The sequence below is a fragment of the Ooceraea biroi genome, chromosome 1, assembly GCF_003672135.1.
Source record: "Ooceraea biroi isolate clonal line C1 chromosome 1, Obir_v5.4, whole genome shotgun sequence".
Classification (NCBI taxonomy): Eukaryota; Metazoa; Arthropoda; class Insecta; order Hymenoptera; family Formicidae; genus Ooceraea; species Ooceraea biroi.
Window position 1 is genome coordinate 19,685,730 of NC_039506.1, and position 144,179 is coordinate 19,829,908.

At 46.2% G+C, this 144,179-nt stretch overlaps 3 protein-coding genes across 11 annotated transcripts; all 3 read left to right on the plus strand.

Annotated features, from left to right (window-relative positions):
- The first annotated feature begins 18,921 nt into the window (after nt 1-18,921).
- Nucleotides 18,922-25,837, plus strand: LOC105277970. Its single transcript, XM_026974112.1, has 3 exons — nt 18,922-23,522; nt 24,012-24,293; nt 25,019-25,837. The coding sequence occupies exons 1-3, from the start codon at nt 22,886-22,888 to the stop codon at nt 25,456-25,458; spliced, it is 1,359 nt and encodes a 452-aa protein (XP_026829913.1). The 5' UTR covers nt 18,922-22,885; the 3' UTR covers nt 25,459-25,837.
- A 3,712-nt stretch (nt 25,838-29,549) lies between these two features.
- On the plus strand, nt 29,550-37,954 carry LOC105277971 (fatty acyl-CoA reductase 1). The gene is made up of 4 exons (XM_011336732.3): nt 29,550-29,811; nt 31,590-32,066; nt 34,639-34,866; nt 36,870-37,954. Exons 1-4 carry the CDS (start codon nt 29,627-29,629, stop codon nt 37,192-37,194), a joined length of 1,215 nt encoding a protein of 404 aa, XP_011335034.1. The 5' UTR covers nt 29,550-29,626; the 3' UTR covers nt 37,195-37,954.
- A 30,435-nt stretch (nt 37,955-68,389) lies between these two features.
- LOC105277972 (zwei Ig domain protein zig-8) lies at nt 68,390-119,191 on the plus strand. 9 transcript variants are annotated; one of them, XM_026974083.1, is made up of 8 exons: nt 68,450-68,528; nt 68,626-68,780; nt 70,000-70,368; nt 94,591-94,757; nt 98,269-98,479; nt 113,798-113,925; nt 115,716-115,884; nt 116,382-119,191. In XM_026974083.1, the coding sequence occupies exons 3-8, from the start codon at nt 70,245-70,247 to the stop codon at nt 116,471-116,473; spliced, it is 891 nt and encodes a 296-aa protein (XP_026829884.1). In that variant the 5' UTR covers nt 68,450-68,528; nt 68,626-68,780; nt 70,000-70,244; the 3' UTR covers nt 116,474-119,191. The 9 variants fall into 9 exon arrangements, with proteins under 9 accessions (XP_019886787.1, XP_011335035.1, XP_026829893.1 ...); XM_020031228.2 differs by lacking the exon at nt 68,626-68,780 and having other exon boundaries at nt 68,390-68,528; nt 70,102-70,368; XM_011336733.2 differs by having other exon boundaries at nt 68,399-68,780; nt 69,970-70,368.
- Nucleotides 119,192-144,179: the final 24,988 nt, after the last annotated feature.

The following is a 144,179-nucleotide window of genomic DNA, read 5'->3' on the forward strand; positions in this document are numbered from 1 at the left end:
AGAAAAGATACGAGAGTCGAGATATCACATAGGCATAAATTATACCGTGAGATATCGACAACGTTCGTTCAGCTCCTTCATACGTAAATGCAATATACTGCTGTCAGTTTTGCGTGATTCCAGCAATCGGTCTCCTTCCGTTACAATATGCAAATTGACAGTTTCTAGAGTAAGAAACTATTATGGAATATTCCCGAGTTGCTAGCAGAAATATTTACAGAGGAAAGATGCGAGAATATCGAAGAGCGCGGATAAGACTCGCTGGAGAACTTTCAGTCTGGATTATCGATGACACTAACGAACTATCTATCTATTCTATCACGATTCTATCACGCGTGGGAGTATCACGCGGATGCTTCGACGAATGAAACATGATTTTCTTGTTGGAGTAACGAAGCGTCGATTTGTGATAATCTAACTTTATCGTCTTGATCGGAGACACACACGGTGTAGAGAGAGAGAGAGAGAGAGAGAGAGAGAGAGAGAGAGAGAGAGTGTTCATGCGTAACCACTTCCGTCGCAGCGTGATCGATAGGGCAGCGCGCGCGTTCGCATGGCCTGCGATTTCTTGTCACGAATTTCCCGACAGAAAGCTGCGAGAGGTAGTTTTAAGAGCTAACTTATGGTGAAAGTTTGCGACCATAGCGAAAGTATACTTCACCACGTCGGTCTATCTGTCGTTGCCACGACAGTAGTGTTTCCACGATCGATTCTATCTGCATTACTGACAGCTGCGACTAGCCTGATGGCATATAAAGCATCGGTACACGTGAAAATACACGTATGAAAAGTAATCTGATAAATAAAATCGCGATTCGAGCTCGCGAGGAACATTTTTCCTCGCAGCTCTCGTAGCAAAAGCACTCCTCGAATGTGATACACGAATATTTTTATTCGCGGCTCTGTAAATTCTTGTTTGCACGCGCAGGCTAACATAAATTACATGGCTTTAAGCAAACGTGAAATTAAAGCGCCGAATGGAAGTTAATGATGTAATGTGTAAATACGTAATGTTCAAAGGGTCGATTCATGTAGTTGATGACGATACAAGAGGCTTATCGTGCGGCTATTACATTTATGCATTTGCACAGATTTGCGCCGATAATTACGATTTGTAATTGCTTTAAAGCCACCCCGGCGTGACACTAGGTCAAATAGATTAAAGCGCGTTCGGCGATTAACAGGGTCCGGCTATGAGTAACGTTGCGATCCGTAACGCTATTGTACATTCCGCTATTTAATTACGTTTATGGTGCTCTTTTTGACATATTTACTAAGTGCAAAAATTATTTTGTCATAATCACTGCTACTTTCGCTGGCCGTACGGCTATTATTAGATTTAGGACTGCGGATTAAGAATTGCCGATACGGACGCGTGTACTTTCAGGCGAATCGTCTCGTATGCACTGTTCGATCCTCAATATCCTTAATAATCCTCGATAATCGTTGAGGCTGACTCCCCAAGTCGATAATTCTCGCTACCAATTTACCTTTTTAACAAAGCAATCTCTGATAATGTTGAAGAATTTCTTCGAGTTTTTTCATCGATGTAAGTTTCACGTAAAGCAATGAACTTGGCATCGATATCGCCAACGTCGGCTGATATCGGTAATAGTTTATAGTCAGAGAATAAATTAACTTTCCGGTGCCGCCGCGCGCGCGTTGCAAAACATCGTGGCGTTTGAAGTACGATAAATTTAATTATCGCAGCATATATTTTTCGCAATCGCGTTTGCTATCGTGTAAAATCAATGGTTAAGCGGCCGTTGACCAAAGGTCGGGTCATATACAGGATTTAATTAAGTATTCGCATAACAGTTATTATTACGTAATTGAATCAGCGTCTGCTGTGATCGGCAAATAAAATCGAAGCAATCGAGGGAATTTTGATCACGATAGTGGTCGTATACCGCTTCTCGCGTCCAATAAGGTTTCGCCGATGGCGTGAATCGTTTCTCTACAAAATTGATATTAGTTATCAAATTGCGCAACGGAATTATCCGACTATTTTTTTATTTTGATTTTTTGCGAATTGGCAGCTATTTATTTTATGAACGTGAGAGCACCGTTATTTTTACGGTTGCAATATCGGTAACACGTGGAATTTATAGAACGTTTACGCTTCGTATTACAGTGAAATGTAGAGCAATGAAAAGATTGCCTATTTTATTTGTAATACTGTTGTTATTTGTCAACAGCAATAATATAACGATATAACAAGAACGTTTTACATTATTGCTTGTTTCCACGTGTATGATTTTGTCAAAGCGAGAGTTTACACTCGTGAGTAATACCAAAGGCAATGCGTTAAAATTTTCTTTCCACCACAAAAATCTCTTTCCGATATACACATTTGCGTGAAGTTTAATGCATATTATATTTCTCACGAAGAGAAATATTCCCGCGTTATAACGATAGTTACATCATTAATGATTCCGCGTACCACCGTGTTGGTCTCGGTATAATTTTGCTCGATTTACTCAAGCACTGGAATTCCAGTGGTTTTTAATTAATTTCTCCACACATTCGCGCGACGCGATGTTGAAAAAATTCGCAATTGCATTTTCAACGCTAGCTTTTGACGTAGCGATATTAACGACGACGTTTTAACGATCCGTTCTGCTGCTTCGTTCGCCGAGATGCGCCCGTAGACGTAGATGCTATCTGAGAGTCGATGTCCAAGACGATTAATTTCACGATGGAGGCCGGAGGCTTTTCAGATGATCTGCGAGCGAACGTTCACGACCTGTCAAATTTCATATGGCATTTTGCCATACAGACGAGTCGCATAATCAGATAAATCAGCTGGTACGTGATTCGCGTAGAGATTCGCTTGATTACGTGAAATGGCCAAATATCCAATATGCATTTTCCGACGATGTATCGTTCGTGCGGGTTAGTCCGGTTACCGGGCTCGCACTATTTCATCACAGATAATTAATGGTGACTTCGGGCTAATAGCGGAGTAACACGATCGCGTAGCGAGGTTACAACGCTGGCCGTACGGCTATTATTAGATTTAGGACTGCGGATTAAGAATTGCCGATACGGACGCGTGTACTTTCAGGCGAATCGTCTCGTACGCACTGTTCGATCCTCAATATCCTTAATAATCCTCGATAATCGTTGAGGCTGACTCCCCAAGTCGATAATTCTCACTACCAATTTACCTTTTTAACAAAGCAATCTCTGATAATGTTGAAGAATTTCTTCGAGTTTTCTCATCGATGCAAGTTTCACGTAAAGCAATGCAATTTATTTGCTTCGACTTTTGACGGGGCTCGTCGGTAGCACCTTGCGTTTCGCGTTTTACGAGGAACAAAGACGATGCGAACAATAAAGTTGCGTTACTACTCCAATGATGACGACGCACCATTGTTAATCAGCTGTTACTTGTATTCATAATTCGGAACTGTCGCAAAAAGCGAACTTCCTCTCGTGATCTTAATTGGAAGTGAATTACGCCTGCAGGTTACGGGAGAGTTGAAAACCAGATACCGTTTTATATGTTAAGTGCTTGAGACGCGCTGCATCCCGGGATATGCATCTTCGGGATAAGCTTCTTTCCGTGTACCGCGGAACATAACCCGGGGACATTGTAGCATGGAGCGCGCCGGAAATGGTCGAGCGTAGCGCGCAGCACGACCTTTTTTTCTCTTCCCTTCGCTCGTAAGACATTCTCGAAGCTGACGCCGCCGTAATCCCGGCAATTTCTCAAAATACACCCGATTCGCCCCTTCTCTCCCGTCCACTCTCTTCAAGCCTGCTCCAGCATCCTCCAGCACGATGCAGTCTCGCGCAAAAGAAACGCCCTTCTTTCGCCGTGCGGAATATTAAGCTACATCGCGGAATCCCACCTCGCGCCAACACGAACAAATGATCCTTTTACGCGCGTTTCATTCCTCCGAGGGCAATCACGGATACTTCTCCCTGTTACGTATCATTTCATCCTTATGAGAGAGACGGCGCTTCGTTTCAGAACAAATGACGCGAATTTTTTTCGAGACTCTGTGTATCTATGTGTGTATGAGAAATCGCACGCTTTCTCTTGATCGCACGATACGTTTAACGAATTTACGGCAATTTCTTGTAAACGATATTGTACTGAAATTTTGAATTCACACGTGATACCACGGAATCTCTAAAAAAAAGAGACAGCCATATTTCAACGGCGAACTAAGTGAGGTGAAAGATCTCCTTGGGCGAATTTCGAAACGCACTATACACGGCGCAAAGTTAGCGGGTGATTCGCAACCGTAACCGTATCTCGAACTTTCGCATTTCCGTCTGATTTATGCGCGAAATTACTCCTTCGGTGGTCGCCCCGTTTCCTCCGACTTGTAGCTACGTCAGGACGACCACCGATCGCGTGAATAACTCCGGTTCACCCGAACGTGAAATTAATTTTAATTGTTCGTTAATTAGTTCTTAGCGGAACTATGCGCTGCATTCGGAAGCTACCTGCGCCGCGATTCCGTCTCCTCGTCGGCAAACCGAAACATTAATTTACCGTTCGCTGCCTTTACGTACACGCCACGCGTAATGGTATTAGGAGTCTGCGAATCTGCGTGACTGACAGAAGCAAGGCGATGCACGTGACGACTTCCTCGTTGCGCGATCATGTAATACAATAATAGTGGAAGAGAGATGATTATTGCACTTACTCACGTGCACCATGTAGGATCCGTACATTGCTATATCTTGCCATATACACAATATTGAAAACAGGAGGGTGGAAAATGGACTGATAAGTTTGAACGTGAAATATTATAACTGCTTTCGATTCCCTTAATACGCACTTTAATATAGAAAAAACACAAATCGAATAAAGAATACGATTCAATAGATAGATTGATCGTAACCTCGCACGAGATCCGTATGTGAACGTTTGGTGACAAAATACCTGCCTCTCACCTTCAAGGAGTCTTAAGTCTGAAATCTAAATCAGGAGACATTAGTGCAATTGGTCATTGTCCAGATTGGCCGCTTAACTTTGAGCGATTCTCCAGTTAAACTCTCGCGATGTAATAGTCTGGGAGCACAATTCAGAACGTCGAAAGTTGACACGCGTGTGTCGTCGTAGTCGATTATATCATTTACTGCGTTCTCCAACGTGTCGCAAGCTCCATGCACAAGTTTGCTGACGCAATTTAGGTCAATCTCTCTCAACAGAAGCGTGGCGAGTCAAAGGGTGGCGTTGATTCGAGGTCGAAATCAAATTCCGCTCTGGCCGGACTCGCATACGCGCGCGATGGCTAGTTTTATTGCTCGATCCATTATGCGGACAATCTCGCTGCTGTCACATTAAATTTTAATGATAGATATCGGTCGGCCGATCTAGGGTCGACTTTCTTTCTTGATTAAAAATGCTGACGTGAAATTAGTTTCAGAATTATAAACGATTTAAATTAAAAGGGTCCTCGCAAATTAAGTATTCGGAGGGAGAAAGTAGATAACGTGATTCCCGGCGGGCTCGACTTTACATCAAAATCCGTGAGTGATTGTTCGCATTAATGACGTGACCGTTCGCAAACCGTGTCGTAGGTATGATTACGTTATCGGAGCAAATGTTTGATGCCACTGATTAATTTTGTTGATCGCCAACTAGTGATCACGACGCACGTTTGCGATTGGCGATGGAATATGTGCGGTGTAAGCAGGAACAGCGTCTTAATCAGACTATTGTTGATCGCGTGTGGCTTGACTTGCGGTTTATCTCCGAACTGCGTTGAATCATAATAAAAATTGCATTAAATCCAGGTTGCTGCATCACCGAGATTTACGTAAAGCGTAAAAACTAAAAAGCTAAATAATGCAAAATGAAAAATCCATTCTATAGACTACTATAAATTTATTTTATTTTCTTATTTTTCATAAAAATGTGAAAAACTGCATAATAGAAATATCCCAACTTTAAAGCCGCTTTTCTTGCGTTCGTCGTGCGCTGCTTGTCGCAAGCTCCGCGACATCGGATTGAAGATCGAGCCGAGAAGTAGAGAGAAAAATAAAAACATTCTTCGCAGTATGTGTAATCAGAGTTTAATAACAATCCCAAGTGAAAGCAGAAGAAACGGAGAAATAATTTACGCTCTCCCGAGACAAGCAGTGTCGCGGTTTTCGTTATATGGGTCGTCGGGACATGATCCTCGGCGTTCGATTGTCGGTTGCTACTACGGCAGCTATTTGCGTATAACGGTGCAACGGTACAACGGTATAACGGTATCGACCGTATCGAGCAGTGCAAGCAATGATCCTCGACCTCGTCTCTCCTTTCGCGTTCTTCCCCGCATCCGCATCCTGCATTTCCCCATTCGTTCCTATCCCCCCTGGCTGTCGGTTTTCGCACACCGTTAACATTCGATTCGCCACTACCGGGAATTAAATATTCATGAGCGCTCTACACGGCGGTGCTGCGCGGAACGCTAACATCGTCCTCGAAACCCTCAAGAGATTTCGAAAGTTTTATTGCTCTGGCCCTGCCAACCCCGCGAAACACTCTCGGGCGTTGCGCCACGAACGCAGCCCGGAGACGAATGCAGCCGAGTCGCTATTGGACTTTCGGTGCTTTCGTCGAGGAACTTTCGCGTTTTATTATGTATTCGGTGGCGCATTAGTGCTCGCCCCTGCTCGAGAAAGACTGAGTCGTGTAATTATCGACAAACCTCTTGCGCTTTCCGTCGTTTTAAGTATCTCGGTCTTTCGCACGAACGAGGCTTGTCGTTTCGCATCGGAGGAAATTCGTACAGAAATTGGCAATTTTTTCTCGCAAGAGAGAAAGAGATGCTAACGACAGATGTACGGATTTACCACAGCGAAGGCTACTGATGTAATATTCTACACGAGAAGATTCTCAGCCTCTTATGACGTGGCACGTTACGCGCGCGTGTTCCGTCGGAAATTTCTTTTCGGAATTTCTTCCAAGAAAATTTCGAAGCGCAATGCCGGCGGAATCAGCTCGTGTGCAAGACGCGTGGGACTTTCGAGAACTCGTACCTGTCATAGTCTCTGACTTTTTTATCGCGCTGCACTTTCCATAGCGCGTTTACTCCTTCGCGGTTTCCGTTTTTTCTCTCCGTACCGTCATAATTCCATCGGCGGCGTAACGAGTTGCTTCATCTCCGCTCTAGAAATACAATTTTGTATTTATGCAGCGCGGCGCGGTCTCTTCCCCTTCCCAGGCACCTTACGAGAACTTTCAACGAGTTTTTCCTGCACACAACTTCGCGCACAATACCTCGCAATCTAATTAAAATCGTTTCTCAGTGTGACGTATTAAATGGCATGGCTGCGTGCACGTTCAGTCTCAATATTCCTCTTCTTTCTCCGATACTTGGCGAAGCGAACATCGATAGGTAAATAGCGATCCAAAGGAAATATATATTCGTAGCGGTTTAGAGATGCCGCGCCAATTAAATCCCGCTCGATAAATTTATTACTGAACCAGGGAAGGCGTTTAGCGTTTTTGCATTCGCGATCGCATGCCGACTGATTTCCATATCTCCCCTCGACCCGATGGATGGGCTTTCATACTGCAATCTCAATACGTAATGCGCATCGAATGACGGATCATTCGTTTCGCGGATCAAGCCATCACCTTTCGTTTTAACGTATAGGCGGTGGAACGCCATCGGAGAATTATCGGTCGTTCAAAACTGAAATAAAACCTGGATCGTTTCGATCCGGGGTGACGCGCGCGCAACGCGCCGTCACCCCGGCGATCATAACGATCGGAAGTTGCCGCGGCCGTTCGTCGTTCGAACGCGAAATTATTTCGCAATCAGCGCCCGACCTGGATTAATTTCAGCCGGCGCGGATCGTCGAAACGCAGGTTGAATAAAAAAAAGAAAAGAGAAAGAAAAAAAGAGAAGGTGGCAAGGCGCGAGCGGGCTACAAAGTGCGGAAACGCGGAGACGCGTAGCCAGCATCGTGATGTATGTGTTTTAATTCCGCGGCTACGCCGTCCTTTATTTATTGGCTTTCGTTGCAGGATATTGCGACAGACTTCGTCACACCGCACGTCCCACCTTGCCCAACTCGTGCGTTCTTTTTCCCCCTTTTTTTATCGTTTCTTCTGGTTGTCTCACTCTCGCAGCGGTGCATTTGTTTTCTCTTTCTCTGCCGCTTCTCTCGGTATCTTTCTCCCTCGATGCGTCCACGAACTTGCTCGCGCGAAATTTGTCGCGCGTCCAATAAATTCGAGCGATATGCGCGCCGGGTTAACCGGGTGAACGCGATTGCTCGCTTGTGGCGAACATTTCCGCGACGCTCTCGCTTTTTCGTTCAACGAACTAGAGAAGGTATCAGGGCCCAGGACCGTGGACAGATTTGCAAACGAGCTGTTCTCGCGCGTTACGAATGCGCTGGACAACGCGCGGATGTATAAACGGGGTGGTACCGACCGCGTTCGGAATCGGCCCGTTTGTGGTCTCGAGATTTATGAAACGCACCGTGCCCGCCAATTTGTACCAATTTCGTACAAATCCTCGCCAGAAACGGATGATTGTATAATCATTAATAATTATGCAATTATACAGTTGTATAGCAGTTGCAGGATAGTTATAATTATGTCATTGCCGAATAATTATATAATTGCAAATTGATGGATATTAATTAGTATTAATATGGTATTCTTATGATACGCGATAAGATACAAAGTCTCTCCCATACTTAAATGAAGAAGAGAAGAGTAGTGAGTCGACAAAGAAAAATCGATATCTGAACGCTTAAACGCTGCAACTTAGTGTATAATATTGGAATTAACGTTTTCTGCTTACGCAACTGACGGGCGCATAACTCGTTTACGAGCTAGCCGTAACTCATTTTGGAAGAGTTTGCTTTGAGTTTGATTCAAACCTCACCGCTCATTGGCCAACAACGACCCTCGCGAAATACCGAAGTAATTAACGAGTATCTCGCGAGAAAATGTGGGTCATAATGGAGAGGCGGTGAGTTTGTACACCGTAATATTCGAATTATCAAACGTACCGCGAAACTTGCCCGAATGCTGTGGGCGGAAGAGACACGCGAAACGAGAGAGACGGAAAAGTTTGTTGTAGAAAGAAAGTATCTCTCGTTATGTCACTGTCGTGCTTCTAATCACCGGGCTTTTCATTCCGTCCTTCGTCTGTTCCGGAATAATTACACGTCCGCGAACGAAACGCGTCATGTAACGCTCGTGGCTCAAATTTTCGCGAGAACCTCGTCTCCGGTAAACGAGAATTGATCTGCGACGAGTGAAGAAAAGAGATCATCCTCTTAAGTGAAATTAGAACTTTAATTACAATTTCATGCAAATTTAATCAAGTCATGCTACGAGGCCGCTACCGACAATGACGCATCCTCAGCATCTGTCTGTCATCAGAAAGGGCGCGAAACAATTCGAGGGATGTATCCGCGAACTTGAATCAACTTCACACACTAATGCATGATCTAATTAAAGTTTTCGCGTGCTTGACGCCGCCGAGAGCAGTAATGACCGGCATGTTTATGCGACCATGGCTGCCATAAAAGTTTTAACGTTATGGATTAGCATAATAATATTCGTGCAGTATCGCGAGGGACGAGCGAGCCGAGGGGTAGCGCGCAATAATTCGCTTAACCACTTATATTTAAGTGCCCTCCGATGCATAATCCAATGAATTCTATTAGCTCGGAACGCGGGGTTACGAGAAATAGGGGTAGATATCACAGAAGAAAGATGAACTGCCACTGCCGCGGTATTTCACGCATTCGAAAAGCAGAATGAGGGACGTTGATGAGCACGTTGCAGTTTCGTTTGGTAACAATTAGGTTGGCGTCCCTTACTTTATTAGTCCTCGAGGTAATTATTGCGAACATGATTCGTTCACGAATTTATCACGTGTAAACTACATGCGCGACATGTCGAACGCGGGAATGACGTTTCCATGGATGAAAATCGCGAAACAACAGTGTGGAACAACAGTGCATCGCGCGGCCGAATCCTGCATTATTAACGTTTGGAAATATTGCGCAATCATTGTTTAATAAAGTCTAACGCGCCGAGTGGTAATCTCCGTCACGAACCCACTCGATCGTGCATAATTTAGTTCCCATCGAGCGTCAGAATAACATAGCGAATATAGGATGCGCATATATTTGTGTAAATGCACGCATATCACAAAATATCGGTGCCGTGGGACACGCGTGTAGCAAAACACCGTCCGGATCATAATCAAAACGGCCAATAATTAAATTCGGATCATTCTGAGCGTAAGAGACCACGGGGAAAATATGCCGATGACCGGACCACGTTGATGGAAATAAGTAAATCAACTGGGTTTAAAATATGGAATATTTGATCGCGTCCATTCCCCATCCCGTTCGATATTGACGGCGGTCTTTCGATTTAATAGTTCCGTAATGTAATTCCATTATGATTTTCCACACTCCCGATTGCATCAGAATTTCATTTCATGCCCTGCCCCCTCTTCGGTTACTAGTTCGCTGCCGATTCGAGTTTATGCAGCAACGATGGCTTGTGATTGCTTAACAAGGTTGTCATGAAATAGGAAGAGAGAAAAATAAAGAAACGCAAACTTTTTTTCCTCTAAACTTTAATATTAAGAATACAGAAATAGCAATACGGTACAAACTTAATATTCGAATCCTTCCGGAATTTTTCAAGCAAACAAAGGAAACGGATCAAAATCTCGTGATTCCATGTACGACACGCAACGGAGAGGTAAATCACGTCGCGCGCGAATGTCAGCTTTCGGGATACTCTCGTTACCATTCTTGCACGATAGGAATTTGCATCCCCGTGCGGATGCGAGGAGCCGCTAATTCCGTCAGTCTGATCCGCGAGATACGTGTACGTTACCCGGTGGCGGCGGTCGAAACCGCTTCTAAGGCGGCTTCGAGACTGCGAGCTTCGGTGGCGGACTGCAGCAACGATCACACGTATACACACACAGCATGTAGACGCGACATATACGCATCCACACACGCACGTTGACCGCATAAATCACGCTCATACACGAGATGAAGCTCCGCCGCTACGACTGACCGCCCCGTTTTCTGATTTACGATCCCGAACTTCGTCCCCGGCCTCTTATCTCGAGCGGATATTTTCGGGCAGGAAAAAGCGCCGCGCCTGTATAACTCTAAAACGCGATAGGATCGGAGAAAAATCTGCGGTGATCAATGCTCTAATAGCAATCCGTCGTCCGGGTAAGGGATTTCATCGGCGCGGGAGATCAGGTAATAACTACGTCAATTTATGTCTTCATGCGGTTTTTTCCCATGGGTTCTCTCGCGTATCAGGCACGGGATTCGTTTATTTACGAGCTGCACTATATCGCTTATTCTTATCGAGGGAACAAGGGAGCAGCGGGGGAGGTGACAAATCGTAACGCCGGGATAACAATGTCCTATCTAACGTTTCCAGTAAGTATCGAGATGCTGATGACAAATTCGCAAAAAGACAGGATCATCGTCCTGCATCGAGGAAAAAAATATGAAAAAGTCGAGATTAGTTGGCGATTATTTTCTGGATGTTGAATAAAATTGTGTGCTTCTCAATTATCGACGCAAATATATGTTTCCTATAGTGATATATTGCTCGATATTCTTACGGGTATTCGCTTAATTGATACTTTCGTTTTAAACAGATATTACGTCAGCGTGCCTCGCCTAAGTTGACGTTATGACAAAGTAATACGACGACATTACGGCTTGCGAGAACTATGCACGATATGAAAGATCACGTCTGTTTGATGTCATAGGCATTGTATCGAGCTAATGCACGCGAGCTACGATATACGCGTCACACCGATGAATAACAAGATTAATGAAAATCTTAATCACAGGAACTTTGGAGTCGGGAGGTACAACGGCGTTCATGCGCGCAAGTCTTTATTAAATACAGCCGCGTAACGGTATCGCCGTGAGCTCGGAAATTCAACTGAGGTTGAAAGGGGCAACAACAAGAACAACATGTCTTTTATAATAAATTTATTATGTCTCTTATTATTACACGCAAGGATCCCTGCGATTACTTCTAATGGAAATACATTTTGTGACTGATCGCTCTATCTTTATGCTGCAACTGCGTCACTCGATCGATCACCTCATGATCTCCGTTTAATAGTAGACACGCCGAAACTGTCTGCGAGAATATCTGACTGGCTGCTGGCACCATAAGACGCACACTCGTCGCGGATAACAAGACTAATGAAAATCTTAATCACCACGAGATGTGGAATCCGACCGGGTATGCAAAACGATCGCACCCTCGCGGAGTCTTCTCCGCTACCTCGATCTGCCACACGCGCTTCCTCCCTTCTGGAGATCTCGGTCTTGGTCCCGGTAATCATTATCTCGGAGATCACGCGATTATGCCGTTTCCACGCGCGTACGGAACGTTTTCCAGCGGCGACGACGACGGAGTGCCTCGCTCCAATTTGATCCTGCCGTCGGTTCCCTTTTCCTCTCCTCGAGAAGACTCCAAGGAAATGTAACGTGCACACCAGGTCCCCTCGTCTCCTTCTGACTACCTCTACATCGTAATACTCTGGACAGGGGCGGAATCGTGCACGCCTGTCAGCCCGGTTACCGCGAATAATAGATGCGACGGTAACTCACGTTAATGAAGCGTGCCATTTACATCTCCTCCGTCTGCGTCGTCCCGCCTTCTCGCCGCGTGCTCGACCTACTCCTTGGATAACACCTCGGCTAGCAAACCCCTCAACCCGCGCCAACCCCAAGTCAACTCCTGCACTTTTCCCTCGTCCGCCCGTCTGTGCCATCAGCCGTTCAGCCGTGAGAGAAAGGGAGTGTCTTTAGTGCCTTCCGTGTTCAATTTCATCAGCTAGCTTCGTGCAAGCTACTTCCCTTCCTTCGTCGACGACGGAAGAGACGATTGTTAGCCGAGGCTAACCAGCGAATTCGATCGGAGTGTTGAGGAAAGCCTATTCAGGACGATCGGCTCCGCTTCGGTTACACCCACTCGTGATGCTCGATGCGGAGAACGCCGAGGCCGCGTGTGCGGACGCTGACAGGGTTTGACGAGTGGGAGGTCGTGTGCACTCGAAGGGATCACAGAGACACCCAATGATCCTTGAATGCTGGCCCGCAAGTTCGGGGACCGGGTGTTCATCGACTGATTGATAGCACGCTGGTAGATACCAGCGGCGATGTTCGCGCTCGGAAACGAGGAACGAGAAGAGGAAACGTTCCTAGACGGGATTTGTCAATCGATCGTTTGCAGATCCTCATGTTAAGGATAACGTTAAGAGTTCTTAACTCTACAACGCGTTTAGAAAAATCTTGATTACAGAAAACGAGGTTGTCCTGGATAAATATATGCATAATTTATTAAGCGTGTTTGGACGGAGAAATTTCGAGCGCTTCAAGTAATCTCATCTTACAAATCTTGTAACGTCACGTTGATTCTTTTTTTATCGTCAAACCCAGCGTTGATTTTTCCTAGGGGATCAGTGACGTCGTGGAGAATTCTGTGTTAACACGTGAAACACCGCCTGGAGATGTACCTTTGGTAACGGCCTTTGGAAAACCGACAGCAAGGAATGGGAGGGTGCGTGGAATGGCGGGACGACCTCTTTAGCTCCCAAAAAGCTCCGAAAAGAATGGGTGGAAAGGCCAGGACGCAGCCCTCCTCCGTTCCTTTACCTCGGCCACGTCGGCGAAGCGAGGAAACTTGCAGACTCGTTGGATACTAATGGCGTCTCGGGCGTCGAAGTTTGATTCGAAGAAGGCAGTCCCTGGGGCGAGGGACACGACGCGACTGTGAAAATCTTTCGGACTGATAGCCGCGGAGAACTTCGACTTCGGATCAGCGCGGAACGCTCATAGCCTCACGTATAACCGGGGCAGCCTCAACTTTTCGCGATTTATTTCGTTGCGATTGATGCTCCCGCTTGGAAAAGAAAAAGAAAAAAAAAGATGAAGTAAAACGCACGGCATCGGAATTATTGGTGGTAGACTCACGTCGCAATTCTCGATCAACAGGAAAGAGCTTCCTTCGTTCGACCGCCGTGAATTCGACCGGTCCACCGCACTCGCCGTCATTCAGGAATTTCAAGAACTCGAATCCGGCGGAGCTGAAGAGAAAATATCTCGTCGCACCTCAAACAGTGTGAAGTGTTAACTTGATTTCATATTGTATATTTTTGCTTTCGTATATGAATATTGTCTATATTTCGTTATATTATTATATTTTTATCCTGTATGCAACTACTCTCACCTAAATTTGGTTAAAATTATGATAGTAGAGAATAAATCATGATACAATGCACAACACATGCCATGTTTCAATCTCCTTTAGATACAAGACGACGTTCTTAGGCAAGCATGAAGATTCCATCTTGCTGCGTTTAATCTGAGCAATTAATAGACGCACTCAGCGCTCGGATATACTTGTGCGCCTGTGAATGTATAGGAGCAGCTTAGCGCGAAATTGTTCGTCTCATTTACCCGACGCATAACAAATGGAAGTTGAAGCGGAATCTCTTCAGTGGCCCTCCCGACGAACGACTTGGTAGATAGCGTGGCGAACGCGTGCGGGACCCTATATCTATACTTTGATTCTCCCAACTATTCGCAGAAACCAGCCGTCAGCGTGTCAGAGCCGCTGCCGGGGAATACTAATCAAGTTTCCCGAGCGTCTGTAATAAGGGAGAAATTAATTCCAACTCCAATTAATATCCGCGAAATACTCGTATGCCTAACAATTTCAGGATCCTCCCCCGATACGATACCGGTGTGTCTGTTGTTTCGGCGACAATGATATTGTATCGGCCTCGCCTGTTCTCATCTTTCGTCTTGCGTCTCGTGATCGTGCTTATCAAGTGACCCGATTATCAAATCCTCATTGAATATCCGAGAAAAATGAATTGTTATGTTACGTGAGCTCATCGATGCAGAATTAGTCCGTGCGTTTCATTATCGGCGACGGCATTTTGATCGAGTGATTAACACGCGCACAGTTTCTCCGCGAAACGAATTGCTCGAAACGTCACGAGCTAACGATCAACGTCGGCAAATCCACCGGTGGAAACAGCGAACAATTGCTAACGTTACCGTGAGCAATCGAACACACATACGTGTTTTGTTTAATTACTACGATAGCCGAGGTAATAACGGGAACAGATAATAGGAAGAAAAGAGGAAACACCGCATTCATTCTCTTCCTTTAATTAGCACGATATGATAATGAGACTAATATTTATTACCGGGCGATTTAACGAGATTATTAGATTGGCGACTAACACGATTGGAATTTACATAAACGACATTACATTGTGACGTCCGCATAATTATTCATGCACCGTGCAACGTTATGTCATTGAAGAATTGATAAAACTCAGACACGTTGATTTCATGCAAATTGCGATAACGAGCGCGTTTCTCACTCCGCGCGCTCACTAAGCGACACAAGACGGCGATAATTTATAAATCCCCGAGTTTTCATAGGCACACATTAATTACGATACGCCGCAGTCCCCGTATTAATACCATTACGGTTAGCAGTGGGGGAGCAATGTCCAATAATTAAGTCGCCGATTCTATTTGCCGGCCGCATTATCAACAATTCATTCGGTTTCTCATAGTCATAACTCATCCCACGGTGTCTTTAATCGAGTACGCGCGGCATCCGTCTAGATCGGAATCGATTCGTACGCGATAATTTTGCTCGAATCGTGCAAATTGCAAAGAACGATGCCACCACGCGGATTATTAAACGCGGACTTCAACAAATAGACGCTTATGAATTTAATCGCGTAACGTTGGAAATAACGTTTTCGTCGAGCGTAAAAGATGCAGCATATCGCAGCTGTTTCGAGATCAGGGGACTGTACAGCGTTAGTTAAGTGAACACTGTGATACTCGTGGATCGCAGCATGCGGTCTCTAAACATGATCAGGCTAGCGAATACATTTGTCCGGTTGATTGGCAGGTTGTAATTGCGGCCGGGACCGATGAACGCATACCCGTTTGCTGTCGTGAATCGTGTGTCGTCGCAATTATTGCACTTAAAAGTGAGCGGTTCGCGGGTCCAGTAACCCGGCTAATAAAGCTTCACGCAGTGGTCAGAGCTTAATCTTTTTTGCGTTCACCGAACTCGCCAACGTGCCCGGCATTAAGAGCTCGTCGCGTACCGCGCATATCGCGCCCATGCGAAAACTTCGTTACGTAATCGCAATGTCAAACGCGTAAATCTGTGTGATCTTCTTTCAAACGAATATCGCGTTGCCATTGGACCGCCATTGCGCCGCGCTATTAAAAATTTCTATGGGTAATTGGAGACGGTGGTAGCGTGGTGTATCATTATCGCATGTCTTCTATTGTATCATGGGGAGTTTTCACGGAAAATATACAAATACGGTTATATAAATATAAATGCGTAAAAGCGAAAGATTATTATACATATAAATATTTGAAATAAATGCAAGAAAAACCGAGTAGAATATTCAGTTTAATGTACACTTTTGTACGCTAAAATCCTGCGAAATCCTTCTTAATGATGTGCGCAATAATTCTGCATGATACCCGCAGCATGATATTATAACATGTATAAATCACTAATTATGCTCCAGGAAAAATCGTGGTTTCTATGGTTCCATCGCATTCGCAGTGCATCTCCATTTAATGTTAGATATTCACGAACCGTCCTTCGTTGGCGAGAAACGCCGTCGGCCGTCCCATGTATACGCCGTACAGTCTGGCTTTCCTCTTTGAAACCCGGAGGCGCCATTCGCAAAACGAAGGGAGAGTCCGGGCAGTCCCTTTTCCGCACCTTTCCGTGTGTCTCCCGTGGCCGGCTCATTTATCAAACCGGCTTCCATTAATATCCGACAAAATAGCGCAGTGCGACATCCTCCGACATCCCATAGAAGTCATGCACCTCCATACGAGGTGAGAATAAAGAATTCTGCATGCCTAGAGGCGCGTATGAGCGCGCGATGTACACCTCGATATTTGCCACGTGCTATAATATCAGGAGATTTGGCCGGCCTTGGACAGCCCGTTTTCATCGGTCGCGTTTTATCGGGCTGATGCGATTAGTCTCGCACGATATGGCGCATTCGCGGCATTTCGACATACTTGGAGACATTCTCTGATATTCTTTGAAAATGTCGCGCTACTTTAATACGTGCGAGCGCAAAAATATCTTACTTAATCTTGTCATATAACATTACGCTCCCCGCGCAATAAACGAGAAATTTTAATTTAAAACGAGCGCATCTGAGAAAGCTTTTCATCCGCCACTGGAAATGTAATAATTGAATAAAATGCGCGTCGATGATAAACGATTGATAAAAGGATTGCGATAATTACCTCGCCTGCGGGTTGTTCAGCGGCTCATGTGTATGGATTTCGTTAACAGTTCTCAATGTTTATAGCCTATGGCTGCATATCGTTCGGACGTCTTTTGAGTTTTTTTTCTTCAATTTACAATTCAACGCGCTCCGCCTTTTACGACCGATAATGCATAAAAGTATTTCAATCGGAAGATATTGCTCACGCAGTGTTTCTATCATCCATAATTCAATTTATATTTTTTTCGCATTATTCCACGTTTGTGCATCATTTCCATCCGTTTCTGGCAAAAATTACGGAGAACAAAGGTACACGGGGAACAAAGATTGTTTCATATGATTAATATCAAATGATCTTAACTCGCGCAACTCGTAATCGTCGCGCGAAACAATCGATATTTCTCAAGACGAAGGAATTACACGCCGATCGTCACTGAGCCGATTGTAGTCAATTCAGCTACATCATCGTGCCATTCTAAAAACACATGGGCATGATGCATCGATACCATAATGCTGAGGTTCCGTACGTAAAAGGACAAGTGCGAGGCAAGTGCATGGCCCGAGGATTGTTCGACGGGCGATAACTTTTCCCGATAATGGCTTCGGGATCATCGTCTCGCCTGTGGTTCGGCCGTGTTCTACTTCTCGTCCCCTTTCTCTCTCTCTCTCTCTCTCTCTCTCTCTTTGGCGTTCGATCGCGACGATGCGCTCGGCAGTTCCGGCAGTTCCTGCGGATATTCGATCACGCTAATGCCCAACTTATCGCGAGTCTCTCTCACTTGGGAGAGCAGGGTAAATAAGATCGTGCGCAAGACGACGACGAAGAAAACGATGAAGACGAGAACAGCGCGAGGCGAGACGAGACGCATAATAGTAATAGGAACGCGTCTAGCGATTGACTTCCAAATTAGACGAAACGACGCCCCGCAACAGGATCATCGATATTCCGAAGCAATTAAACTTCCCGCGGATTCCACCTTTTTTTTACTCGCAGCCACCGTTCACCCTTATCCCTCGTCGTAGCGACCTCCTTCCGGCGCCCTGGGCTTCTTCGATTCTTCTGAGAGTCGGAAGAACGCCAGCTTTGAGAGAAGGATCCGGTTTAAGCCGGCGTTTCCCTCAGGTGCTTAATTCGAGGTACTTTCACATGCACGCGGATCGCAGTAGTCGATAAGCCGGGTTTTACGTAATCGTTCCATTCACCCTCATGGATTTTTCGAGTCGAAAGGAGCGCCTGCCAGTTCGAATGCGCCTGCTTTTATGCATTTGTCGAGTATTAATTAACTAACCCCTCTCGCAACGCTGAAATCCAATATTATCTCTTGGCGATCCTGTTCGCGTAATGCGATAGTTCCATTACCATCATGGTCATTGCGTTATGTTGTCAATTATTAATATCAAATATTTCTCGCGGAACGATCTTTTGTTCATTTTATATTATACAGAATATTATATTTAGGATTACAGGAGTATGAAAAGAGACTCTCCATGGAAAGTATTCGCGAGAAATAACCGATTATTATATAACAGTGGGCAAACAGCGAGTGGCAAGCATCGAAGATATACGATAACGATAAGGAACGTTCAGCTTCATTAAGCGGTCGGGCGAGTAAACGAGAAGTTAATTAACGTTGTATTATCTAGTAAAGTTCAGGAAGCGCGCGGGTTTCCTCTTCCCCGGCCGCGTCTAACGTAAGGTAAAGTCTACGAACTTCCGCGCGAGCGGGTGGCTGCGGGAAGAAATTACAAGTGGCGGCAAACGAGACAGGTATCGTGTTTATCGCGAGATGATTGTATTGTTAATCAACATATCCGGGGTCGCTAGATGATCCTAGCTCCTCCAAACTACGGCACGTCGTCACGTAACCACAGAGAGAAAGAGGGAGATAGAGGGGATAGAGAATGGCTAAATGCCATCCAACGTACTCGAGAAACGCGGCTGTACCGAAGGCACGTTGCAGGTGACTCCCCAGCTGCGCATCTTCAAGCGTAATTGCATACTATATATGGTATCTCGAAGAATGCACGCTTTCTCTCAATTGTAGTCAGTGTCAAATAAATTAAGAATTCTTTTCTTTTCTTATGAGAAGATATCGATATTCTCTACGTTATAAATGAAGATTTTGCATGATTTTAAATCTTTGATTTACTCAAATTTTTTTATAAAATTTTGGGCTATCATTAAGGAGACGTGTGATAGGAGCGCAAGTTGTGTCAAGAAACGTGGCGCACACAGCGATGAATATCTCACTCCTCTAATGAAAATTCTTTGAAACTTGGTGTTTCCAAGTCGATGCAAAATTCACGCAGACTGTTTTAAAAATTTCCAACATACTTGTACACGTTGAGCGTCTGAAGAGTTACCAAGAGCGCGAAGTTACGCGGTAGCTTCATTAATATAACGATATGTTTTGAGATTACTCGTGACTGCAAGAAGGCAAGATGTGATTAAATTTTCAACACACGAAATGCAAATTTTCTCAATTTTTAGTTTCTTCTCGCACTTTTATTTTCCATGACATATATCATGTTTTTAACACTTTTCTCTGAAATAATGTTACAAGAAATTGAAATTTTTTTAAGAGAAATGGTCCTGCGTTCCAAACATTTAATTAAAATTTTCGGTCTTTTTTCAGTTTTGCTGCGAGCGCTCTTGAAACACACACCGTCATTATAACTCCTCGTGGATTTATTTCGGCGGAAGATGTAGGACGGTAGAAAGGATTCGCGCGCGCAGCGGAGTCAAGAGCTTCCGCCGGTATAAAAAACGAGTCTCTATTATCCGTAGAGATGCACGAAAGCCTCTGGAACATCCCGGCAAAGCGCAGGCACGTAATCTCGAACGTGTGCGCGACAAACGAGCTCCTCCATTATGGTTTATCGTTTCGCGAGTCAAAATGGATCGATGGTACAGCGCGCGGAGAGTCTCCTCAATCGTCTTCTCAGCCGAATCGATATCGCGAGCGGCAACGTATTTTTCCACTTTCGCGACATCGCCGGGTAAATGTTGACTCGCGCTTGTTTTAAGTTACCTCCTTGTTTTACCTTTCCTCTTTGCGTTTCTCCTCGCGCGATTGTGATTGCGTGGAATGACGAAGTTTTAATATCGCTCAAACGAAAAGAGAGGTTGTGTGCACGCTCGTTCCTCAGCTGATTCGCGCTACGTGCCTTCCGTTCCATCAACGTTCTCAATGTTAATTGATTTCCGCACTCGAGAGAAACTCGATCGACTACGGAAAGGATTGATCCAATCTATCAATCAACGTATATTCCGGCAGGCAGTGCTTCCTCATAAAATCAGATCCAAAACGATGTAATTCGTTTCGCGAAATTATAACATGCGAAGGGAGGGAGAATTTTTTGCGGACAGAGAACGTTGTAGAAAGACAGAGAGTAGTCAATCGTTCCTCCCTCCGAGCCTCGGACTTCAATTAAAATCGTCTTTCCAGATTGTGTTTTCAATTTTAGTGTGCACGCAGCGGTTTTTCTGGCCGGATGAAATCACATAGCTCCATTATGGTTTATCGTTTCAGTGTACTGACAGAATTGCAGGAGAGTTTTGGAGTACGATATTGGTCGCGTGCCATATCGGCCAATAGCACTCGCCATTGTTGCGCCAAGCGCTATACGCGGCGGATTTTACCGTTTCCCCAAACCGCCACGCAAATATGATCCACTTGTATTTTTCCCCGTTCTGCTTGCTCGCATCATCGCTTGTTCTCTCCGAAATATCCGCGCCGGTTGGGACATTTCTAGCGGATTTTATGATACCTTTTTATAAACGAGCTTATCGTGAAACGACGATACGCGTTGATCTAAGTGCGCAATCATGCCGAGCGTACAGCGTATAGCTTCCATTATAATTTGTAATTTGAACTCTCAAATTAATTCTCGTTTTGATAAACGAGACGATTCGAACAAATGGTTACGTATTACGCAAGTCTCATACTGATTTAATATTTATCACCTTACGAATTCGCAAAATCATTCTTCCAATTTTCACGCCGCGATAATAATCGGGGTGCAAACGGATCGCAAGCGGACCGGGCGGCGCAGCCAATTGCGATTCGCCAACTAGTTCCGTAGTTCAGCTTCGCCAAGGAATTAATAAGCACCATCGCCAGAAGCCTCCGTGTCTTTTTGCTCGCCATTATCCAAGATAAACGAGAGCAAGCGATGGGGCACTCGGCGGATCAGCGGCGGCTAAGGGGTGGCGAAACTTTCGAATCGCTCTTGCGTTGAATGAAATTCTGCGAGGGCGGACGCTTCTTGCTCGCCCGAGCAGGGGCCGCGCGCGTATTTCGCCGTTTTCTCAGATCACCGGGCAAATGTTGACCCAGTTTCGTCGTCTCGGATTGGACGTTACTCTGTCTTCCGAAAGTGCTGACTGGAATACACGATGAGCATAGAAATTACGAGCTGTTCGCCGCGCGGCTCGCGTTTATTCCGCGCGGAAGAAAGTATCGAGGATCGCCAAGTCTAGGCGCGAAATTCGGTAAAAGATACTTGCCCTCGCAGGACCGAATTCATGCTTATATTTACGGAGAAGCTCGTTTGCGAGATAGAACTCATCTGAGAATCTGAGGTTGCGTGAGATTATGCCAGTCTCTCGACGAGTTAACTTTATTTGGACAATCTCAATCGGCATCCCTCTTGCATGTCATGAATATACTTTACGAGGTAAAGTCGATAGCACCCTTAAAGGGTTAAAGTAGTCGCTCTCGAGCGAGTTGATTCATCTCGTTTCGCGAAGGTGCCTCTTATTACGCGTCGCGCTATACGAGGCACCACAAAGTTTCCGCAAGCTCGCGCTAAGACACCTACGACGAAGACGCGGGTGGTTCGCCTTCAACGTGGAGTCACCCAGTCGAATAAAGCCGCGGCTGAATGAGATATAACAGGGTACTTACCTACACTGACGAGATCTCTCGCACACGTAAACCGTAAGTCGACGCGGACGGCGCCAGAGATGAATAACACCCGAGCACAGTGGATACGGCTTAATATAACTTTTTCCGTGTACTCCGTTCTTCTTCGCGCGCCCTTCTCCCTTCTTCTCATTTTAGCCTTTTCACCGTCGTCGAGCAACGGAGACGGATACGCGACGACGGTGGTCGTGGCGTTTTCTTCACGAGAGATTCGAGTAATTTGAACGTACATCTGCGCGTCAGGTAATGGGATGCATCGTGCTTCTCGAGCCAGCCCGATGTCCCGCGTAACACAAAATGGGAGAAAGAGAGGAAGAGAGGAATGCCAGTACATCCGAGATACATTTATCCACAAAAATTTTTATTTCAAATCCTCGAGCATGCTGCTTTTCTTCTCGTTCTCGAGAACGGCAGAAATCTTGCCGAGAATAACCGCAGGAGAGAAAAGGACGCTGCTCGGTAAAAATGAAAATTGAAATACAAAGCTACTTCAGATTTGAATTTCATTACAGGCGTGTCGCGAGCAAATTCCAGTTTATATCTGAACCACTGTTGTATGATCAAAATAAAAAATTTTAAAAATTTCATTTCTCGGAAATCTGCTAGCATTCGGACGACAACAGAACAAAAGCTCCTCGCGAGTATCCTACGTTCAAGATGGAGTTCTGCACGGTGCGTCTCGTCTATATTCTTCTCGTTCTATCCCGCGTGTCGACGATCACTGTGACACCATCACCGCCAACAATCGAATCCACCAGCGTCCAGACCACCACTTCCGGCAACTTCACCACGGGTACGACCGATGAGATGGAGATGCCGAGGGTGCCCCTGACCGAGCAGGTTATGGATGTGAATATACGGATGAGCGATGTGCCCGACGTTGATCCGGAGTCGACGGACGTGCCGGACTCCAGTCTCGACAGGAACCGGGTGATCCGCGACATTGCGTACTACATCCGCGCGCACAAGTTCCACGACTTTGATCGTCGGTATTACAAAAGTGCGGATCAGGCCGCGGTCAGGTTGTACGAGGATTTTCCGAGGCCCGGCTTAAGGTCATTGCACTGGGAGGTGCGCAAGCACTGCGACGTGAGTTTCTTCGAGTGCCTGAAGTATCTCGAAAGGATGGTCCGACTGACGACGCTCAAGCGCGAGGACGATACAATCACAGTGATGCGACAGCGGAAGTGGAGCCCGACGAACAACACTGAGCAGATACTGGCCACTCAAAGGGACTGCCAGATGGCCCAGAAGCGAGACGACCTCACCGCGGCGCCCTTTCAGGGTCCGATCGGCAAGTGCATTCGAGATTCGCCGCGACGAGCGGTATCCAATCACATCGGAACCAAATCCCGCCACGCTCGATCTGCACACGCGCTTGTGGCCAGGACGTCCTTCGAGCGAGTAATCCAAGTGTCCGTAGACGATTGATTGAATCGTTTGCTCGTTCGAAGGACTGGTCTCGACTATTAGTCTATGCAATTCGATCTTTAACGGTTCACAGAAGCGCATATTTCGTGCGTTTTCACGTTTTGAATTCTCAAGGTGAATAAATTGATATCGTTGTTCAAAGTATATGTTTGTTACATACTTGAACAATTGTACGTGCAAATAATAACAATTAGTGTAAGTAATATACGTTTAATACAAAAAAAGAAAAAAAACGAACTCTGCAACGTTGGTGAAGCTAATTACTAATAAATAGCTGATAAATAGGAAATCGCGTGTATATGTGCGTGCATGTGTCTATCGTGCTCTTTGTTCTATTCCATTCTATTCTCAGAACGCTTCCAGTGGCGTACTACTGTCAGCTACTACATGTGCTGGTACACGATGCTGGGTGTCCCGGACTTGGCCACTTTCGGCGAGCCTTGCGACAATCACGCCAACTGCCTTGACGAATACGGCGTTCGTAACAAGGATCCGCGGGCGGATGACACGAAACCGTTCGCCTGCGCCCTATACAGTTTCTGTCCGGACCATTGTTGTTCCATGAAGCACATCTGGTACATGAAAGATTGTTTCCAGTCGCGGCACAATCCCTGCTACGCCGAGAATCGGCCAGGTATGGTGGACCAACATATAACACACGTACCTGCGCGTCGCGTGCGAGTGGGCTTGTTCGTATTTCCTGGCACCGGGGTGGCCGAGTTAATTTCACATAACGCGTGTTGGTCGTGCCGCTTTATTACGTCGATAAAAACGCCGCTGCCGCATGGACGCGTCGTTCTCGCTGGTACTGGCGATAGCAAAGAGCGATATATTCTCGCCACGTACTTCTTAAACACCGCTTGTACATATCCGATATTATACTCGTCAAACGATTAAGGAATTAAAAAATATACAATAATTGGTGGTTCGAGCTTAGAGTAGGAAACTTGGTACACAAGTACAGGCAAGGCCGATCGATTCTCCGTGCGCTCGTTCTTTCGCCGAGCGAATTACGACATTACAGAGAAATGACCTATAACTAATAATGTCAAGCTATCTTATTGCAAGTTGCAAAATATCCTTGCAATCTAGATAATCGGGCAACATTTTTATACCTGTACGTACAAAGAAAGATCGTAATTGAGATATGTATGAACAAATCGAAACCGTGAATAGTACTACAACGGCGCACGACTCTGCGGATGAGATTTTCCGTTTGCCCGCATCCTCCGCTTAATCCCGGCCGAGATTCGCACGCTCGTTTGCATTCCGAGAGGCCACATGCGCAATTATCCGTCCTTGGAGCCTCTGGCACTCCCCGGACGGACATTTAAACCACCACCTCGTCGGTATTCGTAGCGCATCGGAAGTGCACGCTGAACCGGGACGAGAATCGGGACTTTCAAGCGCTCAGGGCGAACCGGATAAACGTGAGTTGCGAGTGCCATCAGCCTGGCTACGAATGGTCTTCCAGATTCGGATTATGCGTAGACGTCAACGAGTGCACCCGCGGCACGCACAATTGCACGCTGGATGTCGAGAGCTGCATGAACCTACCTGGTCATCACGTGTGCATCTGCCGACTCGGTAACATCTACGATTCGAAGAGGAAACGGTGCGTCCACAGTCCTGAAATAGAAAGAATATTAAAAGCTGGCATGGAAGAACCGCAAACGATCAAAAAAACTCGAAGTCTGCTGGACAAGGTTATTCAAACGATTATCAAATCCGCCGCAAGCAATTTTGCGCATAACAGCATCAAGTTCATATTAATCGCATCGATGATATGCAGTATATGAATCTCATTATTTTTTAGTTCAACTTTTTATATTGTGTGACGGCGATTATTATAATGTTATTCACAGGAAAATGCTCAACACTATGCAATTAAGAATGTTTGTAAATAGATCTTAAAATACTGTTGGGTTAAAAACTGAAGTGAACACTTATCTTGTTTTGTACTTGCTATAAAATATTTTTATTACTCAACGCGTAGTTAATTGCTTATAAATTTTCTTATATGGCTCATGGACAGGTTGGAAAACAATTATAAGACAATAAGCGATAAATATGTAACGCGCATAGATGTAGCCAATTACAATAAATCTACAACACTGTTTCTGCATAATTGATAATATAATACGAAATGTATAATATGAATAAAATATAAAATGTAAATTTTTCTCTCTCTCTTTCTCACCCACACATACACACACACACGCGCGCGCGCGCGGGCGTAATGATTGCAACAAATTTCTACTTCGCTTGTTGAAAATGGATAAAATCATTCAATTTTTGGTTTTATTTCACGGTTGAGAGAATTCGCGTGTCATATTATAATATGAAACATCATACGCAACATTTCTGTAGTGATTCATGTTGCGTGGTAATTTATACGATGCATTTCGATCTCGGCAGATATGGCATTTACGATCGTTGTCTTATTTAATGAAATTAGTGCGTAATTTGCGAGAAGCCCGTTGACAACCTTACTGCAGTTTCTATTACCGGATTAACATGGGCGCCGCTACATAGTATGGTCGTTTAATAACGGCGTGCACGATAATCTGTATCAGCGCCATAAACTACGTTATTACCGTTTCAGAGAAGTATCCGGCCACTTAGGATGCGCCGCAACGCAGAAATTTGTACCCGTAACAATTCAAATTTTAATCTTGCCCGTGCGCGCGTAATAGTGTGATTCCGTATGTTTCCTACGCTATCACAAACTGCCCTCTTAACGGTTATTTGCCCGGCTAAGGGAAAAACAATGCGCTCGCGCGAGAGTATGCTGTGCTCAGCATAATGGTGAAGCTCGTGCTCGGTGCATGGTGCCGAGAACTTGGAGGTAACATCCGGCGAAGACTCTTAAAGATGTTAAAACTCGCGGAGCAGCAATTATCCTTTGCATTAACTGTTTCTTCCAATGTGACGCGCCACCTCTCCAGTCTAGCTTCGTTGCTAAAGTCGCTTGCGAAAGAGTATTGCACCCTTACGGCGTATCAAAGGACGCTAGCGGAAATAATCGATAACGTGCACTTCGAAGAGCCTTCGAATCATCTGTGTCCAAATATATGACATATAAATCCTCAAAGCCTCGTCAACTCAGAGCGAAAGCAAATGTCCGTCATGTGACACTCGTGTTAATACTACGAGATTTTATTCCTATATTCGCTTTCCCTGCATTCTGCACCCCGCATTCTAAATGGCATCGCTGCCAATTTCGCCGGTGCGGATAAATCCACCGGCTTATTAGATAGCTTCGTGAATTAATTCACGTCGCGTTAATCAAATGGTTAAACGTTGTATCCCCGGATGCAACGCGCTCGCGCTGAATGCCCTGCGTGTCCTGTCACTGCGTGTGCGTGACACGTACGATCCAATTTTTGCGGCGTACGTATCCGGGACGGAGTGAGTGACATGCGTTACGTGCCACTTCGTCGTTTCCGCCCTGTTGTAAAATCCTACGACGTGAAAAACCATGGTCGATGCGCGCGCGTAGTGAAATCTGTATTGCGCGCGGAACACGTGCGTGGAACGAATCCAAGCCGGACGATAAAAAGTGTACCTAGGTGGATCCCGAAGAAGACCCTGGCCGACTCCGCGAGAACGACGATGCTGTTTTATTCATCGATTCGAACGACCGCGCCTTTCGTGTCCTTTCGCTCAAGGAGTTTCCGTGTGGCGTGATACATAAATGTATAAAGCACGCGCGAAGGAGGGTTTTCCTTATTTTCCACGTATAATATTATTCGTCAAGGCACGATCATCTGGTAATCGTTTATTTCGATTTATCGAACGTGGAAGATGGATGATTGCACATCCCCAAGCGCGTTCGTGTATGCGTATAAAATCATATAAACGTGGAAATCGTGACGCAGCGAGGAAAATACGCGAGAAAGGCAACTAATAGAGTTTGCAAGACAAAACGCATTGGCATGTTATTAGGAGAAACAAACTTCCGCCAGAGTTACGTAACTCGGCGCTGATCTCAAAGATCGCGATATCGCGATCGCTTTCGTGCCCCGATGTTACGATTTCCTGTTGTTACGTAACGCTAAACAGGTTCTAGTCTCGTGCACGTATACAGTTACGATCTCGAAACGACGCGCCGTAAACCTAAATCAAATAAATGCCTGAATGCAAAAGATTGGAATGCTTATTGATATACGTTCCATACGCGTGCCCATAAAAATTGGTTAGAAGATTAAAATATGTATCAATATTTTTGAATTTAAAAAACTAATACGCGCGTGTCTGCGGCTTGATGAAAAAAATATTATGCATGGAGATACAAAGGACTGAAATTGTCCTATCATCAAATTACAGGATAACGTCAATTAACGCTGCGTCGAGGTGCATATATCGTGAGTATATCGACGTATACATCACACATTGATCATTAACGTGTGTGTTTTCTTTATGCATACTAACGATCCGTATAACGAATAATGTATTTTCAGCGCAGATAATATCAAGGGAGGCTGCACCGCACACGGCTCATCAGAAAAAAGTAATTAACGTGCGAGACTGCGCGCTTTGCACGCGCGATATCATTACGAGTATTATCGCGATTGACCACCCTTTATGACGCTCTGTGGGCACTGCCGGTGGACAACTCGCCATGGATTTTTCATCCGCATGTAAAACCACAGTTTGCTTCAAATTGGCTTGATTCTTTATTCGTAAACAGCGAGCCATCCAGCTGCGATTCCGACTGGACTCTCGGCATTGAAAACAATATGCGCGCGTACGGCCAAATATGAAACGAAACATTCGCCTGGCCAGAAAAAATGCACATATTCATACATGGAAATGCAACGGTGGCGGCGACGAGAGGAGGGTTAAAAGCGGGAAAGGGTGCGGTGGGTGCGTTATGGGGAAATCGCGCGTCGAGCTGCCAGACATGTCAAAAACCTGAACGAATATTTACCGCGCCGCGGCTATTTGCGCCAATTGGCCGTCGTAACATCAATATCCGGTCTTCGAACTCGCGTTTGTGCGACTGCATCGCTTCGCTATTACAAATGCGTATGTTCGATATCACGAATACTTTATTTAAACGCGTGATCTCGAAGCACTTGGGCACCAGCGTCAACGCAGGAACTCGATACTTCGGAACAGCGTGCTGGTTCCATTCTTTTGCATTACAAATACGAGTACAGTGACACGGCAGCGCAGTAGGCGGCTGTTAAACTGGATGGCCACCCTTACTGCTCGTCTATAAACCCGGAAGTAAGCACCGCGCGTTCTCGATCCAGACGGAAGGCGGAGAAGTAGTCCGATCGACGCAGTCGAAGCTGCGGGTTTTATGCTAATTCGAGACCCGACGTAGCCGCGCAGCAATCTCGGTAAACGTGGCTACGGTAAACGCAGCTACGGCTGCTCTCATTTACATCGAGACACCAGCCAACCAGTCGATGAGACGTCCCCCGTATCGCCTTGCCAAATCGATCCCTTTGTCCTGATTGATCATTCCGCTTGCGACAATGAAGACACGTCTCATCAAAGCAGTCCGACATCCCTGAGACCCGATCTAATTGCCGCAGCCTAGTTCGGCTTCATCCCTCCAAATACGTCGTCTTAGACATGTCGAGAATTGTCACTCGTCAGCAGGAGTTTCCGAGAGAGGGAGAGATAGGAATACCCATAAATTTTCAGAGGACTATTTTTAAAAACAAGCAATATTTGATGTTATTGTTATAGAACTGCGTGCGATATGGTGAAACGATATCGATACATTTCTTTCGTGCATTGTTCAGCACAGTAAAGATATACTATGACAATCCGACGAGTCACCGTGCGGGAGAACATGGAGAATGCTGTGCCGGGTCAGAGTACAGTGCAACTTACGTCTCCTCCTTCCTCTCGTGATACTCATGCACCAGGTGGAACGTTACCTAACGTTACGCGCTCGCGCTCGCCCGAGAGTGACTTTCTTTCGAATCGGGCCCGCAGTCAACGAGAATGTCTCTGCGCGAGTGGTACGCGGGCCGTACGGTGCTCCTCACGGGAGTCACCAGCGAATTGGGACGTATCCTGCTGGAGAAGATCCTGCGGTGCTTGCCGGACGTCACAGTGTGCGTCGTTCTCAGATCCCGAAACGGTCTCGGCAAGGAGGACCGGCTGAAGAAGATATTTGCGTCACCTGGGTACGAAGCGTATCCTCCTTCATCTCCGCCACCTTCTCCTTCATGCCCTTTGCGTTCCCTTTCGCGCCGGTAAATCGAGCGCCGGTAGCTCGATATCGCCTTTGTGAGCGTTAAATTGTGACCGCGATTCCACTCGGGATCCGTGCACCGAATATATTTCGACGACGACGACGCTTTTCCTCTTTTTCCCCTCCTCCCCCCCTTTGCGTCCGGTGGCTTTCCGCGGGAATTTGGAGAACGTGGTGCACCTTACGTTCGGGAATCGATTGCGATTAGATTTTCGTTTCGCGAATGCTCGCACGCCGTGACCGATATAAACTACATACTTTCCGAAAATATCGTCTTGCGACAAAGTTATTATTTAATTCTTATTTAAAGAAAAGTTATTATGACCACACATAACACGGATAGTTTCCACTGTAGCTTGTCAATTCGTTAACCTGGTATTATACAATAAAATTTAACGGCAATTATTTTCACTGCTGGAAATCTCGTCGTTGCAAGTGGTAACAGTTGATCAATTGAAAGAAAGAAAAAGGAGAGAAGAAAGAATAACGATTTGAGAATCCAGGAATAGGTTTGCGGTTGCGTTACGATTGCTCGGCAGAAATCGCATCGCAATAATGATGCAATCAAGCCTGAGCGAGATATGATCGGAGCGCGCGAGCGCGAGCGCTTAGATGCGTAAACCGATTGCCTCGTTAAGTGCTTGCCCATCGTAACGATCACCCGGATGCATCGCAAGATGCACGCGAGGTGAAACTCGGCACACCGTTGCAGCCCATCGTACCGCGACCTCCCAGGGGAGAAGAGCGGCTAAAGCTCACAGGGAGAGATTTATTTTCATTAGCACACGCCTCCACGCTCCCTTTAGAAAGATTATGAAGTATACGGGGCACAGCGCTCTCTCTTTCTCTCCTTTTTTTCTCTTCTTTCTCCCGTCCTCGCGAAATCCGCGACCGCGCGGAAAATTCGTCCACGCGTTTTGAATTTCGTGAAATTAAAATTTCCGCGAAAGGATTGTCTTCCCACGGGAAATCGTAGTTGCTGCTGGATCGCCGCGTTTTTCCGCGTGAAAAAGAGGATCGTCCCGGCGAGTTAAATGAGAAAATGCAAATGGATGAGCGGAACTCGAGCAGTGTTCGAGGTGCAACCAACTTTGGTGCTATTTACGTTCGGCGAGATCGCTCTCGACGGCTGCGGCGACTCATCGAATCCTCCTCTAATTATTTGCGATTCCTTCTGCAGAGTGCCGTTTAAAATAGTTACGGTACAGATTGTATAAATCTCTACGCGACGCGATACATCAAGGTGTTATGTTACATTCGTATTCTCGTCTCTTCGATGGGTAACAAGCGTAAAATGAATGAAATATATTCTAGAATTAGAAATCTGTTTATTTTACCGTGAGCCATTTAGTTTGTAATGTATAGACATTAAAGTCGAAGGAAAACGAAAATTATTATCATACTTATATGTTTTTTCTATATTTTTTTATATGGTTTTTCCTTCCTGTTTGATTGGATTAATAGTGATTAATAAATATTAATTATTGTTCGTGATTCTGCATTTTTCATATTTTAATTTCCATTAATTGCATATTCGAAAATAAGCTTAAGCATACAATTTTTTACGAACTCAAAATGATGAATTACATTGACAATTTGTTTACATCTTTAATTGATGGACGCTCATCACGATCGCACCTCTATTTTAATAATATAATGCAGATGATATATTCCAAAGCCGATTTGCGTAATCTATTATCGTCTCGGCAGGTACGAGCGACTGAGACAGGAGGTGCCGGATGCTATCTCGCGCGTCAAGTCGTTCGAGGGAAATCTGCTTTATGAGGACCTCGGCCTGAGCGCCGAGGACAAAGCTTCATTGGCGAGGTCTGTCAGCGTAGTCTTCCACGCTGGCGGGCCGTATGAGACCGTCCTGGAATATTGTCAGGAATTTCCGAAACTCGAGAGCGTTGCTACAGTGTCCAGCATCTTCCGACATCGCGGCAAGATAACCGAACATCTGCATAATGAAAAAGTTCCCATCCTACCAATTGCACTGGTACGCCTCCCACTCGTTGGACCGGCTCACAAGGAACCCATGCCTGGTTTCGTTGAGCTCCTCAAAGGACCGACCGCCTTTATAGTCGGCGCGGGTTTTGCGTATGGCGACTCATCACTGACGGCCGAGGTCATTCCGATGGATTTGGCGATGAACACGATGATTGCGGCCGCGTGGGAAGTCGGAACGTACGTATAAAATATGAGAGAATCGATTAATACTGTTAAACTTTGATTAAAATTTGAGTGAGATAAGTTTTTATTATTGTTAAGGTATGTGAAAGCGAGAGTCACTTTGCATGAGTCAGAGATCCTAAGGATCCTCCATTATAAAAGTTATACACCAACAAACTAATTTATTATTACTCAAAACTGCTTATTTTTCAAGAAAATTATCTTCTATGTTCTTAAGAATCTTCTATTATACGATACGTTGACACTGGAAACGACATTATTATTTGGCAGCACTTGCGAGGCTATTAAAATATTACAGAAACATCATTACAGCTTTTACACTTGTCAAATGTCACGGTCGACTTAAATTTTTCAAGATTTAGCACGTAATAACGTTCAACAAGCTTCAAAGAAAATTAATTCAGCAGTCCGGCTTCAAAGAGTTTTTCGTTCCTGCAGTCGCGAATTTTTACTCATTTTCATTCATTTTTATTCATATTCATTTTGTTCATTCTCGCATTAGTCAAGCTTAATTTGCCGTTACTTGTCTCATTGTAGTAAGTTAATTTCCGCATTGCCAGCCATTTGTCAATGCAGCTATTTATATAAAGACTATCAAGACGCGCTTAAATATTACGTTCGTTTAATGTTTAATTAAGAGGAGAGAAAGTCAGTCGGTGCTAAAGGCGCGCGATACACGTACAACAACGTTATGCAACGTTGCGAGACAGCAATAATCAACGTCGTCTAATTACGAGACGCGAAGCGAGATGAAGTTACTTTATGCTCTTACAGATATATACTACATATTACACAATCCGTTCTTTCCACTGTTCACTTCTCAAAGCATGCAGCGTGCAGTTTTTGCTCATTTTAGAAAATAATTTTTGGTATTTGTGAATCTCGACGCCGAGAGCAGATTCTCCTGCACATTGTCTTTCTCTACAACCATATCAGTACTCAAAATAATATCGTAAACGGATGGAAAATGGATTATTAAACAGAAAAAGAATTTTACACAATATAATTAGTGTCAACAGAAAATCTTCCCCGCCTGTCCGGTTTTATCAACAGCAGAGACCGAAATATCGAGAGAAATTAAAAAGTGCGAAAATCCGTAAAAAATCCAATGCTCGATTTTGGAGGTTTATCAATCAGGACGTGAAAAAGACTGGTAACCTTATCGTAAAAAAAATAAAACTAATAATAAAACGGGGATAATCTTCTTTCGCTATCTGTTGCAGTTTTCAACATATCACGATCGAAATTCGCTGCAGATGCGGCTTATCTAGTTTTCCAATGCGAAATATTGGATACGGGCAAACACGTTTTACATGTGCGCTCCGTTTCCGCGGTTGTTACTGTTTGCTCGCATCCGACGCTTCCGCTCCAATTGTCTAAAACGGAATTCGTTCCTTTCAGTTTTTATTTCGGGAGATTCGCCCCGCAATCGGCTGAAAGCATGGTTGCTTTCGTCTTTGCAATATCATAAGTTCCTCAAAAAGGACTAACAAACAGTTGCAGTTTGAATACGGGCTCACGTGTAGCACGCGATTGTCACTCAATATTGCAAATATTGGCGTAGAGTCCTGTGGCAAAACAAAACGGTCAATTATTTTTAAACAAGCTGCATATCACAATTATCAACGTAATATCTTATATGAAAGGACAGTGTAAAGAAGAAAACTTGTTAAAGATTTCACATACAGGCCGGAGACTGAAATCGGTATTTAGGTCACGCACCATACTCTTGTACACAGTCAGATTACATCAGATCGGTTTACTAAATGAAGCAACCGGAGATACTGGCGCGGTGCATCAATGTAGGACGCGTCGACGAGAAAAGTGGTTCACACCGAGAGTAAAATGAAATTTGAGAATAATATTGCGCGAATAATATCGATGCACGCGTGAGAGCGAGCGTGGGAGAGAACCGGAGAAACCGATCGCGGTCGATGAAAGTGTGCAGTTCCTTCCTTTCTTCATCTTCGCCTCGTACAAGAGTTCAATTAGGCGACGACCGAACGAGCGATCGTTTTAAATCGCGAGCTTTACTTGAGTCGGCCAACGACGAACCGATCAGATGGAACTCGCAGCTAGCCAGCTCTTGCCTGGAGTTTTTCCTAAAAGTCTCGGGTTTGCTACTATAGTTTCAACCGGGAGCGCAGCCTTCTCTCGTCTCGCTCTCCGAGATATTTCCGAACGACTGAACTGCGAATAAGTTGATTGCATTCGCCTTGCAAGAAGCAGAGCGCGCGCACGCTGCATCTGCCTCGTCTCCTTTTCGCCTTTACCGGTTACCCTCGCGTCTGAAAGGAGTTACTGCTCAGAAGTACGATTAATTATTGGTAACTGTTAAGAGCCGCACACGCAAGAGATGTAATATTTGCATGTGTTAATGTGCAAATACGCGCGCGTGCATACCTCGCATAAATGAGATTTCATGACCAAATAAAGCGAAGCGCGTTACGCGAATCGAGCTGCTAATTGTTGCAACTAGGTGGTTACCGTGCACTTTCTCTCTCTTCCATGCCTCGTCATCCATGCACTTTCGTAATCTTCTATGCACTCTCTCGTTTTGTTACAGGTCCAAAGTGCAAGAACCGGTGGTCTACAATGCGGCAACGTTGGACTGCACGTGGGACGATATGATTAAAAAGAGTCGACGGGCTAGCTGGACCTTTCCCTACCCGACTTTCGGAATCCGCGGAATGACGTCTATCGCGGTGCTTTACTGGATTTTGGTGCTGTTCCTCGAATGGCTGCCATCCGTACTCTGCGACATCGTTCTCGGCTTGTGCGGCAGAAAACAGAGGTACTACGGGACGCGAAAATTTATCACGAAATTTCGCGAGTCGCGAATTTATCGTCATAGTTTCGTCAACGTCTCTGTTCTCCGCGCGGTTCTCCCGGCGGTACCGCGGAGAATTTAACACGGCTGTTTCGATCACCGTCACTGAACTTTGTTATAAAAATGTGGGAGAAAGAGTGTCGAGATTATTTTTCTTTCCGTTATTCTTTTAATCGCTACCGTGCAATTTGTATTCTGTGAAAACGTATTCGCTTAAGTAAATGTAGGTAAACGTGTGCGTTTCTGCTATGCACTTTTTATATTGGACGCTCGAAGAGGCCAGAAATAAGCTACTTTGTACCAGCGTACTGTCTAAGTTTGAAGTTCCGCGGCGCTTCCGCAACAGCTGGCAGTATTAAATTTGTTCGGGATACTAACTTGTTACGGGAACGCAGAGCTATTAAGGGCACTCAGTCATTTTCTAAAAGCGCATAATGACTCGCTACTTGATATTAAGCCCAATCTGTGAGTTATAGATAGCATGCAATATGTGTGTCCTTCTGTCGCGATTATTCACGACGCAACGCTAATTGTACGTGATTCCGTCCATTTCTGTTCGCCGGTTTTGATACCACACGATATTATTTACAGTAAAGTTCGTGCGGTATCCGCAATCCTTGCGCGTGCATTTCGCCGCTTAATATCGCGACGGCCATAAATCCGAGAGATCGCGGAACGATCGCAGCTAGTATTAAACCTTGATGCACCTCGGAGATAATTCCTCCCTGCGCATTCGCGAGCGTCAAGAAACGATTAAAGCTGTTTATATACGGGAGAGAGAAAGCCCGAAACTTCGCCGATAACCACTCTCCGTGATCGCGAACAAGTTTCGACAAGGAGGGACTCGCGCGCGAAAGTTTGATCGCGATCGCGAACGTTTGCACTCGGTCTTGCGGACTTCCGCATCGTGAAAGGGGCCGCATGCAGTCGGCCGACGCGCAAATTGTAAAAGTAAGAGTTACGTAGAGCTGCAGTTTAGGCGCGGAGTAAACAGGTTCGCCAGCATGCGGGAGAGAGCGGACGCCGGAAGGAGACTTTTCTCTCGAACGGAAAAACTCGTTTCTATCCCGGTCGCGGAAGTGGCGTCGCTCGAAGCTGATTGCCGCAAGAAAAACGCCGTGGTCCAGCGAGGAAACTTTCGGGAAATGTTGACGGGCCGTCCCATCGAAATTCCTTTTTACGTGGCTCTCGAGAAGTGCTCGTGCGTGTCGAGTTACCCGCAGCGTGAGGCCCTTGCGATTATTTCCGATGATTTTTCACACGAACGATTCGCACGAACCAGCTCTCCGACGAATTTTCTTCCGGAAAAATGTTTTATTGATATCGTAGTTTCGAGCAGATAATTATCATTGTACGTTTACGTGTTGCCACTTTAACGCGCAAGTGGAAAATACTCTGAAATTCTTATGGAGATCGCCTCGTGGATTACGAGCAAAAATATTTTCGCTTTTCGGCCGTGTCGAGTGCTCTTCCGATTTCTTTTTTTATTTGCCTTCAGACGCGCGCAGAGTAAATCTTGCGCGCTAACTCAGCTCTGGGTTTTCTTCCTACTCGAAAGGAAACTCTCCCGTCAAGTTTGCCGCGATTCCTCCGTAATAAGTTGAATTGGAAATTATATAGTTTGCGCGCGACAGACGGGAAAAGTTTTTTTATTATTCTGCGCTCGCGCTTAATGGTACTTTACGATCCCTTTTTTCTCGGTTGCGATTGAATTGGCTATTCGAAAATCAATCTCGGGAACGTGTACGTTCGCTCCACCGCGCGTATGTGTGCACACATTCCCGAGAAATATATAAAATATTCGAGAAAGGCGATCTTTACGTTACGAAAAAAGAAGGAAGGAAAAAGGTGCGAATAGCCGGAACCACTGGCAGTTTGAATGCCGTGAGGATCGGGCGAGCATTAACGGAGGGAAGGAAAAAGGACGATGTTGCCCTCGAAGATAAAAAACCTTTACTGCTTCCCAGGACTGTTGCCGAGTACGACCGAGTTCGTAATGCACTTCGATCGCTGCAGTCGGTCTCGTCCAGGCCGTGGCCAGTGGAGAGGAATCGCGTGCACCAGCTGCACAGACGCCTCACGGAGGATGAGCGGGAGGCGTTTCCGGTCACCGCGGAGATCGACATCGAGTCTTACGTTCTCTGCGCCGCGGCTGCCACCCGAAAGTACTGCGTGCAGGAGGACGACCTCAGGTTCGTGAAGATCATCCGCCTGTTCTTCCTGTTCGCGCCCGCGATGCTGGTCGTCGCTTACATCGCGCTCTGCAGTTGGCGCACCAGTAAAGTTAGGTAAAGAGAAAGGAGCCGTACGTACGTAAGGAGCCATCGCGTGCATTCCTGTACGGGCATGCCTCAGGTTCTCTTTTTCCCCAAGAATTTCCAGGAGTAATGAATGAAGCGTCAAGGAAGTCGAAGATATCCCGATCGTTCGCAAAGTTGAAGTTCCTCGCAGGCGGATCGGAGGCCGGGGAATCGAAAATATCCGTGAGAACGGGACGTGCGAGAAAACGCCGTTTCGGTGAAAGTTTCCAGACGTACCTTCGTCCGCTCGCTTGTTCGCGCGCGGCGTATATGGGGAGCATGGTATCAGCACGGAGGTGCACATTTCCGGCACGTTCTACCTTACGCAATACTGCTGCGCTGACTTGCACTCGTTCCATCTCATCGCGAGGAGGATGCAACGAAGACGCGAAATATTATTCGCGGATTTTGTATATTTCTTCCGCGCTCGAGAACCGGAAGGTGGAACAGGCGAAATTCTTGCGCGAAGAAATCTCCGCGAGCTGCGCGACATGGGAAGCTTTTCCTCGACAGGCCGGATGCGATGCGACGATATTGCTTCGATACTTATTTCAATAATGGAGCAATAACATGGAACATGTATGTGGAAGTATTTTTTTATTATTCCGTTCACGTAGGATTATTTTTATTATTGTGTTATCTGATTATGTGTGATTACTTGTATTCACGACTTCAATGAAAAAGATACATACTTGTATAACATGTAATCTATATATATATATATATATATATATATATATATATATATATAAGCCAAATACCACTCACTGACTCATCAACGTGCAGCCCGAACCACTGCACCCATCGACTTGAAATTTTAAGGATATATTCCTACTATTACGTAGGTGCTCACTAAGGGTGGGTTTTCCGAAATTCCACCCCTAACGGGTGAGAAGGGGTAAAATGTTTTTATTTAATTCTACACATAATATCGCAGGCGAAGTCCGCGTGACGGGGGATGCTAGTGGACTGATATATCTAAGCGCGAATGTAATAAACTGGTGTGCTACAGGTAATAAAGAATTTTATTTGCTTTGAAAGTATTTTCTTCCTACCATTACGATTTATTTGTAAGCCGATGGTCTGCGGTTTGCGCGAGATGTTGATGTTAATTTATATTAATACGTCGAAAAGTTCTCGCACGTAATTTCTTCGCGGTCTGTTATTTTTAAATTCATGCAAATTACAGTTTAAATCTCTTTATCATCTCCCGCGGTAATAACACAATCAGGACAATGACGTCTATCGCACCGCGGGATATTCTCATCGCTACGTAACGTACGCCGTCTCATTTTTTCCGCTCTTCGTCGTCAGCAGAAATTTCGTTCGCGTGACTACTCCGTGGCGAGCCTTGAGCCGAGTTATGCTTTCAAAATCCTATTACGAGTTGCGAGCGTGAAATTTAGCAAAAGAAAGTTGCGGATTAGTTTCGCGGGATATAATTGGACGTGGTGGGTGGAACTGCGCCTTCATAATAATAATTGGGAACGTCTATTCCGCGGAACGAAGTTCTTCCCTGGGATCGGGCGAAGGTTGAGAGGGTAAAAAGGCGAAAAACCATTGGATGAAAAGGACAAAGTAACGATAAAGATAGCGGAGCGGAGAAAAAAGAAAAGATAGATCGTAAAGTGAAAAGAGGGCGGCAGGTGTACATATTCAATTTAACTCCAACAGGTATGAATAAGATGTATGTATCCGGGTAAATATGTATGTGATTGCCTCTCTGCAAAAGTGAGTTATGCCGGCGTGCCGGGAACGATAGAATAGCAGGTTCGAGGCTGGGAACATCAAAGCGCCCTTTGTAAATCCACTCGCCTTATTTCTTATTTCTATTTCCGCGGAAATCCGTAACTGCTAAGCACAGAAGCGTAGAAAACAATTTCTCCCGACAATGTTGGTAGGTATGTCGCGAAAATTGTCGCGATAAACTAATAGTAACAAAGTAAAATTAAATTTTCTTTTTCTATTTGCATTCCTGAAAATCCTTTGTATCCGTATTTTCATATTAAAACTTGGACATTAATCGAGATTTTCTTACATCTACATGGATTTTATTAAACAATTTCTATTCCGACATGCTTGTGAGTCCCGTGCATCCATTTTATTACTTTATGGATATGGCGGCATCAAAGAATAACCATCAAAAATTTGACGGTACTTCTTAAACTTGCTAGTAATTTCCTGTCATCATTTCTGGAGTCGTAGTAGTGCAACCGAGCGAACTGTAAAAATTATCATAACTCGACAGTCTTGAGAAACGAGAGCATCTCTCTCTTTGTTTCTCTTTCCTTCCGGTAAGCCTTTCACCATTTCGAGATTATTTACCCCAAAGGTCTGTAAAGTTTTCTAACAGCTGTTGCTGGGCGAGTCTCGCCTCTTTGCTCGATCTTATTTCGCCTTCACCTGCTGCGCGAGCTAAAACAGATATCTTTCTTCCTCGCGCGCGAACACTTGAAACTCTTAACTGGCATTTACCCGATGTGCTTCCGTAATACCGTCCACGCTCGACTTCCGCTGGAAAATTCGCCGAAAACATATTTTTTACGGGTGCACGCGTAATAAAGCGGGATCGAAGCAAACGGAGCCGTTGCTCTTCGACATAAAACGCTTATTATGTAACAAGAATAATGATCTTTTGTATACGCTGCATTGTCTCATTGTTCCGTACATCGCACGCTACCGAAAATATTTCTTATACAGTAAATATAATTGCCGAGTAAGCTCAGAAAATAATAAAGTCATTTGACAGTCAGTATATTATTATTTTTACCACGAACAGTTCTCGTTACTATCAGTTACCATATCGTTAAGCTGGAGAAACTAGCTGGACGTCAACTACGTATTATGAATAAGCTGTATAACGAGCCGCATAATGACGGCCGGACGTGACGGACGTGCACTCGAGCAGGCGAGCGTCATCAGAGCGCGAGAGATATTGCGGTAATAAGCGCGGGGCGCACCTTCTTGGACCGCGATTGTACCGGACGCGAGATTAATTGCGGCCATTCCATTTCCTTGGTAACGTCGGGGCGAGCGAGCTCGGCCACGGCGGATGGATGTGCAATGTGGTCGTGCGTGGTGCCAGGATCAAGTGGAATATAAGGGAAGGATCTCCGGAGCACTTCGGCGTTATTTTCCCCCTTCGTCCAATTAATGGTGGTATTTGTGGCTCGCACGCGACGCGACTTAACTGTCCGCGAGACGGAATGGAGCAGATTGGGGAGGGCTCGCACCGGCGTCGCGACGCCGAGGACCGCGTGCCATCGGAGGAGTCGTTCCGGTCTTTCTTTAGCCCTCTGACATGTCTTTTTCAGCGCGCGGCTAGGTAGTCACGCGGTCATTGTGCCTCTTAAAATCCCCCGACAATAACGACGACCATCCGGCGTGGCTCGTCGAGAAGTTTTATCGCGGAAGCGTATAAATGCGCGCGCTCGGAACGACCGTTCGCAACGAATGCCGCGTACATCTTGCGCTTACCGTGGCCGCCACCGCGAATACACAGCATCTGAAGATCTCGCGGATCTCCCAGCTAATGCGACGTACCACAACCACCGACAATCTCTGGCCATTTTTGCAGTACAGGACGAATGGAGAATGGAGAGAGATTTTCGCAAGATCTCTCGCCCGCTTCGATACCGCGAGGACGGAAGACATCGCTCGTCTCTCTGGACCGTAGACATCTTCTGGCTCATCGTTCTGAGTTCTTTTTGCATCGAGAAGTTAAATCTTTTGTCAGAAATAAGAGCCGCGATGCGCAAACTCGGATCTCGTCAAAAGAAATCAGCAAATTGATGATCGTAAAGGCTCGTTGTCGAAATAATGCGATAAGAAAGATTGCATCGACTCGCTAGTGCAATAAAGGCGTGCACGGAAAAATCCGGAGAACGGTCCAAGTAACATCTCCCATCGTTGGCGAGCTATCTGGATACTTTCTTTCTCCGTAGCACGGGAACATTGTTAAGAGGCTGCAGAATTTATGTGGCGGTTAATTGGAATAAAGATACGAACGGGTCGCGATGCAGCCCCCGTTGTTGCCGCGCGGCTTCGCTTTTACAAGTGTACTCCAGCTCCGTTCTCAGTATCTTCCAATCTAGCAGATTAAAGGGCACGCTGATATAATCCGGGAGCGCAGTAATTTCGCTGCCGTTTTCACCGTACGATTTCCACCCTTTTCCCCCTGCTTTCCGAACAGTCTCCCAGTGCGCGAGTTTCCAGGAATTACCCGGAATTCCTCTACAGGACGTTGTAAATTCCTCGTGATTTGATTTAATCAAGCCGCGACTTACCGCGAAAGGGTTCTAAAGTATGAATCATACATAGGACTTATTGTTAGTGCGACCAATGGCGGAAGAAGAATATCGAAGAAAATGCGCGTCGAAGCCGCGAACAAAGAACGACGGTGGAGAAAAATGCGAAGGTATAGCGGAGTGTACGGGGAATTCAGTAAAAAGAACACGCGAGAAAATGGTTTTACTCTGGTAACAACAGCGGAAAAGAGAGCCGAGAGGGAGACGGAGAAATGATTTACGTACAAGCAGCAACTACCGTCCATACGTGTGAACTAGGTGGTACAAGCATGGCGAGGAAAGAGGCGAGAAAATTATGAATGGCGAGAGTGTTTCTTTGCACGAAATTATTTTCATCGCAGCCTCGAATTTTACGTTATCACGGTTTGCCGTAAAGTTATTATCGTGACTTCGCGGGCGATACGTTGTGCATTTTTACTCTTTTCCACGCGTACTTTCTCTTTTTTTTCTCTGATAAATTCTTGGCAAGACTTTGACGAAGTGCGTCAGGCGAAGAGTGAAAACTGATCCATCAAATCCAAGTTCCTAACTAGACGTGTACACTTTGTGATTCGATCGCTGATGAGAACTTCCAAGACACTCTGATTCGCGTGACTTTCTCGCGCGGCGCGACACCGACTAAGGATATCCGTGTCGATAGATGGGTACATGGATCTTAGCGGAGTAAATGCAGGGGGCAAGTTCGCCGGAACTTTCTAAGTAGCAGCTGATATGCTGTGTATATACGTCGAATAATCTGAGATCCGCTGACGTCTAGCCGGACTGAGGCACTTTCCGACGACCTAACGCGAATTACATAACGAAACTATCAACCAGAAACGGCCCCCTGCGACCGGCATTTATGAGATGAAATTTGAGCTAAATACGAGAAATGTTTTAATTAAATAGCACTTTGTCTCTCTTCTAAATTCGTGATAATTATATCTCACCATTTACATTTATAATATAACGAAATTATTGTTAGCATTAAAGGTATTGTAACATCATATAATTTATATTAATATTAATATCATATATACATCTTTAAAATGTATCAAGTTTTCACGAAATAGAGCCTCAAAGAAAGCATTGCACGTCCACATGATGAATCTGTGTTAACGACACGTCTTGGCGAACCTTGTCGTAAACGATGATGGGCATGAGGAAAGTAATTTGGAATATATTTGCACATATCTAAAGAAGGTTTCGCGGTGACATCCTCCGTAGAAAGTGTCATCATTCGCGAGCGAGAGTTAGTATTACGGCGACGAGATTATCGAGAAAGTGAAAACGTTCGTCTAACACGTTCGGAGATCTGATCACCGATAAGGAATGCGGTTCTTGCTTCAAGAACCGCATAAGATCACAAGAGGAATGAAGCAACCATTTCTTCTTTCGCGATTGCAAAAATGTCAAAGATCGCGGGGCTCAGCCGTGTGCATCATATTGCAACGCATTTAGCTTTTTAACATCCAAAAATTCATCAAAAATATTAATGCAAATATCATGGAAAGATATATCTTCAGGAGAATAAAATAAGTATAACTCAAAATAACACTCACAAAATAATAGAGTTTCACGAGTAGATCTCGGGAAATTAATGGATCTTAATGGAATAATAAAAGTTGTGTAACAATTACCGCAATTACGTGCACTGATTAAAGATATCTCTTTGCTTTCCATTACGTGCGCGTACAAACGTTTGAGAAAAAAAATTAGGCAAGCGAACCGTAAGTTTCCGCTTCGGCGTTACCGCTCGGTTAACAGTAACCGGACCGCAACGGAACACTCAGCTTTTCGGCGTTATTTCGTCCGTTTCTCCGCGCGGGTGTTTAGCGCACCCCGTCGTATTCCGTGTAATTCGCGCGTGCTCTCTCCCATTTGACAAGAATTAATTTATTTCCGTCCCGTTCCCCTTGCGGTTCGGGACGATCTTACATAAGCGCGTTATGAGGCAAGTTTCCGCAACCCGCTCGCGAACTTCGCGCGGCAGTCGTGAGTTACGTCTGGCAATTACCGGCATCCCGAGCCGTATAATTGCCATTATTGTATCCAGTGTTACCCTTACAGGGAAACCCGCCAGAGAAGACGCGAAAACCACAGGGAGACGTCGCCACGGCGACGTGTCGAGCCGCAGGTAGTTATTAAGAGAGTTGCGACAGGCCGATACGCTAAGAATCTTAACGAACGTGACGTATAATAGCGAACGCATTCTAAGGTTTCGCAGCTTGGAATTGAGGATTCAAACGGATTCATTCCGCGCTTGAAAAAGACGAGGATGAATCTTCCGCTAACTTCCAACTTCAGCAACTTCCCGGTAGAGTAGTTTTTATCGCTGCTGTGAAAATTTACAACGGGGAAAGTTCAGCGCTGTGGCCCAACAATCGGGTAAGTGTAACAATGTAGCATCGCGGGATGTCTTGGCAAGAAGCGCTGTACGAGGATGACACACGTTAGTGATTTTCTTCCGAGAAAATAGCGGCGAAGTACCATTGCAAAGTGAACGGAAGGTTCCGAACAACTCGGAGGAGCGGAGCACAGTTCGATCTCTCTTCCTCCATCATCGCCTCTTTCTCTCTTGACATTTCTCAATATCCGTTTTACATTAGATACGATCCAGCTGTCATGCGGCAAACAAGGAAGACAGTTGGCCCAGAACTCATTTGAGCGACGTCGCAGGAACTGGTACGAATGAAAATTCTGCCGCTTCGAATTTACCGTGACGAATCGCAGTGATATTAATTTATTAACGACAGGAATCAAGAAACAATCAAGATCCGGAATTAGTAACGGGAGCCGTTTTGTTTGTCAAATTTATTTAATGACTTGTGCATACATTATATCGCGCGACGTTTTAATCAACCATACCGTGGTTTTTAAAATTCCATCGTAGAAACTTTTTATTTTTCCTTTCGTTTCGTTAAATCACACTGTGGAACGTCAAATATAACGCCCCTTTTTGCGCTCGTAACGCAACTACCGAGAGCCAATACGATTTCGGACATTAAAGTCACCATGGTATTGCTTCCCGTTTGTTCTCCGCGTCACTGCATACGCAAAATATAAAAGCGTGGACGGACGACATTCATATCTTGTCGCACGTGTACATAAAAATAAAAAGTGCATATTTATATTTATGCGCATATCGCTATCTCATCGATACCGCATTTCCATGATATCAACGCATCACCGAGACTCGACGTGGACAGATGAAAAAAAGAAAAAATCGTGAAAAAATACCGATGCAGTGAGAAAAGTCCACATTGATGTGTGCGCAGGAGCTTCGATTGCAGCGAAACATTTTTAATTAATTGCTTCGCTCGACAATATTTAAACGCGATGACGCACGCGCTAAAATATTTGCGTTACGGATTAAAAACATCAATCGCATTTATATTGCAGATATACTACGCTCCGCGGAATACATGACGGGTACAGTGACGAGAGGATGCGTTTTACCACGGTACCAACGAGGAGAATAGATAAGTGACTATCGCAGCAGCTCTCGAAATCTGGGAGATTATAACCCGGAAAGTTAATGATACCTCGCAGCACGCGCGTAAATTATGTTTAATACGTAAATGCATTTGCGCCGACTTCGCGTCAGGAAATAATGCTGCGAGCAAGCCGATAAATAAAGTATATTGCGAGACGCATCGCACCGGAACATCGCCCGCGAATAAATGTACGCGCGACGAACGTAATTACCGACTTAAATCAACTTGAAGCGAGTTTCTCTGCAGTAAGAACCGGAAGTATCGCGACGCAGACTCGCGAGGGTGATCCATCATTTGTAGCGAACGGCGACTTCCGAGAGAAGAGAGCGATGGAGAGGCGAAAGAAAGTCGGGAGAGGTGTCGCTGTTTATTGACCGTAAGAGGGATGCGAAGAGGATCTGAGACGGTGGCGGTGGAGTACCGAGCTCCAATTTTCACATTTGTTTGCGTAGTTTCCGGGAGGCGCCTCCTCCTCGTTACGTAGGGTGAAGGTTGTCTTCGCGCCTCGCGCCCCATCTATGTACACCCTTATGATGCCCGTGTTTATGTATCATTTATGTGGTGCACCAGCCAGAGCAGAGGGAAAAGCGGCGCTTTCAGCTGACGACGTCGGCGACGACAATGTCGCGTCACCCTCTCGCACCGGCACGACGACGCTTTTGCTTGCTCGTTGGAACACGATACCTTCGACGTATCTTAAAGGATCAAGATCATCTATATGCAGCAGGCCCTTGTTGTTTACGCGACGCATACTAAGGCAAAGGTACTTTCCGTAACAACTCCCGGATGTTATACGCTAACGTCAGGGAGATAATGAAGTTGCGCGCCGCGGTAGCACATAATAACGGTATAAGCCAAATAAGAAAATGAAGAATTCAAATAGCCAGTTAACATTATCGTCGTCACGACGTCGTGATGGACGCGGTGGTTTTAACGCGGACAGCGAATTTCGGTTGGAGACGCTCCGTGAGAGAAAAAAGAGTTTAATTGGAATTAGCAATCTCGCGCGGAGACCGGCGTTACGGACGCGTTGAGATTCCGCAGCCGCATTTCGCGCCGTAAATCATTAACCGGCTGCATAACGAGGCGCATTTGGACCCCGGTGAACGACGGTGCATTAAGGTATCAAAATGCGGAGCTCGCGCGACGCGACGCGATACGATGCGATGCGATGCAACGCGGCGCGCGCTGCAAAATGCGAAATGAATCCGCGTTAAAAACGAGCGAGAGGAGGCGCGGCGCGGCGCGTCTCTTGGGCGATGCGCGAAATATCCACACTCCGATGGAGCGTTAATGGCCCCCATTGACACTAAGGCACGAATTAAACGACGGTGGCTGTTTCATCTCCGAGCGGAAATTAGTTTCGCCCATCTCGGTACGTGCCGGCGCCGTCACCACCGTCCGCCGTCCGCCGTCGGAGGGGTGGCCGGATCGAGCGCGTTTTAACGAGAACGCTAAAGCGAGAACGCTTTACAGTCGCGCTCGACGGATTAACGGTCTCGCGCGAATGCGAGGAAAGCCATCATCGTCATTTGCTATCGCATCCTCGCGATTAACGTGACGCTTATTGACGAACCGGATTTCCCGCCGTCTGTGAATAGCGCCGCATGCCGGCCTGTACATTATCATCGCAACGCGGCGTGACGCGGCGCGATGCCCGCTCGAGAGAGACGTCGAGTGCAGAGAAATTTCAACCGGAGATATCCCGTCGAGAGGGGAAAAATTTAATTCTTCCGCGAGCGGAAAACTCGTTGAGGATGCGAGTTTTCTGGCTTGATTTATTTCGTTGTTTTTGCTTTCCGATTATAGGATATGATAGACGAGAGAGTCTCGAACAAAAATTGGAGCACGCAGAATGCATAGAATGTAGATATCAGGTAGCTCGTTTGCGTTAGATTCTCTTCTTTAGATCTTGAAATTTGCGCGATACCGGTCTTCCGCCGCCGTCAGCAAACATAAAACTTCGAGTTTAATGACGCGTGGCGCAGATAAATGCAAGCTAAACAAAATATCGCGTAACGGAGCTGTCCGTGCACCAATACACGCGATATGCATGTTGTTATTAACCCCTATAACATTCGGTCAAATTACCGTTTCCTCTGTAACACGATGTCAGATAAAATTCAATGATGCACCTGACGATTTCTACTCGTCAGGTGCGCTCGATTTCACGTGAATAAAATTACGGATGTTGTCATTTATCGCGGGTCTGCGATGAATTCTCGCCATTGTATCGTTTCCACCCCATCTCATACGATAATTATCGCCGGTCAGCGTCACGTAACAGATATGCGAACAATCGATGGGGCGGCTTTCATTATTCCTTGCCCGATGCCGTTTGCGGCGATATCGAAATAATTACGGTGCTCGGTGCAGCCGTAGCGGCGAACGAGCGAGAACGTTATTCTCAACGTGCGCCTTCCATTAGAAAGAACTGCCGTGAAACGGTCTTTTAATCATTAAGCGTGCGTTGATCGCGCGGCGGAAGAAAAATTACCGCACGCCTCGGTGCATCCTGTGTAACGGATACCTTTGTTTTTCGCGAGACGAGCGACGGCTCGGAAAAAAGTGTGCTATGCCTTTCTCCTTCGCGTCCGAAAACGGAAAAATGCTGTTTGCCCTAAGCGCGCGCGTGAAATTTTCACGGTGAAGCGTACAGCAGAATGCACGCGAATAATTAACAAAAGATTAAATTAGCAAGAAATGCAAGATGCCCACGGGTGCGAAATGAATTCTCTTATTGTTAGTACGAAAACTGCGTTCCCGTTAGTGAGAGTGCGTTTTTTAATCGTAATTTCTCACTTCAAACTGTGCGATAATTCGTTCTTCATGTAACGTAATTAAGCGTTTACATAATTAATCAATTAATTAAGTAGAGTCACTAATCGACTCCTGATCACCCGTTATCGAATTCGCGGAGGTGTTGCATTCGGAATTTAATGATCTGCATTCACCCTTGGTTTTGGAACTATTCGATACACCAACCATAGCATGTAACGCGATATCGGCATTATCGACCTCATACTTCCATCTTATCTACTAGATCGGGGTTAAACCAAACCAGGTAGAGGAAGAATGAGAGAGAGAGGGAGAGACCATGATGCCTGGAGCAGCCATCGGTTACCGAGAAGATTTCAAGCTTCGTTGAATACTTTGAGGAATTTATGGAGTCGGTTACCGTGGCGGATACCACGCGGATAGACCGCAGATGGATACCGCTTATAGAATCTGCTCCGCGAGCACGGATTGAAACCGATGTAGTTTCAGAGCAGTTTCAGAGTCTTCGTCTTCGCGCAGGCAAAGACACACGAAAGAACCGACGACGGGAATTTGAGAATTCACATCGCGTCAAGAATAATACGTCGATCATCCCCTCGATCGACTCGACCGTCGTTCTGCGCAATTGAATCGGATAATTCTCTGGAATTCACGTGTGTGCGCATTCCTGCCACCTAATGTCATTTTCCAACCCTGGTAGCCAACGAAGCAACGATTATTGCAACCCTGCATTATTTGCAATTGAGGTTGATATCTAGCACGATGGGAAGGTGACGAAAAAAGACAGGCTAGCAACGGACAAGTCTATGAACAGAAAATGACTAGCATCTAATAATAAATTAACGAAAAATATTCTTTTTCGAGCCACACATGAAAACGTCCTCAAGAAGAGAAGTGGTGCACGCGCGGCTCGCTCTCGCAGCGTCGAAATCACATTGTTTCCGATATTGCGAGAGTGCGCGAGAACGACTGCGCCCCTAAGCGCGCCGAGCCGGGAATACGATGCCAGCGCGCGCGAATCGTGCGCCCTGCGTCGCGCGTATAATGCATATATGCACGTATGGTATATACGGTGCACTGTGCGCGCGTACTTTACATGGGAAGGCATCTATACAATCCACGTTATGTACTCCGTTTCGCGCTATGCGGCTCGCTGCGTCTACCTGCGCTCTCTTCCGCGTGTCCCTCCTCCTCCTCCTCCTCCTCCTCCTCCTGCACTATCCTCGATCTCTCGAACTCTACATCGTCTCTCCAGCCCCATGCGCACAAATACGAATACGAATACGAATACACACGGGCGTATTCCGCCTCACTCGCTCCATTTTATTAATGGAATAAAATGGATTTTGGTGGAGTAGTTGTGTCGGCAGAGGAGGAGGCGGCAAAACGGAGGTAAACGTCGATGGTTTGACTTCGAGTGTTTTCTTGCTCGAGAAACAGGCGTTTTCGCGATTCTTACGTGTGCGTTTCTTACTGTACAAACTATTTACGGGCAAATTCCCGCATTGTGATACATTCATCAGTACTAACAATTTAATTTATCGAAATCTCGGTTACATATGAAAAGACATTTGTTCTTCAGAGCATCAGACGATGTTTACGTTTCTTGAAACAGATGTGAAATATATGCCGACAAAGTATTCGCAATTTAACTGACTTGCCCTTTCGATTTGTCGTTGCAAAATCGCGGATTTGCGATTACAACCAAACTCGCCTTTAAAGAAGACTGGCTTTTTATTTGCCGAGAAGAAAAGAGATGAGCACATCTCGACTTCGATGCTTTTTACGCGTCGATGTACGCGCTACCGGGAACGCTCGGAAATACGCGAGAAATACGAAGCGTAAAACTCTTATGGTTGCAGCGCGGACCCTTCCGGGACCTTTAAGGCACGTCGGTTTAAAGCACGTCGTGAAACGTAGCAGTGCGAAAACATAGGTCGGTCGATGCGAAAAATCATGGTTGTGGAAGGTCTTCTCGTGCCGCAACTTTAATGTTCTCCAGCGTGCGTAAATAGAGATAGCGCGCGTTACTCTACGCAGAAAAAGACGGTCATGCACCGGATGTAAAAAAGTGCTTCTGGTCCATCAATGCTTTCCACTCACTTGTGTCACGAATGCGTTATATGTCGGTCACGCACCATTACATTTTTTATAATATATTTTATGTACTTTGCAGTGAAGAAACGAGATTTCGTTACATTTGCTTTGAAGATAGAATTTGTTATAGGAATTTGAACGAAGTGCGAAACGAGAATTAGTAACGAACGACTCTGTGTAATCGTTACCTTGTTATTAATTATGACACATTAACGCATAATTGACGCAAGTCACGCTCTTCTCTGACGCGGATTGATGCTCGTGGAACTCACTGTATGCGACATGAATCTTTCGCTACACATTACCGAGACATTAAAAGTTTTATGAAACAAGCTTAGCAGGATCTGCACGATGCTTCGTAAATCTTGTACGTAACATTATACGTAGATGAGACCGGTGTCTTCGACCCCCCATAGAAAGGGGCCCTATATCATTCTTGATGTAGCGAAGATCGATGAGGGAACGAGGGATTGGGAAGGCGTAGTATGTGTGTGCGTGTATTCCGGGTATTACGAGCGGCGCATGATTTATTAATTATACACATCCGTCGAGGAAAGTACCAATTTTATACTCAGACTCGTGACTCGAGATTAGTCGAGGAACAAAATGTTTAAAACCACCCCTCAACGTTAAACGACGGGAGCAATTGCCGGCAAAGCGTGACAGCAATGTTTGCCACGACGTAAACAATTTGCCGGCCGACTCCCAGAATATTGCGAGAGAGGGTCCACGAGGATAGCCGCGCGAATCGGCGTTAGATTCTCCAGAAATTTACGAGGGTTCTGTAGCCGGGGCCATTAATAACGCCGTAACTCGCCGGAATCCGGAGTTTTAGTTTGGGTATGTAAGGCGTGTCCGATAAATATTTGAGCGGCGCGCGGCCCATGTTGCAACATCCGCGAAGCCAGAAATCGAAACTACGGAAACTCCGACCATTTTCGCCCTCCTGCCTCCCTATCGCTTCTACATTGCACCGTCTCATCCTCCTGCACGTTACACACCCACCGTGTTCCCCGTTTCGTTCTAAAGCCACTCTGGGAATCCATTTGAATGTTTAACGGTCGTATCGCCACCGTGGAAAGACTCGTTTCGGTATTAAGAGACTCGTGTACGTCTATTTAAGTCGCTCGCGTTTACGTTCGTTACGAATTCGTGTGAAATAATAGCCGCCGCTGTTATCGTTGTCTCTCGCTCTCGAGGGTGAGAAGGGTAAAAAGTCTGTAAAAATTAAGTAAGATAGAAGTAATCAGCAACAGTTGAATAGAGTTAAAAGTGTCTTCAAAGTATTTGTGCAGTGAACGTTTTTCTCCTATGGGAGGCAAAAGAGCACGAGAATTGTTGCCCGAGAGTACTCATGCTGTTACACGCGTGCTCGTTGCAGGGGCATTATCTCGCCCAAATAATTCAGGCGACCCGATGAAATCGCGATACCCGGGGCATCGATAAAAGTACATTGAAAGCGATCTTCCGGCTGCACGACCGCGATTCGCGTAACACGGGGCTCGCGGAATTATTTAGAGCGTAATCCAGCATTATTCCCGGTAAGCGCCGAGAATCGCGTAAAATGGCGTAATGCGGATTAATGTTATGTGCGTGGTCGAGTTTAATGCTGGACGCGGCACTCGTTACGTATTCTTGTAACAACGAGCGAAGAGAGAGAGAGAGAGAGAGGCTCCACATTGGATAAACTTGTGCGATGGAGAAAGGGGATGAAGCAAAGAAAAGGGGGTAAACCGCGCCTTAGATCTGTACAAGTGGTGCCCTATAGCCGTCCGCTTGTTGGCCGCAGGATAAATTGCACGACCGTAGAAGAAATATCGCCGGCAACTGCCTCGAAAGAAGTTATTTATCCTTGTTTCATAATAAAGGATAAGTTTGCTGAAGTCGCGGTGCAGCGTCGTTTCGGTGAGGATTGCCTTCAAACTTCCGGCTCGTATTCTCTGATGAATCTCGTGGCGATACCGCCGCGCGGCAAAAATTTCGCCGTTTGCCCGCCTCAGTCATCTTTCGCGTGTCGTTAGTTCTGGATTTGAATGTTAAATATCTCGCTAACTGAGTCCTCTCCCAGCAGTTGAGATTCCATTAAAGTCCGTGTGGAACTTGCCGAGGAACAAGGTTCCGCTACATTTGCATCGTTGACGACGTAATTCGTCGGAATCTCTTTAGTTTTAAATAACGAGGGTGGAGTTATGCAAACTGACACGTTAAAACTGATCTCTTGTCGTTCCGGAAGAATCGTGAAAATTTACCACGCGAGCACTTCCGATCGATGTCTCTGTTTCCTCAGTCTCGTCGTTACAAGGGTAGCATGCTTCGATCCTACGTACCGATTCCTTGATCAATAATCTATTTCAAGCAGCTATAAAGGAGTCATCATTATACCATTTATCGTTTCACGTTGAGCATCACGCTCCTTCTAGATAAAGAGAGAGGAAGGCAAAACGGCGCACAAGCCACGAGCGAATCTTCGTATCTCCGATCGTATCTCCGGTTGCGCTCTGGAAGCCGCGCGAGCAAATCGAGTGTCACCCATTTACGAGCTGCAGCCCTGTGGAAACGCTTAATTTACCGCCGGCGCGCGATCTCGAACGTTCGAGTGGTCCAGCAGCACTGATAAATCACCAACTTGCGATTTGTCTCGCACGCTCGAGAGGGAGCCGGTCCAGCAACGAGACAGGAAAGAAATGAAAAAATGCTGGGCGCGGCTAATGCCGGAGACATAAATGTGTCGTCGAGAGCCATTATATTCTTTTATAAACGAGAACTCGTTCGCTTAAACTGATTTCCCCTTTGTACGAATGCAAATTCTTAAGATACTTGGAATGTCCTTCTATTTCACGCCACCATATCATATTTTACAAATTCTCATATAAATATAAATCTAATTAATTATAATAAAATGACAATATCGTCCATCTGTTTATTCAATAGTCGCGTGGCTTGCCGTACACACGCGATTTGATTCCGAATTTTAAAACTCGAGAAGAGGCAGCTTTGGGTCGCGAGGCACATTGACAAGTAATCACTGTCGCCTAATTACTTACTGAATTACGCACTTTAATTAATTTAATTCTGCGTTACTGATACGAGGCGCGTTTGAACGCAGCACGGTGCCCGGCATGCCTCTCAAATTTAGTTAGCGACACTTAATGCACTTTTTGAAATAGGGCTGCACGATGAGGGAAGAGGAGTGGTCTTGAAATTTGTGAGACATGTCCACGAGAATACATTGACGCAGTCGCCTCTCGGCGACACTCGAGAGCGCACAATCCACGTAATTTATTAAATACGCATTCACTGAAACGCGAGCGAGCGTCCGGACGTGTCGTTTAAATTCATGGTTTCCGTTCGGATTCCGTAGATATACGTTTCCCGGAGAGTTAAAACACGCTCGAACGGGGGCCACGGGAAATAAGATAGCCGGGGCAAAAACCAGCCCGGTAAAGTTGCCCAGTGGGGCCCAAGAGCCTTTGATCCTTTTCGTTGGGCTGCAATTTAAAGGCGGAGGAGCAATTGGTAGCACACCAAGCCAGACCGGGGACTGGTTCGTTCTTATCACGAGAACCACCCTCTTATCGATCAGTCGCTCGTATATAACCGCGCATATCTGGTCAGCGGCCGCGTTCGACGATCGACTTGTTCCCCGACGACGGAGAAAACTGTGCGCTCGTTTCGAAAGCGGACACTGTAGCAATTTACCTCGCAATTACCCATTCCATATTTTATCGTTCGAGCCTATCTCGTTTTAACATCGAAACTGCCTTGCGCGAATCCCGGTACGAGCGTGATGCCGCGAAAAAGAGAAACGTTACGCGGCGAGCGACTTTATCTCGCGCGAGTGATGCGCGATTAACTTTTCCCCGGACGGAAATTTAATTTACGGGTTAATTATGGGCCAGTTCGGCGTGGAAACGAGCGATCAAAACTAATGTGAACCGACTGGTCTGATAACGCGGCAAATGTACGCGCTGTGTAGCCGCAAGCGTGCCTCTTTTCAGTTACACGCTTACGTTGCACGAGATATTGGCTCCGCTTTATCGCGACGATGCGTCGACCCGCATGAATCGCGTTCGATTGGTTGTAAGGGTCCAATTTCCTATGGTAAATAGCCAAGTAATTAAGCATTGGATTAAATCTTTGCCGAATTAGTCTGACAAGATGCTTCCGATGCTGATCAATGATTGTTTGCAGCAAAATCAACAGTTGCAGATTCAAGATTATATTAATGTCAATTTTCTTGCTTGTGATTGTGTCCTGAAAAAATATCCAAAGATATTATTACCTTCTGACCCCGAGGGATCGACGTTCATTCCAAATCGATTTCGTCCAGCCCGAATTTTCGACTTTTCTTCATCAATCCCGGAACGAGCTGTGCCTCGATTCGTCACGAGTCACCGTTAACGACATCAGCTATCGGTGATTGCCGTGTCTCTCTTCTTCTCTCCTTTTCTTTCCCTACGATTTCATTACGCGTAATACACTTTTATCCGCGACGACCAAGCGGTTACGGTCACGTTAACACGCGTATCATGATCCCTCGGGCCTGGGAGGGCCGCCGCCGTTCGGGGATTCAGCTCGGCGCGGCGCCGGATCGCGTGCAAAAATCTACCCGCTCGATCGCGTGCCCGCACGTGCAAGCTGGCCGCTCCTGTCCAACTTTTCAGAAACTCGACTCTACATCGAGTACCGCGAGGGCGAGTGCAGTAACCGTGCGCCACGTATAGCAGGGCATATCCCTTCGCGTGGATAGATTTCAGGATAGGGACGCGCCTATTTCCGGCAGCGTCGAAAAGTGCATTTTTCGATTGCTTCTGTTACTCGCGATCGGGGGCCGGAGGACTTGAAGTAGTTTGTTCATCGATACTCGACCTCGGATTTGTTTCGCGTTTCCGGGAATGTAAATCCACTTGAGAAGCGCCAAACGTATCATAAATTTTGATCTGATTCCGCTATAATTAAGTTTGTTGATTAATTATATCAAGACATCTCAGATATTTCTTGAGAACAATAGCAATCATGTCCATTGCCGGACATGCCAAATTGCTTTGTCAAATAGCGGCGCTAATAGACGTACAGATGCAGGACAAACAGCTCCTGATCGTGCATCATTAGCGAAATTACTGGTTCATTAGGGATTCGACCGTGTTCGCGAGTCATCGTACTCCAAGGCTACCCGTGGATGGCCAAGGATGCAGGTACGTCCTTGATTCTAGACGCCTGCGAAATAGAATGTGCGTCTCTCTCCCGCGGGAAGACGGCTCGTTTCCTCTCAGGATCGGATCTTTGACGATGCTGCTGCTGCTACCACCCGCGTTCGGCTTGGATAACGCTCGATGATATCGATATCGCGATACCGAAGCGCTTAGCTGCGATTGCTCATTAGACACGTGAACCATGTCCGTCCATAACGTCTCCGGTGTCCGTGACGTTCGCGACGTCTATAACGTCAACGACGTCCATCGATCAAAGTGCATTGTCTAGTTAGAGGCGTTCTGTAGATAACGGCTATACGCCAGGCTATCGCGCGTATTAATTATGTACACGAAACGATTGTACGTATATGTATACGTGTGGTTCATATGCGGCGGTCCCATCATCCGCTACTCGGCGGTCTCGTTAACGGTCGAGATTCGAGCACAGTCGCCCCGGTATGCATATCCTATCGTGTTAACATTTCATCGGGATCTCAATGTATTCCACACTGTGGAATATAGCCTGAGCAATCGGGAACTATGATTGGATACTAACATATTAGAGAGGATATCTCTCTATCGCTGCACCATCAAGAGATGAAATGTTACATGATATTCCTATTTTTTTCTATTAAACGTGACACGCTTTTTTCAACTCTGATTATACCTATTGTAAAGTTGTTACTTTGTTCGATTTTATTCTGTCACGGCTTCTTCAATCATCTTCAGATAAAAATGCAGATTTCGGTTTCATCTGAATTTTCTGCGATGCATTGGAGACATGCCGCGTTGCCTCTATGCATCTCGAAACACATAAAACGTGGAACACTGTGTCCATTTGTCTCTCTTCCTTTCTTTCTTGCGTCTTGCGTCATGGTGGTCAATGCTGTCCTTTCAAGATTTTTATCCCGCCACTCAGGGAGATACGACCTCCGCACAGAATACGTCGCAACGTTGATTTCTACTACGATTTCTTTATGACAGCAATCAAATTTTCATTCATCGATATCGGATACGACGCCGAATAAAAACGCGCATCCTTACCGAAATGCAAACAAACGACGCTTTCATCATGGATGAACAAGAAGAGAAAAAGAAAAAGAGAGAGAGAGAGAGAGAGCACTGCGCTATGGCTATGGCGAATTTTGCATAACCCGAAGATACATCTCATACGTTTTCTGGTGCATGATTCATGCATATACTCCGGAGCATATACTCCGAAGCCGAGGCGCGGCTCTTATAAACCCGGAGAGGCTTTCTCGAATTCTTAAGTTCTCCCCGGCGAAGTTACGAGTTTGTTACTGATCTCTCTTCGCGCGGGAGTTATGCCATCATCGCGCGCCAACGCTTCATCGGCTGACTATATTACCGGTTTGAGTTTGACGCCTGAGCTGATTTCATTCCGGGCACGACCCGAATTTCTTCTCGATAGAGATGCTCCGGCGGATTTAGCGTGCGCAACCAACTCATGACGCCGCGGTGACTTATTGTCTCAAGCATAATTTGACAGTTTACTGTCTATTGCGCGAAATTTATTTTCACTAAACGCACTGTTTCTTCGTATTCGCTATCACTCATGTTGCATCTAATAAAGTCAGTATTATTATCGTTTCCGCTTTCACTTGAGATTACGTGAGTGGATCTACATTCAAAAAAGCTAATATAATGCTTCGCAAGACGATCGCGAGTCGCAAGAATCATCAATTCTCGCGGATGCGCTGGGTGTATGCATGTGCGCGAGCGTGTCATCGAAAGTAACTGGTGGACTTGCATCGCGAGCCAGGTTTTGCATAACTCGAAGATACGTCTCCCTCGTCGTCTGGTCCATAATTCATGCGACGGTGTACGTACTTTGGCGTCGCTCTTATGAGATCGCTAGACGGAAGCTTTCCACCGCACGCAAAAGTCCTTCGATTCTTAAGCTTCCCACGAAGTTACGGGGTAGTTACTGATCCTCTTCGCCCGTCTGCTCTGTTTCTCGCTGAGGGGAGAAACCTTGTGCTCCGACCAGGTACCGCCGTTGCGGCCGACTACATTATCGACTCCAGTTTGACAGTCGGGCTGATAGTTTCAAGTATGTGCTCGACTCGGACTCGCGGTTGAATTGCAGCTGCTGCAGCTGCTTGCCATCGCCTAGAGGGAAGGATATATACGTCAATTCAGAACGCGAAACAAACCGACGGTTTTGGCGAGCCAACCGCCTCGCGCACGTCTCTCTGTATCGCAGAATATATATACGCGATCGGTGGAGTTATGCAATCAACGGTGAACCACGCTACCCGACGTCGATGTTTGTTTCATGCACAAGTGACAGCAGCCGGAATGCGGCAACTTTGAAGTGTTAACGGCCGCGCCATTAGAGAATGCGTCTCGCGGTTGTCTCGCATTCTGGACTTACCGCATAGAAATCATTCGGTGCGACGTGAATTGCGAAAGTATAGCGAGAAAAAAGCGGAAGCCGTCGCAAAATTTACAGTCTCGGTGATCCTCTAATGGAAAGTATGAAAAAGGGGTACATTGTCTTCATTCTCTTTGATTCTTTTTTCTTCCGTGGAACGCAATTGAAAGCGCGGACATTTCGCCGCGCGCAACGGCCCATTGAAGATCGCGCAATCAATCAGATGCAACAATCGCCGCAAATGACCGCACGACGCGACGGCGACGGAGGCGCACAGGCGCGATACGAGCGGATTATCGAGTTCACTCGTGGCTAGAGAATATGAGGAGAGGTTCAGGGGGTGGCGTGTGCCAGCACCCGACCCGTAATTTACCGTTTTCATGTTTCCCGATAGTCATCGTAAACCTGTCAGCCGCGTGCCAAGTTTCTACCGAGCGCGCTCCCTATGACTTTTTATAGGATCCGTAATCACCTGCGTGTGATAACGGCTTTTACTTTAACGACCTGCGACCCGGGCGACAGCGCGAAAACTTTGCAAAAAGAATGAACCTTCTGATAACCGTGTAAAGGTATAACAGCGTCGCGATAATCTGCTTCCCTAAGCGACTCAAGCACTGGAGTGCGTATTACAAGATGCAAATAGCGTTGTCGACGTAATCGTCGATCAACGTTTTCGCGCGAACGTATACGTATCGGTTCGCGGGAATGGGAACAATGGAAAGAAATGGATCGATACGTGGATGTCGGACATTTTGCAGACCAGATGCAACGCGAGATTATGATTGCGTTATCCGTCTCGAAATGATCAGCTTCTGATTGAAAATCACTCTGCGAGGTCGAGGATACTTAAGCAGCTCGCCTAAGCAAATTAGCCCGTTTATCCCAAGGGAAACAAAGTTATCAGCGCAACTTCCTGTGAGCTATATTCCCAGATGAAGGAAAGTTGCTTATTATACAACCGACACTCGATCAAGGAGCGCGACGCTCCATTATTTTCGTCGTAACAAGCCGTACCACCAGATTTCCCCTAATCCTCTTTACGTATCAGCGGTATTAAACGTGATTAATTACCTTGACATCGTAAAGTGAAGGCAAACCAGTACGAGAGAAGCGCGATAAAAGAAATCACCGTAATGGTGCCGTTGAGCGCGCGAAATCCCGGTAATTAAAAGCAGTGTTTATTGCGTGGCGCAAACGAAAATGAAATGTGTTTTACGCGAGGGCAATTACGTTAAGGAAGGAGGCGCACACTTTTAGCTCCCCTAAATTTCACTGCGCATTTCATCGAGGTATATACAGCTCGCTCGCCGACTGTCGGCGAAATAAAATTATTTTATTACCGTCAACCTACATTACAATGTTCTGCTGATTAAGTTGCGGCAGTGATTTGTCATCTAAATGGATCTTTAAGCACATACGTCTAATCGAGCGTAACGTACACCGCGCGATCAATTTCGCTATTTTAATGGGACGCCGGAATTTCAAAATCACTGTCCCAGTTTATTTTTGTTATCCGCGGTTGAAACTTTGTCCGTGGTAAATCTCCAGTTTCATATCTTTTGGTAAACCACAGTACATTGTATATTTTTCCAAATGATGCACGTATGAAAAATAAATCTTTTTCAAAATAACAACAAGATTCGTTATCGAAGTATATCAGAACAAAAACGAGGCGAAAAGATAAACGATCGTATATTCACTGCAAAGCTATCGCGTCGCGTGTGTCATTGGCGAAAAATCCTGGCGATAACACTGAAGATTGGAAATTAGATCGGACCGGAACGCTTAAAAAGATAATAACGACGGACGGTCTCGGAGCGGCGAGCGGGCGGGCGGGCGAAAACGTTGAAGCGGCAGAAATGGAGCGAGGAAATCGTCCGGTATTCTTCGAATTGTTCAAGATTACGTTCTGCAGCTCGTGCAGTTTCTACGGCTCCGTGGGCTTGATAAATGCTCGGGGAAAAAAGGGCGGCGCGCGCCGGGATCTTTAATTTTTCACGAGGGAGGACCGGATTGCGCTGAATACCGGTGGCCCTCGGAGTGGGCCTCGGCAGGGTGCAAAGAAACGTGTCGATCGTCTCTGTATAAATCTCGTTAATGATCGGTCATCGATTTCTTGCGCGCCACCTTGCAAGTCGTCGACGACAGTGCGACGTGATGATTCATCGGCCGCGATGCCTTATCTGCCAAGAAACGGCTTTGGGCACAAACTAGCAAACGACAGCAGTCCAGAGTTATCTCAACAAGTCGCAGAATCGACATTAATGAATCGTCGGAGGAAATAGAAAGCTCAATCATTCAGCGAGTTGATCCGAGGTACTGTAACGTCGGATCATGGGAAAGCGCCCCGAGAGTTCGAGATACTGGCGGTGATCTCTCGACGCGCCCGGTGTAACGTTCCTGGCGTGCGCAACGAATTAATTCGTGCAATATTCATCGCAATTTCTCGCGCAATTTATCACGCTTTGCGCGCCGTAACGGACGTAAGGAGGAATAACGACGCGAGAGAGGAAGCTCGACGATGCGCATCTCCTCAGAATCGTGCCAGTGCGCTCTGCGCGACGATAAAGAAGCCCCTGGCGGAATAGAAAAATTCGAGATAAAGTGTCTTAAAAGTCTCGCCGTCGTCGGCACTCCTTCGTGGAAGAGTTGCAGCATGTCGGAAATAATGGAACAGAAGGTGCTCGCGGTACAATCGAAACAATTTACCGTCGCGCGGCCACCTTTATCTATAATAGCGCCGGACGGAAACGCCGATAGAACGCGGACGAGGGTAGTTTCTATCGTTGTCCTTCGACCCCGAGATTCCCCGGACTTCCGGCTACGAACGATACGGGAGACGAACGATACGGAATTGCACACGGCGATCCTTCCTGCTAACCAGAGGAACACGGGAGATTCGGCAAACGTATCTCCTCCCGCGCAACGTACCCCTTTGCTGCTCGGGATACCTACCACCCTCCACCTCGAAGTATGCTTTCGAATCAAACTCGGACGAGCACGCGGGAATTGCTGGGAGAAATAAGGCTACCGGGGCACCCCTGTGTGTGACTCACGTCCGCGATGTTTCAGGATGCACGAAAACGCGGGGGATGACGGCGGCAGGAAAGCAGGCCATCGGTGTCGGCGCGACGAAGCGGGGGAGGATGACCATATGGTACGAGAAGGGAAACGGGGCGACGCGAAAGACTCTCGCTTCGTTTAACCTGACCGGGCGCTGGACGATGGCCAAGCGGGTATCATGCGGACGTTAACTGCCCCTTTGAGCGCCAGTTATGAGTCTTTCGGATTGCATCAAAACTACACAATGGTTTCAACCTCTATCTATCCACCCATTTGTGTCTCTTTTTCCCTCCGTTTCTATCCCTCTCGCGAATACATAGGCCGGAAACTAGGGGAGGATGTCGAAGACGAGCGTATCTGGTCTCAACACTTCCGTGTCCTGCTTTCTGCAGTTTTCTTCATTCTCTTCCGTGAATCGCTTCCGCCACTTTACCGATGAACAACTCGGCGCCCCTTTCTTCCTTCTTTTCGTTCCGCGAGATTTCTGGAATTGTCTCGATGAACTTTGCGACCGGACCATCAAAATTTTACGACGATGCGTGTGGTGCTTACGGACGGAATTCGCACTGATAATTCCATTACGCGTCTCTTTCGGCGTTTAATTCGATTACGCGAAATTTATTTCCGATCTGGACGGAATTCGTACGCGATAGTGCGGCGCACGTACGGCTCGTTACTCGCACGCGAGCGTTGCAATATTTTCGATTCTCTCGCTTCCTGGCGCGTGTTTCGGACCGGTCGCCAAACCTACCCCCGACAATTTCCCGGTTCGCCGATGCATTCGGTACGTCAGGAAGCAGTTATGAGGCTACGTGCCAGCTTATCGCCGCCACGCTTCGCCGCGAGAGCAATTTTCTGAGCTGCCGATTATTTCGCCGGTGAGGACGGAAGCGTTCATCCGCTCGACGAGATTCGTACACGGCGATCACGGTGACACTGAGGCGGATGCGAGACTGCAATCGCGACGGATTGATGAGAAACTCTTGTAACAATGTTAATTTTATTCGGACGCGGAGAGATTAAAAAGCGACAATCTTTCTGCACGACCTGGAGTGCTGCTCCAACATTGCAACGTGTGTCCAATCGGCTCCAACACGGAAAAAAGAGGAAAATGTACCAACCCTAAAAAAGAGAGAGAGGAAGAGGAAAAAAGGAGATACCGGCAGCAATCCCAATGCAGCGAGGCTTGGATTTCACAGCGAAAACTATCGCGCTTTCAGGCACGATTGATTCCTTCCTACGAAATCAAACGCCTTTCGCGCTCCACGCAAAAACCCCTCCATTTGACTCTCTTTCCGTTTTCCTCTTTTTTTCTTCGTCCGACTGTCGGCCCGACGTACAGGATGCACGTTCCACATTTTCCTTCCTTTCTTTTCTCTTTTTAGCCGACGGGTACATGTCGATATCGGGGACGTGAATGGCACTGCGTTTCAAAGAACCGTGAAAAAAAGCGAAGGCTCAACCCGGTGAACGACGATTAACGAGCCGCTCTGTCGAATACAATCACCGGTAAGGGGGTACCCCATAGAAAACGCGACTGTATGTAACGTCGCACCGTCGTCTGCCTCGTATGTATCTCGGATCGTACGAATCTTCTTTTTTGCCCGACATTTCGTGCGAAGCGGGTGGCTTTTGCGCGTGACAACATCGTTACATTTCGCGCAACGAGAAATAACGGGACATCGAAAAATAATCGAGATCAAACAACAACATGTAAACATTTTTACCGGGTAGGTATTCGAAGTAGCAGGTCGTAGCGCGAGCGACATACTTCAATTTATCGTAACTTCGTGATGAGGAAGACGCCGCGTGTGCAGTCACGAGACTCCCTTATTATTAAGCGCTCGCGTGGAAACACGTAAGAAAGGAAGGAGGTATTGCTGGCGTTCAGCCAGACGGAGGAAGGATCAACAAGACGGTAATTAAATTTCCATCAAAAAAGGGAGACGTCGCTCAAAAATACAACACGCCCGGCTTTCGCAAACCGGAGATCTCCTGGTGAGCTTGGCGAATCCTCGATCGAAGGCTGTGCCGCAGCCAAGAAGGAGAGAGCAAGAGAGAGAGGGAGGAGAGGATGAACTTTGCAGGTCGGTACCTGGTGCCAAGTAGCTTGTACGTACACCGACTACTAACGACGATCCGCTTTGAGCCCCCGGTGCTGTGTAACTTCTCTCGCGCGCAGCATGCTCCCCGGGGCCCGGGAAGACCGGCGACACATGGCGTTCACCAAGAATGCTTGGATCTCCACGACCCGTGATATAATCGCAGCCTCCGGCTCCTGGCTGTGTGCCGCAAATACAAAGCAGAGCAGCGTCCACGCGGACAAACTTCGACGTCGTAACGCGCGACGCCATTTATTACGAGGCTGTATCGCCGCACGAGAAAACTCCGTAATCGCGTGCGACTGCCAATTTTTCGTCCACGGACTCTACCGAGGAGCTAGCTCGCTTGATCGAACGATTTCCTGCGCTTTGTTTCGCAAATATTGCGGGAGAAATCGTGCCCGTTTCGTCAATGACACACCCGCGTCGAGCTTTTGTCCCGCGAGATACGATTAAATCTGTTTCGCGCTTTTGTTCGCAAAATAAAACAAGTACGAATTATACACGGTGCCAAATAGATACCTACACGTATATTGCAGGGTAACACGATATTGCCAATCATCTCACTGGTAAAATTGTACGGCTTTACTGCTAATATTGACTTTGGGAACCGCAATAAGCGCAATAAACGCTCGCTCGCGGTTATTTGCGCCATCATTTTCGCGTATCGAAAGTAATTAGCGGAAATCGGATTGCATTTGGCAATTTTAAATTGCGTATAGACGCGATACGCGCTCGGGATTGAAATGTCAAAGGGGGACGGGGGACATTCTGCAAATTCCATTCGCGCAGCAATAAATCGGCCGGGTTACCTCGGATTGCTTAATGTATCGTAAACCTTAACGATAGTAATTTGCACGCGTATCCGATTATCAATTTTTAACGGATGCACGATTCAATTGCGTGTAACGGTTCTACCGCGTGTCCGCGTTTGTCGCATCGGGCGGAAAATAATCCACGGGAATTATATGGAAATTTCGATCGCCCGAGATAAATGATTCAATCGTTATCTCTCTCATTGCACTTACGTGACTCGACGTAGCGTGGACCGGAAAAACGCACGGCACCTCCGAAGTGAACGTGAAAAGCTGCGGTGGCGCGACGCGAGAAACGAGACTCCACGTTGGAGATCGTTTCCGCCAAGGTACCTCGTTTCCTTTGTAAATGGATTAGGTCGCCATTGTCCAAGTCCTCGAAGATAATCCTATGCATGCCGTGTCGTGATCCGGCAGTCACAGCCAGAGAATAAATCTCTCACCACTCTAAATGCTAATGAGCCTCGCGTGAGCGATACTTTTACATCGTTTTGGGGTAAACCGATGAGATGGGGATAGCAACTGTGGCGCATTACGTGCACATAGAAGGTGCTCCCGCCGAACGAAATCCGGCGATACAAGTAATTCATAATCGCACCCTCCGCGAGTGCCTATTCTCGAAAAATGCTGAAGTACGGACGATGCTCGTAGAAGCTAAACCTCGAATCTCCAACAAAGGTTACGCTCTTTACACGAACATATCAGTCATGAAATTTTCTCAACTCTGATGTTCGCGACAGCTCATTCTTCACTCGACTGATTATGATAAATGCGTCTAATTAACGTGAAAGTTACGAAATGGATTAAATACCCGTTTGACGACTATTTCGACCGGAAATTAAATTCACGTTGACACAGTCGACACCATTTCGTCGCACAGTAACGAAGCCGCAAGAACCGGTTGGAACTTTGCCCGGCGACACCCCGTACAGTTCAGTTTCTTTCCCAACGCGATGCAATATCCCTTCATCGAATAAACATTATTTAGCATCGATCTGAGTGTCGCGCTGCTACCGGCGTAATTTCTTGTCTGAAGCATCGACGAACGACACGCCGGAACCGCGTCGCGAACTCATCACATCGCGATCAGCGGATGTTCCGCTGCACGCGAAATACTTAATTGTTCTCGAACTCATGCAGTGAGCGCGTAATATTTGCATAACAACGTTAAGCCTATTACGTTCGGGGCGAATGATCGATTCGTCGAGATCGAGTCTCAGACGAGGTCGTGCGCGGGAGTCATCGCTCCCGCAGTTCCTCGGATAGAGAGCATAATCTTGGCAGATTACAAGCCACTCACCACCCGCATAATTCTCCGGGATCCCGATCAATCCGCGAGTACGTGACTCGGTGATTAGTTTCAATTTGCTGCGGTATCGACGTGGGCGTTAATTAATTACTCGGCGCGCTGATGTACTTTGTACGCGCGTGCAGGAAATTCCGTTCGGTAGCACTTTCGATTCTATCTATTGAAACCCTATCGCCGCGACTTTTTCGCACGATCGATGTTATCGTCATTAATTGCACTTTCGCGCCCAAAAAAAGCAGCATGATGGAGTGAAGGTCGTGGAGACGGGAACGCCAGCAGACACACGATCACAGTGCCAAATTTGCATCTTGCTGGCGTATGCAACGCGTGGCGCGATACGACTGCAACGGTATCAGCGGTACCGATAGCACAAGGGTCGTGAGGTCATGGGGGTGCAATCTGCGATCCGTATCCCTTTCAGCGACGGGCATTAACGCCATGCGCCGGGTCAGCCTGCTGATCCCCGGCTACCGGATCGGAAAGCGGAGCAGTAAGTGGAATGTCCGGGTGTAAACCAGAAACAGTTACCGTCGCCTGTACAAAGACTGTCAGCCATAATGCCACGACGACGACGGTCACTCCGACGGCATACCTTCCCTGCGAAGTTTCACCGCGGCATTTGCGGTGGTCGCCGCTAATGCGCTTAATTGTTGTTGCGCGCGGTGGAACGGGATGTATCAGATGTCTTGACTAAGCCGGCCGAGCTATTGTGAACTGTTCGTATATCGGAGTCGCGCGACCCAAGTCGTCTCGTGAACCAAGGGGAAAGTTACACGCGCCCAAGTCCGCGCTTCTGAAGAACCTTTATGAGAAACACGCGCGAGTTGCGGGGAGAATCAGCGGAATCGACAATTCCCTCGAGAGGCCATTAAAACGGAGCATTCAATCGAAACGATTAGAACTCCGCGTTTCTGCGAAGAAACTTGCACTTACTGCCGAGTGCCCGTTGTTTTCTCGAATCTCACTTCCTTTTACTTTGCTCGAGGGCTGAAGTCTTGGGCTGCGTTCGATGTTGATGTATCACGGAGGGAAGAAAATATACTGGAGAAAGATTCGCTTTCGCGCGCGTGAAAGGAAGATCCGATTCTTGTTCCGAGACGAGATTAAAAGGTGTTTTAACGAGGTCATCGTCGCGCAGGCACGCCCAAGTCGCAAATACCTGCGAAGCGTGCCTCGCCTTCTGGGTGGGCCATACACAACCATTTGCAACTGCATGAAAATTGCAAGATACGGCGAAAATTGCTCTCCGTGCCCTCGCTCGTTGCGCATTCGCCCGCATCTATGGTATTTATGAGTTTATGACTTGCACGTCGTACTGTGAACGAATCGGGAGGATGAGCTCGTATTACATCCTCTAAGACATCGATGATTAATACGCAATACTCGCAGAGAGACACGCTTTTTTAACTCGCGGAATATTCCAGCGAGAGAATACCGTATTGTACAGGGATATCTGTGGATGCTAACCGTGCGGAGGTAGAACCGCGTGGCAAGAACAACAAAAAGATAAGACTGAATAAAACGCAGATAATCGATGAGAGAGTATTTGGTATTCAGAAAATTGCCGAGAGCAAACTTTTAAGTCGCTGGCTTTGCGGGAGTTCGCTCGGTTTTCCAACAACATAAATTGCGAACAAACGCAGCACGAGAAAAAGGGACAATTCGCTTCGTTATTTGGTACGGAGTAAAATATTCATCGCGATTGTTGCGGTTGGCGGAGAGAGAACTTTATCATAATAATACAATACTTTATTCAGTAATCCAAGCAGCTAAAGTGCAATTACAAGCGAGCACATTCTCAAGTCGACAATGCGCGGTAATGTCATAATGCTGAATATTAGCAATTGATGCCGCGTACGATAACGTCGCGGTATTAATTAATTGCTGTAAAAAAATTTAAACTGCAAGCTTCTTATATTGTAAATTATCTCTGTGGTGTGATATCTCGCGCGTTTTAATATAAATACCGTCGCCCGTACTAACGTCAATGCTGGCAGCAACACCATTGGTTTATTGATAAGGGATGAAAGGTTAAAGGACCCAGAAGCCACCGACATCGTTAATCGATAGTGATATATTAATATCCGCGAGCGGGATGCAAAGCTCGAGCTTAAACTTTGCATAATACAGGAAGAAATCCCCGGATAATACAGGTTTATTAACAATATTTAAATCGTCGATGATATCTTCAGCAATGAATTTTATCTTACGATGAGTTTAGATTTTAAACAAATTATCTATAGTTTTTCACGTAGATTCTCCACATAAATGTGACATCGCTGGCTCGTGATCTGATATTCTACAGAAATTATTGTTAAGAATTACCTTTTACAGTTTACGATATTAGATCGGCATGTATAATATAATCAGCCACAATTTTGCGAACTGTTGTACGAGCATCGGCAAGCGGTGCGTATAAAGTTACCAGCAGCGAGCGATATGTACAATTAAGTGAAATTGTCAAGCGTGCCGGAATGACAAGCCATTGAAAAACACTTTACATTCGTGCCGAGAACTGCAGTGCCCCTGCGAAACATTTCCGAACCAGGCCAATAAATTCCCTTTCAACGGCATTCGCGATCAAGCGAGCATCGTTCGCCGTTAAATATCGCGGACAGCAGCGAGCGGGCAGGCAAACAGACAGAAATAGCAGTTTGCGCGCCCTTATTCTCCCAACAACTTTAACAATTCCGCAACCCTCACTAATCCGCTTTTCTACCCTCGTGAGAAAAGAATGGCGCGTGGCAGTATTTTGTCACACATGAAAATCATCGATGACGACAGTACTCAAGATAGAATTATATATACGATATAAACCAACGATATATATACGATATAAAAACAGAAATGTCATCGCCAGGCTTCTATTCTCGCGATCGGCCACCCGGTTCGACGACGCGACTATGACGCCGCGCACTCCGAGAGGGTGGCACACGGGGTGGATTGCGAGAGTCGGCACGGATGGGCATCGCGGGGCGGCACGGGATGAGGGGATGGTTGACGGTGGTGGTGGCGGTGGTAGTGGTAAGAGTTGACGTCGGTGGTCGGGGGCTGATATCTAGCTAAGCGCTGGCGCAGTTGGGTCGCGGTCTCCACCACGGTAGCATTTCGCCCACCGGTTCTCTTTACGCACCTATCTCTCCCTCTCGCTCCCTTACCCCCTTCGTCGTTGCACCCCCTCTAGCACCTCGCTCGCGCGACCTCCTCGCACGACGGCGATAGAACACCCTCTTTCTCCCTCCTCCATCTGCCGTCCTTTCGCGGACGGTGCATGCACGACACACCGCCGCACACACCCTCTATAACCTGCCTCCCCCTTCTAGGTACGTGCGCGTAGGTGAAGGGTGTTCGTGAGCGCGGCGCCGCGCGGTCGTGGCGCTTTAGTGTGAGTGCGGTATGATGAATGAACGGCATTTTCAAGGGACGGAAGTGGCGCGCGGAAGCGGCGCCCGCTAGCCCTTTTCGCGCGATCGTACGTCACGCAAGCGGAATCCGCGCGAAGATGCGCGGCGCGCGCGAGAGAGAGCGAGCACGCTCGCCCACGTGGAAGTACGCACCAGCTGCACTGGAAGGATTTAGTGGCGCACCGGTTCTCTCCCCGTGATTACGTGCTTACGACACGCTTGTCGCTAGCTCGCGCGCTCGTACGTTTGCCCGTGACAGCTGATAGGGGTGCGAAGGGGTGCGGCCGTGAAGATGGATTTGTGAAATGCTTCCTCGTGACGACGGACGACGACGTGTTTGGTGGTGCTGCGACGACCAGATGCACCGAGCTGCTTGCAAGATCAGGTACGCGATTCGGACTGATCAAATTGCAATTTAATCATTCGCAAGTGAACTCCGTGAGTCACGTGAGATGCGAGCGTGAATCTTTCTCGATGTGCAGGAAGAACGGAAAGGGAAGGATGAATCGTGAAAAAAGCGGGCAGCACGTGACCGCGTGGTCGATGTCTCGTGAATATTTCGTGGCGATCGCCGTGCATAAATCATCTTCTTAAAATTTTGCGCTGCCACGTGATCGCGTTCGTGTTTCGTTTTGAGGTAATTTGACGATCCTGCAAATGGATTCTGCTTATGCATTCACGTTCTCTTCCCGAGATGCATTAATATTATGAAATTTGTGAAAGTTTAATTACACTACTTTATGATACTTGACAAAATATAACGTGTTATTATGAATATAATATTATTTTTTTAATTATTATTTCCGCGCAAAAGCCATACTGTTAGCTTTTCGTTCCTTCGCTAATTCCGCGCCCGATTCGGCAACACTTCGATTAAACAATCTATGCGGCCTCATTGCAGCGCGATATCAGTTTATAGCGGTACGTACCGTCCACAGGCGGATGTGGATGCGTTCACTGAAATTCAATGACAAGTAAAATTAATATTCCCGTCCGTGTTGTATGTGCATACCGAATTAGTTCTGTCGATTATGATTTGCTGGTCGGTAACACGCGATCGGACAATGGACGCGTGAATTCAATCGGAATCGAATCACGTTCGTTTTCGATCGAGCATTCCGCAGCGTGCACTACTTAATGTAAACTTACCCAAACCGAGAGGATTGGAGAATTGTGGGCAAAAGGGGTGGACCACACATGAGCAACATATGCCGTGCATTCGCGCGTTGCATACGCTCAGTCCACACTGTTGATCCCGTGCGCGAGAGCAAACAACACGTACACTTTTCGAGAGCGCGCGAGGAGGACCGATATCATGCGCGACGTGATTAAATGCACACCTCGTTCCTCATCCCCTACGTTTTTGCCCGGCTGGTGCTCGAAATCGTAATCGCGACGGAAATAATTACTTTCTCGAATAATTGCGTGCGTTCGCGTATTACGGTGCGTTTTACGTAATTTGAAGGGGAGCATCGAGCGCATATCGCTTGCTTATTATCATGTGAGATATTAACCCGATTGCCGCGGCGATAATTTCCTCGCGCAAACTCCCTCGTCGACGTTGAGCTCTCGAATATAATTGTGGACTTCTTTTATGTACACAATTTTAATTAATCGAGCAAGCGAGTAGGTAAAACGCGGTGTTCTCATTACATTGACTTTAACGACAATCTTTATTAATGAGTATTTTAATGATTTATAATCTGCGACACGTTTATAATTTTACATTCTCTACGCATATAATATATCGCAACGGATCAATTGCGATCAAATTTAGTGTTTCAAAAATTAATATCGTTTTATTATTACCGCTTTTATTATTAAAGTAAAAGATACTGTTTAATTCCAACACACAGTTATTTTGTTGTCATTGATGCGTTCGCGGGAATCGCTGTGACACAAACAGACTTTCCCTTATTCGATTTATGAACGGTATTGCTGTATTTGCAAAATAACAGTCTGTGCGAGACGATAGCCGATAACTAACGGAAGTAATGCGAACAAGTGGCAAGTGTTGAGACTGTCAGTGAACGAAGTGGATTCCGCTCTTTATCGTCCCAACGTCGGACTGCAGCGACTCCGAAGAAGCGATTGACGTGAAATGTATCGGAAACGATGGAGCCTGAGAGCACTGGGAATGGATTTACAATCTAGCGACGATGGGCCCGGACGATGGAAACCCATCAAAATGATCTGCGTTTTCCTCCTCTCCGTACTGCTGCATGGTAAGTCAACAAAATTTCTCTCCTCTCAGCAAGAAAATCGCATAATTATGCGATACGTTATTAATAACTGGCTCGATCATAATTATCATATGTATATTAATGATTGAACCGATCACACACGGAAAGAGTGGATACATGAAGCGTGAAATCAAAAAATTCCGATATTAGAGATCCGCTGTATGCAATAACGTTGTACACCATGTTACACATTTCGTAAACTAAGCAAATAGAATATTGCCCAAAATAAGTTAACGCGAGAAATGTACGCTCACAGAAACGTGTATGGAAATGTTCTTTCTACATCCGTGAGCCGTGTGTCCATGTCCTTGGTAATGGCGGTAATAATTTGTCTGACGTAGCGTACATGACGTGTGCAACGCGTGTAATTTCTATAAAAATTCTGTCCATCAATGCATATACGCGCTTCGTATGAGTTGAAAAAACACGGCTGTTGGGAAGTAAGAGCGCGAGTGTGTGTGTGTGTGTGTGTGTGTGTGTGTGTGTGCGCGCGCGCATATGAGGATGCGTATGCACGTAAGGGTTGAAGGATAATATGCGTTCGCTCGTGGAAACGACGAGCGGCCGTTTGTACGACAGGAAAACGGATGCAGGAAACGACAACAATGATCCGACAAACGTTGTTGCGGCGAAATAACAGCGACAACACAGAGAAAGAGAGAACGAGAGTGAGAAACAGACACACGCATGTTGCAAAAGGTGCATAGACTATGCTCTCTTGCGCCGTGCCGCAAATTCGGTCGCAACCATTATCGGAATTGTCACGAGTGCATTTTTCCATTCGGTAAACATTGTCGAGAGCTTCTGTTGTTACCACTGTGTTGCGCGATAACATTTGGGAAAATTTTTGTATGTTAAGCCGAGCGGATCGATACTTCTGCTTTTCCTCTCTATGTTCTCTAAATGGCATCATAAATTCTCCACTACACTATCTATTTATTCAATGTGGTGATTCGTAATAACAAGATGGACGGCTCCTGACAACTATTCGGGGGCATCTCGTGGCCCAGTTAATACAAATTCGATTATTCTAGCTAGGAGAGGAATGCGCACTCGCCCGCACGATGAGATTAGTTATTAATTGCAAATACAGTTCCAACAATTCACCGCGCACGGGTTATTAATATATTCCATTACGATTTCGAATATAATTAATTACTGTTACATTAACTCGTTTCACCGTGTCAAAATGTTACGCACCTCTGGATCTCAGCGCAGCTGAATCGGTGGAATTTCTGACACCATGTGCAACCGCGAGAAACTTATGCCAATCTCACCATTGTGGTATCTCACGAGAAAGAGAAAAGTGAATCTTGCTCATTGCACCTTGCAGGTGCAACAAGCCGCGTTATTTAGTCGCGTGCTGTAAACGCGAAACCGTTCCACGTAATGTCGTGCCCGGGGAGCAAGTTGCGCTCGAAGAGACAACTTTACAACCGCGGCTCTGCGGTTCCTCACTCAATCGTTGCTTGGTTTCTCCACGTGATGTCCTCCCATAAAATCTCGCGCGACCGATTGCACTCGCCGCAAGACGCGAGACTCGTTCGCGAACCGAGCTTCCATTAAAGCGACGAGTGGATCCTGGAGAGCCTCTTGAATCGCGGCCGAGCGCTAAGCTCGTTTTGATCACTGCAATCGATTCCGTTCTCGCGTCTGGCGCGTGGAAACCCTTATTATCCCGGAGCACTACTTGCCTTTTAGTGGACTATCGACTGGCCGTAATTGCGGAAAAGCGCTCGGGCAAACTGGCAAATAGCCCGGAAGACAAATTGACCTACATTTCATATTGGTGCGAAACACGAGCTCCCACCGATACTGATCGTTATTGCTGTCGGTTCTATGCAGTTTTAACATCCCAATTAATATAGTATTACTTCAGTAGCACGAAAATTAAATATGTAAAAGCAACTGTACAATTGATGGACTCTGACGTGCTTTGTGTGAACTTGTGTATTCAGAAATGTACATGTGCGCATCAAAATTGTATAATCTTCTCCATAACTTTTTGTTAAATAATACACCGATATAATAAATCTATTATCCCGGCGTTACCACTGGTACCACCTCCGTCAATGCTCTTGCGTTTTGCTCGCGTTTACGTGCTTCATCACGCGCCATCCGCTACAGCGTCATGCTTCGCGTGGCCTGACACGTGCATTCGTTTTGCGGATATGACGTAAGTGTGCGATGATGTGACGTTCGTAACCATACCTTCGTTTTATGCAAATGGAGTGACGTTTCGTGGGCACAGTCGAAAATCAAACCAGAGAGCATTTCGCAAGATGGCACCGCGAGGGAAAAAAATATTCGGTATGCAATTTTATTATTGACTCGTATTTATTTTATATTTATAATTCTCTTGATGCATCATAAAAATTTGACGAAACGATATCGTGTATCACGTACACGATCGATTCGAGTGTCAACATTTTCGAGGTAGAAAATAATCATACACGTTGTAATGCCACGACGAAATTCCCTTTAGTAATGGGGTGTAAGCAACGTAACAAAAGCGGATATATATGTTACCGAGTAGCTCAATGTATCGATTCCTCGATACGCTTTGCGCCTGCAATTTTCAATCAGCCCGGCTGAATGATCGTGGTTGAGTAACGCGTGCAACCTATTGCACACGTGTCCATTAGGAAATTGAAAATCGTAGACGTTCCGGTACCACGCGAGCTCGAAATGACAAAACGGGGAACCTACCGGGGGACGATATACATGTTGCACGCGAGATCAACACGGGACACCGTTCAACGTACTCGTAAATGCACATCGGCAATCCCTTGTGCATTAAATTGCACTTTTCTGACCATTGACGCGGGTCGATTTTCAGAACCATCTCGCTATTTGTCTCACTGTTCTATCATTTCCGCCTCCGTAAATCGATCCCCGTATCCGGTGATAAAGTCTTCCTCTTGTGCGATGATTCGCGTCAATCATGTCGTCACCGTCGAAGTTACTGGTGTTAATTATCATCAGAATCGAGACGCTCCCACAGAGCGGCTGAGAGCCGGCCGTCGCTTAATACGATTAGTCATAATTTATACATGAGGCCGCGGTTAAGTATGCAGGACGTAAATTGTAAAACTCGATACCCTCTCGCGACCCCCACATTTACTCGGAATTGATGTTTTATTCAAACGACGCCGCTTAAGATCGAAAGCTGTTTCGCCCACATCCTCGTCCTCGTCGTCGGCCGCATGGCCCCGTAATTCCGTATTCGCCTTCAATATTTGCGTCGCAGGATTAAGTTTAGCTAATGATGCTCGATGTTCGACGACTGCGGTCGCGGCGTTTCGATTTCTCTTTGATAACTTAGAAGCTCGAGCTTTGGAAAGCTCGTGCGACACATACAGATCTTCGTTCGCCAAGGCACGCGGCTTCCGCTCGCGAACTTTGCAAAGTGCATCGCGTCTAACCGGTTTCGAATGGTATACGTATATTCGCGGATGCAACGCTACCCGTAATAGCATTGGAAATTGAGGGGTTGATAAGCATGCATGAACGTCGATGACACGAAAGGAAACGGAGGAAAGTAGATCGAGCCTTACACACGCACAAGTTTGCAGAATTTCGAGTCGGATAAATACATGAAAGTTTAGTCCTTTTTTTTATTGCAGCGTCCTTCGTCTCGGAAAATTAACGGAGCAATAAAAGAAAATAACGATTATCGTCTCCGAGCAAGTATCCATCAGGGAAGAAACTGCTCGAGACATCTGTGCTCGAGTATTCTACCCGGATAAGTCAACATTAACTGCCAATTGGACCCTACTACACGCCTGTAACTTCATATTGTTTAGTTGTTTCTAAGTTAATATTGGACCAATGATATATCAGAAAGATAATTTTGAATTTGCAGATTGCCGGCATAAAATTGGCCTCGACTAGCGTAACCATGAACGATCGAAACTCGACTATTATACGTGTATGATTAAATTATTGTTTTATCGAAATCACGTTTCAATCACCTCTCTGTGTATGTGTGTGAATTCTGCAGGATTTTCATTCATATAAAACCGTCATCATCATCGATCCTGTGAGAGGATCGTTACTTTAATGGATTATCGGACGTCGTCGTTGCCGTTCGTCGTAAAAAAGACCTAAATCCCAGAGCTTCGTTGGCCCACGCCATGATCGTGTAAGCATGGAAAGATAGTAGAGACCGTCAGGTCGCGTAGAGGATCAGAAAGAAAACAATACGATGACAACAGTAGGAGCATTGGCCATACACGCTATGACTAGGCGTGAGGAACCAGGGATCCCGAATCCCGATAGAGTCGAGTTCAAGACCAAGGCAATCTCCGAATTATTTTTCGACTACAATCGCTCGTTCATGCTTTTTTTTGCCCGTGCCGAAATCTCGATTCGATCGGAAGTTCATTCCGAAGTAACGCCCTCGATAAGACGCTTCCCAAGCGGCACCCCCATAAGAATGGAGTGACGGAGAGCAAGGAGGGAGGAAGGAACTTTTGCCGACGGCATTAGTATTCGGAAATGCAAACTTTTATCCCCCGGGACATTCGCGAACGAACGTTCGATGCATGCGTTTCGATAACTCGATGCATTCGTTCTCGAGTGCTGTTGCCGATAGGGACCAACCGGATGTCCCACGATTTTCGCGAGCGTGACAAACAATGGGATCCAACTCGGCGAATTAATTGTGGATAAACTCGGCGAGTCGATTCACTGCATTGTACGTCGAGCGAGTCGAACGGACAAAGAGACTTCCCTTTTCCTCGTGCTATTAACTTTTCCGAGTGCGCTCTCGCAAAGCACTTCGTTATAAAGCCGTAGGAAACGAATTTTCTCCCCCGAAATACTTAATTAATCAGATGTGCGTCGCCCCTTCTGCGATCCTGTAATTTAGCTCGTGTTACAATCGCATCGTAATTGACTCGCTTCGAGCCATAAAGAAGCCGTTTAAAAATTCGCCGTTCGATTGTTTATTCAGGTAAAAGCACGACACGTGTACGAATAAATTTCCGGAGGGCTGCTTCATGAGATTTTAATCGGAAGATTTATATTGCTTTTGACAATAACGCGCGGCACCCTATTGTTTACGGAGTCGGAGCGGCGCAAGCGGGTGGAGGATCATAAATTTTCACGTTAATAACATTTTTGCGGCACTGCCGCGCGAAGGAACAGGGCCGGACTACGTTTCTGCCCCAGGAAGACGGATTATACTTTAAGGTGCCTAATTAATTGGAGCGTCGCGCGTTGATTAAATATACCAACTTGCTGCCCCGCCACGCGCCTTCCGCAAATGACCCCGTTGTGGACATCATCTCGCGGAAACTCGATAACGACTCGAGCCATAAGATTAATCATCTTGGAGGATAGCCGAAGTTGCCATCTCAAAATGATCAAATCGCCACGGAGACACGCGACGGAGCACTCCGCCGATCGTAAACTCCAAATGGATAATTTGATCAAAATAGATGACCTATTGCAGGAGGGGATAACTTGATTGAAACAGATTTTAAAAGATTTCGCTATCGAGGAAAAGAATGTTCGTTTTATGTTCACGTTAATTCACGAGATGAAGTGACGCTCTGACGAGTCTTCGCGCTCGCGTTCGAGCGGACTTAATCTGTTCGACATGTGGAAAATGGACCGTAGTGCGCGTTACCTTCGCGAATTAATCATTTCTCAAACTGCGGAGCATGACGAAGGTACTTCGCGCCGTTTGCACGGCTTACATTTGCAGCGAGTAATCCTGGTGCTCAGGATAACTACGACGTAACGCGCGTCCGCTCCCGCGGCGGTTAGCCCAGTGGTGGTTAAAGGGAATTCCCAGGAGCCCGCGAGCGAGTAAACGTTCTTTGATTTATGGAACGGCTAATAAATTTTCCGTCAGAGTGAAAATTCATCAATTTGCGGCGGCGGCGACGGTGGAGGCGGTTAACGCGAACGATCGATATCCGTAACGTTATATGCGATATCACCGGGCCGATCCGCCGAGCAAATATTTTTGTTTCCACCTTGTCAGGCGTTTTTCAAAAAGTCCTGCCGCCGCCAGCGAGCGCACAAATACATCAGACCGTGAGAGAAAGAGTGAAGCAGAGGGAGAGGAGAGAGGATAACGTTGCACGCGCAATATCCACCGGTCATGATATATCAAAGTGCAATTTACGGTGCCGCTATATCGGCGATATCAAACGAGCTTTTTCTCTCCGGCGGCGGAATCGGGAAAATATGGTTGCGTTCCGCCAACGAATCCGAAATTTATAACGGGATCAGCCGCGCGAGCCGATGACGGTCTGTGATCGTACATCCTTCATCGAAGGATGGAGGTGAAGGAGGGATGAACCGGCGCCGAGGAACGACGTATGTGTGTACTAAGAGAAAAGTGAATATTTCACGGTCTACGGGAATTTCTGTAGGGTTTTTCGCGCTCAACAAGTGAAGGGACAAACGAACGCCACGGAACCGTAAACGCGATAAAGCATCTCCGCGGAACTTTGGAAAAAAATTACTTCCGTAATTGTAATTGACTCATTGTCAGCCGGGGAGAATTTGTTGCAGTCTCTGCGAATGCGATTTCGCATTGCATCGCGCTCATGCGTATGAAGATTCAACGTTTCACGTTAAAGAAGATTTTGGAGTGACTGCTGAACTTCGACGCGAAAACACCATTATTTAGATGGACTAAAAAAAGTCATGATTAAAACCGACAGCATAACATTATCGACAAGCGTCTACTTCGGTGAATGTCTACCTCTGCGTCTACCTTTATTTTTTCGTCTTTCTTCTTTCTTTTTTCTTTTCTCTTTCCTATCCTCATGGTCCCGCGAACGACCGCAGTTACCGTATTCTCTCTTGGTCTTGACTTCGATAGCACTTTACTGTTCCTGTCTCTTTCTCGCCTTTCTGTTTTCTTAACTGTTCTGAAATCTCTCTTACTCCTTTCCTTTCACGTCTCACGTTTCGCGGAAAGATTGGCCGGCCTCGGAATACGGTAGTGAGCGAGGAATATCGACGAAAGGAAGAAATCCATCGTGCTATGCGCTATACGCGAACCGCCGTGCCATTAGTCTCTATAATGAGACCGCGGCGCTTCCACAAGGCAGGAAAGGAACTCGATTCGCCCGAGTCGATCGTATTTTCCTTCCTTTCGATATCAATATTTCCCATTGCCTCGGAACATGGAAATCTTCCGGCTTATAAGAAATCTCTTCATTTCATTCTGCTGAGCAGCGCAATGTAAAGCACTCTATTCTTATAATTTACACGCGGACGGTTTCTCGCCTATTCAGTGAAACATAATTTTAAACGCATACCGTTTTGTGCAAAACTGCCTTTCTCTGCCTTTGTAAAATATGCTTGAAAATCTCAGATAAAGTCACATATCGATCGACCAACATTTAAAATTACAATGTGAGCGCTTTGTGAAATCGCGGTTGATGTTTGTCGATGCTTATCATGTGCCATTATTGTTAACTCGCTATGATATGCTGGCAATCAAATTCTTTAGAATTTATTTTGAATAATCGAACATTTAAGCATTTGATTGAACCATGATTAAACTATGGACATTAGAATGGCAGTGTAACTATGAGTCGAAATTTTAGTTCTACATTGAAACTCGAATTCTTCATTTGAGGCGTTATTCAGCGTCTATTTAGCTACTACTTTAACACTAAAATATGTCCGAAATTTCCTTTTTTGCCGCTAGAGCGTCAAAGCAGGTTACGATCAAGATTATAGCCGAATGTTGCAGGGTCAAAATAGCATCTTAACATCTGTTTGTAGGAGTTTGAGTTTCAATGTAAGAGTTCTAGGTTCTATTTTCCTAAAAGTAGGTTCGTACGACTGCTAAAAGCATTAAAGTAGGCGCAAAATTTCGACTCGGGTAATTTGAACTTTTCTGAGAGATCTCTGAGAGATCTGAGAGATAAAGAAAAAAAAATCATCTCGATTGAGTGTATAAACGGAATGGATGGATAGGATTCGCTAGATTTTCCTCTCGAGAAATTCGAGATTAATAGCATACAACGGTGTTAAGGCTCGTGCTTCGACCGCGAAATAATCCAGCCTGCCGAGGGTATTGATGGATAAAGGTTATTTCTATACGCGTCATTTTCGAATCTTGAAGAATCGATAGCAAATAGGTTTTACACAATCGATTCTTTTTCGCATCATTCACGAAAGTAAAATATGATTGTAAATGTCTGCGAATACGTGGTAGGACCAGTAGCATCCAAAAGTTCGCTGAAGCATCGATGAATATCGGAAACTTTCTCTCTTACGTTTTAAGTGAAAGTGAATTTGTCGATGTGCTTATTAACGTCAGTTACGGTTTCGCAGATAATATATGCGTTATTTGGTAGATGCCGTGGGCATTTTTCCGTCGGCGGGGAAAACAGACGATGCGAAAGGCAAAGGCAATCGATAGGCGATGGTGGAAGAAGGTGGTTCATCTCGATATGCGTTTCCTTATTATGCCGCAAGGCTGATACGAGCAGACGCAAGAGAGGAGAATTTGCATGCCAAAGAGTTTACATTGGGAATACGGACGCAATATTTTCCAGGGAAACGATTTTGCTGCCCTGTCGGTCGCCGTTCGACGAAAATCGACGGCGCGTATGTATATCGGAGCGGCGCTCCGCATTATTCAGAGCTCGGCTCTTTAGAAATTCCGCTGAGAAGTGAGAACGATATAACTGCATTTAGCGCTAACTACGCGGCCCCTTTACGGACCGTTCTTGAAAATACGACCTTCCGCAGGTTGGAGTGGAGCGCTTAAACCACCGTGAGCCAAATCGGCGCAGTCGAAGTCGGCGCGACTTCTCCAAGTTCGTCTGCGGCAATACGTTGAACGTGTATATAAAATAATGAAGATAGAATCCTCTTATATTTTCTCTATGCCTGGTCGTTTAATTAAACAGCAAAGCTTTTAAGAGGCTTATAAGTTAAAATTGCTGGGCACATCTTATCGCGACGACATGTCTGCAGTTGTCAGCAATTTTCTTCGGCACCTACTCCCCTGCGCTTCGGCGTGCTGCTTCTCGGTTCGGGATAATAAGAATTCTTTTCCACTTTTTAACGGCTCATCCTTCAAGAAATAATTTATTTGCCGCGTTATACGCAAGACGGCTATTATCAAGAAAACTCCGCGACCGGTCGCCGACATCCCTCGCGTCCCGAACGAAAATTTCTGTCATCCACCGTGCTCGTATTTAACGCTATAGCGAACGCCAGGGCGGACAGTTAATCCGCCGACGAAACAAGCCGCCACCTAAGTTGAAAGAGCGTAAACGTTTGCGATAGAAATTTACGATGATGTTGCGCGCGATTTTACGAACGAACGGTCGTATCGTTCCTTTATCTCTTTTCGAGAGTTCGCCGATATCCTGAGGCACACTCGGCCGATGCACACATACGGCAATCGAGCACTCGTCGTCGCGTCGACAGACGTAAAGGGACCCCAGCTGCCGTGTACTTTCAACGCACGTCCCGTAAACGAGCAACCAAACGATCGGATTGGTCGCGTCGAGCACGTTATTCCCGATAAAGACGTTCCCGCCGACGAATATCGAGGAGCTAATCAAAGAGCCATCCGGGAAGCTATCGGCGCACGGCAGCGAACAAGAGAGAGAAAGAGAGAGAGAACACTGGGACGTTCTTAATTAGTACCTTCGTGCTGTATGTATTCGGCGCAGAAATGCCGACAATATCTATTAGGTACGCTAAAAGGGAAATGCAGGTGCACGTTTCTTGCGCCCGGCGCAAGAACTGCTCCATTCATTTACCTTTCTGATGAGGAAATCGTGAAGGAGCCTTCCCTCCTCCGTCCTCCCGTCTTCCTCCTGCCATCGTCGGCCGAGCCTTTTCCTCTCTCTCTCTCTCATCTACTACCCTCCACCGCCCGTTCTCTCTCTGTCCCGCCGCGCCATTCCGTCTAATTAAATCGGAGCTCCTTTGGAGTCTTAAGCGCAACGTTTCCAGTTCTACCTCGAGCCATTTGCTCCTCTGTTATTTAGTGTCCCACTTCTTTGACGATGGCAGCTCCGCTACACGACTCGTCCGGATTACGGCCGCGGAAGCGTGTACCACCCCCGTCCTTCCCCGGTTATTTTGAAAATGAGCTCTGTCGGTGACGTTCGAAAATGACACGATTATAACACGCGTAATTTGCAGCCCGCCCATAGCGAGTTGCATGGACGATCGAATCGATCTCTCCCTTTCTCTCTTCCTCTTTGCTGACAGCCTCGTTTTTCATGGATCGACGCGGCGAACAAAGAGCACGCGATGGTTAAATAACCGTCAATCTAAGTGGCACGTGTTTTATTATCTTTATCTTATTTGCGTTTCTTTCACATTACGATCACTACGCTATCCTGTACTGTGTATTTTAATGGGAGCGGTTGGATAAGAGATAGCGGGAGTAAACGTAACCGTAACTGCGTGCGTTTATACAACATCCGTGCATACCTGCACGAGTTATCATTACTCTTCGCGGTGGAGAACAAATATTTGTTTTCGAGAGCAGCGGGGTGCGAGCGAGGTTCCCGGGCGAGAGTCGAGGTTTCAACCCTCGTGCAACGCGGCCGTAATTGAAGAGGTAGCGAAAATAGTAACAACTGTGCGCCGGAACGCAGCTTCCGGAAATTTTGCTAATCAACGCGACAGAGAAGATATTTCCATTCACGCGCATACACATTCGTCGAGAAACAAGGTGGCGCAATTATCTCTTCTGCGTTTTTCCGTTTTCCTTTTATCTTTCGGCTGCGCAGTACCGTCTGCCGCGCCGCTAGAGCTGAAAGTTGCAGGCGAAAATGAAAATGGATCGCACTCCTTCTATTTTGGTAAGCTATTCCGTTGATTCGAAGGGAGCGGTGTTCGGAATGAAAATAGATCGATGAGCGAGACGAATATGCTCCGCTCTATCGATGACTCTCGCCGGCTAACATGCACCGTGCGCTGACAATGATGAGTTGGGTATTTGAAGGGTACACGGCGGATATATTCGGAAAAAAGGGGATTCTGTTGTAAGGTAGATTTCCATCGAATGCGGCTGTCAAGAAAATTCCCCTCTCGCGCAAAAATAAGTCTTTCAGCTGTGTTTGTAAATTTAACTGGGAGAGCTGAAATGCGAATCTTTTCAATCGACTGGTAGATATGATCGCGTGATAACTGTTACCACTCTCTGATATTTGGATTATAATAATTTCTTTGGTTCGTATCGAAAAAAAGATGGAAAATATCCGCAGCAATTTTATTTCGGGATGTAAAAGGAGGCGCAAGATCAAAGGGAATGTGGATAATAATTAGAACACACTGCGTTACCAGCAATTCTTCTTTCGGATGTACTCCAAACTGTTCATGCATACGTATATGGGAAATGATTAACGCCCAAAACGTCGATATTTCCACATTTCATAACTACCTCGATGGTCTTCGATGGTTTCGCGTAATTTTCAGAATCAGTTTTACGTGCTTCATTTTTTATGCAGAAATAGGAACGTATCGCGAATAGCTTCGATTGAATTAAACGGGATATGATGAAGCTCAAATGAGATCCGTGGTGCTGCTCAAATACCATATTGGACATAGCATAACGTAATTAAAAAGAAAGACCATTACTTTTTACCACCAACGAGCTCTCAACGATCCATTCGCGTGAACGCGGAACACCGTTGATAAGAATTTTGCGTTAGAAAACTTCTCCGACATTTTAGATAATAGAAAAGATCTTGAAGAAAAGAAAAAGGGTCCGCTCCGCGGACGTGTATGGGGAAGATCGTGATCAGAGGGAACCCCGGGAACTCGACTCGGGAATTTTCATGTTACGGTTCTTTCATTCCCGTGTGCATGAAATGTCGTTAGCATCGATGAGTTCCCGTCCGGACGCGTTCATGCAGGCGCATTGTTGCGGTGCGGTAAAACTGGCATGGGCGGTAACGGCGTTCCTCTGGAAAACGTGCTCCGAAAGGTATGCCCTAATGCGTCCATTAAACGAATTCATTGGACAAGTGCACGAGAGAGCCGCCTCGCTACGAACTCGCCGAGCTCGTTATAACGACTACGATGTCCACATATGAATCGACCGGGCGTATCAGAGCGAACAACAAAAATGCTACTGCCGCATTTTGTCTGGAACGCGTGCGATTTTTTGGTCTGCTCTTTCTCTTCGGAATCGCCATTTTATCGATGCCGAATACTCTCGTTTTTCGTACAGTATCGGTATCGGTGTACCACGATCGTTAACTCGGGATACGGATAAGCCCGAAATTCGCACGTGTGCGGTTCGCAAATAAATTTCGTATTCGCAGTTTGTACGTGCGCAAACATGTAATTTCTGCAAACTTTCTAACAGCAAACATCGCGGTGTATGTAAGCGATGTATCCGACGGGACGTCACGTTTTAAGAACGAAGGTAGATCATTCGAAATTGACTTTTTCTTAACGTTTTACAGTTTGAAGAACGTCGATTTCGACGGAAGACCGCTTTATTTGCGTTAACATATGTTTCAAAGCAGGCAATAATTTTCCATCATGTTGCCTGCTTGTAAGATTAATATTGGAGTCGTGCCAACGAATACGCGGACGAGGTTTCAGAATTGCGATCCAATCTTTTCTATGAATATGCAACTCTCGGCGGGAATGCTCCACTAAAAATCTCGTGGAAAACCATTTTTTTATTCGCCCGAAGGAAAATATGACGTTACGTTAAATCACCTCATCTTTCTTTATCACAGAGATGTGTGTTGAGTTTGTGGACAACGTTTATAAATTTTGTGCTCACCCTTCGGTTTCTGTGCTGATACGCCCAAGTCGATAGATACCTTATGCGATGCAGTTTTATCAAAAAAGATCAATCCTTTGTTTCGATCGCGTAGAAACCGCTTGCGATAACGTTAGGCGTGTGCTCGCGTGCGATACACGAGCGAAATTAAATTTTCCTCCGTAAGATGAAAGAACTAAGTATGGAAACCGCGTCGTGCGCAACCACCCCGAGAATTTCGTGACAATGTCGGCGCGATGCGATAGAAAGATCAGAGAAAATGTTGCTCTTCTTTATCTCATATTTACCTTCCTCACAAAAGGGAACGTGTATCTCGGAAAAACATTTCGAGAGGGATTCACATGGACCATTCACATCACCATTCCATGGATTTTCACTTTTTGCCATCACCTCGATGGTCAAATTAACCAACCCGTAATGGTAGAACCAGCTTAACGACAGAGTGGATGGTATCATCGACAGAGGAAAGTCAGAGCAACTCCATCCTGCAGCGAACCTCTTAAAGTGCTTTTTAAGTTCGACTTGAGTGCAGCCGGGGTTTTCAAGATCTTCTAGTCTCTCAACGGAGGCCACAGATAGAGAAAATAATGGATAAAATGGAGGACTGACGATCGAGACGACAATGTTGATATAACGATGGATCGTTGACTCTCGCTCGGCGCGGAAGAAATTTTGTGGAAACATATGCAGGAAATGACGCATGAGAAAGTCCGATGTAACTTTTATTCAATTTTTTTAGATGAATACTTAATATACCAGTGCATGACGTAGATTAAATATAGAGAAGTACGTACGAGCAAACGGATTAAATTGAACGAAATGTGAATCGTATGTGGTGCAAGTATGATGCGCACAGAGTCGGAATTTTAATTAATTTGAAGTCTAGTTCTTTTTTTCGAGACGGAAAGAGAATAAAATTCGCCCGCAGCGTTTTGAAGCGACCGGCGTCTTAAAATTCGTGGTGATCGCGGCTAAAATTTTAATTACTCTCCGTCGTATTTGTATGCATCTGAAAAAGAGAAGCGTTTAGAGAGCAAGGAAAAAACGCGCGCGAGTAAACGAGACCTGAATATGGTCGGGCAAAAAATGTGAGACGCCACGACGTTTGAAAATTCTGTAGAACGATGGAGGGAACGCCGAGCCGGATTCGATCCGTCAATCGATCCGTAAATATCAAAGACGTATTATTGAGATCGCTAGACGTCCCTTTGTTCACGGTTGGAAAAAGCAGACAGTTCTTAATGAGGAGAACCTCGCTTTATTTCTCGCAGGAATAAATCCATTTGATGTTGCGAGAACTCCGGAACTTGATCGCGGCCCTTTGACGCGCCCGTAAATGCAAAAATCCGAACGACGATAATAATCGTAATGAAAAAGCGTGCACAATTATCAAGTACATGCACTCGAGAGATTCGCGAAAAAAAAATTGGTGCACTCGATTCGCGTCGGAAATGTAGTTTGCTAATAACTAAAACTAACTCCCTTTGTCTTCTGCTTCTCATCTACGTTTTCGTACCGTGCGTTTTTTATCTACTCATTGTACACGAATGACATAAAAAATAGTCTAAATAAATATATTTTATTCAAGGTGCATCACGAGAGATAACAATAAAAAATAACGCGCATATAATGCAGCCAGTTTTATGATGTTGATAGGGAACAATGGAGCAAATATGCGTTATATGAAGAACGTGTTTCGTACTTTTATGTGAAAGACAGATGCGGAGTGTTCATTCAAATTCCGTGAAGCGAATTTGATTATCTCATAACATCTCGTGAATTCTCCAGCAGTACTTCTCCAGGATCGGAGGGTGAGTGGCTTAGAAAAAGCCTGATTGCCACCGTAACTCTGGGTAATTTTGCGCGCAAGATATCCCCGAAGCGCAGGAGGGACCGGGAACAATTTCATATTAATATCAACCCCTCTGTCTTCAGAGGCTGCCCTAGCCGAGGCAACGTCACCTCCGCCGTCGGTTTGATTCAATCAGGCGCGGCCCTTTTCTAGATTACTCGACGGCTCTTTATAGCGCACAAAAAGCAGTACCCTCGTCGTTTCAGGCACACAGAGTGAGCGCCCGGGTCAATAATCTTCGACCAACAAGCCATCCACCCTTCTCTGTGCGAAGGAAAAGCAGCGTCGTTTCAGAAGCGTCGCCTGTATTTTCTTAAAAGTCTTGACTGCCTTTAATGTGTTTATCTAGCTCGAAAAATTTCCAACGTGACATTGTGTCACGAAGCTTTGCGTCACGTTGTATAACACGCGACAGTGGACTTGAAAAATAGGTAAGTGCCGCGCTGTAACACTGTTTGGCATCACGAGCGTAAAATTTCATCCGCAGCGGGGATCTGTGTAAGCGCAAACAATAATAAATTTCATGCCTCACCGCGACGTTGTTAAAACGTGCACCAGACACGTAATAGCGTTTTATTAGCAGGTGCACAAGCACATCGTTTGCGATGTCGTCTGATAAATCGCTCCGGATGCGCTGCGAGAAAAGAATAGGTGGAAAATGTAGGATGATACTTATCTCTGTTTCTTCCATAAAACATCTTTTCATTGCACAAGAAATTCCTTGCTACGAATCAACCAAATCAAGAATCCCTCAACAAGCCTCTTCTTGAAAAAATAATTTTTTTAATTTTCTCTAATCACAAAAATTTCTTGTCAAATTAAAATAGCGCAAGATGAGAACAGTACATTTAGTACTGTTCTCAACATTTAGTAATTCGTGTCGACGGTACTTAGTAGCGAAAGCCAACGCGCGATAGACCGTCAGGTCGGAAGCGCTACAAGCTGTGGGACGAGAGATCGTCCGAAATCTTGTTTTATCCAAAACTTTGGTCGTTAAACACACGATAATTCAGGTGGATAATGTACTCGCAGCAATCCCACCGACTGTAATTCCACGCGTGTTGCACGTCCCTTCGCCCTCCCTTCCAACTCAGCAAGAAGAAACCGCCGGAATAATTCACCAAGTGCTCTCTCCACCTCGTGAAGCGTAATGTAGAATAATGTTTTACACCGGTTTGCGGCGAGCCCCTCCCATAGGGATAAAATGAATTTTGCAGCGTAAGGCCGCTCACGCACTTCATCCATCACGCGCCTTTTTGTCCCGCAAAAAGGGGCACAGCGTCAATACGGCCGCGTGAATCGCGCGCAGAGAACGCAGTGTATTAACGGTATAATCGGCTCAAAGAGCGAGCGCGTGTGCCTTTCATGCTCCTTTCTTCTTTAAGTTCGTTTCTCAAAGCACAAAAGGAAAAATTTCAAGCAACGAAAAGAATTCGAGAAATTCAACCAGTAAAGAAAGTCATGACATTTACAGTCTATTGGGTATCGCTAACGATGGTTCACTGCGACGAGGAAATCAATTCAATTAACGTGGCCAATGTTCGTTCCGACAGAAGCGTCCACGCGTACGCACACGTACACGTACATGCAACGGGCAATGGCACCGATAAAGACCATGTACCCAAAGGAGGCGAAACGTGAAGCAAATATCGATCAGTGTTCAAGAACGCCGACGATTTTCCACACGCCCGACACCATACGTTCTCTTTCCTATGTCTCCGCGTACTTCATCGCTTTTCCATCGACATCGGCACCGTCTATTTCTTCTCGTGACCGCCTGGTGTTACACGTGAGCGTGATTCGTCCAGGGGTTGCGGAACTTTTAAAACCACGAGTTAACTCTTTCGAGACCATTTACCCGGCAACATCGCGCCCTGCAGGATATTAAGTCTCTTTTTTACGTTTGTCGTAAATTCTCAAGAATGCGTAGAATAAAACTCGCGCGATTCCCACATCGTGCAATTTTCCTGGAGGTTTCGAGGGGGTGCTGTGCTCTTACGTTATATTGACACAGCCGAGGTATAAAGCTGTGTCACGTGAATACTGAACAACCCATGTGCCAAATTTTTTCTTGTCGTTTTCGTAAAATTTCTCTCTTCACTTGGCACGTACAAGGTCTGAAATTGGTTGTGAGAATCTCAGCTTTAGATTAAATAAATGCATTTACTGTGAGAAATGACAGTATCAAGGTAATGACTTTCTTGTTACCGTCGATTGCGAATTAAGAAACGTGTGCACATTAAAAATCAACTGTCAGTTTATCGTAGAATTACACGTGCACACCCTGTGTGCATATATAGGTTTAGGGCTGAAAATTACGTGCAAGAAATGAAATTATTTTATAACCACTCCATTCTGCTCTCTCCGTTGTTGCGTGGCGCTTTTTGTCATAACTGTATGCCTCTATCCGAGTATTCCCGTGCGATTCCGGGCGCTGCCCTTTTCCTCGTAAAATCGGGTTAAATCCAAACGGCTGTGCCGCGCTTGGATGGAAGAAAAAAGGCACACAAGGAAACAGAAACGGAGGCGCAGTGCGGCCGCTGCATCCGCGTGTTCCGAGGTCAGGTCATCGCTTTTTAACCGTTCCGCGCGCGACGTGTTGTTTCTTCCTTTCTTTGCAAAAACGCGCGCAGAGTAATACTTGGACGGTAATATCTCAGCGTGCAAATATTACGAACGAGCAAGCACGGAGAAAGAAAGAACGAGAGAGAACATCGTAATCATTATGGATAACATCGCCGTTACTTTTGCGCACTGCAAGCTACAGAATGCGCGAATAAAAATATCTTTTCTAAATTACTAATGGTCACGGAAGTTTTGTCGTTGAAGCTTCGATGTCTAGCGGAAGTAATATCAATTTGTGTAACCAGACACATCCGTGTCTGATAACTGGAGATCGCGCGCAATTTCTTTTAGAGCGTTCAGGAGAATCGTCACGAAGGCGGTTCGAATTGCTGCTCGAAATTTCGTTAAGGATCTCTCGCGTCTCTCTGGAAGGGTTTCGGGTGTCCTTAAACGGGCCAGATAAAATTCGCTCAGCCACGGGAAAGGGAAGTACCTCGCTCTCGCGCGAGCCGTCAGCTCCGCCTGTTATTTCCAGCTCGCAGAGAACCGAACGCCACGGGAACGTACAAGTGGTGTGGTTTCGCAAACAGCCCCACGCGATGCAAGCTATTCCGGCGCATTTACACCGGACTATTTGCATTTTTCTACGAGTACGACTGCAGGAAATAGCGAGAAGCTGCGGACGATGTGTCGTTGCTTTGGACTGCTGGTGTTGCTGTTACTGCAAGCAGCGGATGACGACGACGACGACGAGGAGGATGACAACGTCGACAACGACAACAACGACGAAGACGACGACGACGATAGGGAGAACGACGACTGTGGTGCATTACCGGCGCGGTCGAGCTCACATTCGAGCGATGTGCTTTCTCGTAGACTCGGGACATGCGAGGACATGCGAATAGAAACGCCCAGACACGACGCGTTACCGTGCGCAATACCGAGCATTGAGCGGTACACGGCGATGCAAGGATTACGATAATATCCGCGAGGCTCGAATTCGAAAACGATCGCGAGCGCACAGAGGCGAAATTGGATCGCCATCGACGTTCTACACCGAAAAGAACGTATCGATTCCCGATGTTGTTGCAACGGGGCAACTTTATCGGAACTGTATTTTGAGAAACCATGGAGAGAATGGTCGGAATAGCTTTGCTACTTTTCCTCAGGTTTTCTCCTGACTCTTATTGGGGAACACAAGATATTCCTCGAGTAAATAAAAAGACGACGTGGTGGCGAACAGTCTGCGACGAATTCTGCGTATTTTCATGTCGTTTCCCGCAGATAACACATGGTTATTAAGTACTTGAATTCATAATCGAGGAAAACCAACTTTGCAGCAATCTCCATTTGAAGAAATGCGCGTTAAGCGCCTCAGAACCTGCAGAGAACCAAATGATTCCGCCGATATGTCTTCCGTGCCAATATCACGCATAGCTACGGCTTGCGGGAAGTCTAATGAAATTCCATAGCGGACTGTGCAATTTCGCGCATTAATTGACACCGGACTCGCACGCTCGCATTGCAATAATGTCACCTCATCCATCACCCGAGAACGTGCTCGCACCAATGCGAAATTTGCCAAAGGACGAACATCTCCCGTGAAGCGAGGACCAACCAAACGGAAAAATGGATATTCAAAGCTACCACAATTCCGCGTTTAAAAGGCGATTGTGCACTCAAAGCAAATGCAATCGCGTCATACACGGTACACTATCTGCATGTTCAAAGCGAATACAACAATTCATCTCCGCAGCAGCGTCGCATGGCCGTGCAGTTGCTCGTCGAACAGCATCGCGCGTTCCTTGCAAACTTTAGCAGTGGCTTTTCGCTACGCTCGCGCTCGCTAGAAAAACTTCGGAATCCCCGACACAAAAAGAGCGCGCCCGGAACCTCCACCTCTCTCCGTCGTTCCAGAAATCAAAAATTCCATTATGTTTGCCACGTTCGCGACTGCGTGCAACCCGAGCATATTTTACGAAGAGGAGAGGCACCCCCTGACACATTCTTCCCCTCTCGTGTCACATCTCACAAGACTCGCGCGATGCATACTTCGCGCACCCTCGGGTTCGTCTCGGGCGGCGTGCCCCAAAATGCACGAACGGGGGTAGGCGGATCCGTCAACTTCGATCGTCGACGTCTGTTTCTGTTTGGAATTTTTGCCGCGCTCCTTTCTCGATGTACGTACGGATGTATTATATGTACGAGCGTACGTATACACGTGCGGGACGTTTCCCTCATTCACTTGCTCGTAATACGTACCACGGGATCCCGCTTTACGACTTTTATGTCTAGCCGCGCTTTTCCCACCCCCGTTTCTCGAACCTCCGTCGACGTGCGCGAGAGACAGAGCGTTATTCCCTAGCGAACCGCCAAAGTCGTTCAACGACTTCTCCCAACGACAGTTTCTTCTTCCTCGATAATCTTTCATGATATAGCCCGCCGAGTAGTTTACAGATCCTCGCCGGATCGGGCTGTGTGCAATCCGCTTAAGTTTCAAACGACGCTAAAAAAGTAATGCTGCACGCCGCAGCATTCCTGAAGCACGGGAGTGCATACGATTTTACGATAACAGGATCCACCTCGTTACATTGTTTCTCGACCGACCTCTTTCCACGAGACTTCAACGGATTATCTTTAGGAGAGGACGTCACTATTAGATATTATTTATCTAGAACAAAGTAGAAACAAAGTATTTACTCAATTCTGAGAAGTCAAACTTTTGTGCACGAAATATATATTGACGCGACTTCGTTATTCGAAGCTGATCTCATTAAGCCGTATAAATGGAAACTTTTAATGGAAATTACGTAACGGAACAGTGTAACGCGAAGCAACTATCATCTTACCATCGTCATTATTATTTATTCAATCGATATTATTTTAAAAATGCAAGGAGATTGCGTGATGCAGAATGTAATAGGATATTTATTAATTTGTAGCATTAATTAATTTCGCATCGCCATAAGACTGCGATCTAGGATGTAAGCTGCTCTTATTTCACTGCGCTGTTCCCATAAACTTCGTGATCTTTTCGCAAACGTCTCGAGAAGAACATCGTCTCGTCTCAAGGAACGTCATTCTTCGTCGCAGGACATTCGATGTATGTTTTGCTAACATCTTTCTAGATGACGCTCTATTGTACCCGAAGCTGCACGTTTCTGACTTCTCCATTTTGCCTTCCGTTCCTTGCTCCTTTTTCACCGAGCACTTCCGTTCAGCAGCTCCAGCCTCTCGTCCCAGTTGTTTGAACAACGAGGGGTAGATATTATTCCCGCGGGATCTTTCCAGTCGTCTTACGACTTTCTCCAAGAGAGTAGTCACTTCTTCAAGACGTCGCATTGGACAAGAGATATCTTTTGCGAAATCTTTCCTGATATTTAATATCGAGAATTGCATGCCGAGTATTTAAGTAGCCAATTAAACATTTGTTTTTTACATCAAAGCGGAAGATTTTAAAATTGAATTTTTATGTGCCATTTTGCGCAAAGTACAATTTCATTAAATCATTATTGTAATCGAGATAGTATGCCATATTTCTTGCGATACGATTGCTACGTGAATTAATTTGATACAATATTTACAAACGATTTATTGGTTGTGCAAATAATTTTATTTGTAATACATTGGACAAAATGATATTTTAAACTGTGCTTGTTCAAACAACAAATATCTAATATGAATTTATTTGTGAATGCGACGTATCCACAAATAAAAATATAATTACTTGAAACTGACTTTGCATTTTCATTTATTTTTATTTCCCATTTTCGTTGCATTTTGATTTTATATTTTAATGAATTTTCAAATCGGATTTGCCGAGCGTGTTTCAAAGACGACGCGAATATTATCTCAAAACGGTGCTTTATTAGCCGTTATGAAAACCTTGCCGCGGTAGATATATTCTCTTCTTCGCGAAATATTACTCCGAATTTCAGATAGTGTAACACAGGCGCACACAGGCGGGGAAAATAGCGGAACTAGCTTCACTGCAACGAAATTTTACTAGCTGCGTCGGGCGATATGAAAATTTCGCGATGTTAAACATTCACTGGTCTCCGCTCGTTCGCCGCGGCTGGCATGCATAATGATAGCGATACGCGTTTTACATTAACATTACGTAATTTCAATTAAAAGTTTCGTGGGTTTAACGGAGTCCAGTCAGAGTGAACGATAACTGTTCTCGCTTTGAGAGACAAAGCTGATACATCTCACCGCTTCGAGTTTAAAACACCTCATTTTTTCGGAAATGATTCGCAGTTGGTAGCGGCAGTTGGTTTTACGTCATTTTTTATAGCATGTTGTGACGCCAAGGGATTCCCAATTTACCATCGGTTTGCTGACGCGTTCGCGTAAGATGTAAATAATGTCTCGCCTCCGGTGCATTCCGCATGCATCAAAAATCCGAGAGGAACAAGCGGAGTGTCGCATCGCGCGCATCCTTCGTGTCGCAATCGTCAACGTCAGGAACCCCACAAACGCAGCATCGATACATCCATTCTCGTGGAATTTTCACGACCACATACCGACTCGCAGGAATCTTTGTGACGATTGATGCGTTTTCGTGACGATTTCTCTCCTCCTTTCGCGGCCACTTTTCTTCGAGGTACCGCGAAAGTATCCGTGAGACTTTCATTCCGGGCCCTGCTTCATCTTCTCGCTCGACCATCTTTCTCCCTATCCGTCGTGCCCCGTTTAAGCTGGCAGCAGTTTCGACTGCTGTTTGAGCGACGAATAATACTCGCGTCGATTACATGCGACTTTCCCGGGACTGGGAAATCCCTTCCGCGATTTTCGCTGCGCAGCCGGCAGTTCATCCACCGGCATGGCGCGATATTTTCTCCAAAAATATAGATATATTCTGAGAATACGGATAATATATTATATAAATGTATAGCAGCTTGGGACGAATTGCGCGAACTGAACAAACGGCGTTTCCAAACTTTCCGAGGCGAGATACTCTTGGGTGCCAACCCGCATCCCTATTCGCGCGCTGGTCCTCTCCTTCTCTGGCAAACTATGCGATCAATTTTTTTTCTTGTTGCAATGGCGCGGCAGAACTTGGCAACATGAGGCGACATGTTTCGTGAAAGTGCACAAAATACAGGTCAATAACAGTTTGCTAGATTGTAATTCCTGAAGTAAGTCGGAGTGTTTCAGTCTTGATGGACGCAGAACTAGAGAATGTACTTATTTTTTCAAGTATTAGTTTACGTGCTTTAGTATGCAGTATATTCCTGCTTACTATTTAGAAAAGCACGAGAGACGATTATCATGTAATCACCGTTGTCGACGCGAGATGAAATTCCATTAGTCTTTATCGTTAATACGGTTAAAAAGTCCAACTTTACTCCCGGTAAAGGAGTATTCGCTGCTTGAAAGATGATCTCCACTGCCAACACGAGGGCGCAGAAAAGCCCTTTCACTCCAGGTGGGCGTGGTACAAGCGAAAATACTTTTATAGCATCCCGAAATGGCAAGAGGGATACGAATAATTCAGCTGCTTGCTAAACCCCGGCTTTTGCCAGGCAACATAGGAATGGAGGGGTTAATTTCTGAGTTTCGTGGAATCCTCTCTCTCTCCCGAGGGCTCGCCAAGCTTATTACAGTAAATAGCTTAGACGAGGGTGCCCCGTTCGGCCTCCCCTGTTCAGTTGGGCCTTTCATCTCACAAAACTCTTCCCGTTTCTCCTCTGTATCTGTATCTCTCTCTCTCTCTCTCTCGCTCTCTCGCTCTCTCGCTCTCTCGCTCTCGCTCTCTCTCGCTCTCGCTCTCTCTCTCTCTCTCTCTCTGGTACGGCCTAGGATACAGCGCGTAGAATCGTTATTACTTTATCAAAGTCGGGCACGGTGCTCGCGCCGACGGGAGAAAGACCGTGCTTTCAACCGGCCGTATCGTTTATTAACGGCTTAACAGCCGCGCGCGTATATTGCATTAAGGTACGAGACACCGCGCCGATTAAACTGTTGCTGCGCCGCGCAAAAAAGATCGTTCTGACTGCGAACAACGCGTATACGTGCGAGAATCGCCCGCATCTACGACATATTTAAAGCGCACCCGTGCGGTAATAGGATGGTGGCGCGACGAAAAGTGGTTTCGAAGTAAACCCCACTTAACACCCCTCGGTGTACCGCTTTCTAATAAATTCCTTGGACGAATCACCTTCGTTCCACCGTTTTCCCCAATTTGATATCTCACTGGAGCGTGGAGGACCGTTTGCACCGTCATACAAATTATCGCGAATCGCACCGACAGGAAACGAAAACTGAATTCTGAGAATGGAATGCCGAGTTGAGCCGAGTAACTCAAATTAAGGAGCCGCTATTTCTCCCTTCGCCCGTATAATCGCGTACGCACGATATAACGTACGTGTATGATTAAATCGTCGATGGGCGAGAGCAGAAAATCGAGCCCATTAAAAATTTAATCGCGTGATACGACGTGTTGGTATAACCGGAGGCCATTAATTCAGCGAATTTCACGGATTACCGAAGCGTAAATTTTTGAGGCACGATTTCCGAAACAGGCGCGGCCGTTTTGCCCAAGTCAGCTAAAATTCCCTTTGCACGCGCGAATCGCTCGTGCGTTCCCGATCGGCAACGCACAAAAGCCGCGCTATCTGCGCTCGTAGCACAGCGAGATCGTGACTCGAATTGGTAATCAGGTCGGGTATGCACGCGGGTACGTAAGCCGCGCTAACGTCTTCCATGCAAATAGATGCGACTTTGCTACGTTTGCACGCGCGAGAATCGTCCGGCACTCTCACAATCCGCGAACGCGACGAATAAACCTGCGTCGTCCGGGCGAAATTGCGTCTGCTGCGATGCAGAATGGGATATGCATGACGATTGCATTCGAGGATGCTGTTTCGAAACGACCCGTTTGACTGCATGAGAGCTCGTCTTGTGCAGTTCTGGCGCGCGTTTCTGTGCGATGCTCATCTTACTTGATCTCTCAAATGACCGTTCGTTTCGCTTTCTATGCGCGTGGCAGATCGTTGTTAATGAAGATTGGTATCATCAATCTTTTCAGGGAGCACTGCGTACGATTCGTACAACTACATGGCGGACAACTTCCTTGAACACACGTCGCCTGAAATCGGACCTTACTTCGACACCATGGTGTTGTCCAACGTCACCGGTTTGGCCGGAGAAACAGTTCAGTTGGCGTGCAGAGTGAAGAATCTCGGAAACAGAACGGTGAGTGTGCGTTAACAGGCATCTCTTCGAGTCGGCATCGATTCTTTCGTAGCATTAATGACCGCGTTAAAGGGACGGTAAAGGGACGCGTCCGTGAAGAATTCCCTAGTTAATTACGCTCGCGAAACTGACGCAGCAAATTGCATATCGTCTACCAACGTGTTGGAATTACGTGTTACGTGCTCGTTTATCGCGGAATTACGTGTCTCTCATGTAGCAGATCTCGAGCCTTTACAAGCGGCAACTCAGATTTCGACGGGATATCGGCGGGTGAGTACCACCGCCGACACGCCGCGAACAACACAGCGAGACTTACCCGAATAACGAGGAAATTCGAGGGTGATGCGCGGGTGGTGGCGGGTGGCATCGGCAACATTTTCGAGATGCCGAGCGAACGAGGAACCGCCACATCGTCCCCCTCGTCTGCGGTATTAACCGGCGAATTACCAGAGGAAAATGCAATGAAAATTGCAAACGACGGCGTTTACATCGTAATTCGTCGGAGAGAAAGGTCGGAGAAGGGTGGTTTAATTTATAGCGAGGTCTCTTCCCACGGATCAGCCGGAAGCGAAAATTATGCACTATTATTCCAGTTGTGCAATTATCACCGGTGCTCACGTGTCTGGAGCGACACCATAATCTCCTTCGACTCGGACGTTCATCGTCGGTTGATCGAATTAAACCGCGCCGTCATCCCACCAACCATCCTTGCCGTAAAGTAAATTTTCTTCCCTTTTCCTTTTCGCTCCCACGGTTAAATCAGTGTTTCGAGTGGATCGGTAAATTAACTCGAGGGCGGACACACGGCCCTCGGGGAATTTATCTTCCGCTCCTGCGGGACCTCCGGGCGTCCTCGACCCCGAGTATTAACGGTTCGCGGCGCTACTCCGGGGATTATCGTAGCGGTTAAGTAGAAAAGGACGATCTCCGCGTCGGTCGGGCCGCGTCTTCACGCAGACTCAGTCGCAGTTTTAATCCCGCGGCTCATCTCTATGCAAAGCCTGGCCTCGCGTTTACGTCAGCCGCAACTACGTGTGTACCACCGTCTACAGTACGTTCCGTTGATATCGCGCGCTTATTCGCGCGCGTTGGTGAGCGCACGTACATTAGGTTGACGTGCCGGAAGAGCGCAACGCGGGTCTCTCAACCACGACAATCAACGTTCCATTAAAAAGCGGACATCGGTGTCGTCGGTATCGATTTACGATATCGTTGCTTTCTACCGTCACGAGTACACCGAGCATGCACGTGTGCGCGCACGCGAGGGTGGATTAGCGTCGCGAGGGAACATCGATGGTACCGGAGCTGCAGCTCGCTCGCTCGGGCGGAATTGCACGAGGGGTTCTACGAGCCGCGAGAAAGCCGCAGCTGAGATATGAAGAAAGCCAAGAACCGATGAAGTCACGTGAAAAAGTCGCGCCTCCGGCAACGAGACAAGGCGCCGAGAAAATAAGCGCGAGGAGGTGATATTAACTTGGAGAAGTCGGTCCTCGCGAATACAAAAAGACCCGGGCAAGAAAGAGCAGCGATCGCCGTTATGGCAGCGGCGCGGCGGTGCGTTCTTGGATTTTATCCGCTCGCATATTTCTGCTAAAGTCGTGTGCGCTGCGGTGCTCTGTTTCTAGCTGCTCTCTTTTTCTCCTTTTCTCGTACGCGCAGCGCGCGTATCGTGAATTTTATTATGCGGAAAAAGTTTCCTCCCGGCGGTCTCCCGACTGGGCGCGATGCCTTCTTTTTTGCGAAAAAGTATATTAACTGCGACGCCGGGCATATTCGAGCGACAATCGTATTAGATCGGCAACCGGGGAGCTCTCGCAGTTTATACTTCCGATTATGCTGAAACGCGCGTACGCTCGAGAGTACCGCTCGAGTTGGATTCGATTAACGCTGCGATGAATTATCGCGCGACATATTATAGCGCAGCGTGTGGAATAACGTTACGCAGCGTTTCCACATAAATATTAGCTGAGGGAACAAAGCTTTTAACTGATCCTTTCTAAGCTTCGCGTTTCAAGAGGGTAGGGAGAATCACTTACGCCCCACGGTTAATGTTAATTAATGTTTATGGCAGCGGGTCCTGTGCATGAAACGCAAGACGCTGTTTTGAATACAAGCATTAAGACAAAAGAGCGTATATAGCCGGGAGCATTAAGTGAATCACGAATTAACGAACAATGATACGCGTTTGCGCACGTAAAATTAATTAACTGTAACTGCGAGGGTAATTATCCGTTCTCATAGTTATTTTCGCATAAATAAATGCCCAGTTATTTACCACGCGCGCGATGCCAGAATCAGAATCGGCTATATTGTTTGCGGTTCAGTCAGGGCGAGATATTACAGGACAGGTATACGGTTTAACGAATGCGACTGCGATTCGTTCTTGTTCGAAATCGAGCGCATCCAAGCGAACGAGCACTCGACTGCGGCTCGAAGACCGACATAATCTGTTTAAATGGCAGTAAAAACCATTGAAGCTATCAAAAGCAACCGAGGTTCTGTCGTTACAACGCTATTCCCCGCACGTGGGGAAATTGCTCGGGTTACGGATATTATGACAGCTCCGAATCCATCGGCGTTGGATTTCGCTCTAATTAACGGCTTTGAGAACTTTCCGGCGTCATCGGCGAACTTGGTGAATGTCGCCCTTTGCGCCCTTCCTGCGGCGCCATGCAAAGTTTGTATTAAGGTTATCAGACCGACATAACGAACGTTTCCCGTACGTAATCCCGTAGCGATCGATACTTTCCTGATTCACGGGGCTACCAAACCTACAATTTGATAGAATTTTGCGACGAGAAGCGAGTGCGGTCCAATGTGATTCAACGATTTGAATTATGTGATTAACGCATTTCGTATTTTGCGTCCCGCCAGTGTCTCAATTATGTAACGCGCTTCGTAATTTCCAGCAGGAGCTAAACGTGCAAATTCGTCGCGCCTATTCGCCTATAAATAATTGTCTAGTACCGGGGAGTCGTCGTTGCGCCCCGAGATTGTAGTCGTACATCACGGGGTTATATAGCATTAAACAAAGACATGAAGTATTCCAGCTGCGGCGAATCTACTGCACTCGTAAATTTCTCGGGCTAGGAAAAGGGAGAGCATAAAGTTTTATCGTCCAATCTTACGAGCAACAGGGCGTGAGGAGCGGTGATAGTTAGCGATACGTGCGGCTCGCGGGAACTCGGGATTTCTATGTCTAGATTCCAGAGGAAGTAGCATATTTTCGCCAACCTGTTGTTAATCGCGAATTTTTAGTAAAATTTTACAAACACGCTCGCATCACGATGTTTGTTGCCTATAGCACTGCACACAGAAGGAAAACATTGAACATGAAAAACATTTATACATTTGACTGAATAAATAAATCGTTTCTAATACAAATAATCTGATCCTCATTCCTTCTCACAGATATCACAAAATTTTTCGACTCGTTCAATCTAATTGAAAAGATAAACTTCTTTTGTTAATTGCGTGCATGATTAAATCGATATTTTCCTGCTTGTTTCAGGTCTCGTGGGTGAGGCATCGTGACATACATCTGCTGACGGTCGGTCGTTACACCTACACGAGCGATCAGCGTTTCGAGGCGATGCACAAGGTGCACACGGAGGAATGGATCCTGAGAATACGGTACCCGCAGCGGAAGGATTCCGGTATCTACGAATGCCAAATATCCACCACACCGCCCATCGGTCATCCGGTTCACCTCACTATAGTCGGTAAGTTGCGGCCAGTTCATGGGAAATGTCAGGACGTACGATAATTTTCATGACAATGAAGGCGCAGGAGAATTCGCGTCGTAATTCTGTTCTGTCGTAATTCAATTACTCGTCATACGATGGTGAACACACTTCACTGCACTTTACTGCGCAGTCACTTATCACACACATTAAATTTCAAACAACATTACATTATTCAGAAAAGTGCCGGCCGATTAGAGCGATATTCTTCGTAACGAACGTTAGCTAAATATTGACCGTGTCGTTAGGCAATTGCACGATTAAAGAAAGCGATATCATTAAGCAAAGAGGGATATTATTAACTCGTTTGAAAGAGATAATCCTCTGGCGGAGAAAATTCAATTTAATTTGTTCTGAATAATTCGCGCGGTCGATATAACGTTCTCGTCATACCTCGTGCGGCTCTTTAAAGCGATCCGCGAGATCTTGTTTTACGATTACGGACGTCGCTGCATAGATCGAGAAATCTAGAAAAGCGACGGTAAAATTAAATTACTTGGCGAAGACCGAGGGCGTACATCAACGACAGATAAAGACTTATTTAAGCAGAGACAGCTATCTGAATCTCGCGGTCTCCGCTTGGAGATCTGCGTTTAGTTCTGCGCGCATCCTCAAGATTTATCGCGATTTGTCGAACACGGCGTTAACGTGCTCCGAGCTTTCATCAAGGAATACCGACCGTTTTGAATAATTCAAGTGGCATGAAAGGGATCGAGAAGGAAAAAAAGAATAGTACTCTCGTAACTTCGTCCTTCGAACTTTGCTGATCATTTTAAGCCGGGAAAGGTAAAAGGCCGTGGCACGTGGTAAAAGTTACAAGTTAGCAGGCCTCGTGGGAACTAACAGACGATCGAGAGAATTATATAAATCAACGCGAGTTATAATTCCGAGGGGAAAATTACGGAGTGCGACGCACGTAGCGGACGAACGTGGACACTGTTGGCGATCTACGAGTTCCCGGAGTCGCACTCGTGCACATACGAGAAAAAACGGGAGTTCCGTGATTTTGCGAGGAAATGGATGTACGTTCTGGGACGCACGAGTCCCGAAAGAAAGCGGACAAGAGCCATTTTATTCATACAAATGCCTCCTTAGGACAAATGGAATACACGTTCCCGTAGGAAAGCCTTTATTAAAGTCGGTAGAGTAGCTCTGCACAAAATAATTTTTCGGAACGAGATAGATCCTTATCTCGAAAAATTTCGGAGCGCCATACTTTAAATTTCATACGATTCACACACGAGCGGACGAGAAAGCGCCATCGAGAGGTATTGATCTAAACAAAGCAAGATACAATCAACATTCGCGTCTCGCGCCAACAAATTAAACGACAGCCGTTTCCTCCACATCTGAATCGACCGTGAACAGGGATATTGATCGAATCATCCGAAATTCGTGGACAATGCAGCATCCCTCTCTCGATTCATCAGATCCCGAGTCGCCAAAAACTCACCGCGATTGGTCTTCGAGGGATAACATTGTCAGAGAGTGGAGGACGTTTCGCGAATACGAGTCACGAGCGTGGCCAATTATCGCCAAACCTAATGAAGCTCTTTCGAGAAAACCGAGACAGGAAGACAAACCTGCAGGAAGAATAGACAGCCACCTTACCGATCTCTTTCTTGCCTCCGTATCATCCATCACACGATGTCTTTGCTCTTTACGTTGCATCCTTCTGCAGTTTCTTGTCTCTCTTATTATCGCCTCGTACCTGTCACTTTTTCGTCTCGTTAAATTCCACCAGTGTTCTCCCCCAGCTTTCTCGAAGAAAAAAATTCCCCCGATTCTTTCTAATATCTTTGGAAGCATATTGCAATTTAATCACGACGATGCGAACTTGTGACAAGTGAAAGTGCCGAGACTCAAAAGTTAAACAACAGCGGATTCTTCGCAACTTCCTTTTCACAGCAATATCGTTTCACAATAATTCAGAAAAATTCCGTGCGCGATTCTTTTTATTCTACCAGCGAAAGAAGAATTTCCCAAGTTCCCACGATTTTCCGGAGGGGTGTCAACCTTGCAATTGCCGCTATCTTGTTCGTCAATTCCGGCGAAAGGACGTCTAAAGATAATCACAGAGTAGTCAGGGTCTCGTGAATGGCTGCTCAATTACTCGCACGCGTGTCCGCGCGGAATGTACGTGTAATTGGAGGTGATGGGATGATCCGAAAGAAAAAATAGCGGCAAATTGCACCCGAGCGATTGATCGACGTGACTCCGGTCGGATCACCCTCTTTTGATCGTCGCCCCGTTTAATAAAGACGCCGAGCTAGTCGACGACGGAACGGATCGAAAAACAATAGTCGACCTCTCAGCGGCATTCTTGGCACGCGATGCCCGTGAAATTGTGGCGACAAATTGATCCTTTCCTGAAGCGAGCGATTCCTTCTCGACGTTGCGAATGTTCGCCGTTTCGCCCCTCGCTACCCCGATCTGTGCCAACTGCCTGAAATGAAGAACGCACGCGATTCCGTTCCCTTTCTCGCCGTGCCGAGCCTCTCTCACGCGCGCGACTTTCGTCTTCCCTTCGCCTCGTCTCTCCGCATCCGGAAAGACCGCGTCGTTGCATCCCGCTGTCGCGATTGATGTCGCCGGGAGCTTACATCGTTTGACTTGAAAGCTCGATTTTTAAACGGTTCGACGTTAGCCGTGAGAGAGGCGACGTGTAAAAACGAGGTCGGAGTCTCTTTACGAGTGTGTCCTCCTATCGCAAAATTCGAGAAAATTCCAGAGCCAGAGCCTTGCACATTGACGTCGCACGGTCGCAGTCGCCGTCGTGTCTGTTATGCTCTCATAAAGCGATAAAATCACGTAGGTCGCACGGCGTTTACCTCGACAGTTTGCATATTATTCGCTCGTTATTGCAAAAATCCTCTCTGGGAATTTACAAACAAGACGGAAGAAAGAGCGCGGCTCCTTATCGTGCTGAAAAGAGAATCTGTTCTCGGTGAAATCATCTTTAAAGATATCTCGCTTCCAGCGAGTCCAATTTTCAACTCGAGTCTCCTTAATTGCACGACGAGCAAACGGTACTCATTCAGTTTGACGACCTCCTTAACCGCTCACTCGCGGTCCCCATAATTTCTGTTATCGCTCATATGACGATCGGTAAAACCAGATCATTCGCCCTTAAAAAGAAAACGGCAGAAAGCAATTCGTTATGGACACGATACCGTTTACCGATATTAACAGTTAAAAAATGGTTTTTGTTGGTGGCCAGCCTTTTTTTCACGGCGGTATTACCTCCCTTTTATCTCGGGGTCGCCCACCGACTCCTTTTTATCTTTCTCTCTATCTTCCACTTCATTTCATTGCCATCTAGAAGGGGCAATAAAGGACATGAAAGTTTTATCTTTTCATTTGCTCCTCTTTCTTTCTCTCTCTTTCTCTCTTCTTTCGAGTTTTCGCTGGCAGATTCGCCAAATCGTTTGATAGCTAAACACAGACGCATCACCGAGGATACCGCGGGCGGTGTTCCCTTGTTAAGATCGCTTAAATAATTCACCGGATCGATAAGTGAGTTATTTACAATCCAGATTCAGTCCGGTTCTCTCATTAAGCCGTCGTCGACTCGTTCGTTCGCGAGCTACGGCATGATGTTCATTTCGCGAGAGAGGCGGAACGCGTCGCACCGCGCGCAATTTGCTCTCGTTACGGCCGATCGAACGTACGGCCGTCAACTCCTACGGTGGCGAACGCACCGCCGAAGGGCATAACGAATGAATCATTTGCATCGAAAGCCACCGCGCGACGTTTATCTACCATCGACACATCTGGGACCGCGGTGACGCGGTCGTTTTCGTCTCTTTTTCGAACACTCGTGTCGGCGGCGGTGACCGTTCCCAATCGCGCTGAATCGATCGCAAGGTCCGTACGATAATTTCGCGCACACACACCAAGACCCTCAAATGAAGCCGTAACGATTCATCATTAACGTACGATCGATCGATTAATTAGTCAGTTTCGCCGTAAGATAAAATGCTACCACGTTCTACGTTCCTCCTTTTTCAATTCAATTTATTTCGCTCGCATACGTACCCTCCTGCCCCACCACGGTCATTTTTACAAAAGTCCGTCTATATCTGCTCACCCCGTATCGCCGTTTAGTTCCTTCTTCCTCCGCCGCGGAGACTGAATTTAATTAAAAACGTTATTTTTTTACTCCAAACACGAAAATAACTCGAATGAAGGGAAAAGATGAAGAGATATATGTGATGATTCACGGACGAGGGTAACTGTCACCACCATCGAATCGAAAGGGGGACGAAATGAGACATTGACGATTCTCCGTTGAAATCTCCGTGCTTTTTCGAAAACTTCGTGAGACAATTTCGCTATCACGTCGCGATATAACTCGCGAACGTATCGATCGTCATCAAAGTTTGGACGTTGCGTCCGCCCTCTGCTTGCTCGTAAGCTCGGTAAAGCAATACAGCGTTTTCGTCGGGAATCAATTTCGCGACCGTCACGTAGCCGGTCAAGTCGTTTCTCATTGACGTTCGCAGGAAGTAAGAGAAAAAGGAGTCTCGAGAGTAGCCGGAGGAAGTGACGAAGTGCAGGGTGGCCGGAGACGAGTGCAGGCAGCTCGTAGTTTTCGTTTGTCGCAAACGTGCGCGGAAAGTTAAGCCGTGCACATGCGGCATAACGAATTTACGTTACGTTATCCGCGAGTGTGGGAAAGTTCCTTAACCGTTACCGAGCGGTACTCCGGGCTAGCTAGGGCATTAGGCAGCTAATTAGCGATCGCTAATTAGTTTGCGCACGGACGCGCAAACTAATGTTCCCCTTCGGTGGAAGCCGCGCGCTATCGTTGCGCCGGTGTCGTCCGCGGAGAAAAGATAAGCGCATTATCATATCATAGCAGGTGCATTGTATTGCAATTAACTTCGATCAGGCTCGTTTTACGGAGAGCAATTAGTTTGATCCTTTTAAAAAAATTAGTTTTTAACGCGTATCGCGCGTTATAAAATATATATTACACGATCGATGCGGCTGCTACTAATTATCGCTCGACGTTTTGTCGATTAAAACACGTTAAACCTGCCAAGAATAGCAAACGCGCGGAGGCGGAATTAATCTAGGATAATGTATACTTTGATTACACGTGAAATTTCGAACATTCGCTCGGCCGCGGTGAGCGACCTGATGAAAAATGAGACGAATTAAACTCATTATCGTCGTACTTCCGGCAAGTGGTATTAATAACTGCAACGCGCGGTAATAATCGGCTATATTTCTTTACCGAGTTCTCGCGGGCGGCGCCGCTACCACCATCGGTTCCTTGGCGAACCGGCGATGAGAGCGTTCATCGGGCGTTCCGTGCATTTATCCGCGAGGTAAGTGCTAGAAATTGCGGGTTGTGAGAGTCTCCTTTGAGAATTAAAGAGGCGTCCGCGAATCCATTAAACGCAAATTTATCCGCCGGGTCCATTAAGGGCGCGCGATTACCGAGATTATCGCGGCGCAGCGTCGTCGCAGCGTGAAACTCGGTACAGAAGTAAACGCGGTTATATCCTCGCGCCGTGCCGCCGCACCTTCATATTTCCGGCCCGGAGATTCTCGTTAAAAACGAAAAAGACGTGCGGCCAAGCCACTCGAAACGAGGCGAGCAAGATCCGTTGACGATGTACTCGTGCGAGTAATAAATGCGACTAGCTTAAACGCGACGACGACGATTCGAATGTAACGGTCGTTTCGGCGAGCCTCGAATTCAATAAGCGGAAACTTGGTTTACGCGCATCTCAGGGATTCTGTTCCATCGCTATCCGTTTGCGAATTAATGCCATCCACGCCGGCTGGCAATGCAAATATGGCAGGTGGCTCTCTCTCTCTCTCTCTCTCGTAGTGATGTAGTGTACTCAATTTGTCAGAGTTTTGGGGACGCTTCGGTTCTGGCTCGTTCGCGCAGCCGGTGGGTCAAACCACCGTTAGAAATCCTCCGTGCACATACAAGTTCGCGGTGGAACCTTGTGCAAATCATACGACGGGATTAGGAAGTGAAATACACGGAGTGGGTGGTTTCCCGGAGAAAACTAGATCGAGATAATCCCGCGGAGGGATCTATACTCAGAGGGATCTATACATATTGTGTAGGGAACGACAATCACGAGCGACATCGGAGAATTGACGGTCCACGTCTCGAGAGAGAAAGCGAGAGAAGAAGCGAGAGAGAGAGAGAGAGATGTGTCGGACTAAGTATTGGAGAATCTCTGCAGAATCTAATTCATAACGCCGAGATACCTCACGTTCCTTCAATCTCCGTATCGACTACTGGCTGTTCCTTAGCAAACTTCGTACAATGCGTTGAATTACACACAAACGAGAAATAATGAAAATCAGGCAATATGAGAATTGAAATGTTTTCCCATATTTTAATTCCCACATTGTTCGTTTCTTGTTCATCTTCCGCACGTTGATTGAAACGAACGCAGCTTATTTTTCGAGAAACAGGAATGACGATCATTCCTATGCTTTTTCCTCTTTCTCTTTCAGTAGAACACACGTTGGTACACCGGTTTATAACAGTTTGTTCGTTCGCCGGTTCGTTCTCGCAACTCGTAAGACTCGTAAGAGATATAAATTTCGCTCGGAATAATGGTGCCTTCGTAACGGTTCACCGCGAGATACGCGTGTACCATTTATCTCAATTTCGCCGTTACGTTCAGATACGGGCACATCGATTGGTGGCGTGGTGTAACGTAATTTTTGTCACGGCAACAAAATTGCGTTCATCGAATTTTCGCGGCTTTAGCGTCACTCGCGCGGGCATGCACGCGAGCGCATCGAGCTTCAGCGTTTTAATCCTACTCTGGATACTGTGTTTTACATAGCGTGCATTGAATGCCCGCGCGATTGAAAGCGCTTTAGCGTTTTAGTGGAAGAATGTGCGATTTCGCGATACTTTCTCATAAATATTAATGAGGAACTTGACAGATTGCCAGTTTCGCGATGGAATACGCTCGCGCAATGCACTCAAACGCATGTATCTCGGAGGACATTGTGTGTGATGCAACAAAACATCATGGTTTCGCTTCATTATCGATTAAAACCGCGTTAGAGCGTGATAAACGCCAATAAATATTCCATTCCAGTTAAAGAATTACGAGTGAGCGGCAGCCCGCGTCGCGTTAACGCACATTCAAGTAACGATTAATACGCAATGGAAAATACGCCCCTTCCTGTTCAGGTTCGCGTAATGTTGTAAAATATTCACCGGCAGGGTTCACGGGGTTAAGAGAAACGTTACGTGAATCGCCGAGTCGTATCGCGCGCATATCAAACACGACGCTCGGACCTGGCCGCTCGTATTTCGCTCGAGCACCGCAAAAACACAGCGTACATGGCGTACTTAAGCAACCGGCTACGGTACGTAATTACAATGCCACGCCGGTAAGAGTCCAGGTACGAGTATTGTTATCACGATGATCCGGTCGGCCTGTACTTTGTAATTACACGCCGCGGCAAGCACGGCAGCCCGGCCGGGCGGATCGCCGCCGCGACCGGAACTGTAGTCATTGAAATTGAAGGTTTCGCGTTTTCCATGGCGCCTCGTTAATTCGTCACGATGACGTTTTCGTGCCGTATTACCGATAAATCGCATAACGTAGCGGCACGTATCGTCGCTTTCACACCGGCAGCTCTGCAACCACGACTGCAAAATAAGGGTTGGCGCACGCGCGCGGTCGGGAGAGGAGATAGAACCGACCGCGATTTAATTGCCGTTGCACCCATTGGTACGCGCACCCGCACTGGGAAATATCGCTCTTTTTTTCCAGCGATCCGCGAGTTCGAAACTAATTAAAAGTCCGACCGCCGGCGATTCCGTACGCCGAAGCCGGCAATTTCTCGCGCTGTGAACGCGCAAGCTCGCTCCCGCTTTTTATTGACAACTTCCATTACACCGGAAGCGGATCCTTTTCTACCAGCACGGTCGTTACGCGACGCGAAAGATCGTCCGTCGCTGTCACAATCCATCTTGTTTCCCCCCCCCCCCCCCCCGAGTCAATTCCGTCAGAATCAGATCTGCTCTTTATCAGGCAGTTAGATTCAATCACCGAGCTGGTCCGTAAGTCCTCATGATGCTCGCTTCCGCGAGCTTGCTGGGGATTACTCGTCGGAGTTACCGATAATGGCGGCTTTTAACGGCAGCACAATGGATATCGAGATTCCTCTAATCATTAAGAGTACATGTATATATGTATATTATATTATATATAAAAAGAGAGAGAAAAACGAATCAATCTCGAGGAAATGTCATTTAATCCTATACTCGTTATTTCATAAGAATATAACATTGCTGCGGAAAAGCGGTTGCGAAGTATCTACATTAAAATGCACAGCTATCTATCGAGCAAGATGATGGATACGAGTGATCAATACGCTCATGCCAGAACAGAATTATTTCCGAAACTACGTGCAGATACGGGAGTAACTCGTCAGTTGGTGTCGATTACGCAGCGCTTTGCATGAATTATGACGGAAGAGATGAGATTGCGTTATGTATGAGATCAAAAATCGTTCAGAAGCGCCGCTGAAACGTCTTCGTCACCGAACAGGTTTCATATTTATGCCCGAAGAATTTTTACGGAACATCCGAGTCTATATCTATATTCTCAATTCCCAAGTCGTATGAACGTAACGATAAAAGCTCACGGCAATCGAGAACATCCGTTACTGTTATATCGGCGTAACGGTGCGGTAGCAATTTCCGGAATATTGTTTAATCCGGTTTTCGATAATTTCCCCATCGTTCTTCGTTGAGTCGAGCCAATGTATGCGGGTCTCAGGTATCAAAGATGACTTCAAATTTGGAACTTAAACATGAATATCAGTCAATCGCATGGCGACTGACAGAAACAAAAATTTCAAGCACAAAAGAGGCCGTAAATGGTAACATTTTCTTCTATGACCTCGTCGCACAGCTGCAACAGAGTGATACGTTTACCGATAGCAATTTTTCAGGAATCCCCTGCATTATGATAAAATGGATGCTTGAATCCATAAGCCGTAAATCGCACTTCCTCCCACTGGGGAAAATTCATCCTCGGTGACGTTAACAACGACTTTGAACTATTTTGAATATCTCGTTGAGAGGTCGGAATGTATCAGCGCCCGAAAACTATTTTGCAGCAACGCGTATCGCATGTACCGCGATAATGCGGAAATGACACCTTTTATCGTGCTCGAACGGCGACGTTATCTTTATTCGGCAATAATAGCTTCTCTCTGTTAATTATAACGTCACTTTTTCCATTTCCGAGAAAATCGTGTCGAGCCATTTCCTCGTCGCGGCAAGATAAAAGAATCTTTATATAATCTTTATATAATTATATCTTTATATAAATACATACAGCTCCAGTAAATTTAGTAAGACGGTAAATTCAATTAACTCCGATTGTTCAAACGATTATGAAGGTATGAAAAAAATTCGGCGCGTCTTGAAACGGCGGAAGTCGGTTTTCTTCAATCTTATTCCAGCTTTCGAGAATTGGAAAGTTTGTTTAACTCGCTCAGTGATTGAATCTCCCTCTGATTATAGATTCTTTGGGGCGGAATTCGGCGATGCCACCGGCAACGACCACGACATTATCGGATCAGTTATCGTTAACGGCAGATATAACGCATATAACGGCGGGACGATTCCTACGGAAGCCTCGCATAATCCGGTTTCGATAATCCTCTCATCGTCGCGCGTACATTCGTACCGGCGTCGGATAGACGTTCCCCTAGAAAATGGAGCAGGATTAACGGTCGCGTGGGCGAAGGGGTAGTACCGCAAGGCCGGAATAAAGTTTCGTTAGCTCGATATGGCGCCGAATGATTTCCGATCCTGGCCGGTGGCCAGGTTCCTTCCGGTCGGTTTGGTTGAAATAAAGGATGTCATATTGAGAATTTGAGAGGAAAGTAACGGCCCCGGTCGGCCGTGCCGGACACCATTGTAAGCCGCGGCGCACGCGGATGCGGGGGTGGAGAATCCGGGGGTTTGCTCGTCCGCGGACCTGGAAAACGCCATTCTACCAGGATTATCGCGGACGATAAAATCGCTACGTCGTCACGACGGGGAAATGAACGCTCCTCGGGTTTGTTAGCCGATCGCGGTTTCAAAATAACCGCGAGCTTTCATCGAATGTAGCCGCTCGGGATTGTTTTCGCGGTCGGAGGAGGAACGGATGTACCGCGAAACGTATCGGGCCGATCAGTTTCACCGACTGTTCGTTCCTGCTCGCTCAAGAGAATTGCTGATAAAGACATCCGTAAAAAGTCCCGTTTATGAACGTTGCGCCGCACTGCAAACGTCAGTCTCCATCATGAAGCCGTCTGCTTCTCTGATCGGTAAAAATGTGAAAGATTTCCTCCGTAAAGTTACGTCGGTATACCAAGCAAGTAATGGGTAAAGATAAACGCGATTTGTTAATTCACAGGACTCTCTCGATGCAATGTATTCTTTTGCAAAAATAAATATTCAACGATATGCCGGCGTGGTCTCATTATTGTCGGTGCGCGATACGCGATCGCTCTCGCAATCGGCAGCTGCGAGAGCAATTAGAATTCCTAATGGTCGCGAGAGCGCTTAAGTAAGTGGTAGTAACAGCGCATTATTAGGGTACAGATACTCGGAGCGGCTTTTCTCCGGGGGCCGAAACTCAGGGGCAGTACTTCAGCTAAGAATCTTGCTATTACCATCGCCTTTTGTGTAAATGGCTCTTGTTCGGTAGTTCAGCCGTAGTTCCCTTATGGGCGTGGCGTGGAATCGCTTGCCGTGCGGCGAGTATCGTAATGCAGGTGGGCATCCCCTCGGCTCATGGCCGGGAACGCATTCTGATCGCGTTAGTATCCAACGGCCAAGGCGGAAGTGCCGAGCTATCTCATCGCCGATAAGACATTAATCCATAAAATATGTACGCGTTCGCGGTAATGGTCGGGGGAGGAGATGTCGATTGCGAATATCGAACGGGGATACGCGCGTGTAACGTATATCGCTATGCATGTATTTGGATAGCTCGATAACGCGATAATGTAACATCGCGTGGTCAGGAATAACGAGATTTAAATAACGTTTAAATAACGTTCTATACTTTTTGTGATATTGGGTCTGGCAGTACAGAAGAGGAAAGGGGGAAAAATGTATATTGGATTTGCTCTTTGTCTCTATTCGATTAAAAGTATTATTATAGCATCGAGATAATACCGCGCGGGTATAACGTAACGTTACGTGTTCAGCTCCGAATGGTTCGATAACGCGATGTGACATCACGATAGGAGATCGCGCGATACCTACTGAGGAATAACACAGCCGGTGCGCGTTCTACGGCTTTCTACGGTACTGATCCACGGCACAAAAGAAAGGAAAAGAGGGCAAAGAATATACTACATTATTCTTTCTCTTCTCTCTTTCTTAGTCCAGCTAAAAATATTTTCATGATACAAAAGCATACGATAGCATATGAAGGAGAAACGTGCACGCGGAAGTAGAAAACGCACGACCGTAGTCAGCCGAACAATTATTCGCTTCACCGCCTGTGGACCGCAATGTATTACCTTATCGTCATTTTAACCCCGCCGTAAATGACGCGTCTATCGGGGTGCGCGATCGCACGCAGTGCTCCACCATCGGCTGACGTACTGGCGAATGATGCGCGATCAGCATGACACGGTCTCGGATATGCACGCGTGTTGTACACACAGTAGTGCTACCGTCACCGTACACTGTATATACCTGGACGTGCCGTGATGTAACGGACACAGTGGTCCATGTCAGTCAGTATCCATGCGGTGGCTGCTGGGCGGCTACCACCGCCATCGATCGCTGCGTTCGAGCGCAATCAATTTCTATCGGCAATGGCGCGAATGGAAGATTATTATCGGCGTAGGAATGCCCGTGTCCGGGCATGAAGGGATGGACGTATGGACGGCTGGACGGACGAGCCCTACAGCGATTCGCGCTCCTGACGATATGGCGCGTAACGTATGGGACCCCATAGCTCGTGTTCCGCACGATCGTTCGCTACCCAACCTCCTCGGTCCCTCTGTCTCTCTGTCCCTCCCGCTCGTTCCCGTCTCTCCCTGTCCCCGGGCTGGCAGTAATGCATTCGGCGGTTGCACCGGTCTTGTCCTAACTTATACCGTCAGCTGCGTATGTCTGTCAGCTTAATGTTCCTGATCGGTACCTACGGACTGGCCTCGAGCCTGCATCACGAAAAATGATCCGCAACCACGTCACCGAAACGCGGCGGTCTCGCTGCGAAACGACGTGATTTATCGAGCGGTTGTGCTTCACGACGACGAGGAAGGCTTTAAGGCAACGATACCGTTTATATAATATGCTGAACAGATCTGCTAGAAAGAAAGAAATTACTGCATCGAAAAGTAAAATGTGTCATTACATGTCGCATCGAAGCGTATATGTGTGCGAGTCACACGTTGAGGATACGGCAGGACATCTTTTTCTGGTCGGCGTGAAAGGGTAACAAGCCATCTGGTAACGATACGGAAGCGACAGTGGTATCGGACGACTCGCAATCCTCGTTCCGGGATGGAGAAGCTGCCATTCCTTCTTAGCCGAACGTATTTCGCGGAGGGAGCGGCGATTTACTATCTCCCCAGCTTGTTGGTCCTTTTTGCGGACTACGCGACGGAGTGGTGATTCAATTGCGGCCGAAGTCGCGGTCGGGCCACGTACGCGGTCCGCCTTCGATTTATTTCTGCTGGCTTTACGCTCCGGGGATGAGGCGACGCGGTGATCGATCAAAGACGAGCCGGGATCGATACGCGGTTAAAGGCGTGGCTGGCCGGCTTCTCGATTCACCCTCTTCCGAAATTTAGGAATTCCGCCGATGTACCTCGCGGGTATTCGTGGTCAAGAGGAGAACGAGGGAATACCGAGGGTACCTCAAAGATTTTGGATCTAAGGGTTAAGAGGCGCTCTCGCCGTCGAGTGTGGGATCTATATCTTATGCATAACGTTTTATGAATATATTTGTGCCTGTAAACCGACCCTCACACGGACCGCACATTGTTCCTTTGGCGAACGAGGACGACGCGGTCGAGGAAGAATAACATTTAGTAACCGCCTTTCAGACAGCACATTTCAAGTAATGCTGAGAAAATACCGTCAAATGAGCCGCAATTTTATGCAGACTATCTTTCCTTTTTCCGCGACCATGCCACAATAACGCGTTTCAAACAACGATTTTAAAGGCGGATATCAGCGAAATTGACCCGCCTCGGCGTTTCCGGCTTCGTGATGCGGTAATATCGAGGCGGCCATAATCGACGACGGATGAAGATCGACGGTCGAATTCCCGGCGGATCCGACGGCGACGGTACAATTGAACGATGTGCACTGTCGAAATAACTGATCGTTTCGCTTAATAGGCGCCATCGTTCGCGAGGAGTCGTTGAATTCTCGAGATACCGGCGGCGCGGGTCGTAAAACGACCTGCGCTTTCATGATGAGCATTCGTCCAGTCGTCCGGAGGGACATATCGCTCGGGAGGAAATGAAGCGCTCGCTCTCTCTCTCTCTCTCGCTTCTGCAAGGCGTATCAGGAACCAGGGCAGTGTCCACTGACGCGATCCTGACGCTGGTTGCTGGAGGTGCTTGTCGCACAATCGAGCAACGCGTCAACGGGAATTCCGGACCATCGTGGAATCTTCATCTCGGCGTGACGTTGTTAGGGGTCGCAAAAACTCTTCCCTCTTGCAGGTAACGACCAACTCCTCGCGCTCTCGTTAATGCCGTACCTTAACGATGCTCGTGTTCTCTCCTTGTCTTCTCTCTCTACCTCTCTGTCTCTCTTTTACTCTGACATCCAAATGGCAAAACCAAGGAGAATACACCGAGTTCCTGTGACCAGCAGCTTCGTCGAATGTCGACGATACTCCACTACAGCTTGCACGACCAACGTGCCGAAGAGAATTACTCCCTCGTCGTCGGTGAACTCGGTATTGTCAACTGAATAATGCAAAGAACGATCTTGAAGATCTTGTTTTACGAGAAAATCAGTACCTTTACTGAAAAAAACTCAAATCTTGGAAGAATGTCGAAAAATATACGTGACATAACATATGCTTCAAGACTTTAGCAGAAATTAAAATCTTCGTTAAAAGTACGCTAACACGAGCGATCGTAGCAGGAGAATCGGTTCGATCGGAGCAAACGCGCAGTACCTCGAAATGAGCATCGTACGAGCGACTCCATTGAACGACACTTTATGTCGTAAACTTGGGAATAACGCGGAACGCGACGAGCCTGAATATGGCACGCGCGTTTGCGAAAAGTCATTACGCGGAGTAACTCGTCGCGAATAACGGCGCAACATTATTTGAGGAAGACACTTAAAGACCCCGTTCGCGACGCGATCGTTTAATTCGCTCATATTTCACTCCATCGAGAAGTTGGACAGTAGCCCGGCTCCAGGGGGGAGTGGGAGCGAATGTCGGCGATGCAAGTAATAGAAGGAAGCCGACACTCGTGAAACAGTAATAAGCCGTTGCCCCTTGCACGCGGCTATCGCCGTCCATGATGTTCGCGTCAGTATTCTGGTATTCTCGGGGAGGAAATGAAGATCTTTCCCCCGTGCCACCACCACAGAGACCGCCGCCGCCACCACCACCGCCGTCCGCTTCGCAAGTCGGTCAGCGAACGGCGGAGGAAGTCTCGAAACTGGTTTGTCGGATAATTGAGATCCACCAATGGGATTCCGAGAAACTTGGGGAATCTCTGGACCGACAGACTGTAACGATTCTGTGTGTATCGCGGACGCGGAGATTCGCCTTGGTGGTATTTCTGCCGGCAACAAGATTTAACGACGGTGTGAACCGAAGAAAGAGAAACACGTTTCCCTGCCCTCTCTCTTCCCTTCGGACAATCGACATCGACGATGTTTTCGGTCATTGATTCTTATGGGCAGCGGGACAAACATCCGGACACATGGTATTGTGCCGGACACGCTGCTATCAGCTTCGCGGAAATTAAACGGGGCATCTTAACGCTTCGAGATACTGTCGCACAGTGGCTGGAGATATCGATACATAGTCGCGCAGAGCACCAACCGGTTTGAAAATGGGATGAATCACTTCAAAAGAATCCGTACATCTCACGGTTCGACGATTTCCCTTCCGCAATCTCGTACAAAGCGAAACTCATGGACGGAAACCCCCTTGGTCGATCTGAAATCAATTCATCGATAATTCTTTCATGGGAAAACCTGTTTTTTTACGAAATATTAATAATGTGAGCTACTGCTCCGTGCAATTATTGTGCATTTTATACAGTGATTCCTCTTGTTTATTACAGAGCCCGTGACGGAGATAGCCGGCGGTCCGGATCTGTACATCAACAAGGACAGCACGATAAACTTAACGTGCTACGTGAGAAACGCTCCCGAGCCGCCGTCGACGATAATTTGGAGTCACAATCACCAGGTAAGGCGGATCTCGTGACCTGCCTCGTTGTGAGCGACGATTTCTGTCCACACACTGAAAATCGGCCACCGAGTCCGTAAGCCACGTCGTGAGAGGCGCGCTTTCAACCGAAACTCATCTGAATTTCATAACCGGCGCTGGTCGGCGGACAATCCACGAACGTCGGCACAAACAGAAACATTTTTCATGTTTCGCGGTCGTTAAAAAAAGTCGTATGCGCGCGTACGCTTCCATCGGCCTGGCGCGCGGTATATCGATTGGCAGCTGGGTGCTCTCGTTTCTTCGAGCGTGCGATATTTATGGCGGGCAGCGACGTACTTTCTCCATACTCGCGGTGAGATGATGTATCTCCGCGCGATTCGCCAAGCAACGCGCAACCGAGTCGCAATTAAAAGATTCGCACGCTTCCGACGAAACTCGCGCGACAGTACGAACGGCTCTTCTCGTTAAACAACAGCCGTGTATTTTAAGCTTCTCGTGCAATTAAATTACAAATAGACGAACATCCTCGCGCAACCAGCGCGTTATGTCAGTTTCATCTTGCTTTAAGAGATTCTCGTGATCGCACTTATTTCCGCGAACACGCACATACAACTGCAATAGTCAGCCGAGACGGTTGCATAGACGTCGTTTTAACTTGTACTTTCGGGAAACTTGTCGCGAAATGCTTTCTGCCACTCGGGAAAGACACCCACAGTCGCCACTCTTGCTTCTTCCATTTCTCACAAAGTGCCTTAAACCTCATCCAGTCACGTCAGAGACAGATGAAACGATTCTTGTCTCCTGTCTTCTTCCGCAAGGAAGTAATTACCCCTCGAGTCGCCCAATTATTCATCACTTGCATCACAAATGTCCACGATTGTCAATTGCCTTGAACGAGTACCGAAATACGCGGAAAGTCTGACAAATAACAGAATTGTTACTATTATCTGCGTTAATAACTTTTATCTTTTCGTATTTTCGTCGTTCGAATTGATATGTTGATATATTGATCTCAAAATATTATAATATTATAATATTTTGTATAATAAACCACTATCTAATGATCACTTCATCAATATTTGCACATCTCTAGGTCAAACAATCGTGACCGCGAATCTGCCATACTAATTTGTTATTAATTAAATGTGATTAATTAATTTCCGTAATGTATTCTAATGAGGCTTATAAAACAATCATATGTGTAACGATTTGTGTAGCCGAATTGGCTCGTTAATTACCCATTGTCGTGAAATTCGCTAAGCATTTCTCGTTACGATGAAATTAGATATATTCGGGAATTAAATTATTGCAATGATGCATTGCGCTGTTCCATGAACGTAACAAAAATGTAAAAAACATGACAATCAATCCTCGACGCTAATTGAATTCTGCCCTCGCAGTTAGCTCTAATAAAATGCTCTCTCATCATGATCAACGGACTTATTATATATAATTGTTACATTTTTCTGTTTGAACAATGTCGTAAATAATATTGTAAACAAAAAAATGGGTCGCAATATAAAACATAAAACATGTTCTGTGTAAGCTTTAATTAGTATCGCCGAGCGATCCATAATTTCGGTCGCGTGATGTAGCCGTGCATTCTATATCAGAGCGAAATTACGGGGAAAATGAATAGTCTCGCGACTGGAAAAATGGTACCGGGAAAAAAAGATTTCTGTCACCGCTGCGAACATGTTTCACGTCGACACCTCTCCTCGTCCCGATCCCGCAGAGTAGCTCTATCCGTACCTGATCACGTCAGAGGCAAATAACGCGACGTGCTTTTTATCCTCCTTCTTTCGCAGGCGATTAACTTCGACTCGCCGAGGGGTGGCATCAGCCTGGTAACGGAAAAGGGACCCGTGACTTCGAGTCGTTTGCTCATTCAGAAGGCGATCCAGAGAGACTCCGGCCTTTACACGTGCTCGCCCAATAATACTCATCCCAACAGCGTGCGGGTCCACATAGTCAACGGTAAAGGAAAAATGCCAATTTCGCTTGGCAAACGGACCGAGCTGCCTGCGTGCAGGCATCCGAACATTACTCGTTTAGACTACAGTAAGACGTTCCTTAAAAAAGCCGAGACGGTCCAACAAAGAAATTCGACTACTTTCGAGCGAGCAAGTAAGCAAGCTTAGTACAAGATACGCGGCGTAATCCGTGCAAGAAGATACATTCTTGACGAAAGTGGAACAAAATTGTCACAGTAATGGTGCCGTTTATAATTCACTTTGATCGCGAATGAAACGATTAATTCTCAAAACGCAACGTCGAATCATAATAGAACAATGTTCCGAGGACCGTCTTCTTGAATGCATACAGAGAGGCATCTCACGCCGAGCTTGTAACCGGTAAAGGGAGGACGACAGGTTCGCGCGGAAGCCTCGCGGAAACGGCGTTCTAAATACCACCTGCTAAGAGCGGCGCGGCCGCACAAAATACGGTATTATAGAGCGTCGCGTTTGTTTCAGAAGAACACCCAGCGGCGATGCATCACGGCAGCGGCGACGGGATGGCCGCGACGTCGCTTCCGGTCGTCCTACTTCTTTGGGCGATATTCTAGCCGACGTTATGCGGCACTCCGGGCTGCAACACGCGCTCCTTGGTCGCCCGACCGCTTCTCATGAAACCAGCCCGGTCGAAGAGACTCCGCGTCGCGCGGTTTTGTCTCCCCGAGGGATTCAAAGCGCATTCGACGCGCGTCCGCCTCGCGAGAGGAGTTGAATCTCTCACCGCGGGGGTCTCTCTGCATCTCGCTATTTCTCAGACTCTCATTCATCGAATCTTCCACCGCGATCGATAGGAACGGAAGTTCGCCGGCGAAACTTCTCACGACACGATTAAGTCGATTCGACTTGCCGAAATCGGAATTGCTCGCGGTAGTTTCAAGGTTGTCATTTTGCAAGAAAGAACATCGTCTGGAATCTTGCCCCAGTACGGAAACAAAGTACGAAGTCTTTTTCTGCTGCGGCCAGAGTCGCGAGTCCATTCCCGCCGTCTGGAATCTTTCCTCACTTTTCGAAATAAAAGTCGTCCGCAAAGAAAGAGAGTCTCCCACACAGAAAACAGACAACCGTGCTAATATAACGCGCGACTGAAAAGCGATTCAACAAACAGTAGAACTGTAGAACCGGCTCTTGCGGATGAGAGAACGACGATCCAAAGAGTGTATCGGAAAATTTTGTTTTATTACGGCAATTTCGAGCCAATTTGAAAAGAAAATTTCTGCGCGTGGTATTTGCCGTGAAGTTTGCAAATTGAAAAAATAAAAACAATTCGTAGAATCCAACAAGTTCAAAATTGCACACGCGGTAACATATTTTTCAAATAACTCTGAAATGTCGAGTCGAAACATACGCGCAGTCGTGCGTAATTTATAATAATTTGGGTATATCTCATTTATAATAGTATTAGCTATCACGCCTATGCCGTTTCCGCTAAAAAGCCGCGAACGCGAATGGCGCCCGTTATTGCAGTTATTACTCAATTATTGAATGCACTCGGTACACCGAGCGCTCCACTCGTTGCGATTGTCAACAATGTCTCGGCTGCGCGACTAGTCTCGAGTGCATGTTCGAACGTAATCTCGTTATCGGATTATTGATTGTCACGCGAAGCATGAGTTGAAAGCTGTCGCTACGATCGCAAAATTTTCTCAATTACGAGCGCGCCGAAAGAAGCCACCACGGGTGTCAGAATGACGCTTTGGTGACGAAATTTTATTCAACGCGACGGATAATGAGACGTTTAAACAGAATTTTCAATAAGCTCAGAGAAACATGAACTCATTCTCGCTCGTGTAAATACGGGTAATATTTATCGGGAAAAACGCGGATTAAATCGTCTCTTTTATTTGCGCCGATCTAATTTGTCGCGTTGCTCGCGAAATTTTTGCACAAAGATAAAACTGACGCTATATTAAAAAACCGTGATACTGCGAAAACTGAAAAGAAAAATGGATTTCGGATAATATAATTGGCGCGAGAGAGAGGAAATGATTCTGTTTTTTTTCGACAACGCGACAATATCGAATTGTATGACGTATGAGTGCATCCGGCGAGGCAGACGCTGCGCTGCGCGCCTCGCACATATCAGATGATAAAACTCGCTCAACTTCGGGAGTAAGGATAGACGCGCTGACGGCCTGTGGAACGTATAGAATCTGAAACTTGGAAACTTGCGTGCACGCGCGGAGAAAAAGGATGGTTTCCATGCAGGTACGTAAATATAACGGGTTTTTCCAAGCTCGCTCGTACCTGCGCGAAGAGGGCAGGTTTATTCACCAAACTTATAATGGCCCTTTCCGACTTCCAGGCGGATTTTTATCCTCGTTACGGTAAAAACGTATTGTTCGAAAGTGCATTAGCCTCGGTGGATTCGAACACGCGAGACGATCTTGAGACTGCTTCGTTTCCCGCCATTGAAGGGACATTGTGTCCCCCGTAGCGAACTGCGTTATCGTGCCGGAAGTGTTCCTCGTTTCTTCGGGAGAACTTTGCTCGCGAGAACATTGAAACGACTTCGATATCCCCCGCTGGCGATGTTCTTGTCGCTGTTAACGTCCAAGACCGAATTTTCCTTCTGCCAATGGGACCATCTAACCGGAGTGCGCTGGTCCAATCGCGACGTAACTCGCATTAATCCATTAACGGTTAGTGTCTCGTCCTTGGATGCGAGTACTTTTATGATAAATGAAATTAAATAAACGGTAATGTTTGTTCGAAATTTTCACAATTTTATTTCGAAAGCGATTTACAATGATAAAACCAATCTTGTATTGCTCGTATAAAGCAACAAACCAATCGGATTTTTATAATAATAAGGAACCTTTATAATTGTGAAAATTGTTTATAATATAAGATCCTGATGACATGATACAGTCTTTAATGGATTAAGAATCGGCACCGAATATGCGCCCAAACGGTCCTACACGATTACTGTACATACGTTAATGAAACACCGTAATCGTAAGAATATTTCGGTGTCAGTCTTTCATCTAGCTCGTAACGATGCCGAGACTCATTGTATTTTCAGGATCTTTCAATTAGTACACGACGTTGTATGTTTTTATAGAAGATAGATGTATGTGTGCCTCTAAGGCAGACAGCAAGAGGAAAAATGGAGAAGAAGCTTAGACACTTGAAGTTTCACTTCGTCTCGAAAAAACCTTCTTCACGAGCCTGTGTATTTTCGCCGAATTAGCGTCGCGGACTGTGTGTCGAAGTGTTTTATTTCGCAATTGTACGCATTTAATAAAAGAATGAGATAAACTGACTAAAAGGTACGAGTGACCGCGCGCATTCTCATGTCCATTATGCTTTCGCCTCGGCCGACTTACGACAATCGCGGATTTTCGCGATAACTCGTTATTCGCGATTCTTCTTTGCCTCGCTGATTACCGGCCAGCGTCGTGTTTTAAGAGAGCAGTTTTAATTAATACTTGAGTCAACGGACGCTAATTACCTCCCTTTACAGTACGAAGACTCTTTCACGTCCTCCTCCTTTTCGCTGCTTTGTAATGCGAGCCGGTCACCCCGCTCGTTAAATTTCACCTGCTGCGACCGTAACTTGGGCCGCAACATCCCCTTTGCTACTCAAACGTAAAGAGTTTGCATCTCGCGTTTGTGTTCATGAGATTGGAAATGTGTGTGTGTATATGTGAATGTGTCTGTAATTTTCAAGAGACGCTCTTTATAATGTAATAATGTTGCTGCTTTTCAAGCGAAACTATGATCAAATCGAAAGCCTCTGGACGATAATTATAATTATTAGTGAAACATGAAATATACAGATTCGCATAAAGCGAGCTCCATGGCAGAGAATCAACGGCAGAGAAACGTAAGTACCTCTAAAACACTTCCCTAATGTTCTTATACGCGATGACTACGTAGAATAGTATATTCGGAGTGTTCGATAATCGATATATAAAGTTCACCTCTCTGTGCGTAATTATTTCCATAATTATTATCTTCGTATGACGTATAAAGCGCAGCTGGGAGGAAACTTTCCGTTAGCAGGCAATAATTTCCATCGCAAATGTAATTATTAACGCTGCCGGGCGTTATACACGGCGCAGTTCATTATATGGGAATTAATAAATGTAATGACAGCTTCACAGCGTGCGTCATATCGCGATGCTGTCGGTGATGACGCATTAGTATGTACAGTAGCTCCATCAGCGGGGCCACGTATCCAATCGAAAAGTCGACAGACTCGGTTACATGACATCGCGATTATACCATTCCGCGTTTCACGAGCGGTGGATAACGTCGGCTATTCATTTCATTCTTGACCCGATGTATATAATCTTTTTTATATAGTGAAAACAGAGAATTTTTAGCAACAATGGAAACGTGTTCGCAATCCAATTTTGTCTGCGACAAAATGCATCGCGATCTGGTGGTAGAACGAAATTGATCTAGTTTGACACTATCGATCTAGTTTGATAAATAATGATAGATAACAAACGTTGCTACTCTTCACGGTGAATCTGCATCAACAATATAAAAAACTATTTCGAATTTAGTCAAAAAGAGAAAGCTAACGACAACGTACAATCCATCATTTCTACCGCGATCTTTGACAGTTACTTTGACGAATGGACATAAGATCAATTGGCCGCACCGTCATCAGCAAAACACGTATGAATCCGGTACAGATCCTCGCAACAAATAGCGCGATAATCCCGTCGGTATTAGTACCTGGTTAATACAATAGGTCAATCATCGGACCAGCCAGCATACGTGTCGAAATTCCTATATCTGCGCGCGTAATCGATGTCGACAGTCAATAGCGACCGCATGCGTGTGTCGGATGGCATTGTTAGAAGTAATCGCGTATATCGCATTGTCATAAGTAACATCCATACGAGCGTGCGGGCTATAATGCATCAAGCGGGATATGAGAAGAGAGCCGTGGAAATTGTACCGCTCCAATTAGTATCTAAAGCGGCGGATATAACTCGCGCCCCTGTTCACCCCCGTTTCGACATCGAATTCTGTGCGTAGCAGCAGTAGCAGCAGCTTCTGGCGGGACAGCATCACCGGGGTCCTCTCAATGGCCGTTCCACTTCGTGTTACTTCAAGAAACTCATCCGCGGATAACGATAAGCAAATATTTGTCCCGGAGTTAGTGGCGGCGCCTAATCCAGCCCCCACGAAGACCAGAGAGGCAAACGTCGACACGGGAGAAAGTCGATATAAATGTAAATAATGCGCTTGACAAACAATTTGCCACCCTGTCATCTCGCATATTCATTTCGAATTTTAGTTCCCTCCTTAGTGCGGTGCGGTGAGAGTTATATTGGATGCCTTCTAAAAATTATATGCTTTAGTTACTGATGGTTACCGAAAAATATGGTTTTTTGCTCAAAGCGCAAAGATACGTTTATTAAACATTATGTGAATATTGAAAATTATAACCGATTTAATAATAAAAAAGCAGAGCTTTACGTTTTCACGAGGTTTTAATACTTCATTGATTTCTATAAAAAATGTAATAATTGGCTTGTCACAGATAAAACAAATAAAATGTATGAAGTTCATTCGTTTCATCTCCAGAAGGAATAAACGCAATAAAAACTATATTATGATATTATTGTGTTAACTTGATAAAAATTACCGTGCGAAACCATGCAGAAACTTGGCACAGCGCGGACAAAGTACGTTCTGATTATCTGACATACTTGCGCGTGACGTCAAATCCGATTTGCCGGTCAACGAAGTTAATGAGCGGACTCCGGTAAGTACTTACGTGTTAAGTAATTCAATCGCCGCGCTCTGTCGCGCGGTTCAACGCGCGCTCGCGCGCTGCAATTTCACGGTGAAATCAATCTGGACCAATGAGAGAACGGCGCTTTTGGCAATTATCAGCGAACCGTGCGCGAACCGACAAGTATGACGCTCTCATTCGCTTCAACTACGCCAGGCTGAACATCGAAATCAGTATTAACAATCTTCTCCCTCCTCCGCTCTCGCCGTGTGCTCGGAATCGCGGCACTTCATCTCGCCGCAAACGCCGTGAACAAAGCACCGCGGGACGGAATTTCATTTAACTACGAAATTAGGCAGCGCGGTTGAATTACTTTTCGGGCGGAGGCCACTCGCGTATGGCAGTTTGTCAAAACCGGGAAACTAGTACGCTCTTTGATGCCCGTTCTCTCGGACGATGTAATCTTGATGAGACATTAGGTCCCCTTTGGCATGAGCGAGGATCGGAGACGAGGAGAGAAAAGACTTTTTGAGACGAGACTTTAGGTGGAGGGTCACCAGCGAGCGTATCCTCTTCGCATATACATGATATTTTTCGCGAAGAACTATCTTTGCTTTCTTGCGGATCTTACGTGTTCCGCATTACGTATCTGCTTTGCGTGTCGAAGTTACATCGAACGTGCGCGACATGGATTTATGCGAGATGGATTATGATAATCCGGATTTTCGGGAGAAATTATATATTTCATGGTCGCGCTGTGCGGCGACACGAAGAAACATACCCGACCACGTAATTAGCATAGAGAGAAAGGGTGCGCCTTACGTTCTTCGCCGTTTCGTTTCGCAGGGGGTAACTTTTCCCGTCTCGGACACGGCGGATTTGTAAAGCTGAATTTAATTTGAAAAGCAGATTTATGTGTGCGCTGGCGCCACGCTCCTCTTACTCGCCGAAACTGTTCCTCGTTTCTTAATTACGTCTCCAGATCTGCTCTTGCCGTTTTACGATTCGCATTTATCACGGGCCTTGTAAGATTCCACGCGAAAATATACTGCCGGGAAACAAGAGGAGGGCGGAAAAGCAGGCAAAATGCGGAGGTAGGAGTACCGTACTGCCGTTCGTTAAGGCGTTTAATTTTATATGGCTGCGAGGAGCCATTGCGGCCTCTCTACGTTATTTATTTTCTCACGAGACATGCTCTGCGTTGCGACGATCACGAGTGGCGAAGGCCTGAACACAGTTCCGAGTAAGCTCCGATTAATGCTTAATGCGAACGGGATACTTCTCGATTCTATCATTCCCAGATGCATCTTCTCTCTCTCTCTACTTTGGTACTTAAGTTGTTGGAGCGTATCGAAAGAGCACCGGCGAGGTAAAAGAACTCAAACGGTACTTTTCAAAGTAGTTAAAATGGCGATGGATACGTAGGAAGTTGAAACTTTCGCCTCTTATGCGTGATTACAGTCGGATGAAGAAAAACTCGCGCCAATCACGTACAAAGTATCGTTCTTCGCGTGTACAAAATTGTAACGATTCATTTTCCTTTATATATTTATAATATTAGATAACTTAAATAAACTAATGAAATGTTGTATTTTTATAGGTATTACAAATGATACCAAACACCGACGCTTTTAAATACATCATACAACGAAACATTATCGAAAAACCAACGAGAAAATTAGTTGATACGATAAATAAATCATCTAAAGTATAATTTCTGCTTGATTGAGTGAAAGCTCGTCGAGGTTTTAATTCATTCTATAATTCCGTAAATTACAGAACTCGTGGCGCACGAGGTGGAAATCCACGTCGTGGAAATCTCGTCGCACGGAAATGTCGCAGCGCACTGGAAAGCGATTAGCGAACGAATTGTCAATGTGAACAGGTATCGAGCAGAACCTGTTAAAGATTGAACGACATTAAACTAATATTAACGGCGGCGGTAACAGGAGTCTCGCTTCCGCTCCGCTGGTACGACCTCAGGAGGATACATCAAATACCCATTACTATCTGTACAGTAACCGGCGTAACATCCCGGAACTGCGCCGTCAAACCCCCGGCGATACCCCGCTGTAATCTGAACGAGGTTTAATTACTGCGCCGTCAGCGAGTGTCGGGGAAAAAGGATTGCACTAATCGGCAATTCTATCGGAACGGCTAGAGGCCCGGGAAAGGGAAAGCGCAGGGGTGTGAGCGCACGCGAGCGGTCTCTCGAATGCAGCGAGATAAATCTGCGGGATCCGCTCGCTGGATGACCCTCGAGGGAACGACTTCCCGTTGTGCTCCATGTTTTCAGGAGGCGTCATTACGCGCTGGCGCGGCAGCAACAACGGAGGACCTCCTTTTCCGGAAAAACGCTCGTCGTCGTCGGCGGAAAGGACCTCGAGAGGAAACAACGACAAGTAATCTGCGGTCGGAATGGCACTGACGAATATCGCTGTTCGCGCGGAACATTTCATTGACTCGTGCTGCATCCGCGCAACCGAGAGCTCTGGAGAAGCGTTTCATCTTTGCGCGGGAGGACGATCATCGCGTCTGCGATGCGCTCTTTTCGATCCATTTCGCTACGAACTGCCGTGTCGCGGTTGTCTTGCAAGAAAACAGCGATGCGTCACGCTTCTTCGTTAGCTTTCCTGCCCGACCGACAGTCACGAACCGCTTGTTCTGTTGATGGATATCTACTGCGGTACATGGGTCCCTATTTCTGCCGCGTCTTATTTCTCACGTGATGTAATATGAGTTTTCTTGTCGCCATGAATACGTCGCGCGGAATGAGAAGTAGTCGCGACATGTGTACGTGCGATTCAGCGCTGTGGGCGCGTGCTTGTCGTTCAGTGAAGAATGCGAAATTTGTTGAAAAATTCACGAGAAGCAGAGAGAGGAGAAAGAGGAGATAGTAGTGTGGTTTGATAACGTGTAAAATTAAATCCGGCATTACAGGCGTGTGCACGGTTGTGGATTAACAATGAAATCACCGGATTCCGGGTTTGCGCTATCGCGCGAGCGACGCTCCGCAACGCGGACGAATTAAAAGAAAAATTAACTGAAACATTCATTAATATTAACGTGCTCGTATTCGTTTTTAACGTCCGTCCGAATAAATTATCGCACGGGTGCGCACGGCACGACCATTACAATGCAATAAATTATTACAACGATACACAACTGAGATATTTTCGCATGAAGGATAATAAATCGTCTCATTTGTTGCACACATACATATTTGTCAGTCATCGATTTTCGTTCTAACTGTTTTTATGTCAAACAAGCTTGTTTGAGATAACTTTATATTAAAATCTATATTATTTCTTTATAGCCATTATATTAGTACTTTGAATATATACCTTATTTCATCGATGAAACAAGGGATATATGCATAACTTATACATATTCCCAATGGAACTATACATTTCTTCAAAACTTTATGTAACTTCTTTGTATAGAGAAGATAAAATCGAGAACGAACGAAACTATATTTTTCACCCTCATATACCCGCCTGAACATCTTTTCCCGCTGGAAAAGAGCATCTCCTTCGGAAAATCACTCTCGGAAAAGTCACGATCCTTTCTGTAAGGAAAGATCGACAGACGCCCCGTTAAGGGAGAAGCCCATCCAGCAACACCACACTTGTGACATCGGTTCCTCAAAAGTACAGCGCATATTCGACTTATCTTCATTCCGGCGATGTACCCTCGCCTTCGTACTCATCCATTTATCCCATGCATGTATCTGCCTCACTGCCACGAGACGGATTTTACTTCGCGTACGAAGAGCCACTTCGACTTTCTCTCCTCGTCGGAGTATCGAACTACCACGGCAGTTTTTCAAGCGATCCGTGAATTATTCGCCGCTCGATATCTCGTCCTCTCGCGCGCATTTACCTACGCCCTTTCTCGTCCCCGGGCCACTTCTGGTGGGAACTCATCAGACGTTCCGGCGCGGATTAGATTCACGCAGGTATCGAGGCTGCACTACGGGAGAATGAGCGCGGATAACTTTCATTAAAGCTCCTTTCCGACGTGGCTAATCGCATTTGCGGCCGAGGGCTCCGCTTTCTCGTCCCCGATCCCCGTTTGATGCTGGGAATCCTGCGAAACTCCGAGACGCGACTGCCCATCGACCTGATGTTCGCGCTTTTGCTGATGTCCGCTCTTAGCCAGATATCGCACCAGGAATACGGTATTTCTCTAGGATAATATTTGTGAATCTTCGAGATTAAAAACATTACGTGTATAATAAAATGAAAGACTGATTATGTTTCCGTTACTTTTCTGGCCTTATCGTGTTTTCTCCCTGATATAATTCAATTATCTTACACGCGATCGAATCGTTTGTTTCGTTACTCGTTTATTCGCCGGCAACGCTTCCCAACGTGGAACAACGGGGGAATTATCGATACGACTGTTTGCACTCCTCGATGCTGTTTGAACTGGTGGCTCCTTCGCGGAGGAAGTATCCTCGCTCGCCTATTTATCAGCACCAACAGCTTGCCTCGGCAGCATTTACGACCCTCGTAATCCGCGGTTCCATTAACGCGCAGCATACGCCATGGCGAACCGTGGTGCATTAGGTTCAAGTAAACCATAAAACTCTACGGGACGTTTAATATCCATTGTTTTAGGTTTCAAGTTACACACGCGGCGGATTCCTTTCCGTCGCGATAGTACTTGCCACACCATTAAAAAAAGGCGCCATTAAGAGTCATTACGTAGTCTCGCTACGTTTTCTTTCATAGCAGTCTTAACGACGCGTCGATAAACCGAAAAGCCACGTTTAATTGGTCACTTCTACAATTTAATTACAGTCGTAATAGACTTTATGAAGAGCAACGCGCTTGTAGTATCACGTCAAGCGGCTCGTTCGAGATTCGATTCGCAACATGACGTGACGTGATATATCCAATTACGTTTGATTAACGTTGCGTAAAATATGTGCTCAATATCAAATTACTGAGAGCATCCAACTACAAAAATGCAAAATGTCAGAGAATAAGAAATGCATCGTAAATTTTCAACATGATATTATATGCTCCATGTTCTCTATTGAACGGGACTATGAGCGCCCTTCGAAAATCCCCCGTCGATTCAATACGCGATTTAGTTTCTTTGGCCGAGTACATATTTTTATTTGGCGCACATATGGTGGCCTTTATCGATTTGGTTTCTTCCTATCGTTTTAAAGCGGACATTGCCCGGAAGAGGCCATCTGATAAATGGCGCAGCACTGCTCGCGCTGGTTGCGACTACCAAATCGATCGTGCGATTTCAAACGTGGATTATTCTCTGCGTCGTCCGACAAACAGCACACGTCCTTCGCGAAAAATGAACAACATTCGTAAATGTAAATGGAGCACGATGCATCCATAAGATTTACTAAAAGGAAACGATCAATTTTTGCCACTTTGAGCATTGATGCACGTAGCATACAAAAGTAATAATAATAAGTAACAATAATATACTGATATCACAGTCATAAGAAATATTCAGAAATTCCGTATTCCGCATATATGAAATTTTTATAAATAATTTTATAAAGACCGTTATGTAACACAAGTTATTTCACAGCAAAAAAGTCAGAGGCAGCATCACAAATCGAAATCTGTGTGATCAGCGAGCCAATTTAAACCCAACGCGATCAGAGCGGGTCGTAATTATCCGGAGACGTGCGTAATTGGTTTGACCGCCGCGGGATCATGTTGACCTACACGCTGTCTGGCTGTAATTTAAAGTAACACGATCTAGTTTGTAATTAGGCGTTTGCTGTTAAAACATGGCGGATGGACCGAACGGTAAACGTGTCCGAGCTACCTCGACAAGTTTTCCGCGGTTTTCAGCCATCGTCTAATTATTGATAAACGAGCTCTCGGCAAATGCGAGAGAAGACGTTAAACTGGCAGCTTACGAGCTGAATGCGGAAGATGCCGTTTAAAGATACTGGCATGAATCAGTAAAATGGCATTGCGGAGAACGAGGATTTCCACGGGAGAGACCTCAGATTTAAGCAACACGGTGTACCTTGATCCGAACGAAGCAGTCGTCCCGAGCGGTCGCAGTGCAGATTCACCGTATCCATATATCCGTCGGTTTCCCCTGAATTCTGCATGTCGCTTTAGCGCGTCCACCGCGTCCACCGAGCTCCTACACCGAGGGATCATCACGACAATTCCGAAATCATGCACTTCAGTTTCCATTCTAATCACTCTATACGACCTTTGACACGTATGTGTATGCAAATGAGTCATGCATCTCGAACATCGCTTCCGATTTTGCATTGCATAATTGTCTCTGAAACGATATTTCATTATCATTCTCGCAAATGCGAAAAAGAACACACGGAAGCGAGCGACTTGTCGAAATGTTCCCTTCCCTCGCGTTATTATCGCGTAATGAATTTAATTCGCAATTTCCCCATTACATCGCGGGCTCTCGTTAATGCTTTCGTAAGGATAATGTTTTCCGGAACAATTCGCCGGGACACTGCTCTCCACATTGACGAGACTCTACGTGCTGCGTTATTTCAAATTCCATTACGATATTTGTTCGATATTCCATTATACGCCAACAGTCGCGCGCCGACTCCTCCTCGTCGGTGCACGTCCATGTATTTCTGAAAACTCGTTTACAGTTACTTACGACGATGGATGAGTCAAGGTAGAACACCATCCATGTGCTATCTTCCATAAACGTATTTCACGTGGTGAAATAAAAACGAACGAGGCATCGACGTGTTGTCGTGGCGTGAATTGCGCTTCGCGCAGTAGAGCAAGACTATCACTGATCAGACAACGTCGTCTATCGTGCAACGTATTAGAATCGACGGTGTAAACGCCAATGATAAAGGACCCCGCACAAACCTTATGGAAAATGGCTTTCGGTGAAATTGGCTGAAACTTTGCCATTTTGTACTCGAAGTGATGCTGATCGAAAGTTACCATTGCAACAAGTCAATCCTATGAGCCGTTCTTGTTCTAAAAAGGCCCAAAGTTTGTTAATAGTGTCTATAATACGTTCTCGCTCTAGGCGTCAACGACATGGACGTAGCATGGATCTAACCCTTTCTGTATGTATGCATGCATGCGTGTGCGTGCGTGTGTGTGTGTGTGTGTGTGTGCGCTGCGTGCGTGCGCGCGCGGGTGCAACTGTCAGAAATAAGAAAATAAAAATAGCAACGCGAAACAAAATGAATTAATTGTTTCCAAACAAAGATTGTTTTTTTCGCATTTTATTTTATTATCATAATTGAGTCTTAAACAGAGAATTGGTGGTATACACATAAGCCCGGCTTACTAGTTATGAGTTATGTGTATACCGCCAATTCCCTGTTTAAGACTCAATTATGATAATAAAATAAAATGCGAAAAAAACAATCTTTGTTTGGAAACAATTAATTCATTTTGTTTCGCGTTGCTATTTTTATTTTCTTATTTCTGACAGTTGCACCCGCGCGCGCGCGCACGCACACGCACGCACGCAGCACACACACGCACACACACACACGCACGCACGCACGCACGCACGCATACATACAGAAAGGGTCAGATCCATGCTACGTCCATGTCGTTGACGCCTAGAGCGAGAACGTATTATAGACACTATTAACAAATTTTGGGCCTTTTTAGAACAAGAACGACTCATAGGATTGACTTGTTGCAATGGTAACTTTCGATCAGCATCACTTGAAGTACAAAATGGCGAAGTTTCAGCCAATTTCACCGAAAGCCATTTTCCATAAGGTTTGTGCGGGGTCCTTTATAAGTTTCATTTCTTAATGTATACGATCGAAATGTGCTAGAATTAGCTTTTGGTATTATTAATCTATAAATATGCATCTAATATGTATTGTGTTGAAAAGCAGGTTACGTTTAACGAATTAGATATTTTCAATGCGCAGAGAAGAAAGTTACGACCTTTGACCTAACAGGTAATTTTAAATCCAAAATCTCCATCGACAAATTCTCTTAAATGTCAAAAATAGATTGGCCATAAATAAAATAGATCGACTTGAAATAGGAAATCCGAGATACGAATCCCAAAGCTATTTTGGTACAATTCAGTACTTTTTGACAGGATCGGGATTACCGGCTATTAGAGTCGCGATAACTGTTAAAACCCGTCGTTCTGCGTCCGGCAGATTGCTCGAGAGGCAGCGCAAACATATTTCATCTCTGGGAGTGGACGTACAGTACTCTCCTGACATTCTTGATCAATCAAGAGCTCAGAAAGCCCGGCGCGAGTATACAGTTGACCTCTCGGGGTTTCACGTCGTGACAGCGAGATCATCTTAGAAGACGAACCTCGGAAGTAGTTTCCTCCAAGATGGCCACGTAACAGGGTACTTTTGATATAGGTATCTAGCCGCCTCTGGTTCGTGCACTTTCGTCGCTCTCTACGGACTGATGAAATCTATACGACACTATTCATCTCAAAAGAAAACGTCGCGAGAGCCGCATTAGGATTGAACACGCTTTCAAATTATTAAACTCGATTTATTGATTACAATTCTATTGACAAATTTACGAACTATTATTCGTGTTTCCGAGCTTTATTTACCCCATTTATATCTCTGTTTCAACATCCTCTCAGCTTCTCGTGCTCATATCGTGCAGTAATAACGTCGATCCCGCTCTCGTCGGTCCCGCTCGTGCAAATATTGAAGTATTACATTAAATATACGATTACATGCGTCATCGCTCGTCACGTGTTCCTTATACAAAGGGGCGCCTCACGTGCCTGCAAGACACCGGGGGACACGTAGAGCACGTCGATTCCCAATCGATGAATCATTCATGTCGGGATCGCGGTAATGCGGCGCATTTAAAATTCTCATGCCCGATCCGTCCGTTTCTGATATAATTCCCCGCTTCCTGCGCGATCCTTCTTGCCATTCTATCTACCAGCCGGCTACCTGCGGGCGTATACTCGCGCGCGCGCATGCATACGCTGCAGATAAGAACGATTATAAGGTCGCTCATTACCATTTTCCCTCGCACCCCGTGGGGGGCGGCCGTTTATGCCTGGAGAATAATAGTGCAATCAAAGTCAACGACAGGTGGATCTTATCGGCGCACGAGGAGCATTTAAATACACCCTCGTTGCTTTCGCGGAATGTTCGCATTCGGCCTCGCCACGCCGCCCCCAGACACTCGACAACTCCCCGAATTAACCTTTATCTGACGCGGATTTAACTCGATCTCGGGCTAGTATAGACATGCCGGCGCGCTAGCGACGACCTCGGCTAGAACTCGAATCGATATCACCGAAACACCCAGTAAAACTGGGAGTCCTCATCCCTCATCTTGTCGTCGATGCGAAAATCAGTTTGCGACTCGGGGAAATCTCGCGTGCGTTACGAAACCCTATATTTAAATGACCCTCAGTCATATCGAAAAGGTGACAGGACTTTAATTTGCGACGATAAAGTTTACGATAACCGGTAGCGCTAAGTAATCGCCGCGAAATTCGCGTCGCGATTGGCGACACGTGAGACCTGAAAAATATAAACAGGGTAGTTTTGCGGCTCTCGAGGGCGATTGGTGGCGTTTCCTCGCTCTCCGCAGGGAACACTCGCGAACAGCCGTCGCGGAAAATCAGCCGGGCGATCGTGCGATTTCTCACACGGGAACGGAGCCATTTAGCGGGTCATAAAGCGCTCGACCGAGTCGGGGGTGTTAAAACAGTAAGTCGAATCACCGGCGTCGCGCAAGGTGGAGCGAGAACGACGTGCTATACTTAGGGAAAGGACGAGAATGAAGCGAGAAGGAGACAGGCGATTCGAGATACGCTTTAAGATGTCTCGTGCGAGCGGGAAATGCGGGCGATCAAAGAAAACGGACGTATTCCGGATGTATCGGACAACCCTGGCAGACCCGGCGATAAGCGGTGTTAACCTGGTTAAAGCGGGTTAACTCGCTCATAGGAGTAATTACCTGAATGTCGGCGAGGCGTCGCGATCAGCTCGTACGCGCGATGCGACGAGGCAGATCGCGCCGAGTAATCAAAAGCGATCCGTCATCATCAGGAACGATCAGGAGTGAGGGGTAAAAGTGACCGCGATGCAACGATGCCACCCTTGTCCCGGCAACGCGAGCGCGTGCCTATCACCTAACCGCGGAATCCTTATCGGCCTTCGTATACGCTCCCCGTAAGATAAGACCCGGTTCGTACACAGACGGTTCCGCTGCGATGATCTGACAGTCACATATACAGGGTGTCCCGGGTTTTAACCGACAAACTGCGGGAGCATATTCTACTAGTGGAAATAAGAAAAAATTCTTATATCGAGTTTGCTTAGAAATGCTTTATTACAAAGTTATAAACCAATATTGAAAAGAAATATGAGATAAGTAACAACGGAACATAGTGTAGAATTTGGAAGGTCGAAGATGTTTATGTTATGTGTATTCACATGTATTCATGTTCACTATGTTGAAACGATTCAGTATGATTGTTACTTTCACAACAGTAGCTGTTAGATTTCAATCGTCGTGTCAACTAGCAATTACTATCAGAATGCCAAAAGTGTTTTCAAATGAGGAATACACTGATATTCATTTCGTGTACGGATTCTGTGACGGAAATGCACGAGCTGCCGTACGAGAGTATCAACGTAGATTTCCTAACAGGAGAGTACCAGATAGATTTAAAGCAACGAATTACTAATTCAGTTACTGAGATGCAACCAAATTTTCAGGAATGTCGTACTGTAACAAATTCTGTACTACGTCGATGTCTAGCTTGTATCGATGTGCAAGGACAATATTTTGAAATGCGTCACTAAATCATTGCATACATAATTTTTATTTTTGTGAAAAAATCCGTTGTTACTTGTCTCATATTTCTTTTCAATATTGGTTTATAACTTTGTAATAAAGCATTTCTAAGCAAACTCGATATAAGAATTTTTTCTTATTTCCACTATTAGAATATGCTCCCGCAGTTTGTCGGTTAAAACCCGGGACACCCTGTATACGCTTTTGCATTTGAACTGGATGCATAACGTTAATTATAAAATGCGATTGGAAATGTTATCGAACCGGAGACACGAAAATAGTATCAACATTATTAACGTTCTGGAGTTGCATATTTAATTTTTCTAGTGATTACGCTAAAATTAATGCTTTTTCTTCCAGTTATATTGGTAAGAAAAATTATTATTTATTCATGAGAGATAAGCGAAAAAAGGAATGAAAACAAAACGTTTTTAATTTTTATTCACTCCCTGCATTTTCTGCTTGCTTAATTGTATAATCCGAAAGGTACCAATTCGAGTATCAGTAACGACAAAAGATCCGGCAAAAATTTCAAAGGAAGCCTCAATGTGCTCATTGCGAGGACGCATCAATCCTCTCGATATACGTTTTTTCTTCTCTTTTGTGTAGGTCGCGCGAACAATGCGGAAACTGGAGCGCAAGGCGAGAAAGAAGAATCAGGTTGGTGCACCATCGCGCTTGGCACGTCTCCCGTAAAAACGAGGCGCGAGCGACGGGATGAATTAGCAATCGGCAGCGCAGGAGAAAAAGAGAAAGAAAAGGAAGAAAAGGAGAGAGAAAGAGAGTAACGCTACTACTTAGTGTTATTCGCCGAGCATCGAGAGGCAATCAGTCGCGGATCAGGGTCGGTTCCTTTCTCGGTCGCATGTCTTCATTACCCGCACGCGGCAGAAAACCGTGAGAGAACGGAGGGAAGAGGCGTATCCTGGACGGAGGCATCGACGAGGTGGAGTCGTCACGTAAAGCGAGCGCGTGACCGAACTTGCAAAGAGGAATCGGCTTCCGCGCGCCGAACCGAACCATCTAACAGAACCTATTCGCGGTGCGGTCAGAGCAGCTGACGCGGATGCAAAATATTACGAGCGATCCATTTGACCCCCTTTCCCTCGTACCTCCTCAAGACAGGTCCCTTCGCGGAAATACGTTCGTCGTTCCCGTCGTTACCGAGTCGACGCTCGTTAAAATCCAGAGCGGTTCTCGAGAAGAAGATCCCCGGAGAAAGCTCCAGAGAACGAGACGGGGGTGCGCGTCGACGACGACGACGACGACACCGTTCCGGACAAAATCGTCCCCGTCGGGAAACCGTTCCCGCAATTATTCGTGCATGTCAGCTCGCCGTTCCTTTCCTTCACGTCTTGGATGTCTTTTGACTCACCGCCGAGACCGCGAGAAGCTGAACGCTGACACCGAAACAGCTTTCCTAAACGCGGAATCGTTCGACCTGCCTTGCAATCGTAGAAAGAGTAGGGAGCGCTATTTGGGATTGATTTAATTCCTCTAAAAAATCGTAGAATTTATTTATATAATTGAATTAATATTAGATTAGTACTAATAAAGGGTGCGAAGAAATCGATTTTATATTCAAGGGATATGGAAGAGGATCACTAATAGATTCTCTTTATTCGGCGCTTCGAGTGATCAACGTTCTCTTTGTTGGGCGGCTTAAAGCCAGGGTTATCCGACAAAGCGGAATTTGCGACTAATAGCTCGATCGCGACAGCTACAAAATAACGATTCGCTGCTTCAGAGTACGAAGCGAACAAGGAAAACGCGATCGTCGACCGGCGGAATGTACGTAATTGAATGCTTAAGTCGCGGACGGAGCCAATTTAAATGCATTGGAGTTTAAGAACTTTCTTATTAACCAGCGTGCGTTCGTGATCGGGTTTGTAGTACCATTTGTATTCTGAATATTTTCAGCGCTCGTCAACCATGCGGAATAAAGCGAAGTGCCTCAGCCTCTCTTTTTTCCTTTTTGTTCTGTAAACTGCAACGGAAATGTCTCTTCTGTAATCGCCACGGATGATGACGACACCGGAAGGAGGAGGACGCAAAAATACGGTGCGGCCTCCCCGATATTTTTGCTGGCACTTGTTGCCGCCAGAACTATCTATCTGGACTTAAATCGTCGCCTATCCGCGCGAGACACCCTCCACTCGGCCCGAAATAAATTTCGTTCACGCACGAGGCTGCGTGAAATTTATCTCCCGAGGGAAACGATGACACGGGAGGGGTGGATCGGCTGGTCACCGAAGCGTCGCGTAATAGGGGTTAAATGAAACGAAATATCATTTTTCTTCCAGCGTCGAAACGAGTACCGCGCATTTAAAAAGGATATAACGATATCCAACGATATCCTGCGTTGCAAACGTCTTCGCGAGCGTGCCACTGAATTTCAAATTTGCACTGCATTGCAGTGATCCTTTTCTCTATGACTCGCGCGCTCTCTCTCTCTCTTTCTCTCTCTCTCGCTCTATTTCCTGAGAAGATCAAAGATTGTAACGACGCACTGCGCTTCAATCATCTCACAAAAATGTCGCATGATCGGCGGATATTAAATGTCAACGATATCGTTTGAACGTTGCGACGAAATATTCAACAACGATATTGTTAGCATGGTAAATTTTTATGATCCTGCAAGTTTCCATCGCTTATACGCAAAAGTGGATCTCTCGCTTTAAAATCGCTTAATTAATTTTAAATATTACAAAAACTGCTTCACAAAAAGTCTAACTGAATTTTTTCCATCAACATACTGCAAATTACTTCAAAATAAAACAATATTGTTTCGTGCACCGATACCACAGTTACGTTCTCTCTTTACAATCATGTTACGAGCAGTCAACTATAAACGCATCGTCCGCGGGAGATCAGAATATAATCGACTATAAAGAATTTATATTTGATCGCGGTGCCTCGCGGCTTAATGTCCATCGCGCTGGTCCATCGAACCATCTATCGGCCATTCCGGCGATGTCGGAAACCCTACCCTGTCCCTATCCAGCACATACCTCATCGTCCCGCCGACATCGGGATCGATCTGGATCGTCGAATCTGAATTCGCGTAGCGTCGACCGACGCGGAGCATTGCGGTGATTTCATCCCGCTCACGTAACGCGCTCGCTCGCGGCACAAATCTGCTTTGACATAACGACCGTATTGCTCCAGCCGATACACAAAGGATGCACATCCCTCCGCATTTGCGACTGGCGTTCGAGCGGTCGAACCGCTAATGGAACGCGAGATGCGACTGAGTGTCGGTTCAGCTAAAGGTTCGTTGTTGACGATGTGTGAGAAGACCCGACGCCGTCACCACTAGCGTCGCGATGCTCCCCCTGGACCAACGGCAATTTCGACCGACACGTATTATCTGCATTCCAAAATCTCTGGGAAATCGTACGCCGCGCAGATCCGTGGATCTGCTGAGGAAGACGTTCGCGTTCAGGGACCAGGAATTACCCGTTTCCTTCGGCCACTAAATCTTTTACTCTCCGAGTCTTTTACGAGATCCGGTCCCGACACTATTTATCCGATATAATTACACTAAATTCGATTCTGAGTGATACAAAATACGAAAATTTCGTTTCATATTGAGCGCGACTCTCTCCCAGTGCAATCAACGTCGCGCGATGGAAATTTTCGTATTACAGGGCGCAGCGGTGCAACCCCCGGAAAATATAGCGGTTCTCATGTGACGCAAAAATTATTCTGCTGAGAGCATCAGATCGATATCACGCATCGTAGTTGTTGGACGACTCAAACAGCCGCAGCTGATTTTCTGTCATAAAAATCAACTCGATTTATCTTGATGGATGAAGAATGGAGGAAATTATTTCGCTGAATAAATAAATCATCATCGAATATACCTATAAACCAATTAATTTTCATGATAAATAGGTGCCACAGCTTTTTGACTCATCCAATATCCAATAATGTTACACGATTACGGGAATGCATTAGTGACTCGTTTTGCATGAATTCGGCGCGATTCAGCTTTTCGACGCTTCAGGAGTACAGCGGTTACGAGACAGATTCTATTACTTCCTGTTACGTGGATGCGACGAGGCACACGCGAATGAAATCGACCGGCCGCGATCGTCAACCGCGGAGGACGGGGATCGGCAAAAATTGAATCGGCCGACACGCGACCTGAGGGTGAATATCGTTATGCGCTCGGCGTTGCACCCTGCATATACCGCGTGTGTTGACAGAAACGGTTTGCTCAGATCGCGAGCTGCAACGGACGTAACGGGCGTCGTTGTCGAGACATCAAGTCACGCGCCGTGAACGAACGTAAAACGTCGCACATTTTACATGCAAACGACAGTGCCCTTTTCCTCCGTTTACGTCCACCGCGAGGTGACGATCCTTTCGAGATTACAATGAACGGAATAATGATAACGCTGCCGTTTATCGAATATCTACCGTAAGAACGTCACCACGCATTTGCTGAATGTTATCGCCGCTGCAGTCGCGATACGAGCACCGCGGATTTAGACGCAGCGCAATTGCGAAACGCTCGTTCAATCAGCGTTTTGAGTCGCATTGGCGAAACGCTCACCGACATGTGCTTCATGTAAATTCGACATCTTCCTGCAAATTCGGGCGAACTTTGTCGCCGCGCGCCGTCGTGTATAATATTACATATTCGAGCACTATCGTCACGTGGTGGTTACATCGTGCCTGGTACAAGCACCTGGCATGCACGGACACGCGCCACTCGAAAATGCAAGAGGGGGTTACGGAGGGGGAGGATTTAATTATTCCTCCGCGTTGTAAGAGCGCTCACGCGAAGGAAAGGGCGAGCCTCACTCTTGGTGCGATAACGAAAATAAAACGCGAAGCCACGACATGTTTGCGGAAACTCGGGAAAACTCCGGGTAAAGGTGATCCTTCGTCAACCCGGATCGCGGGGCTCGCCCCCTTTCCCGACAATTTCCAGTGCACGAAAGTCCGAGTACGCTGTAACGACGGGACAAAGCGATCCTTCAGATACGCGCCGTGAAATATTTGTAACGCCGCCGCGTGACCGCGCGACCCACGATAAACGTTCGATTTAACGTTTAACCCCTATCGTTACGTCCCGCTGCGCTTTAACTCGGGTATTGCCGTTGCACCGTGATGGATGTACAGTGGCAGTAAGTATTTAGCACAAATGGAGAACGAGTAAGAAATGGCTAAATGATTTTAAATTCTGTATTATCTGGCGTTGGTAGATACATTTTTTGTCTCTTGATTATAAAATAAAGACGTTTGTAATACATTAATATTTTTTAATATCTTAACTTTACCCAGTTTTTTTTTCAAGAAATTGCAACGTACAATTAATCGACAAAGATCTCCTTCCATTTTCAATTAAAACGTATGTTTCTGGTATACACAAGACGCTTCATCTATCATTAACGAACTCTTTGCAGTTTGGACAACGGAAATAGCTCGTTTTACCGATGAGGCGCCACGAAATGGCCGCTACGTAAAATAAACCGCGACGGATATCCCTTGATATCATGAGCCACGAGGTTTTAAGGAAGACAGAAACGTGTATCGTAATACACCGGGAATTTTACGAGGTTGGCGAGGGATAAAGATCGATAGAGAAAATAAAAAAAGAGGAGGGATGGGAAATAAAAGGATAAGGAAACCGCACTGAACCGCGCGGTAAACGAGACGTTATACGATACGAGTGAAACTAGGGGAGGAACGAGGGTGAATCCGGGGGTAGTTTTACGTTTTCCCGATATTTATTGTTTTCGACGTTTGGCCGCGCGCTGTACGCCGATTTGATTATGCGGGTATCATAAAGGGAATCACAGTATCGGGCGTACGTTCAAGCCGGATAAAAAGATCACCGATCGGATCTCCGATGCGTGTTTGTTCCGCTAGAAAACGTGCTCTCGTTAATGCAACGCCAAGCACACGCGCTCATCTCGACTTAAAGGGAGAAACGCAATAACGTAACGTTACTGCAGACGGTGTCGTTATTTCGTATTCTGCCGTGATAATTCGGTTCATTTCTTTCCGCGCCCGTTGACGTTGAATTAAAAGTGCCGTTCGTGCGCGTAACTCCTTGCGTCGTCGCGTGCCGCTTTATGAGACCGCAATAAATGCCCTTTAACATTATCCGCCCACGTTTATGATTCAGGGCACGTCGCGATTTACCTAGCTGATTTACAAATGTGTTTTACTAATTGCAGCCGCTCCGTGCTATGCGGTCACAATATTTGCACGCACGCGTATGGGCTCACGCGTAAGCACACGCGTAAGTTTGTTCGTGGGATCGTACGTGCCGAATTTATCTCGCACAAACAGCGAATACATTATTCATTTTCACATCGATATGATGCACAAATGAGAATACTATACTGAGAAAATTATTCCGCATCAGAAAAGTTCTCGGATCTTTGAAATATCGTTCGCAAACTTATTACTTTTCAACGTAGAACTAAGAAAATATAGCAGCAAGAGAGGCGCATTTTACATTATCGTATTCTCCGTCCATACTGGAATTTTTTAATTTTGAATACGCGATCATTAAATATAGTCATACTTTTAATTAAAATAGGATCAGAAATTTTATTTATTTTCTCATTCATGTTTTTAATATTGCCACGATTTTATACTCCATCCTCAGATCTTCGTAATTGCTAGACACTCATGGAATGTGCTGAGCAGATGGAAATTCCCGCTCGAAACGTTCACGAGTTCATTATCGCGACGATTTTTACACCATCATTAACGTCACACGATACTCGATCGTGCCTCGTCGCGCCGTGATATCCCGCCTAGCTACGTTTAATTGATGTCGCAGAAATTAGCCGAGTACGTGCGAGCAGTTCATTGCCTTGCGAGGGGGAAGTGTGTGACAGGGTGGGCGACCGAGTGTGGCGTGCGTTGATCACTCGCCGCAATATTTCCCGCGATGAAGCGCGACGGCCGCATACGCTCGCGGTGTCGACTCGCAGCATCCGCGGTACCGATGATCGCTTATGAACACATTCGCGACGCAATTAATCACACGAGCCGACGGACGCACTAATTGAATGGATCGCCATCGTTCATGGCGGCCACGTGTTAATCTAGCGATCGTCTCATAACGGGGTAACTAACGAATGCATTTCAATTGTACCTCCCCGTGCGAGGATTAACTGCCCGCGCAATGCAAGAAGGAGTTCCTTTAAAGTCACCCTACGGAGGCGACGGCTGTTACGTTCCGACAAGGGACTAGTTAAAACAGAGACCAGACTCTCATCAACTAGAGAGGAAGAGAGAGAGAGAGAGAGAGAGAAAATGAGTCTGCATTCCACATGGGCACATGCACGATCGACATTATGGCATTTTAATGCGCGCCGCGCATTAGTCGGCGAGCGACATTCGCGTGCAATTATGTGCACGACGTTTGATATTCGCGACGAAGAGCGAATGTGGAAACGTATGTGGCTGGCCATGCGATGATCAGTACGCCGGACGGGCAATCGCTTTGAAGCTGGCCAACAAACGGTATAACCAGCAACGGCACGGGGGTTGGTCCCACTCGACTGTTTGACGCACGCTGACGATTGCACGCCGCGAGTTGGACTCGAGGGGGTGAGATCGGTGCGACGGTCTACGCACGGTGCATGAAGCGTGGCAAAACATCGCACGGCTTTATGCACCGCGACGATTGTCGAGTAAAACTGACGTAGAGTCGTTTGGCACCGTGGACATTAAAATAACCGTTAACGTTAACGTGAGCTTTATAACGCGTTCAGAGTCACGGACGGGGAATTAAAAACACGACGGTGAAATTGAAATGGAAAGAGGCGCGATGCAAATAATAATTGAACCGAGCGAACACCGATTGATCAATACAGATGATAAAAATAAAGTTATAACGGTTAAAGCGATGCAAATGCCAGCGACGTCGGGGAAACTTTCGGAAAAGCTGGAAACGCAAGCGGAAAGAAACCCAGTCAGCTTTTTCTCGCGATGCTTGCGCGAACGCTTCGTAAAATACTCTTAAAAACAACGCGAGTCAGCGATATAAAAGCAGTAGGACCGCGGAAAGTACTAGTCCTTTCTTCTTTGCGTGGCATCACGAGAATCGTCCATCCCGACGAGTCATAATGCAACAAACAGGCAAGGTACACATGATGCGAGCAGTGAAATTCGTAGTGTTTGCAGAGCGCACACAAGGAACGCGCGCATATCCAAGCGCTGTGGAAACCGTGAAGGAGATGGACAGACGGACAAAGAGGGTGACTACGGGGAGAAGAGAAAAGGGACCATGAGACGACAACGGGGTAAAGGGTGAGCTCGAAACAAGCGAGAGGAAACAGTGCGGTCGGTGTTTACACAGCGTTTACTGACCAGGTAATTACCCGCAATGCCTTGTTCTCTCGTTCCTGCTCTCTCTCCTATGCTGCCTCGGTCATCGCGTTACGCGTGAGATGCCTTCAACCATCAATCACTTAATGTCGCGATACGGAATTCCGAGCTACGAGGGAGACCGTCACGCGAGTGACCACCGTACAACCAAAAGAATTAGTTTACAGCGAACGTTACGATCGCGAGACGCACAGGACACGCCACCCTACGAAACGACCCTCCGCGTCCAGGGCGAATTCTTAATGAGACCGAGGGAAACATAAATTTCGCGCAAATATCGCGAATTGACGGTGCGACACGCGATGACTCAGTTCTACTGATGCGAGCAAGTATCACGCAGTGGACGACAATATCAATTCATAATCGTAACTCCCTTACGATAAACGGTAAAATTTCTGCATCGGAACGGTATGTTTACGGGGAGCTTGAGAATCCTCATCTTGCGATTACGATCGGTTTCACGGCGCCAGGCGCGCGCGTATGTAAGGCATTAATGAATTTCATCGGTAACCGTTGCGCCTCCCTTTACGATCACTTTTAATATCGCGCGACCGTATAACGAGACAAATTGTATCGGGCACCGCGCGTGTCGGGAAACGTCACGGGATTACAATCTAATCAACTTTATTGCGGCACCATTGCAACGCGAATTTAACGGGCTACCAGCATTCGTAATCCCTATCGGACACTCGTTTCGGTCGACAGAGATAATCGATACCCTCCCTCCTACGATAGTGAACGAGCTGCTTGCAGGCCGCGTTATACATCCATTCCCCGACAGTGAACTCGGTGAACTATCGATATCTTCGGAAGACTAATTCACGGACAATGCCGAATAACGATATTCGAAGATAGATGATAAGTACGCGCCATAATTTGAGGCCGCGAAGAATAGAGGAACCCCTGCGTTAATTCTTTACAAACGTAGATCGTATATATCCACGGCGATCCATCAGTGTCACGCGCTTGTAGATAAGCAAAAAAAAGCTGCGCGAGAATACAATATACTGCAACAGCTACGGTGTAACGCGACAAGATATATATCAGTATACAAATGCTGATGTATATAGCGTGATATAAAAACGTTTTCGAATTAAAGTGTTCTCTTCTCCCTCTTCAACGCGGGTTGTCAAAGTTTTTTTTCAAGTACAATGAGAAAGAAATGTGAGAAAAAGCAGCTAGAGATGGAGTCCGCTTTGATATAGATCCAATGAATTCATTGAAATGTAAAACTGATTGCAAACAAAACAGATAGCAAATATAATCGAATTATCTAACTCACCGTGCAAATAAAAACTAACTATAAAATAATATATTAAATAAATTACGTAAGAAGAAGAATATGTGCTCTTATAACTTATAACATAAGAACTGAAAACTTTGATACTGAAAAACATGGTTTTATGAAATTATTACGGAAAATAATAATAACCGTCATCTAGTCGGTAACGTGAATATTGAATGCAATTTTTAAATAAAATGTCCTGCCTGTATGTATTAAAAGCGTGCAGTAAAATTTCTTTTAAAATAAACATACGAGGAAAAACTAGGCAAAATTTCCTTATCGCAAGATCGCGGCACGAGATTTATCCCCTGACATTGATCGCCATCCGTGTTTCGGCGACGGACGAAACTTGATCCACGTCTCAGCCGAAAAGCGGACGGGGCAGAATTACCGCTCAAACTTCTTACAAGAAGCTGGACAAACTTTAATGGCGGTACAAATCTCAGTGAAATGGAGCTATTTCCTGCGAAATCGTGTCGTCCGCCTTTATCCACCCTCTCGGCCACCCTACCGCCCCGTATACGCGTCGGCGACTGGACGACTCATCCTTCTCGGCCGCGTTCGGCGACCCACGACGGAACCCCGTCTCCCGACGCGGAAAAAGAACAACTTGGATCAACGTCCGGTCTATCTAATGGAAGAGGACCCTTCCATTACAGCGGGGGCACTTGAACGGCTCGATCCCTCGAGAACGACCGAGCCACTCGAAATCCGCGTGATACGATGAAACGCCGGAATCCTTTACCTAATTAAATTTCCACTGCTCCAATTAGCCCGATATCTCGACTCGATATCGCGAGGTTTTTATTCACATTTAGCGGTTCACCCTTATTCTGCTCTCCCTTATTCGCGGATTATTTATGAAACCATTCAACTCGCGTAAAATCATTTTTAATTACTTATTTTCAGAATCTTTTCTGTGAAATCCGTATAACATTTTAGAATAATTTGCTATTGTAAAAAAGAGACATATTTCAATGTAATTATTAAATTATTTTAATGTTTCCGGCGTTACCTTGTTCCGACCAAGGGTAGAATTATGTTTTAAAAGCGATTCGCGAGCAAGAAGCAATATGTGCGGTCCACAAACAGCTGTTTCAAGAGCTCGTTTTGGACAAGAATTAACGAAAAATGACTAATTAATGAAACACGCATTGAGAACTTGGCTCATTTCGGCATCCTGAAAAATGCAGTAACAAAAACGCAAACTATCCGCGCGGCGCGCGTTTCTCGCTGCTAATTTTATGGACGCTCCACGTGACGATAACGAAGCCGAATGCGGTACACGATAATTAACGGAGTCGCTTCATTAGAAACTTGTTCGGGATTACTCGCGACTTAATCTCCGACTCCCGGAACTCCCAGCGAAAAATGTGGATGGCGACGTATTTTTAGAACTCGTCGACTAATTGTCCTAATTACGCGCGGAAGATCACAATTATGCCGCGCGAGGTGACTACTCGCTAGATTGTGAAATCGCGATTAATCAAAGCCGATTGTCGAACGGATGTGCAGTCACGATGACAACAACAATGCTTCGTATTGTTTTGATGAATTACAAGAATAACTAACTATCAAGCGAAAGCGCCGAATGCGAGTCGAGTTAATTGTTCGCTCGGATGAACAATAAAGTCGCGCGATGGCAGTTTTCCACGCGGAATGCTCGCACAAAAGTAAAGCTTAAAAATCCGCGTGCTGCAGTGCGGTCTGCATGGTATGCAGTATGCCGATCGGATGCCTTCCGCATAGCCGCGTCCAAATAAACTGTCAAAAACGCGCGAGTGCAACATCAGCGGCCGTAGACTTCTGTATCGCGCGTGTCAGCTCCGTGCTGCGCCGACATTCGTATAAAGCGTAACACGACGCTACTCGATCCGAGTGTAATGTTCAATAATGCATGCGACTACGACCGCTTAAATGGTTGCATTTCTACCGCGAGTTCCGTAGTACGATCCGACGAAACGACGAGCACGCGAGAAGAGCGAAACGCTGCAGCTGCGGTTGACGCGGAGCACGAATCTGTCACGACAGTTGGCGTCCATGCCAATAATAAATAAATGATGAATAATTCATGATAAATAGTGCATGATAAATATTATACGATAAATAGAAAATATTGAAATGCCTCATCGCGTACATGT

Coding starts and splice junctions, on each gene's coding strand:
- LOC105277970 (XM_026974112.1), top strand. CDS start 22,886: ATGGAGTTCTGCACGGTGCGTCTCGTCTATATTCTTCTCGTTCTATCC. Junction 23,523..24,011: donor GCCCTTTCAGGGTCCGATCG/GCAAGTGCATTC, acceptor TTCTATTCTCAG/AACGCTTCCAGTGGCGTACT. Junction 24,294..25,018: donor CTACGCCGAGAATCGGCCAG/GTATGGTGGACC, acceptor CGGTATTCGTAG/CGCATCGGAAGTGCACGCTG.
- LOC105277971 (XM_011336732.3), top strand. CDS start 29,627: ATGTCTCTGCGCGAGTGGTACGCGGGCCGTACGGTGCTCCTCACGGGA. Junction 29,812..31,589: donor AAGATATTTGCGTCACCTGG/GTACGAAGCGTA, acceptor TCGTCTCGGCAG/GTACGAGCGACTGAGACAGG. Junction 32,067..34,638: donor GCCGCGTGGGAAGTCGGAAC/GTACGTATAAAA, acceptor GTTTTGTTACAG/GTCCAAAGTGCAAGAACCGG.
- LOC105277972 (XM_020031228.2), top strand. CDS start 70,245: ATGTATCGGAAACGATGGAGCCTGAGAGCACTGGGAATGGATTTACAA. Junction 70,369..94,590: donor CCTCTCCGTACTGCTGCATG/GTAAGTCAACAA, acceptor CAATCTTTTCAG/GGAGCACTGCGTACGATTCG. Junction 113,926..115,715: donor TTTGGAGTCACAATCACCAG/GTAAGGCGGATC, acceptor CTTCTTTCGCAG/GCGATTAACTTCGACTCGCC.